The following is a 144,179-nucleotide window of genomic DNA, read 5'->3' on the forward strand; positions in this document are numbered from 1 at the left end:
GCCACATTCTCAGAGCCATGGAGACCCCTGTCCACTATCTGGAGAATGCAGTGACTAGTGTGGTACGATGGTGACTGTGATCCTGAGCTGTTCATCCCTAACATCCTAAATTCTTCTTTTGCATAGCAGTGCAACTATTTGTTTAAAGCTGAGAGACATCCCGAAGCTCACGCCACCCCACTCCAGGAGGTGACCCTGGAGATGACACACCAACCCAGCATCCCTTCTGTATCTTCCTGTGATGTGCATGTTTGATGACCTCTCCCCTTTGAAATGTGGCCTGAAAGGCAAAACCTTCCAGGAAGCTCTGAATTTGTACAAAGAAGCTCTGAAACTCAAGGACCTCAGCCTGCCCATAACACCTCTATTTCCACCTCCTCTTCCAGTAGAGAGGCTTTCTACTCTGGCTGAAGGGGCTCAGTCTAGGACTCCTCTATACACATGGCCCTGGTCTCTTTCCTTGCTCCTAGATACTGCCTCCTGTGGACCCATTTCCCAGGAACCCTGGTCCTTTGGCAAGGTCTTCCAGTCTTGCCTTTATTCTATACAAAGTGATAAAGGAGATTTGTCTGATTAGATGCTCTTTGATGTTTTTATGAAGAATTTTGATGTTCTTCCACAAATATTGTGAGGGAATTCTTTTTTTTTTCTTTTATAATTTTTATTTTTTATAAACATATATTTTTATCCCCAGGGGTACAGGTCTGTGAATCACCAGGTTTACACACTTCACAGCACTCACCAAAGCACATACCCTCCCCAATGTCCATAATCCCACCCCCTTCTCCCAAACCCTCTTCCCCCAGCAACCCTCAGTTTGTTTTGTGAGATTAAGAGTCACTTATGGTTTATCTCCCTCCCAATCCCATCTTGCTTGATTGATTCTTCTCCTACCCACTTAAGCCCCCATGTTGCATCACCACTTCCTTTTATCAGGGAGATCATATGATAGTTGTCTTTGTCTGCTTGACTTATTTCGCTAAGCATGAGACGCTCTAGTTCCAACCATGTTGTCGCAAATGGCAAGATGTCATTTCTTTTGATGGCTGCATAGTATTCCATTGTGTATATATACCACATCTTCTTGATCCATTCATCTGTTGATGGACATCTAGGTTCTTTCCATAGTTTGGCTATTGTGGACATTGCTGCTATAAACATTCGGGTGCACGTGCCCCTATGGATCACTCCGTTTGTATCTTTAGGGTAAATACCCAATAGTGCAATTGCTGGGTCATAGGGCAGTTCTATTTTCAACATTTTGAGGAACCTCCATGCTGTTTTCCAGAGTTAATTATTACTGTTCTTGCTTGTGTTAAAAGCCAACTAATCATTTCAAAGTTTTATTTGTGGCTTTCATTGCCATGGACAGTTCTCCCAGATGTTGGTCTTTCTCTTGTCTTTAGTCTTGACATTTTATGCTCACCTGGAAGATAATTCTTCAAATGATAATAGCTCCCCAAGTGATATGTTACCAGGACATCAGACTGAAGTTGGCCCCAGACCATAAATCTGCAAGCCATGAAGCCACCAGCATTTTGGCCCAGTGACCCAATGTGCATACTGCACTCTGGGTGTCTATAAGTGCCAGCCAGGTCTTGGCATCCAGCCATGAACTAGCGACATTTGAAAGTAAGCCCTCGGGGCACCTGGGTGGCTCAGTGGTTTGGGCTGCTGCCTTCGGCTCGGGTCATGATCTCAGGGTCCTGGGATCGAGCCCCGCATCGGGCTCTCTGCTCTGCAGGAAGCCTGCTTCCCTCTCTCTCTCTCTCTGCCTGCCTCTCTGCCTACTTGTGATCTCTGTCAAATAAATAAATAAAATCTTAAAAAAAAAAAAAAAGAAAGTAAGCCCTCAACAGAGGGAAAGTCTTTACCCTCTGGACCAGCCTACACCTGGGACCTTTACTAGAGAGGGGGATTTGTGTCTGGGGAACAGCCTCAATTTTCTCATGTCTAAGTACTGATGTTACACATTTCTGGTTTGGGTTGTTCTTTCTGCTCTGTGTCCTGTCCTTCCATGTTTCTGACAGAGTCTCTGAATGTGTTGGAATCGAGGGACTATGGGACCAGTTCTTCCCGGTCTGGCAATGGGGAAACCACTTGAGAGCCAAGAATGTGGTCATGTTGTGTTGGCAGTATACAGTGGGAGGTTTCTGAGCCCACAACATTGTCTTCATCATTTGGGTAACATTCTTGGAAGGCATCATGTGGTGGGGTGCATGGGGACTGGTGGCTAATGCTTCTAGCTAGCTCACCTGGGTCAGGCAGAGATGCTGAGTTCCACAGGCAGAGGAGACCTCTGGGAACAAAAATTGAAAACTTGGTGCTGGACTCCCATGATGTATGTGGGTGGGTGTAGGGGGGCAGAGAGTTGGGTTGACAGGTGATATTTGCTGTGTGGGATATCGGCAGGGAACAGAGGTGTCAGTGGTTCTCTGTGTGGGTCAAAAGTTTTCCTTTCTTGAGCAGGGGAGTCTGGTTTGAAAACAATGGATTTAGAGAAGGGAGGTGGGCTGGCATGCATAGTTATCTGAGGGAGATTGAGGGTTGGTCTTTCCTGTGTATGCAGTTAAGTGCCAGTGGCATGACAATGTGAGCAGAGGTAGAACACACTGAATCTAACCCTTTGGAGCACTGCACCATGAATTTTGTAACTGAAAACATCAGGACACCACAATGCACCTGGCCAACAGCCAAGAGTCTCTCCCTACAACCCTATGGCCAATCCCCAAGTGGCTGACCTACCCTGCCTGACCAATGGCCAGGAGATTATTCCCATCCCTATCTCTATGAAAAATTATCGGGTAGTTTTCATCTGAGATCTCATTCTGACATCCCACCTGTTATCTTGTTCCTAAGGCCAATTACCAGGGAGCACGGCTAGCTAACTAGGAATCATCAACCTTGGCCTCCTGGCTTCCTCCAGCAGCAAACATCTTGGACTCAAAAGCTATTGAACAGTTTCCTTGCTGTTTCCTTCTGGGGACAGAAATTGGCTCCTTTGGCCCTGTAGACCAGCCTTCCTTTCCTAGGTAAGAAACAGGACGTGACGGAGGTGACCTGTTGTTCACAACTCCAGGGGATCAGAAAAGCGTCAGTTACAGCCCACCTCCCTTCTCAACCCTTCAATAAATTCTGGCAGGATTTTCCGGGCTGGTCTTTTGGGAGCCTAGTTCCTTCAGAGGCTTGATCTGAGACCCACTTCAGGGCCCTGGGGTGGGTATAACTGAAAGAGGTAGGAAGAGGCCAGGGGGAAACTAATAAAATGGACTGTCCTCCCACAAGTGAGTAGACCAAATTCTGACAACTTAGATAAGAGGCACGTGAGAGGGACATGGCAAGCTGGACATTGCTATGTGGGAAGGGTTGGTAGACACTCTTAGGTGCCTGTGATGACAAGAGAACAAACTTGGAGGAAAGGCATGGGACATGTGGAAGCAAGTGTTCGTGGCAATTGGAGATACTACTGGGTCCTACTTAAAGGGAATCAAAGCTACTCACAGTCAAATATGATTCATGCATCCCTAAATTTCCCAAAGAGAAATTGTCTGTGCTATGACGACAGCATTTTGGGTTTCCACTGGCTCCACTGGGTGTTCCTATTCTTGACTGCTCTTGGAACGGTGTGCCCAGAGAGACGTGAGGTCTCAAGGCAGAGACCTACTTAATGACCTACGAGGAAATGCCAGCTCCAGGAACCTGAGGCAGATGGAAAAAATCAGATCAATTCAAAACAGAATGCAAACCAGAGGGGCATAGTTGCATCAATTATAAAACTGGGGTTTCACGGTTGTGTTGGAAGGGTGGAGGTGCTGCTGGTGTGCCTCTCTCTTTCTCTTTCTCTCTCTCTATCTGTGTGTGTGTGTGTGTGTGCGTGAGTGTGTGTGTGTTTAAAAAATGCCTAACTCCACTTGCATTGCGGTGGTCCCATCTGTGGTTAAAAGGAAGAAGAGATGGAATATGCCATCAGTCAACCGCTTCAGTGGATTCCCAGAGCCAGCCAGTTATTGAATCAGCCAGGCAACTACCAAGCAACCCCACAACCAACTAGCAGCCCAAAAGGAAATGTTACACAGAGAACCAAATGATTCTCCCAATGCATTTTGGCTCACAGGGCTCCCAAATTCCATGAGGTGAACCACAGGGAGAAAATTATAACACAGTAGAAAGAGGCTGTGAAGGGAATCATTTTCAAAGGAAGTAACGACAGTCCCAGAGCACTTCCTCCAAGCCCGGATTGCTTGGCTTCCTTGGGTTCCCTCAGTGGTGACATTTAGTGTGCAGTCTTAGTCTACAAGCTCATCGTCTGCAGATTGGACGCTCTGCTTCATCAGGAGGCAAAGGAATGGGGGAGGTGTACTCCTTTGACATCACTTACTTGCCTGGGTTTTCCGCCAGGGCCAGGGTATCTATCCCTGGCCCCAGAGTCTAGGGTGATGGCAGGGAAGACGGCCGGTGTGTGTCCTGCAGTGCTCACTCAGGTGTCAGGGAGGGTATGAAGTTCCCAGTGTCCTTGATGCGTTCAGATGCCTTGTGGAAATTGATGACCATCGGGAATGCCATGGAGCCCCGTCCGCGGGGCAGGGAGGAACACCCTTCTGTCTTTCCAACAGGCAGATGCTCCTTTGGGCCTCAGGCTTCCTCTGGAGCATGGGCCTTGCTTCGTGTTCCTCGTCCTTGCTGTCCTGTAAAGGACTGCCTCTCAGAAAAGGAAGTCTGAATGAATGGGGAGTGGGGAAGCCGAGGCCTACCTGGTCCTAGGCGAGAGGCCACGTGGAATCGTGCAGCATAGCCAGCAGGGCCTGAAACTCTTCCTCACTGAGGGGTGCTTCCAAGCGTCGTGGAGGATCCCCCTGCCACAGATGACCACTCGGAAAAGGCTATGTGTCTTCCTCCCTCTCTGTGGCTGATAGAAGCTCCTCTAAGAAACTTGAGGCTTCTGTAGAAGATGGGTGCTGTGGGTCCAGTGCACTAGGGAGCCCAGCAGCAGGGGGTGCCTGCCACCGCCTGCCAGGGGTCTCAGCGTGTGCAGGCTAACCAGCTGCTGCATCCGGAGCCTGAATTCTGTGCTCACGACAAGTCGGGACACCTCACCCAACCACTGCGGGGCATAGTGGCTACCCATGGGCCCTGCCTCCTGCACAGGTTGGCAAGGATTGTCATCTGGAGGCAGGCGATACCTTGGATGGGCACGGGTACCAAGCCAGGGTGCTCCTGTTGAGGCTGGCATTCCCCTTGGGTCAGGGGACAAAGATGGGCATGGCGAGCTGAAAGATACCCTCCCTGAGTTGGTCCCATCAGGGAATGGGTCCTCATGGCTTCAGGAGTGGGAGAGCTGCTTCCTCCCTGCCAGGCTTGGGTGGGCGGAGCCGTAGTAGCCCACACGGCCTGGCTCCTAGGGCCCCCATAGGAAACCAGAGGGGCAAAGCTCATGGAGAGGACACAAGGGTCGCTGCCGCAAAGGCCAGCATGCTCCCCAGAGGATTGGAAGGAGCCAGAAGCTGAGAGCATCATGGTCAGGTGAGGACTGGCAGCCTAGTTTGCTGCCCGGTCGTTCATGGGGACACTTCTGCTCTGCCCTGGGTGCCGAGCTCTTCTGTTCTGGAACCAGACCTGGGACAGAGAAGAGGGGTTGCGGACATGATAATGAGAAGAAGTGACAGACACCACCTTGGCTTGCCCCTTCCCCTGTGTGGGATCTCTCCGGGAGAAGGCCAGGTCTGTTGCTCTGAATCAGGCAGCTCAGTTCACTACTTTCGTGTGAAAGAAAATGAGATAGAGGGAGAGGGAAAGATAGACTGAGATCTGAAGAAATTGAAAGAGAGAAAAGGAGGAAGGGCAGGGGCAAAAATCAAGGTTGGGGGGGCGGTGACTCATTGCCTGCCTTCCATGATGTTCCTTATGTGTGAATTTGGCCTCTGCTGAGAAGAGTGGGGTCAGGTACAATGAGTGTGGAACGACTTCCACATGCGCTCCACTACATCCCTTGGAGGATTGCTTGCACAGAAGGTACCCTCCATGCAGTGGAGTAGGATGACTGCTAGGAAGTGTTGGTGCCGCCTCTTGGGTTTCTCTGTGCCAGAAGCTCTCAACTACACGTGGGCATGCCGATGGCTTCCACAGTCCATCCCCGGGCCAGAAAGCATCGCCAGGCTCTGAGGATGGGCAAGCATGCCTGGACGGTAGGGGAACGGAATGAATCACGACCAGACACCGTAGTGGAGAGACAAAGATAGGTTTATTATGTCAATGGAGTGTCCCATGGACCTTGAAAATCCAGGATGGATTTTCTCAAAGTTCCCTTTCGCAAGGGAGAGGAGTGACCCCGCCAAAGGAAGATCACAAAGACGCTGACAGGGAATATCAGCCTTCTTCCTGAGAAGCGAGAGAACATTGTACATAGTGAGGCATGCCAATAGACACCAACCAGAGACAAGGAAAAAAAGAAGTGCAAAGGTTCTGGAAAGAACCACATTGGTCCCCTCATTTGTGGAATGCATTCTGAGACTGACGGGTGCATCCAGAACTGTCATGCTGTGTCCCCTGGAAAGGCTCCAGGGCAATAAGCCAGGCAAAGTCCACAGGGCATTCAGGGCATTCTGACTTTGGCTGGCACAGGATCTCTGGGCCATGGGGGCCTGCGGTTGTTTCCCGTTTGGCCGGTTCCGTGCCCTCCCAGCCCGGATGGCTTGGCCCCCCTGGGCCCCCTCAGGGGAGACATGTAGCATGCTGTGTTGGTCTACACGCTCAGCTTATGCAGATTGGACATTCCGTTTCATCAGAAGGCAAAAGCATGGGGGAGATGTCCTCTAACTTCTCTTCCTTGCTTGGGTTTGCTGCCAGGGCCAGGGTTTCCCTGGCCCCAGGGTCTAGGGTGATGGCAGGGAGGAGGGCCGGTGTGTGTCCTGGTCACTAAGGTGTCGGGGAGGGTATAAAGAGCCCAGTGTCCTTAATGCCTTCAGGTGCCTTGTGGAGATTGATGACCATCGGGAATGCCATGGAGCCCCATCCACGGGGCAGGTAGGAACAACCTTCTGTCTTTACAAGAGGCAGATGCTCATTTGTGCCTCGGGCTTCCTCTGGAGCATGGGCCTTGCTTCCTGTTCCTCCTCCTTGCTGTCCTGTAAAGGACTGAATCTCAGGAAAGGAAGTCTGAATGAATGTGGAGTTGGGAAGTCGAGGCCTACGTGGTCCTAGGCGTGAGGCCACGTGGAATCGTGCAGCATGGCCAGCAGGGCCTGAAACTCTTCCTCACTGAGGGGTGCTTCCAAGGGTCCCGGAGGCTTCCCATGCCACAGATGCCCACTTGGAAAAGGCTGTGTATTTTCTTCCCTCTCTGTGGCTGATAGAAGCTCCTCTAAGAAACTTGAGGCTTCTGCAGGAGGTGGGTGCTGTGGGTCCAGTGCACTAGGGAGCCCAGCAGCAGGGGGTGCCTGCCACTGCCACCCAGGGATTTCAGCGTGTGTAGGCTGCCCAGCTGCTGCATCCGGAGCCTGTCCTGTGCTCACGACAAGTAGGGACACCTCGCCCAAGCACTGCGGGGCATAGTGGCTACCCATGGCCCCTGCCTCCTGCACAGGTTGGCAAGGATTGTCATCTGGAGGCAGGGGATAGCCTTGGAAGGGCACGGGTACCAAGCCAGGGTGCCCCTGTTGCTGCTGGCATTCCCATTGGGTCAGGGGACAAAGATGGGCGTGGTGAACTGAAAGGCACCCTCCCTGAGTCGGTCCCATCAGGGCATGGCTCCTCATGGCTTTAGGAGTGGGAGAGTTGCTTCCTCCCTGTGAGGCTTGGGTGGGCGGGACCGTAGTGGCTCCCACGGCCTGGCTCCCAGGGCCCCCACAGGAAACCCGGGGGGCAAACACATGGTGAGGACAGGAAGGGTCGCTGCTGCAAAAGTCTGCTTGCTTCCCAGAGGATTGGAAGGAGCAAGAAGCTGAAAGCATCCGGGGCCACTGGGCTGGGGGCCTGGGTCCCCGGGGACAGTCAGGTGAGGACTGGCTTCCTGGTTTGCTGCCCGGTCATTCGCGGGCCACTTCTGCTCTGCCCTGGGTGCCGAGATCTTCTGTTCTGGAACCAGACATGGGACAGAGAAGAGGGGTTGCGGACATGATAATGAGAAGAAGTGACAGACACCACCTTGGCTTGCCCCTTCCCCTGTGTGGGATCTCTCCGGGAGAAGGCCAGGTCTGTTGCTCTGAATCTCAGGGCAGCTCAGTTCACTCCTTTCACCTGGCCCTTGTGAAGTAGGGGCAAGTCCCAGACAACTGTGGACACCTGGTCTGGACGGGATTCCCACTTGACTGGATGGAATGGCAGCCGCTCACCTCTGCTCTGCTCTGCTCTGCTCTGCTTAGCGCCCCTCTGTAGTACTCTGCCTGGTCCCTGCCTAGCGCTCTCTTTGTTTGCCTGTTGCAGCTTCCTGACCAGCCATTAGTTGAGTCTTGGGAATAAGACTTAGCTGACCACCTGCCCTCCATGCCCACTCTACTCCAAGTCCTCTAGGCGTCCCTCAGCATTTGACCCACAGTGTCCCATTGGGTGTGATCCCAAGGTCAAACCACCTCCTCTGCCTTGGAGGCCTTAGCCCAAGTGCTGAACCGGCCTCACATTGACACACTCCGTCTACAGGTACAGGTCTTGGGGCCCCAGGGGAAATCATGTACCGCCAGGAGTCCAAATCATCCACACCCGTGTTTGATTTGCCTCTCTGTCTACTCCGATGGCTGGAGGAGAAGGGGGTTCACAGGAACGAGCACGCTGAGCCACCCTCTTTCCAGGGACAAGACTTGTCAGGCTCCAGGCCAGTACATGCCTCCTTAAAGCAGGCTCTCCTGTCCTATCCATGTTAACTGTGCCCAATCCTTTGACCACAACCCTAACGATAAGGACAAACCTCCAAGGCCCCCGAGGCCATCCTGATAGTTGTGTCCTGATAGTTTAGGCCACCCTGGACTTAAAGGGGCACTCTGATAATAGCTGAACAACTATCTCCACTTAGACACTCAGACACTGTCCCCAAAGACAGAAATTGAAACAGTCAGGCCCCTAAGCCCTAATCTGAACCTGAGCTTTGGTTTCCAGGTGTCTCTCCTCAGAGGACTGGTTCGAACACCAGCATCTGGGGCTTTTCTGAGGCACCAAACAGAGCCTCTCTCATCTCCACATGGGGAGCTTTCTTATTGGAACGGTATCGATCCCTTCAGGTAGGCGAATTCTGCAGGGCCCTGAGCCACCAACACATTCCAAGGTCTCAATGGACACAAACCCACATTATTACCCATCCTCAGGAGAGTCCATTTCAACTCAGCCCCCTGGGTAGCTCGCCCCAGAGCCAGCAGTTCAAACATGTCTTATTGCAAACAGCCAATGGGAATGTGATGTATGCTGTACAGGCATCCATCCTTCGAACCCTGCTATCCAGTCCTTCCGTATGGGATGTCCTGGAGCCATCCAACAGGACTCGACTGTTACACAGAAGGTTTCCTTCTGGTTTGGAGCAACTCACAAACTCAGCATGGGAAAAACTCCTTAGCCTCATGAGGTCCCTGCTTCATGAAGGGGCCATCATGGACACAAACTCCAGCCTCAGCCAACGTTTGATCCTCACCCTAACTTCAGATGCAGGAGATCCTGATTCAGCCTCTGCAGAGTGGGCCTGTGGTGCCCTTGGCCTCAAACCTCACCCTAGCTTGTGTTTTCAGACCTCAGTTCTCACACTCCTGGCACACAAGCCTTCCCGATTGGGAGTTCTGCGGCCACAAAGAAACACTCTGCCTGCCCATCAGAAGAAAAACATTGTCTATGGCGTTGCCCAGAAACCCCAAATGAGGATGAACCTGCTCAGCCCTCGGCAACACCCCAATTGCATAGGCTACCCTAAGCACTAATGCTCTGTCTTACATAGCCTGAACCCAGACCTTCCAACAGACACTAAGACAGCTGGCCACACACCCCGCACATCTGACACACCACAGCCTTAGGCCATCATATCTTCCCAATCTGGGTTTTCAGGCATCAAAACCAAGACCTTATCTCCAATCCCTGCACAGGGGGGAACCTGACACACAAGTCAGAACCCCTCCTTCCTCATGGCAAAAAACCTGATGTTGGCAGGGACTCAAACCTTCAGTGTAGGAGAAACCTGCATGGCCCATGAGGCCACGACCATGCTTGAGGGCCACCTCGGGCACACACACGCATTGTGACCCTCAGCATGAGTCCCATATTCAAGTAACGCCCCTCAGTGGCTGGATCAACAGCTCGCATATGGGGTTTACCATGCCCATAATCCCCAAGCCTAACCAGAAAGTAGGTATTCCAGGTGTCAGTACCCACTGCTCTGCTTTAGAATCCCTCTACTGGGGGGACACCTGAGGCAGAAAACAGGACTCCTCCCTTCCCACAGAATGACCCAAAACTCTAGGGAGCTGGGCATATCACCAGAGAGGGAATACTCTTCCTCAGCCCATGTGGCCACCCCTACATTAAACGGCCATCGTAGACACAACATACAGAGACAAAAGCCTGAGTGACTGCCTGCCACTTGCCCTCCTTTCATATCCGGAGGTGATACCTTCATGGACTGTAGATCAGGCCTGCCATAAACTCGGTCCAAAACCTGAGCCAAGTTTGTGTTTTCGGACATCTGTCCCCACAGCCCTGGCACACACAGTCTCCAGGCTTGTTCCTCTGGAGCAACACCACAGGACTGTGCCTGCTCTCTTCTAGGAAACTTTGCCCATTCCATTGGCCACAATCCTACAGAATAGGAGAAACCTCAAGGCCCCCAAGGACATCCCACTACTGTAAGCCTCCCTGGACAAACAGGGGCATTCTGACACAAGCTGAGTAACTACCTCCATGCAGACATGCAGACAGATGTCCACAGAGACAGAATATTGAACCAGACAGGCCCCTAGGCCCTAATCTAAACTCTTGCTTTGGTTTCCCGGTGTCACTCCTCAGAGGCCTGGGTTCAAAGACCTGCATATGGGGCACCAAACAGAACAACTCTCGTCTCCCCATGAGAAGCTTCCTTGTTGGAGCTGTGTCAAACCCTTCGGGTTGGAGAATCCTGCAAAGACCCTGAGCCACCACCACATTATGACTGATCCTCAGCAGAGTCCATTTCAATTCAGCCCCCTCGGTTGTTCCACCAGTGCCAGCAGATTGAACCTTCCTGATGTCTCAGAGACAATTGGAATGCGAGTTGGGCTGCCCAGGCATCCACCGTTAGATCTGTGCTCTTGAGAAGTTCCTTATGGGACATCCTGGATCCATCCAACAGGTCTCGATGTCCCAAGAAGGAAACTTTGTGGTTTGGAGCATTAGACAATCCCACCATGGGAAAACATCCATTGCCTTGTGATGCCCTCCACCATCATGTAGGGGACATCATGGACAGAAATTCCAACCTAAGCCAACGTCTGATCCTCACCCTGAATTCAGATAGATGAGATCTCGATTCAGCTCTGCAGAGTGAGCCTGCCTTACTCTCACCCTGAACCCTAAGCCTAACTTGTGTTCTCAGAATTCTGTCCTCAAACTCCTGGCCCACAAGCCCTCAAGCTGGGAATTCTGGAGCCACAATGCATCACTCTGCCTGCCCTCCAGAAGAAAAACTTTGCCCTATGGGGCTACGCAGAAACGTCAAATGAGGATCAACCTTCATGCTGCTCGACTCTACCCCAATTATACAGTCTAGCCTGGGTACTAATGCCCTGTCTAACACAGCCTGAGACCGGACCTCCCGACCGACACCCAGACAGCTGGCTGCACACTGAACACATCGGACACGCCATGGCCTTAGGCCATCATCTTTTCCCAACCTCGGTTTTCAGACTTCAGAACCTAGACCTTATCTCCACTGACTGCCCAGGGGTGAACGTGATGCAGAAATCAGAACTTTTCCTTCCCCATGGCCAGAAATTTTGCGGTTGGCATGTTGTCCAACGTTCAGTGTAGGAGAAACCAGCGTGGCCCATGAGGCCCTGGTCATGCTTGATGATCACAATGGGCACAAAGACACATTGTGACTCTCAGAGTGAGCCCTATCCTCAAGTAAAGTCTCTCAGTTACTGGACCAAGAGCTCGCATGTGGGGCTTGCCAAGCCCATAGACCCGCAGTCTTAAACAGAAGTTGAGATGTCTAGTCACCCCTACCCAGGAACGGTGCTGGTATCCCTGTTTGGTGGGACAACTGAGGTAAAAAAAAAATACAGAAATACTCCTCCTATACACAGAATGTTCCAAACACTTGGTATCGGGCCAAATCTACAGAGAGAAAGACTTGTACATGGCCCATGAGGCCACCTCAACTTTCCACACCCACCGTTGACACAAAATCCAGAGACAAAAGCCGGACCAAGCGCTTCACACTCGCCCTTTGTTCATAGCCCGAAAAATTCTCCTCATGGTCTGCATATGGGGTCTGTCATACATACGTCCCCTCCTAAGCTGAGTTTGTCTTTTCAGACTTCTGTCCCCACAGTACTGGCCCACACACCCTCCAGGCTGGGGCCCCTGGAGCCACACATCGGGATTGTGCCTGCCCTTTCCAGGGGAACTCTGCCCATTCCATTGACCACAACTCTACAGGTTAGGAGAAACCTAAAAAGTCCCCGAGGCCATCCCAATAGTGTTGGCGGCCCAGGACAAACAGGGGCGATCTGTCACAACCTGAGCAATGACCTCCACTCAGACCTGTAAACAGATATCCCCAGAGAATAAGATTGAACTGGACAGAGACCTAGGCCCTAATCAGATCCATTGCTTTTGTTTCCAGGCATCTCTCCTAAGAGGCCTGGTTTCCAATAGCAGCATATGGAGGTTTCCGGAGGTACCAATCAGAACAACTCTCATCTCCACATGGGAAAATTGCTCTTTGGAGCTGTCTCAAAACCTCCAGTTAGGAGAAACCTTCAGGTCCCTGGAGCCACCGGCCCATTCCAAGGTCTCCATGGACACAAAAACAAATTATGACCACTCCTCAGGAGAGTCCATTTCGACTTAGCCCCCTCGGTTGTTCCCCAGAGCCATCAGATCCAACCGGCCTTGTCACTAGGAGACAATTGGAATGTGAGTTGGGCTCCCCAGGCATCCATCGTTAGAACACCACTCTGGAGAAGTTCCTAATGGAGTGTCCTTGATCCATCCCACAGGTCTCGACTGTCCCGCAGAAGAAATCCTTGTGTTTTGCAGCATCACACACTCACACAGTGGACAAACCTCCAGGGCCTCGTGATGCCCCCACCTTCATGTAGGGGACATCATGTTCAGAAACTCCAACGTGGGGCAATGTCTGATCCTTGCCCTCACTTCAGATGCATAAGATCTCGATTCAGCTCTGCAGAGTGTGCCTGCTGTGCCCTCGTTCTGAAACCTAAGCCTAGCTTGTGTTTTCCGACTTCCATCCTCACACTCCTAGCTCACAATCCCTCCAGTTCTGGAATTCTGGAGACACGATGCAGCACTTTGCCTGCCCTCCAGAAGAAAAAAGTTGCTGTATGAGGCTACCCAGAAACCCTAAATGAGGATCAACCTGCATGCAACTCGACTGTACCCTCTTTATACAGTCTAGCCTGGGCAGTAATGCCCAGTCTGACACAGACTGAGCCCAGACCTCGTGAATGACGATAGACAGCTGGCCGCACACTGAGCACATCGGACACACCATGGCCTTAGTTCATCATCTCTTCCGAACCTCGGATTTCAGGCTTCAGAACCTAGACCTAATCTCCACACACTGTCAGCGGTGTACGTGATGCAGAAATCAGAATTACTCCTTCTGCATGACCAGAAACTGTGGTTGTCATGTTGTCCAACATTCAGTGTAGGAGAACCCAGCGTGGCCCATGAGTCCCTGGCCATGCTTGAGGGCCATGATGGGCACAAACACATATTGGGACCCTCAGTTTGAGACCTGGCCTCCAGTAATGCATCTCAGGGGCTAGACCAAGAGCCCGCATATGTGGCTTGCCATGCCCCAAGACCCCCAATCTTAACAAGAGCTCGAAATGTCTAGTAATGCCTACTCAGGTCTCTGCTCTGTTATCCCTCTTTGGTGGGACACCTGAGGTAAAAAAGGAAAAAAGAAAGGCAGAAAGGATTCCTCCCATCCACAGAATAACCACAAACACTTCGAATATGCTCAAATCACCAGAGAGAAATACTCGTCCATGGCCCATGAGGTCACCCCGACATTCCACAGCCACCATTGACACAAAATACAGAGACAACAGCCGAGCAAATGCTTCACACTCGCCATTTGTAGATAGCCCGAAAAATTCTCCTCAGTCTGTAGATCGGCCCTGCCATACCTATATCCCTAAACCTAAACTGAGTTTGTGTTTTCAGACTTCTGTCCCAACAGCTCTGGCCCACACACCCTCCAGGCTGAGTCCCCTAGAGCCACAACCCAGGAATGTGTCTGCCTTCTCCAAAGGAATTCTGCCCATTTCATTGGCCACTACCATAAAGATTAGGTGAAACTTCCAAAGCCCCTGAGGCCATCCCAATAGTATAGGTCGCCCAGGAAAAACAGGGGCGATCTGTCACAAGCTGAGCAAAGACCTCCACTCAGACCCATAGACAGATAGCCTTAGAGAAGAAGATAGAACCGTATAGGCATGTACGCCCTAATCAGATTTATTGTTTTTGTTTCCAAGCATCTTTCCTCAGAGGCCTGGTTTTCAATATGATCTTATGGGGGTTTCCTGAGGTACCAATCAGAACAAATCTCGTGTCCACATGGGCAAATTTTATTTGGAGATGTGTCAAAACCTCTAGTAGGGAGAAACCTTCAGGTCTCTGGAGATACTGCCCCATTCCAAGGTCTCCATGGACACAGACCCACATTATGACCCATCCTCAGGAGAATCCATTTCAACACAGCCCCTTCCGTTGCTCACCCAGAGCCAGCACATCGAACCTGTCTTGTCGCTAGGAGACAGTGGGAATGCGTGGCGGGCACTCCAGGCCTCCACCCTTAAAACCTTGTTCTGACGTCTTTCCGTATGGTACGTCCTGGAGCCATCCGACAGGTTTTGAATATCCTGGAGAATGAATCCTTGAGGATTGGAGCATCTCACAATGCCCATTGTGGGAAAACCTCCATGGCATTATGATGCCTCCCCCCTTCATGAAGGGGTCGTCATGGACAGAAACGCCAACCTGAGTCAATGTCTGATCCTCGACCTGACTTCAGATGCACGAGATCTTGATTTAGCTCTGCAGTGTGGGCCTGCCGTGCCCTCGACCCGAAACCTAAGCTTAGCTTGGTTCTCAGAATTCCGTCCTCACTCTCCTGGCCCACAAGCCCTCCGGTTTGGGAATTCTGGAGCCACAATGCAACACTATGCCTGCCCTCCAGAAAAAAAAAAAAAAAAAAAAAAAAAAAAAAAAAAAAAAAAGTTGCCCCTGGGGCTACCAAGAAACACTAAATGAGGATCAATCTACATGCCACTCGACTGTACCCCAATTATATAGTCTACCCTGCACACTAATGCCCTGGCCAACACAGCCTGAATCAGGACCTCTTGACTGACACCCAGTCAGCTGGGGCTGCACCAAAGGACTGTCCTGCCCTCTGCAACGGAATTCTGCCCATTCCATTTGCCACATCCATACAGATTAGGAGAAACTTCCAACGTCCCCGAGACCATGCCAATAGTGTTGCCCTCCCGGGACAAACAGGGGCTATCTGACACATGCTGAGCAACGATCACCACACAAAACCATAGACTGATGTTTTCAGAGAAAAAGATTGAAGTGGACAGGCCCCTAGGCCCTAATAGGATACATTGCTTTGGATTCCAGGCATCTCTCCTCAGATGTCTGGTTTCCAATACCAGCTCATGGGTTTCCTGAGGCAACAATCAGAACAGATCTTGTCTCCACATGGGAAACTTGCTCTTTGGAACTGTCTCAAAACCTCCAGTTAGGAGAATCCTTCATGGCGCCAGAGCCACTACCCCATTCCAAGGTCTCCATGGACACAAAGCCACATTATGACCCATCCTCAGGAGAGTCTATTTCAACTCAGCCTCCATGGTTGCTCCCCCAGAGCCAGCAGATCGAAATTGTCTTGTCACTAGGAGACAATTGGAATGCGAGTTTGGCTGCCCAGGCTTCCATCGTTAGAACCCTGGTCTGGAGAAGTTCCTTATAGGGTGTCCTTGATCCATCCGACAGGTCTCAACTATCCCCCAGAAGGAATCCTTGTGGTTTGTAGCATCACACACTCGCACCTTGGGAAAACTTCCATGGCCTCGTGATGCCCCAACCTTCATGTAGGTTAATAGACAGAAACTCCAACCTGAGGCAGTGGTGATCCTCATCCTGACTTTAGATGCACGAGATCTCAATTCAGCTCTGCAGAGTGAGCCTGCCGTGCCCTCGCCCCAAAACCTAAGCCTGGATCACTAGTCCTCCAGTTTGGGAATTCTGGAGACACAATGCAGCACTCTGCCTGCCCTCCAGAAGAAAAACGTTGCCCTTTGGGGCTACCCAGAAAACCCAAAAGAGGATAATCCTGCACGCCTCTAGACTGCACCACAATTAAACAGTCCACTCTGGGCAGTAATGCCCTGTCTGACACAGCCTGAGCCCAGACCTCGTGACAGACAACCGGACAGCTGGCCGCACATTGAGTGATGGATGGAACCTGGATCTTATCTCCAATCCCTGCACAGGGGGGAACCTGACGCACAAGCCAGAACTCCTCCTTCCCCATGGCAAAAAAACCTGCTGTTGGCAGGGAGTCAAACCTTCATTGTAGGAGAAACCTGCATGGCCCCTGAGCCCAGCCCAGTATTGGAGGCCGATCTGGTTGCATATGCGCAGTCTGAAACACCCTGATCACCTCCATCGAGGCAGACACCCAAGTCAATGGGCCTGAGTCAGAAGATTGAACCTGACATGCCCTAGGACCTCATTGGAACCCTAGATTAGGTTTTCAGGCATTTGTCATCTGTTCTGGAATACCAACTTAGGGTACAACATGTGGTCCCTGAGCCACACAACATCTCCTGTTCCTAGAAACAAACTGTACCCTTTGATCTGTATAAAATCCCCAAGGTGAGAGAACCCTGCATGGCCCCTTAGCCACCAGCACATTCTAAGATCTCTCTGGTAACCATCATAGTGAAACATCTGCAAGAAATTCCATGTCTACTCCAGGCCTTGGTACTTCACCCCAGAGGCAACAGAAGGAACATGCCATGATCCTCAGGTGCAATGATTAATGGACGTGTGCTTTCTAGGCATCCATGCTGGAGAGCTCTACTACCCAAACTTTCCACATGGAGGAATGTGGAGCAACCAAAGCAGACTCCACCTTTCCAGTAGAAGGAAACCTTGCTGTTTAGAGCATCTCACAAGCTTCAGCGTGGGAAATTCTCCATAGCCTCTTGACACCACCCCTCCATTTGTCGGACATCACAGACACAAACTCCAGTGTGAGCAAATATCTGACATCCCCCCTTACTCAGGTGCTGGCTATTTCCAATAAGCCACTGCCCTTTGGAACTAGCCTACCACTTGGCACTGAATTGAACCGTAGCTAGTGTTTACAATTCCATCCTCACCCGACTGGTCCCCAAGCCCTCTTGATAGGGAATTCTGAAGCCACAATGCAGCATTCCACCTTCCCCATAGAAAGAATTGCCTGGTGAGACTGTCCGGAAACCCCACATGAAGATCATCTGCTCAGCCCTCGAGGATCCCTGATTTATCAGTTTCCATGCCCAGTAGTATTGTGTCTGACAGGGCCTTAGCCATGACTTTGTGCCAGCCACCCAGAGAATGGTTCCCATATCCAGTATGTGAGACCGGCCATGGCTCAATACGTCCTCTCTACCCATTCTTGGTATTTGGGCATCTGTACCCAAACCTATGCTGGAATCCCTGCCAATGGGGGAACCTGAAGCACAATAGCGAACTGCTCCTTCCTCATGGCATGAAGCCTAGCTGTTGGGATGGGTGTCCAACCCTCAGAGAGGGAGCCAGCTGTATGGGCAATGAAACCATGCCCACTCCTATGGGTCACCCTGGGGAAAAACAGGCATTGTGACCCTCAACCTGAGCATGCTTTCAAATAAGCCCTCTCTATTGCACCACCGGGATCCCGCATTTCAGGGCTGGTATGTCGCTAAGCACAAATCCTAACGCTTGCTGGGAATCTCTTGGCGCCCAGACCCGTCTCCGGAATCTTTGTTTTGGGGAACCCCTAAGATGGAAAACAGCACTCTCGCCTTCCCTGAGAAAGCCACCAAACAATTGGGAGCCGCCAGGATCCTTAGGGAATAAAAATTTCCCATGGACCCATGAGACCACACCTGCATTCTGAGGCCATCCAAACACACAATCCAGAAAGGAAATCCTGTGCTACTGCCTTCCAGTCACCCTAATTACAGTTCCTGACGAGCTCTCCTCCAGATCTCCGCATTGGGCTTGTGATCATCTCACCACTAAGCCTATCCTGAGTTTAAGTTTGCAGTCTACTCTCCCAAAACCATGGCTCATATGTCCTCCAGGATGGGGTTTTTGGAGCCACACCACAGGACTGTGCCTGCCATCCCCAAGGAGAATTTGCCCACCCCAGTTTCCCAAACTGTCTAGATTAGGAGAAACCTCAAAGGCGCCTGGGACCACTGCCATATTGGACGCTGCTCTGTACACAAATGCACAGTCTGAAACACCCTGATCACCTACATCCAGCAAGCGCCAAAGTCAATGGTCCTGAGTCAGAAGATTGAACCTGACATGCCCCTAGGACCTCACTGGAATCCTAGATTAGGTTTACAGGTATTGTACTCAGGATTGTTCTGGAATACCAACTTATGATATAACATGATATAAGAAGAACATCTCCTGTCCCCAGAAAGAAACCGTGCACTTCAACCTCTGTAAATCCTCCAGGTAGTAGAATCCTGCTTCGCCCATTAGCACCAGGACATTCTAAGCATTCCTTGGTAAAAATCCAACATTTTAACCCATCTGAAAGTGATTCTGAGATAAGTCATTGCCCTTGGTACTTCGCACCAGAGCCACCAGAACAAACCTGCCATGTTCCTCAGCTGCAATGGAGAATGGAGGCTTGCTTTCCAGGTATCCATGTGGTAGTGCTCTGCTACCCAAACGTTCCACATGGGGGAACCTAAAACAAACAAACCAGACTCCACATGTCCAGTAGAAGGAAACCTTGCTGTTTGGAGCATCTCACAAGCCTCAGATTGGGAAATCCTCCGTGGCTTCTTGATGCCACCCCTCCATTTGTCAATCATCATAGATACAAACTCCAGTGTGAGCAAACATCTGACAACTGCCCTTACTTAGGTGCTGGTTTCTCAAATAAGGCGCTACATATTGGAACTTCCTTCCGCTTGGCACTGAATTGAATTGTAGCTTGGTTTTACAATTCCATCCTCACCCTACTGGTCTCCAAGCCTTGTTGAGAGGGAATTCTGGAGCCACAATGCAACATTCTGCCTTCCCCATAGAAAGAAGAAGTACCTGGTGAGTCTGCCCAGAAACCCCACATGAGGATCAATCTGCTCAGCCCCAATTTATAGGCTGCCCTGGCCACTAGTGCTGTGTCTGACAGAGCCTGAGCCCTGACCTCGTGTCATCTACCCAGAGGGTGGGGCCCATATACAGCATGCAGACCGGCCATGGCTCAAGTCCGTCATATCTACCCATCCTTGGTATTCAGGCATCTGTCCCCAGTCTTTTGTTGGAGTCCCTGCCAATGGGGGAACATGAAGCACAATAGAGAACTCCTCCTTCCCCATGGCAGGAAACCTGGCTGTTGGGATGGGTGTCCAACCATCAGTGTGGGAGCCAGCTGCATTGCCAATGAGACGACAACCACTCCTGAGGGCCGCACTTGGATCAAAGAGGCATTGTGACCCTCAGCCTGAGCATGCTTTCAGACAAGCACTCTCAGTTTCACCACCAGGATCCTGCTTTGCCAGCCTGGTACACCCCTAGGCCCAAATCCTAACCCTTGGTGTGATTTTCCAGGTGACCATACGCAGTTCCCATCTCTGGAATTTCTCTTTTGGGGCACCCCTTAGATGGAAAACAGCACTCTTCTCTTCCCCTAAAAAGCCACCAAAGTATTGGGAGATGCCAGGATCCTTAGAGAGCAAAAATATCCCATGGACCCATGAGACCACACCTGCAATCCGAGACCAGCCTGGACACACAATGCAAATAGAAAAGTCTGTGCTACCTCTTTCAAGTCACCCTAAGTACAGTTCCTGATGAGCTTCCATTCAGATCTATGCATTGCGCCTGTGATCACCTCGCCACTAACCCTAACCTGAGTTTATATTTGCAGATTTCTCTCCCAAAACCATGGCTCAAATGCCCTCCAGGATGGGGTCTCTGGAGCCAAACCACAAGACTGTGCCTGTCATCCCCAAGGAAAATTTGCCCATCACTGTTTCTCAAACCCTCCAGATTAGGAGAAAACTGCAAGGCCCCGAGCCCACCACAATATTGGAGGCCACTCTGGAAGTAAATGCGTATTATGAAACACCCCGATCACCTACATCTGGCAGACACTCAAGTCAATGGTCCCGAGTAAGAAGATTGAAACTGACATGCCCCTAGGACCTCACTGGAACTCTAGATTAGGTGTTCAGGAATTTGTCCTCAGAGGCCTGTTCTGGAATACCAAATTATGATACAAGATGTGGTTCCTGAGCCACAGAAAAGAACATCTCCTGTCCCCAGAAGGAAACCATGCCCTTCGACCTGTGTCAAACCCTCCAGGTGGGAGAATCCTGCATGGCCCCTTAGCCACCAGGAAATTCTAAGATCTCCTTGGTAACAAATCAGCATTGTGACCCATGTGAAACAGATTCCATGTTAATTCATCGCCCTTGGTATTTCACACCAGAGCCACCAGAAGGAACCTTGCATTTTCCTCAGCTGCAATAGACAATGGAGGTGGGCTTTCAAGGCAGCCATATAGGAGAGCTGTACTACCCAAACTATCCACATGGAGGACACTGGAGCAAACAAACCAGACTCCCCAACTCCAGTAGAAGAAAGTCTTGCTGTTTGGAGAATCTCACAAGTGCCAGCGTGGAAAATCCTCCATGGCTTTTTGACGCCAACCTTCCTTTAGTCAGTCATAATAGATACAATCTCCAGTGTGAGCAGAATCTGACATCCACCCTTAATCACGTGCTGGATATCTTGAATCAGCTGCTGCACACAGGAGCTGCCTTCTGCTTGGCACTGAATTTAACCATAGCTTTTTTTACAATTCTATCCTCACCCTCAAGGCCTTCATGTCCTCTTAATAGGTAATTCTCGAGCCACATCAGAGCATTCTGCTTTCCTCATAGAAGGAAGAAGTGCCAGTCAGTCTTCCAAGAAAGCTCACATGAGCATCAATCTGATTGACCCTAGAGGGAACCCCAATTTGTAGGCTGCTCTGGCCACTAGTGCTGTGTCTGACAGAGCCTGAGCCCCAACCTAGTGTTAGTCAACAGAGAGTGGGCCCCACTTATAGCATTTGGATTGCCATAGCTCAAGTACGTCATCTCTACCCATCCTTGGTTTTCAGGAACCGGTCCCCAGAATTTTGATGGAATTCTTACCAATGGGGGAACCTGAAGCACAATAGAGAACTTCTCCTTCCTCATGGCAGGAAACTTGGCTGTTGGGATGGGTGTGCAACCCTCAGAGTGGGAGCCAGTGGTGTCGCCAATGAGACCACGCCCACTCATGAGGGCCGCCCTGGGATCAAACAGGCATTGTGACCCTCAGCCTAAGCATGCTTTCAACAAGCCCTCTCAGTTTCACCACCAGGATACCGCATTGTAGGCCTGGTATGCCCCTAGGCCCAAATCCTAACCCTTTGTGGGATTTTCCAGGTGCCCTGACCCAGTGCCCGTCTATGTAACTTCTGTTTTGTGGCATGCATAAGATGGAAAGCAGCACTTTTCCCTTCCCCGAAAAAGCCACTAAACTATTGGGAGCTGCCAGGATCCTTAGAGAGGTAAAGTATCCCATGGACCCATGAGACCATACCTTCATTCCGAGGCCTTCCTGGACCCACAATCCAGATAGAAAATCCTTCACTACTGCCTTCGAGTCACCCTAATTACAGTTCCTGATGAACTGCCCTCCAGGTCTATGCATTTAGCATGCAATCACCTCGCCACTAACCTTAACCTGAGTTTGTGTTTGTAGAATTCTCTCCCAAAACCATGGCTCAAATTGCCTGCTGGATGGGCTCTCTAGAGCCACATCACAGGACTGTTCCTACAATTGCCAAGGAAAATTTTCCCATCACACTTTCCCAAACCCTCCAGAATAGAAGAAAACTGCAAGGCGCCTGAGCCCACCCCCTTACTGGAGGCTGCTCTGGTCTCAAATGTGCAGTCTGTACACCTGATCACCAACATCCAGGCTGACACCCAAGTCAATGTTCCTGAGTCAGACGATTGAACTTGACATGCCTTTAAGACCTCATTGGAACGCTAGATTAGGTTTCCAGGCACCTGTCCTCAGGAATGGGTCACAATGTTTAATTGTTACCAGGGAGATCCTAGAATGTGCTGGTGGCTAATGTGCCCAGCAGGATTCTCCTACCCTGAGGGTTTGGCACAGGTCGAAGAGCATGGTTTCTCTGGAATACCAACTTATGATAGAACATGTGGTCCCTGAGCCACACAACAGTACATCTTCTGTCCCCAAAAGGAAACTGTGCTCTTGGACCTATGTCAAACCCTCAGGGTAAGAAAATCCTACATGGCCCCTTAACCACCAGCACATTCTAAGGTCTCCGTGGTAACAAACCAGCATTGTGACGCATCTGCAAGAGATTCAGTGTCAACTCAAGGCCTTGGTACTTCACCCCAGAGCCACCAGAAGGAACTTGCCATGTTCCTGAGCTGCAACGGTCATTGTGGGTGTACTTTCCAGTCATCTATGCAGAAGAGCTCTGCTTCCAATCTTTCCACATGCGGGACCCTGGAACTAGCAAACAAGACTCCCCTTGTCTGGTAGAAGGAAACCTTGCTGTTTGGAGCATCTCACAAGCCCGAGCGTGGGAAACCCTCCATGGCCTCTTGATGCCACAATTCCATTTGTCAGTCATCATAGACACAAACTCTAGTGTGAGAAAACATCTGACATCAGCCCTTACTCAGGTACTGGGCATCTCGAATTAGCCTCTGCACATTGGAACTCCCTTCTGCTTGGCACTGAATTGAGCCATAACTTGTGTTGACAATTCCATCCTCAATCTACTGGTCCCCCAGCCCTCTTGATGAGGAATCTGGAGCCACAACACAGCATTCTGCCTTTCCCATAGAAAGAAGAATTGCCTGGACAGTCTAACCAGAAACCCCACATGAGAATCTATATGATTGGCACTCGAAGGAATTCTGATTTATAGGCTGTCCTGGCCACTAGTGCTGTATTTGACAGAGCCTAAGCCACGACCTCGTGTCAGCCACCCAGAGAGCGGGCCCCATATCCAGCATGTAAGACTGGCCATGGCCCAAGTCCGTCATCCCTATCCATCATGGGATTCAGGCACCTTTCCCTAGACTTTGCTGGAACACCTGCCAATAGGGGAACATGAAGCACAATAGAGACCTCCACATTCCCCATGACAGGAAACCTGGCAGTTGGGATGTTTGTTGAAACCACACAGTGGGAGCCAGTTTCATGGACAATGAGATCACGCCAACTCCCGAGGGCCGCCCTGGGCACAAACAGGCATTTTGACCCCCAGCCTGAGCATGCTTTCAAACAAGCCCTCTCAGTGGCATGGTCAGAATCTCACATTGCAGGCCTGGTACGCCCCTAGGCCCAAATAATGGTGTGATTTTCCAGGCACCCAGTCTGAGAGCCCGTCTCTGGAATCCCTGTTTTGGGGCAACCCAATGACGGAAAACAGCACACTTCCTGTCCCTGAAAAAGCCACCAAACTTGGGGAGCCACCAGGATCCTAAGAGGTGAAAAATCTCCCATGGACCCATGAGACCACACCTGCATTCCAAGGCCATCCTGCAAACACAATCCAGATAGAAAAGCCTGTGCTACCACCTTCGAGATACCCTAATTACAGTTCCTCAAGAGCTACCCTCCAGGTGTATGCATTGGGCTTGTGATCACCTCACCACTAACCCTATCCCAAATCTGTGCTTGCAGACTTCTTTCCCAAAACCATGGCTCACTTGCCCTTCAGGATGGTGTCTCTAGAGCCAGAGCACAGGACTGTGTCTGCTATCCCCAAGGAAACTCTGCCCATCTCAGTTGCACAAACATTTCATATTTGGAGAAACCTGCAAGGCCCCAGAGCCCACTTCAATACTGACGGCCCCTCTGCATGAAATGCCCAGTCTGAAACACCCTGATCACCTACATCCAGGCGGACACCCAAGTCAATGGTCCTAATTCAGCAGTTTGAAACTGACATGACCCTAGGACCTCATTTGTACCCTAGATTAGGTTTTCAGGCATCTTTCCTCAGTGAACTTTCTGGAATACAAGCTTATGATACAACATGTGGTCCCTGAGCCACACAACAGAAGATATACTGTCCCCAGAAGGAAACCGTGCTCCTAGACCTCTGCCAAACCCTCAGAGTAGGAGAATCCTGCATGGCACCTTAACCAACAGCACATTTTAAGATCCCCCTAATAAGAAACCACCATTGTGACTCCTCAGCAAGAGATTTCATGTCAACTCAAGGCCTTGATACTTTGCCCCAGTGCTACCAGACAAACCTGCATGTTCCTCAGCTGCAATGATCAGTAAAGGTGCACTTTCCAGGCATCCATTTGAGAAAGCTTTGCTACCCAAACTTTCCACATGGGGGCCCTGGAGCAAACAAACTAGACTCCACCTGTCCAGTCGAAGGAAACCTTACTGTTTGGAGCATCTCACAAGCCTCAGAATGGGAAATCCTTCATGGCCTCTTGACACCACCCCTCCATTTGTTAGTCATCATAGATACAAACTCCAGTGTGAGCAAATATCTGACATCCACCCTTAGCTGCTAGATATCCCGAATAAGCTGCTACACAAAGGAACTGCCTTCCACTTGGCACTGAATTGATCTGTAGCTTATGTTTACAGTACCATCCTCACCCTACTGGTCCCCAAGCCATCTTGATAGGGAATTCTGGAGCTACAAAGCAGCATTCTTCCTTCCCCATAGAAAGAAGTGCATGGTGTGTCTGCCCAGAAATACCACATGAGATTCAATCTGCTCGGCCTTCGAGGTAACCCCAATTTATAGGCTTCATGGCCATTAGTGTTGTGTCTGACAGAGCCTGAGCCCTTACCTAGTGTCAGCAACCCAGAGAGCAGGCCCCATATCCCGCATGTAAGACTGGTCAATGACAGAGTCATTCATCTCTACCCATCCTTGGTGTTCAGGCACCTGTCCCCAGACTTTTGCTGGAATCCCTGCCAATGGGGGAACCTGAAGCACAATAGAGAGCTCCTCCTTCCCATGGCAGGAAACCTGGCTATTGGGATGGGTGTCCAACCCTCAAAGTGAGAGCCAGCTGCATGGCCAATGAAACCACCCCCACTCCTGAGGGCCACGCTGGGCACAAACAGGCTTTGTGACCCTCAGCCTGAGCATGTTTTCAAACAAGCCCTCTCAGTTGAACCATCACGATCCCACATTGCAGGCCTGGCATGCCCCTTGGCCCAATCCTAAGCCTTGGTGGGATTTACCAAGCACCATGATCTAGAGCCCATCTCTTGAATCCCTGTTTCAGGCATGCATAAGATGGAAAACAGCACTCTTCCCTTCCCCGAGAAAGCCACCAAACAATAGGAGCCACCAGGATCTTTAGAGAGGAAAAATCTCCCATGGACCTCTGAGTCCACACCTGCATTCCGAGGCCATCCTGAAAACAAAATCCAGATACAAAAGTCTGTGCTACCACCTTCGAGTCACCAGATTTATTGTTCCTGAGGAGCTGCATTCCAGGTCTAAGCATTGGGCCTGTGATCACTTCACCACTAACCCTAATCCGAGTTTGTGTTTGCAGACTTCTCTCCCTAAACCATGGCTCACATGCCCTCCAGGATGTGGTCTCTGGAGCAAAACCAGAGGACTGTGCCTGCCATCCCCAAGGAACTGTACCCATCATAGTTGCTTAAACCTTCCAGATGAGGAGAAACCTGCAAAGCCCCAGATCCCACCCTAAGATTGACGTCTGCTCTGGATACAAATTCACAGTCTGATACACCCTGGTCACCTACATCAGGCAGACAGCCAAGTCAATGGTCCTGAGTCAGAATATAGAACCTGACATGCCCCTAGGCCCTCATTGGAAGCCTAGATTAGGTTTTCAGGCCCCTGTCCTCAGAGGCCTCTTCTGGAATACCAACTTATGATTCAACATGTTGTCCCTGAGCCACACAACAGAACATTTCCTGTCCCCAGAAGGAAACCGCGCTCTTGGACCTGTGTCAAACCCTCAGGGTAGATGAATCCTGCACGCCCCCTTAGCCACCAGAACATTCTAAGATCTCCCTGGTAACAAACCAGCATTGTGACCCATCTTCATGATACTTCATGTCAACTCGAGGCCTTGGTACTTCACCCCAGAGCCACCAGATCGAACCTGCCATGTTCCTGAGCTGCAACGGTCAATGGAGTAGTGCTTTCCAGGCATCCATGATGGAGAGCTCTGCTACCAACCTTTCCATATGGGGGACCTGGAGCAAACAAACCAGACTCCCCCTGTCCAGTAGAAGGAAACCTTACTGTTTGGAGCATCTCACAAGCCGCAGAGTGGGAAATCCTCCATAGCCTCTTGACGCAAACCCACCATTTGTCCGTCATCCTAGACATAAACACCAGTGTGAGCAATTATCTGACATCCGCCCTTTCTCAGGTGCTGGATATCTCGAATCAGCCACTGCATGCTGAAAGCCCCTTCCGCCTGTCACTGAATTGAACCATAGCTTGTGTTTTTAATTCCATCCTCACCATCCTGGTCCCCAAGCCATCTTGATAGGGAATTATGGAGCCACAACACAGCATTCTGCCTTCCCCATATAAAGAAGTGCCTCATGAGTCTTCCCAAAAACCCCACGTTAGGATCCACCTGCATGGCCCCAATGGCACCCTAATATCTTAGACTTCCATGGACTCCCAGGCTCTGTCTGACACAGCTGGAGCCACGACCTCTAGGCAGCCATGCAGACAGTGGACCCCATATCCTGCAGGTGGGACCTGCCGTGGCCAGAAGCCATCATCTCTATTCAACCTGGGTATTCAGGCATCTTTCCCAAACCATAGCTCAAATCTCTGCCTATGGGGGAACCTGAAGCACAAGAGTATACTTATTCCCGATGGCAGGAAACCTGATTGTTGAGAGGGACACTAAGAGTATGACACAGCCTGAGCCATGACCTAGAGTCATCCATGCAGATAGTGGGCCCCATATCCTGCAGGTTGGAATTGTCATGGCCCAAAGCCGTCATCTCTACTCAACCTGGATATTCAAGCATCTTTCCCAGATTGTAGCTCAAATCCCTGACTATGGAGGAACCTGAAGCACAAGAGTACTCCTCCTTCCCGAAGGCAGGAAGACTTGCTGTTGAGATAGTTGTCCAACCCTCAGAGTGGGAACAAGCTGCACGGCCCATGAGACCATGGCCACACATGGGAGCCACTCTGGGAACAAACTTGTATTGTTACTCTCAGCGTGAGGCTGCTTTCAAACAAAATTTTTTGGTAGCTGGACCAGGGGCCCGCAGAGCGCGCCGGCCACCCTAGGGCCATACACTTACCCTCGTAAGTGATTCCAGGTGCCCACACCCAGAACCTGTCTCTGGAATCCCTCTTTTGGGGGTTCCCTGAGACGGAAAACAGCAGTGTTCCCTTCTCCTACAGACAACAAACTCTTGGGAGCTGAGCAGAATCCCCAGAGCAGAAGTATCTCCCATGACCCCATGAAGCCAACCCTACATTTTGCGAAAGTCCAGGACAAACAATGCAGACAGAAAAGCCTGCACTACTGCCTCCATGATACCTTAACTTCAGTACACTATGAGCTTCCAACAGGGCCTGCAGATAGGGCCTGTGATCACCTTAGCCCTCAACCTAACCCTAGGTCGCGTGTGCAGATTTTTTTCCCAAAGCCCTGGCCCACATGCCCATCAGGATGGGGCCTCTGGAGCCATACCAGATGACTGTGCCTACACACCCAAAGGAAACTCTGCCCTTCACGGTTGCCCAAACCCTGAAGATAAGGAGCAAAGAACAAAGCCAGTGAGCCCACCTCCATTCTGATGAAAACTCTGGATCCAAGGGCACATTCTGACACAAAATGAGCCCCTGCCTCCTGGAAGACATCCAAGTTAAAGGCCCTGAGCCAGAAGATTGAACCTGACATTCCTCTAGGACTTTATCAATACCTTAGCTTAGATTTTCAGCTGCCTGTCCCCAGAGGCCTATTCTTCAATACCAACTTATATTCCAACATGTGCTCCCTGAGCCACACAACAGAACCCCTCCTGTCCCTTAAGGATATCTTGCTCTTGGTAGCTGTGTCCAAGACTCAGTGTAAGAGAATCCTGCATGGCCCCTGACCGCCACAACATTTTAATGTCTCCCTGGATACAAACCAGCATTGTGATCCAACAGCATGAAACTCCATGTCAACACTGGCGACTTTGAACTTCACCCCAGAATCACCAGTATGAAACTTCCATTTCCTCATCTGCAATGGACACTGGAGGTGAGCTTTCCAGGCATCCATGCAGGAGTGCTCTGCTCCCGAAACTTTCCACATGGGGGACCCTGGAACATACAAACGAGGCTCCACCAGTCCATTAGAAAGAAACCTTGCTGTTTGTAGCATCTCACAAGCCCCAGGGTGGTAAATCCTCCATGGCTTCATGATGCCTCCCCTCCATTTGTCGGTCATCATAGACACAAACTCCTGAGCAAACACCTGACATCCGCCCTTACTCAGGTGCTGGATGTCTCAAATCAGCCGCTGCACACAGGAATTGCCTTCTGCACTGAATTTAACCATAGCTTATGTTAACAATTCCATCTTCAACCTCCTGGTCCCCAAGCCCTCTTGATTGGGATATTCTGGAGCCACAACACAACATTATGCCTGCTCCACATAAAGAAGTGCCTGGTGAATCTGTCCAGATTATGGTGCCCTCGACAGCACCATAATATCATAGGGCACCATGGGTACTAAAACTCTGTCTCACACAGCTGGAACCACAACCTCCAGGAAGCCACACAGAGAGTGGACCCCATATCCTGTAGGTGGAACTGCCATGGCCCGAAGCCATCATCTCTACACAACCTGGATATTCAGGCATCTGTCCCCAGACCGTAGCTCAAATCCTGCCTATGGGGGAACCTGAAACACAGGATTATTCCTCCTTTCTGATGACAGGAAACCTGGCTGTTTAGAAGGGTGTCTTACCCTCAGAGTGGGAACCAGCTACATGGCCCATGAGACCAGGGTCACTCATGGGAGACACCCTGGGCAAACACAGGCATTGTGACCCTCAGCATGAGCCTCCTTTCAAACAAACACCCTTGGTAGCTAGACCAGGAGTCCTCAGAGTGGGCCTGCAAAGTCCCTAGGGCCAAATCCTCACCCTCGTTTGTGCTTTCCAGGCGCCCAGACCCAGAACTTTTCTCTTGAATCCCTCTTTTGCGGGTCCCCTGAGACGGAAAACAGCAGTCTTTCATTCTCTGGGAGACAACAAACACTGTAGCTGGGCAGAATCCCACCCCTACCTTTTGCGACCGTCCTGGACACACAATCTTGACAGAAAAGCCTGAGCTACCACATCCATGACCCCTTAATTTCAGTACACTAAGAGCTGACCTTAGGGCCTGCTTATTGGTCTTGTGAACACCTCAGCCCTCACCTTAATGCTAGTGCGCATTTTCAATTTCTGTTCCCAATGTCCTGGCCCACACGCCCTCTAGAATGGGGCCTCTGGTCCCACACCTGACGAGTGTGCCTACACTCCTGAAGGAAACTGCCCTTCACTGTTGCCCAAACTCTGAATATGAGGAGAAAAGTACAAAGCCTTTGAGCCCACCTCAGTTTTGAAGAACGCTCTGGATCCAAATACGAATTCTGACACACAATGAGCCCCTGCCTCCAGGCAGACATCCAAGTCAAAGGCCCTGAGTCAGAAGTTTGAACCAGCCATGACTATAGGACTTCATCGATACCCTAGTTTAGATGTTTAGGCACCTGTCCCCAGAGGCTTGTTATCCAATATGAACTTATATTCCAACATGTGGTACTTGAGACACACAACAGGACCCCTGCTGTCCCCAGAAGGATACCTTGCTCTAGGTAGCTGTGTCCAAGTCTCAGTGTAGGAGAATCCTGCATGGCCCCTGACCACCCCAACATTCTAACATCTCCCTGGATACAAACCAGCATTGTGATCCAACAGTATGAAACTCCATGTCAACTTAGCCCCCTTAGAACTTCGTCCCAGAGCTACCAGATTGAACCTGCCATGTTCCTGAGCTGCAATGGTCAATGGAGGTCTGCTTTCCAGGCATCTATGTGGGAGAGCACTGCTACCCAAAATTTCCATATGTGGGACACTGGAGCAAACAAACCAGACTCCCCCTGTCCAGTAGAAGGAAACCTTGTTTGGAGCATCTCAGAAGCTGCAACGTGGGAAATCTTCATGGCCTCTTGATGCCACCCCACCATTGGCCATCATCATAGACACAAACTCCAGTGTGAGCAAACATCTGACATCTGCCCCTACTCAGGTACTGGATGTCTCAAATCATCCGCTGTACACTGGAACAGCCTTCTGCTTGGCACTGAATTTAAACATAGCTTGTGTTTACAATTTCATCCTCACCCTCTTGGTCTCCAAGCCCTCTTGATAGGGAATTCTGGAGCCACAGTGCAGCATTCTGCCTGCCCCATAGAAAGAAGAGTGCCTGGTGAGTCTGCCCAGAACGCACACATGAGGATCCACCTCCATGGCCCTCAACGACACCTTAATATCATAGGCCGCTATGGGCACTAAGGTTCTGTCTGACAAAGCCTGAGCCACGACCTCCAGTCAGCCATGCATACAGTGGTTCCCATATCCTTCAGATGGGACCTGCCATGGCCAGAAATCAACATCTCTGCTCTACCTGGTTATTCAGGCATCTGTCTCCAGACATTAGCCCTGATTGTGGCGGTACTTAAAACACAAGAGTTCTCCTCCTTCGCGGTGGCAGGAAATCTGACCTGTGAGATGGGAGTCCAACCCTCAGAGTGGGAACCAGCTGCATGGGCCTTGAGATCACGGTCACACATGGGAGTCGCCCTGGGCACAAACAGGCATTGTGACCTCAGTGTGAGCCTGCTTTTAAACAAACGCCCTCGGTAGCTGAACCAGGAGTCCCCAGAGCAAGCCAGCCAGATTGCTACAGCCAAATTGTCTCCCTCGTTGGTATTGTCCAGGTGCCCAGACCCAGAAACTGTCTCCGGAATCTTTCTTTTGTGGTTAACCTGAGACTGAAAACAGCAGTCTCCCCTTCCCCCAGAGGCACCAAACACTTGGGAGCTGGGCAGAATACCCAGAGACGAAGATTCTCCCATGGCCCCATGAAGCCACCCCTACCTTTTGCGACCATCCTGGACACAGAATCCAGACAATATAGCATGAGCTACTGCCTCCATTACACCTTAATTTCAGTATACTATGAGCTGTCCTCAGGGCCTGCAGATCGGGCCTGTGATCATCTCGGCCCTCACCCTAACCCTAGTTCACGTTTGCAGATTCTGTCTCCAAAGCCTTGGCCCTCATGCCCTCCAGGATGGGGCCTCTGGAGCCACAACGGAATACTTTGCCTACCCTACCGAAGGAAACTCTGCCCTTCACTGTTGCCAAAACCCTGAAAATTAAGAGCAAAGTACAAACCCCCTGAGCCCACCTCTATTTCCCAGTACGCTCCAGACACAAGTGCACATTCTGACACATAATGAGCACCTACCTCCAGGTAGACATCCAAGTCAAAGGCCCTGAATCTGAAGTTTGAATATGCCATGACTATAGGACTTCATCGATACCCTAGTTTAGATGTTTAGGCGCCTATCCCCAGAGGCCTGTTCTCCAATACCAACTTATATTACAACATGTGGTCCTTGAGCCACACAACAGAACCCCTGCTGTGCCCAGAAGGATATCTTGATCTTCATAGCTGTGTCCAAGACCCAGTGTAGGAGAATCCTGCATTGGGCCCCTGACCACCCCAACATTCTAACATCTCCCTGGATACAAACCAGCATTGTGATCCAACAGCATAAAATTCCATGTCAACTCAGGCCCCCTAAAACTTCGTCCCAGAGCCACCAGATCGAACTGCCATATTCCTGAGCTGCAATGGTCAATGGAGGTGTGCTTTCCAGGCATCTATTCGGGAGAGCTCTGCTACCCAAACTTTCCATATGGGGGGCACTGGAGCAAACAAACTAGACTCCCCCTGTCCAGTAGAAGGAAACCTTGCTGTTTTAAACATCTCACAAGCCACATAGTGGGAAATCCTCCATGGCCTCTAGACGCCACCCCACCATTTGTCTGTCATCATAGACACAAACTCCAGTGTGAGCAAACATCTGACATCTGCCCTTACTCAGGTGCTGGATAACTTGAATCAGCCTCTGCACAGTGGAACTGCCTTGTGCTTGCCACTGAATTTAATAGTAGCTTGTGTTTACAATTCCATCCTCACCCTACTTGTCCCCAAGCACTCTTAATAGAGAATTCTGGGGGCACAACGCAGCATTTTGCCTGCCCCATAGAAAAATAAAAGTGCCTGGTGAGTGCCCAGATCCCCCACATGAGGATCCACCTGCAAGGCCCTCGACAATGCTCTAATATCATAGGCCACCATGGGCAGTAAAGCTCTGTCTGACATAGCCTGATCCATGACATCTAGTCAGCCACCTAGACATTGGGACCCATATTCTGGGGGATATTGTGGGACCTGCTGTGGCCTGAAACCATCATCTCTGCTCAACCTGGTGATTCAGGCATCTGTCCCCAGAACTTAGCTCAAATCCCTTACTATGGGGGAACTTGAGGCACATGTGTTCTCCTCCTTCCCGATGGCAGGAAATCTGGCCTGTGAAATGGGTGTCCAACCCTCAAAGTGGAAACAAGCTGCATGGGCCTTGAGACCACGGTCACTCATGGGAGTCGCCCTGGGTACAAACAGGCATTGTGGCCCTCAGCGTGAGCCTGCTTTCAAACAAACCCCCTCAGTAGCTGCAACAGGAGTCCTCAGAGCAGGCCTAAAAGGTTGCTATCCTCCCAAATCCTCTCCCTCATTTGTGTTTTCCAGGCACCCAGGCCCAGAAACTGTCTTCAGAATCTCTGTTTTCCAGTTCCCCAGACTGAAAACAGCAGTCTTCCCTTCCACCAGAGATACCAGATTCTTGTGAGCTGGGCAGAATACCCAGAGAGGAAGATTCTCCCATGGTCCCATGAAGCCACCACTATATTTTGAGACTGTCCTGGACAGAGGATCCAGACAAAATAGCCTGCACTACCGCCTCCATGACACCTTAATTTCAGTACAATATGAGCTGCCCTCAGGGCCTGCAGATTGGGCCTGTGATCACCTCGGCCCTCACCCTAACCCTAGTTCACGTTTGTAGTCTGTCCCCAAAGCTCTGGCCCACATGCCCACCAGGATGGGGACTCTGGTGCAACACCAGATGATTGTGCCAACCCTTCCAAAGGAGACTCTACACTTCACTGTTGCCTAAAACGCTGAAGATTAAGAGCAAAGTAATTGCCCCTGAGCCCATGTCAATTTTGAAGGACGTGCTGAACCGAAATGTGCATTCTGACACACAATGAGCACCTGCTTCCAGGCAGACATCCAAGTCAAAGGCCCTGAGTCAGAAGATTTGACCTGACATGGCCCTAGGACTTCATCGATACCCTAAATTAGATTTTCAGGTGCCAGCCCCAGAGGTCTGTTCTCCAATACCAACTTATATACCAACATATGGTCCCTGAGCTATACTACAGAACCCCTCCAGTCCCCAGAAGGATACCTTGCTCTTGGTAGCTTTGTCCAAGACTCATGTAGGAAAACCCTTCAGGGCCCCTGACCACCCCAACATTCTAACATCTCTGGATACAAACCAGCATTGTGATCCAACAGCATGAAACTCCATGTCAACTCAGGCCAGAAGGAACTTTTATCCAGAGCCACCAGATCGAACCTGCCATGTTCCTCAGCTGCAGTGGTCAATGGAGGTATGCTTTCCAAGCATCCATGCTGGAGAGCTCTGTTACCCAAACTTTCCATATGGAGAACGGTGGAGCAAAAAAGCCAGGCTCTCCCTGTCCAGTAGAAGGAATCCTTGCTGTTTGGAGCATCTCACAAGCCCCAGCATGGGAAATCCTCCATGGCCTCTTGACGCCACCCCTCCATTTGGTGGTCATCATAAACACATAGTCCAGTATGAGCAAACATCTGACATCTGCCTTACCCAAGTGCTGGATATCTCGAATCAGCCACTACTACACACTGGAACTACCTTCTGCTTGGCACTGAATTTATCTGTAGCTTATATTTACAATTCCATCATCACCCTCCTGGTCCCCAAGCCCTCTTGATAGGGAATTTTGGAGCCACAATGCAGCATTCTTCATCCCCCACAGAAAGAAGAAGTAACTGGTGAGACTGCCCAGAAACCCCACATGAGTATCCATCTGCCTGGCCCTTAATGGCGCCCTAATATCATAGGCCACCAAGACCACTCAAAGCCTGAGCCACAACCTCTAGTCTGGCACACAGACAGTGGGCCCCATAAACTACTGGTGGGACCTGCCTTGGCCCGAAGCCGTCACATCTGCTCAACCTGGATATTCAGGCATCTCTCCCCAGACTGTAGCTCAAATCCCTGACTATGGGGGAACATGATGCACAAAAGTACTCCTCATTCCAGATGGCAGGAAACCTGGCTGTTGAGATCGGTGTCAAACCCTCAAAGTGGGAAATAGCTGCAAGGCCCATGAGACCACGGCCACACTTGGTAGGCACCCTGAACACAAACAGGCATTGTGACCCTCAGCATGAGCCTGCTTTGAAACAAATGTCCTTGGTAGCTAGATCAGGAGCCCGCCGAGCGTGACTGCCAGGTCCCTAGTACCAAATGCTTACCCTAGTTCGTGTTTTATTGCGCCCAGACACAGAACCTGTCTCTGGAATTCCACAATTTGGTGTTCCCTGAGATGGAAAACAGCAGGCTTCCCTTCCCCCAGAGACACCAAGCTCTTAGGAGCTGGGCAGAGTCCCCAGAGATGAAGAATCTCCCATGGCCTCATGAAGCCACCCCTACCATTTGCGTCCTGGACACACAATCCAGACAGAAAAGCCTGTGCGAACACCTCCAAGACACCTTAATTTCAGTACACTACTCACTGCCCTCAGGGCCTGCATATCAGGGCTGTGATCACCTCGGCCCTCACCCTAACCTTAGTTCGCATTTGCAGATTTCTGTCCCCAAAGCCCTGTCCCACATGACCTCCAGGATGGGGCCTCTGGAGCCACACTGAACGGTTGTGCCTACCCTCCCAAAGGAAACTCTGCCCTTCATTGTTGCCCCAACCCTGAAGATTAGGAGCAATATACAAAGTAAATGAGCCCACCTCAATTGCAAGGAAAGCTCTGGACTGAAATGCGCATTCTGGCACACCATGAGCACCTGCCTCCAGGCAGAAATCCATGTCAAAGGCCCTGAGTCAGAAGATTGATCCTGACATGCCCCTAGGTCTTCATTGATACCATAGATAAGATTTTCAGGAACCTGTCCCCAGAGGCCTTTTCTCCAATAACAACTTAATTTCCAATATGTGGTCCATAAGCCACACAACAGAATCCCTCCTGTCTCCAGTAAAATAGCTTGCTCTTGGTAGCTATGTCCAAGACTCAGTGTAGGAGAATCCTGGATGGCCCCTGACCACCCCAACATTCTAACATCTCCCTGGATGCAAACCATCATTATGATCCAACAGCATGAAACTCCATGTCAAGTCAGACCCATTGGAACTTCACCCCAGAGTCACCAGAATAAACCTGCCATGTTCCTCAGTTGCAATAGTCAATGGAGGTGTGCTTAGAAGGCATCCATTTTGGAGAGCTCTGCTACCCAAACTTTCCATATGGGGTACGGTGGAACAAACAAACCAGACTCACCCTGTCCAGTACAAGGAATCTTTTCTGTGTGGAGCATCTCACAAGCCCCAGAGTGGGAAATCCTCCGTGGCCTCATGACGCCACACCTCCATTTGGTGACCAACACAGATACAAAGTCCAGTGTAAGCAAACATCTTACATCAGCCCTTACTCAGGTGCTGTTATCTCGTAAACAGCCGCTGCACACTCGAACTGCCTTTTGCTTGGCACTGAATTTAACCGTAGCTTGTGTTTACGATTTTATCTTCACCCTCCTCATCACCAAGTCCTCTTGACAGGGAATTCTGGAGCCAAAATTCAGCATTCTGCCTACCCCACAGACAGAAGAAGTGCCTGGTGAGTCTGCCCAGAAATCCCACATGTGGATCCACCTGCATGGCCCTCAAAGGCACCCTAATATCATTGGCTGCCATGGGCACTCAGGCTCAGTCTGAAACAGCCAGAGCCACGACCTCTAGTCAGCCACACAGACAGTTTGCTCCATATCCTTCAGGTCATGGCCTGAAGCCGTCACATCTACTGAACCTGGATATTCAGGCATCTCTCCCCAGACCATAGCTCAAATCCCTGCCTATGGGGAAACCTGAATCACAGGAGTACTCCTCCTAACCAATGGCAGAAATCCAGGAATGATTAGATGGTTCCCTCAGCGTGGGAACCAGCTGCATGGCCCATGAGACCACGGCCACTCATGGGAGCGGCCCTGGGCACAAACAGGCATTGTGACCCTCAGTGTGAGCCTGCTTTCAAACAAACTGCATTGGTAGCTGGACCAGGAGCACACAGGGCAAGTCTGCCTAGTCCCTAGGGCCAAATCCTAACCCTCAATATTTTCCAGACACCCAGTCCCAGAACCTGTCTCTTGAATCCCTCTTTTGGGGGTCCCCTGAGATGGGAAACAGCAGTCTTCCTTTTCCCCAGACACAACAAACTCTAGGGAGCTGGGCAGAATCCCCAGAGTCAAAGAATCTCCCATGGCCCCATGAAGAATCCCCTACATTTTGTGACTGTCCTCGACACACAGTCCAGACAGAAAAGCCAGTGCTACGGCCTCCATGACACCTTAATTTCAGTGCACTATGAGGTGCACTCAAGCCCTGCAGATTTGGCCTGTGATCACACCGGCCCTCACCCTAACCATAGTTTGGATTTGAAGATTTCTGTCCCCAAAGCCCTTGCCCACATGCCCTCTAGGATAGGGCCTCTGGTGCCACACTGGATGAGTGTGCTTACACTCCCGAAGAAAATTCTACCCTTCCCATTTGCCAAAGCCATGAATCTTAGGAACAAAGTATAAAGCACCTGAGCCCAGCTCAATTTCAAAAACGCTCTAGACCCAAGTGCATATTCTGATACACAATGGTCACCTGCCTCCAGACAGACATCCAAGTAAAAGTCCCTGACTCAGAAGATTGAACCTGATATACCCCTAGGACTTCATTGTTACTCTAGCTTAGATTTTCAGGCTCCTGTACCCAGAGGCCTGTTCTCCAATACCACCTTATATTTCAACATGTGGTCCATTAGCCACACAACAGAACCCCTCCTGTCCCCAGAAGGTACCTTGTTATTGGTAGCTGTATCCAAGACTCAGTGCAGGAGAATCCTGCATGGCCCCATGACAACCCCAACATTCTAACATCTCCCTGGATAACAACCAGCATTGTGAACCAACAGCATATAACTCCATATCAACTCAGGCCACTTAGAGCTTCGCCTCTGAGGCACCAGATCAAACCTGCTATTTTCCTCAGCTTCAATGGTCAATGGAGTTGTGCTTTCAAGCATCCATGAGGGAGAGCTCTGCTACACTAACATTCCATAATGTGGACCCTGTAGCAAACAAACCAGACACTACCTGTCCAGTATTAGGAAATATTGCTGTTTGGAGCATCTCACAAGTCACAGCGTGGGAAATCCTCCATGGCCTCGTGATGCCACCCTTCCATTTGGCAGTCATCATAGACACAAACTCCAGTGTGAGCAAACATCTGATATCCACCCTTACTCAGGTGCTGGATATCTCGTATCAGCCGCTGCACACTGGAACTGCCTTCTGCTTGTCACTGCGTTTAACCTTAGCTTGTGTTTACAATTCCATCCTCACCCTCCTTTTGCCCACGCCCTCTCGATAGCGAATTATTGAGTCACAACGCAGCATTCTGCCTGCCCCACAGAAAGAAGTAGTGCCTGGTGAGTATTCCTAGACCCCACATTAGGATCCACCAGAATGGCCCTGGAGGGGACCCTAATATCTTAGGCTGTCATGGGCACTCAGGCTCTGTTTGACACAGCCTGAGGTACGACCTTCAGTCAGACAGGCAGACAGTGAACCTCATATACTGCATGTGGGACCTGCCGTGGCCTGAAGCCGTCACATTTACTCAACTTGGTTATTCAGGCATCTCTCTCCAGACTGTAGCTCAAATTCCTGCCTAAGGAGGAAATTGTAGCACAGGAGTACTCTTCCTTCCCGATGGCAGGAATCCTGGCTGATGAGATGGGTGTCCAACCCTCAGAGTAGGAACCAGCTGCATGGCCCATGAGATCATGGTCACTCATGGGAGCTGCCCTGGGCACAAACAGGCATTGTGACCCTCAGCATGAGCCTGCTTTCAAGCACACCCCCTCGATAGATGGACCAGGAGTCTGCAGAGCAGGCCTGCCAGGTCCCTAGGGCCAAAGCCTCACACTCGTTCTTGTTTTCCAGGTGCCCAGACCCAGAAACTATCTCTGGAATCCCTCTTTCGGTGGTGGCCTGAGACGGGAGACAGCAATCTTCACTTCCCCCTGAGACACCAAACTCTTGGGAGCTGGGTAGAATCCCCAGACACGAAGAATCTCCCATGGCCCCATGAGGACTCCCACACATTTTGCGACCATCATGGACACACTATCCAGACAGAAAAGCCTGTGCTACCACCTCGATTATTCCCTAATTTCAGTACACTATGAGCTGCATTCAGGGCCTGCAGATGGGGCCTGTGATCACCTCGGGCCTCACACTAACCCTAGTTTGTGATTGCTGATATCCGTCCCTAAAGCCCATGCCCACATGCCCTCTAGGATGGGGTCTCTGTAGCTCCAGATAAGTGTGCGTACGTTCCCAAAGGAAACTCTGCCCTTCACTCTTGCCAAAACCCTGAAGTTAAGGAGTAATGTACAAAGCCCCTGAGCCCACGTCAATTCAAAGGAAAACTCCAGGCCCAAATGCACATTCTGACACAGAATGAGGACCGGCCTCAAGGTATACATTCAAGTCAAAGGCCCTGAGTCAAAAGATTGAAGTTGACATGTCTCTGAGACTTCATCTATACCCGAGCTTAGGTTTTCAGGTGCCTGTAGCCAGAAACCTGTTCTCCAATACCAACTTATATTCCAACATGTGGTCCTTGAGCCACACAACAGAACCTCTCTTGTCCCCAGAAGGATACGTTGCTTTTGGTAGCTGCGTCCAAGTCTCAGTGTAGGAGAATCCTGCATGGGCCCCTGACCATGCCAACATTCTAATATATCCCTGGATGCAAACCAGCACTGAGATCCAACAGCATGAAACTCATTGTCAACTTAGGCCTCTTGGAACTTCACCCCAGAGGCACCATATTGAACCTGCCATGTTTCTCAGCTGCAAAGGTCAGTGGAGTTGTGCTTTCCTGGCATCCATGCGAGATTGCTCTGCTATCCAAACTTTCCATATGGGGGACCCTGGAGCAAAGAAACCAGACTCCACCTGTCCAGTAGAATGAAACTTTGCTGTTTGGAGCATCTCACAACACCAACGTGGGAAATTCTCCATGGCCTCGGGACGCCACCCCGCCATTTGTTGGTCAACATAGACACAAACTCCAGTGTGAGCAAGCATCTGACATCAGCCCTTAGTCAGTTGCTGGATATCTCAAATCAACCACTGCACACTGGAGCTGCCTACTGCTTGGCACTGAATTGAACCATAGATTGTGTTTACAATTCCATCCTCAACCTCCTGGTCCACAAACCCACTTGACAGGGAATTCTGGAGCCACAATGCAGCATTCTGCCTACCACACAGAAAGAATTCCTGCCTGGTGATTCTGCCCAGAAACCCCACATGAGAATCCACCTACATGGCTCTCGACGGCACACTAATATCATAGGCTCCAATGGGCACTCAGGCTCTGTCTGACACATCCTGAGCCACAACCTCCAGTCAGCCTTGCAGACAGTTGTCCCCGTATTCTGCAGGTGGGAAATGCCGTGGCCCGAAGCCATCATCTCTATTCAACCAGGGTATTCAGGTGTCTCTCCCCAGATTGTAGCTCAAATCCCTGCCTATAGAGGAACCTTAAGCACAAGAGTACTCCTCATTCTCTATGGCAGGAAACCTGGCTATTGAGATGGGTGTCCAACCCTCAGAGTGGGAACCAGCTACATGGCCCATGAGACCATGGCCACTCATAAGAGCCGCCTTGGACACAAAGAGGCATTGTGACTCTCAGCGTGAGCCTACTTTCAAACAAACTCCCTCAGTAGCTGGACCAGGAGCCCGCAGAGGAGGCCTGCCAGGTTCCTAGGTCCAAATCCTCACCTTCATTCATGTTTTCCAAGTGCCCAGAACAAGGATCTGTCTCTGGAATTCCTCTTGTAGGTGTCACCTGAGACAGAAAAGAGCAGTCTTCCCTTGCCCTAGAGACAGCAAACTCTTGGGAGCTGGGCAGAATCCCCAGAGACGAGGAATCTCCCATGGCACCATGAAACACTCCTACATTTTGCGACCATACTGGACACACAATCCAAATAGAAAAGCTTGCGCTACTGCCTCTATGACACCTTAATTTCAGTACAATATGAGCTGCACTCAGGGCCTGCAGATCAGGCCTGTGAACACCTCGGCCCTCACCCTAACCCTAGCTCATGTTTCTAGATTTCTGTCCCCAAAGCCCAGGCCCACATACCCTCAGGATGGGGCCTCTGGAGCCACACCGGAGGATTTTGCCTACCCTCCCAAAGGAAACTCTATCCTCACTGTTGCCAAAACCCTGAAGATTAGGAGCAAAGTACAAAGCCGCTTAGCACACCTCCATTTTGAAGAATGCTCTGGACCCAAATGTGCATTCTGACACACAATGAGACCCTGCCTCCAGGCAGACATCCAAGTCAAAGCCCCTGAGTCAACTGATTGAACCTTACATGCCTCTAGGACTTCATTGATACCAGAGCTTAGATTTTCAGGTGCCTATCCCTAGGGGTCTGTTACCCAATACCAACTTATATTCCAACATGTGGTCCCTGAGCCACACTACAAAACTCCTCCTGTCCCCAGAAGTATACCTTGTTTTTGGTAGCTGTGTCCAAGTCACAGTGTAGGAGAATCCTGCATGGCCCTCTGACCACACCAACATTCTAACTTCTCCATGGATCCCAACCAGCATTGTGATCCAACATCAGGAAACTCCATGTCAACTCAGGCTGCTTGGAACTTAGCCTCAAAGCCACCAGATCGAACCTGCCATATCCTCAGTTGCAATGGACCATGGAGGTGTGCTATCTAGGCATCGACGTGGGACAGCTCTGCTACCGAAACTTTCCATATGGGGAAACCTGGAGCAAACAAACCAAAATCCCCCTGTCCAGTAAAAGGAAACCTTGCTGTTTGGAGCATCTCACAAGTCACAGCATGGGAAATCCTCCAAGGCCTCTCGTGCCACCCCTCCATTTGTCAGTCATCATAGACACAAACTACAGTGTGAGCAAACATCTGACATCTGCCATTACTCAGGTGCTGAATAGCTCGAATCAGCCTTCTGATTGGCAATAGATTAAACTGTAGTTTGTGTTTACCATTACATCCTCACCCTCCTGGTCCCCAAAGCCTCTTCTTGATAGGGAATTCTGGAGCCACAATGCAGCATTATGCCTGTCCCACAGAAAGAAGTGTCTGGTGAGTCTGCCAAGAAAACCCACATGAGGATCCACCTGCATGACCCTTGACGGAACCCTAATAACATAGGCTGCCGTGGGCATTCAGGATCTGTCTGACACAGCCTGAGCCACGACCTACATTCAGCCATGCAGACAGCGGGCCCCATATTCTGCAGGTGGGAACTGTTGGCCCGAAGCCTGATGGCCCAAAGCCGTCACATCTACTCAACCTGGATATTCAAGCATTTCTCCCCAGACCATAGCTCAAATCCCTGACTATGGGGGAAACTGAAGCCCAGGTGTACTCCTTCCCAATGGCAGGAAGCCTGGCTGTTGGGATGGGTGTTTAACCCTCAGAGTGGGAACCAGCTGCATGGCCCATGAGGCCACGGTCACTCATGGGAGCCTCTCTGGGCACAAACAGGCATTGTGACCCTCAGCCTGAGCATGCTTTCAAACAAGCACTCTCAGTTGCACCAGCAGGATCCCGCATTGAAGGCCTGGTATGCCCCTAGTCCCAAATACTATCCCTTGTTGGGATATTCCAGGGGCCCAGACTCAGAGCCTGTTTCTGGAATCCCTGTTTTGGGTCACCCCTAAGATGGAAAACAGCACTCTTCACTTCCCCAAAAAAGCCACCAAACTATTGGGAGCCACTAGGAACCTGAGAGAAAAAATTTCCCATGTACCCATGAGACAACATCTGCATTCTGAGGCCATCCAGGACAAGAGTCCTGATATAAAAGCTTGCACTAGTGCCTCACATCACCCTAATTACAGTTCCTGATGAACTGCCCTCCAGGTCTACACACTGGGGCTGTGATCACTTCACCACTAACCCTAACCCAAGTTTGTGTTTGCAGACTTCTCTCTCAAACCACGGATCACATTCCCTGCAGGATGGTGTATCTGGAGCCACACCACAGGACTTTGCCTGCCATACCCAAGGAGACTTTGCCCAACCCACTTGGTAAACCCTCCAGATTAGAAAAACCTGCAAGGCCCCTGAGCCCACCCCAATATTGGAGGCTGCTCTAGATACAAATGCGCTGTCTGAAACACCCTTATTCCCTTCATCTAGGCAGCCAATCAAGTCAATGGTCCGGAGTCTGAAAATTGAAACACACATGCCTCTAGGACCTCATTGGAACCCCAATAAGGTGTTCATGCATCTGTCATCAGAGGCCTGTTCTGGAATACCAACTTACAATACACCATGTGGTCCCTAAGCTACACAGCAGAAAAACTCCTGTCCCCAGAAGGAAAACGTGCTCTTGGACCTGTGTCAAACCTTCAAGGTAGGAGATTCCTGAATGGCATTTTAGCCACCAGCACAGTCTAAGATCTCCCTGGTAACAAACCAGTATTGTAACCCCTGTGCAAGACATTCCATGTCAAATCAAGGTCTTGGTACTTCACGCCAGAGCCACCAGAACAAAACTGCCGTGTTCCTCAGCTGCGTGGTCCATTGAGATATGCTTTCCGGGCATCCTTGCGGGAGAGCTTTGTTACCCAAAATTTCGATATGGGGGACCCTGGAGCTAACACACCAAACTCCAACTGTCCAGTAGAAAGAAACCTTGCTGTTTGGAGCATCTCACAAGCCTCAGTGTGGGAAATCCTCCATGGCCTCTGGATGCCAACCCTCCATTTGTCAGTCATCATAGACACAAACTCCAGTGTGAACAAACATCTGACATCCACCCTTACTCACATGCCACTCTACTGTATCCCAATTATACAGTCTACACTGGACACTAATGCCCTGTCTGACACAATCTGAGTCCAGACCTCCCGACCGACACCCAGACAGCTGGCCACACACTGAGCACATCTGACCCGCCATGGCCTTAGGTCGTCATCTCTGCCCAAACTTGGCTTTCAGGCTTCAGAACCTAGGTCTTATCTCCAATCACTACCCAGGAGTGAACGTGATGCAGAAATCCGATCTCCTTCTTCCTCATGGCAAGAAACCATGTAGTTGGCATGTTGTAGTACATTCAGAGTAGGAGAAGCCAGAGTAGCCCATGAGGCCCCATCCATGCTTGAGGGCCAGGTTGGGAACAAACTCACATTGTGACCCTCAGCTTGAGCCCTGTCCACAAGTAAGACCTCTCAGTGGCTGGACCACGAGCCAGCATGTGGGGCTTGCCAGGCCCCTAGGCCCCCATTCTAAACCAGAGGTCGGGTTGTCCAGTCACCCCTCCCCAGGGCTCTCCTCTAGAATTCGTCTTTTGGTGGGACACTTGAGGTTAAAAACAAAAACAAAAAACAAAAAACAAAAACAACAACAACAACAACAAAAACAGAAAGGACTCCTTCCATCCCAAAGAATGACCCCAAATTCTTGGGATCGGGCTAAATCCCCAGAGAGGGATACTCGTCCATGGCCGATGAAGCCACCTCAACATTCAACGGCTATCTTTATCACAAAATCCAGAGACAAAAGTTTGAGGAAGTGCCTCACATTCTCCCTTTGTTCATATCATGAATAGCTCTCCTCACCGTCTGTAGATCGAGCCTGCCATACCTACGTCCCCAAACCTAAGCTGAGTATGTGTTTTCACACTTCTGTCCCCACAGCCCTAGCCCACACACCCTCCTGGATGGGGCCCCTGGAGCCACAGGTCAGGACTGTGCCTGCCCTCTCTATGGGAATTCTGCCCATGTCATTGGCCCCAACACTACAGATGAGGAGAAACCTCCAAAGACTCTGAGGCCATCCCAATACTGTGGGACACCCGTGACAAACAGGGGCGATCTGATACAAGCTTAGCAACTACCTCCACTCATACCCATGGACAGATGTCCCCAGAGAAGAAGATTTAACTGGACACACCCCTAGGCCCTTATTGGATCCATTGCTTTTGTTTCTAGGCATCTCTCATCAGAGGCCTGGTTTTCCATATCCTGAGGTACCAATGAGAACAAATGTCATCTCCACATGGGAAACTTGCTATTCAGAGCTGTGTGAAAACCACCCCTTAGGAATATCCTTCAAGGCCCCATAGTCACTGCCCCATTCCAAGGTCTCCATGGACACAAACCCACATTATGACCCATCCTCAGGAGAGTCCATTTCAACTCAGCCCACTCTGTTGCTCCTCCACAGCCAGCAGATTGAACCTACCTTTTTGCTAGGAGATAATTGGAAAGGGAGACTGGTTGCCAACACATCCATCCTTAGATCACTGCTCTGGAATCTTTCTGTTTGGGACGTCCTGAGCCATCCAACAGGTCTCAACAGTCCTAAAGAAGGAATCCTTGCAGTTTGGAGCATCTCACAACTCCCATCATGGGAAAACCTCCATGGCCTCGTGATATCTTCCCCTTCATGAAAGGGCCGTTATGGATAGAAACTCCATCCTGAGCCAACGTCTGATCCTCGCCCTGACTTCAGATGCACGAGATATCAATTTAGCTCTGCAGAGTGTGCCTCGCCCCAAACCTAAGCCTAGCTTGTATTCTCAGACTTCCGTCCTCACACTCCTGACCCACAAGACGTCCATTTTGGGATTCCAGATGTGCAATGCAGCACTCTGCCTGCCCTCCAGAAGAAAAATGTTGCCGTATGAGACTACAAGGATCCCCAAATGAGAATGAACCTACATGCCACTCAACTGTACCCTGATTATACATTATACCATGGGCACTAATGCCCTGTCTTACACAGCCTGAGCCTGCACCTCCTGACCAATACCCAGATAACTGGCCACACACTGAGCACATCAGACCTGCCAGGGCCTTAGTTCATCATCTGTTCTCAACCTCGATTTTCAGGCTTCGGAACCTAGACCTTATCTCCCATCACTGCCCAGGGGTGAACGTGATGCAGAAATCAGAACTCCACCTTCCCCATGGCAAGAAACCTTGTGGTTGGCATGTTTCCAACGTTCAGTGTAAAAGAAACCAGCGTGGCCCATGAGGCTCCGCCCATGATTGACGGCTGCGTTGGGCGCCAACATGCATTGTGACTCTCAGCGTGAGCTCTGTCTTCAAGAAAGGCCTCTCAGTGGTTGGACAAAGAGCCCAAATATGGGGCATTCATACTCCTAGGCCCCCATTCTTAACCAGAGTTCGGGTTTTCCAATTGCCAATACCCAGTGCTCTGCTCTGCAATCCCTCTTTTGGTGGGACACCTGAGGTATAAAAACAGAAAGGACTCCTCCCATGAACCCCATACTCTTGGGATCGGGCCACCTCCCCAGAGAGAAAGACTCATCCATGTCCCATAAGGCCACCCCAACATTCCATGCTCACAGATGACACAAAATCCAAGACAAAAGACTGAGCAAGCGCCTCACATTCGCACTTTGTTTATAGCCATAAAAATTCTCCTCACCGTCTGTATATCGGGCCTGCCATACCTACGTCCCCAAGCCTAAGCCGAGTTTGTGTTTTCAAACTTCTGTCCCCACAGTCCTGGCCCACACACCCTCCAGGCTGGGGCCCCTGAAGCCACACCTCAGGTCTGTGCCTTCCCTATCCAAGGGAATTCCACCCATTCCATTGGCCACAATGCTACAGATTAGGACAGGTCGTTTTCAGGCCAATTCTCACGAACGTTCTGCCCAAACCGAGATCTGTTTGGGCAGAACGCTCGTGAGAATTGGCCGGCGTTGGGCAGCCCTATGGACCGCCCTGCTCTCCGTGGCCCAGGGGCCTTTCAGGCCCGGGGCATGGGGCGGCCGGAGGAAAAGGCACAGAAAACGCGGCCCATGTGGGGGCACCAGCACAGGGAGCGTTCCGGAGCAGAGTTGAAGGATGGGTGGTGGCAGGGCGTGCACCTCCATCTTTTCGGAAGGATGGGGCATCCAAGGATAGGGCTGTCCTCAGTTGGGGCATGCAGGTTTCTCTCGCTCCGAGGCTTGTCGGAAGCTCCGAAAGGCACCGTTGGCACCGGTGTGGGAGGGGGAGGCATGGCCACGGGACTCAGGGTTCCCAATATGGAGGCCACAAGGGACAGGACCCCAGAAGCAGTAGGCTGGGGAAGAAGGCTAGGGTTCGAGCCCAGGCTTTGAGACGCACCCAGCCCCATGGTACAGCACCAGGGATGGGACCCCCGCAGGCCAAGGATCAGCAGGCGTTGGCCTCTCCAAAGTCTGCCTGGCAGAGGGCTCCTTGGTGGGGTTCGGGAGAGAGCAGTCGCAATGCCGGGCAAGGCGGGGGTGGGGGCGGCCCTGCAGACGCGGGACGCCCGAAGCGAGTTGGGGGTGGGGGGGTTTCCTTGCCAATTCTCACGAGGGTTCTTCCCAAACCGGTATCGGTATGGGCAGAACGCTCGTGAGAATTGGCCAGCGTTGCGCAGTACTGCGGACCGCCCTGTTCTCCATGGCCCAGATAGATCCCTTTCTCGCCAGTGCACGGGGCGGCCGCCAGGAAAAGGCGCGGAAACGGCGCGGCCCAGGCGGGGCCTCTAGCACAGGGGAGAGTTCGCAGAGCAGAGTTGAAGGATGGTGGTGGTAGGGCTTACGCCTCTGTCTTTTGAGTGGCTGGGGCGCCCAAGGATGGGGCTGACCTCATTTGGGGCATGCAGGTTTCTCTCGCTCCGTGGCTTGTCCGAAGCGCCGAAAGGCACCATTGGCCCCGGTGTGGGAGGGGGAGGCGTGGCCGTGGGACTCAGGGTTCCCCTGATGGAGGCACAGAGGGACAGGACACTGGAAGCGAATGGCTGGGAAGCAGGCGAAATTGCGAGGCCGGGCTTCTTGGTGGGACCGGCCCCTTGGGACAGTGCCTGGGAGGGGACCCCTCGCAGGCCGAGGACCAGCAGGAGGCATCGGCCTCGCCCCAGCCTGCCTCTAGGAGGGCTTCCCGGCGAGGTTCCTGCGCGATTGCACACATTGCGGCACCAGGCCGGGCGGGGGGGCGGGTCCCTTTTAGACGTTTGGCACCCTAAGCGAGTTCGTCAGGCATTTTCTGGCCAATTCTCACGAGCGTTCTGCCCAAACCGGGATCGGTTTGGGCAGAACGCTCGTGAGAATTGGCCGGCATTAGGCAACCCTGCAAACCGCCCTACTCTCCGTGGCCCAGGGCCCTTTCTCGCCCGGGGCATGGGCCAGCCAACTGGAAAATGCCTGGAAAATTCGCGGCCCACCCGGAGGACCTGGCGCAGTGTGGCGTTTCTGGACTAGAGTTGAGGGACAAGTGTTGGCCAGGCGTCCACCTCTGACTTTTCGCGAAGGCACCAGAAGCGAGTAAGCTGGGTGCTGTCCAGCCAGTTCTCAGGAGCGTTCTTCCCAAACTGGGATCGTTTTGGACAGAATGCTCCTGAGAATTGGCCGGCGTTGGGCAGCCCTGCGGAACACCCTGCTCCCCGTGGCCATGGGCCCATTCTTGCTCAGGACATGTGGCAGACACCTAGAAAATGGGAGAGATGACTCGACCCACCTGGGGGCACCAGTGTAGAGGAGCGTTCCTGGAGCAGAGTTGAGAGATGGGTTCCCCTTTCTCCACATCCTCTCCAACACATGTTGATTCCTATCTTGCTGATTTAGGCCGTTCTAACTGCTGTCAGGTGCTATCTCAATGTGTTTTAATTGGAGTCTCCATGAGGGCTAGTGATGATGAACATTTTTTCATGTGTCTGATAGCCATCTGTATGTCTTCATTTGAGAAATGTCTGTTCCTATATTCTGCCCATTTTTTATATGACTCTCTGCTTTGTGTGTGTTGAGTTTGAGGAGTTCTTTTTAGATACTGGATACCAACATTTTGTCTGTACTATCATTTGCAAATATCTTCTCCCATTAAGGGGGTGGCCTCTGTGTTTTGTTGACTGTTTCCTTTGCTGTGCAGAAGCTTTTGAATTGATGAAATCCCAGAAGTTCATCTTTTGCTTTTGTTTGCTTTTTCTTTGGAGACATAACTTGAAAGAAGTTGCTATGGCCAGTGTTGAAGAGGTTTCTTCCTCTGTGCCCCTCTATGATTCTCATGGATTCCTACCTCAAGTTTAGGTCTTTTATCCATTTTGAGTTCTCTTTGTGTTTGGTGTAAGAGAATGGTCGAGTTTCATTCATCTACACATACCTGTCCCAATTTTCCCAGCACCATTTATTGAAGAGACTGTCTTTTTTCCACTGTATATTTTTTCCTACTTTGTTGAAGATTATTTGACCGTAGAGTTTATTGCCCATATCTGAGCTCTCTACTCGGTTCCACTGGTCTGTGGTTCTGTTTTTATGTGAGTCCCATGCTGTATTGGTGATCACAGCTTTGTATAACCTGGAAATCAGACAACGTGATGCTCCCAGTTTTGTTTTTCTTTTTGGCATTTCCTTAGCAATACAGGGTCTCTCTGATTCTACACAAATTTTAGGCTTGTGTTGGCTCCAGTACTTTACAACATACTGGTGGAATTTTCATCGGAAAGGCATTAAAAGAATCAATTGCTATAGGCAGTCATTTAACATTAAATGTCTAGACATTTTAGCAATGTTTATTCTTCTGATCCATAAGCATGCAATGGTATTCTGTCATTTTTGTTTTCTTCAATTTCTTTCATGAGTGTTGTGTAGTTCCTCGCTTACAGATCCTTTACCTCTTTGGTCTGGTTTCTTCCCAGGTATCTTATTGTTTGCGTTGTAGTAAATGGAATCAATTCTTTAATTTCCCTTTCTGTATTTTCATTGGTAATGTCTGAGAAAGCCAATGATTCCTGTACAATGATTTTGTATCCTGCCACATTATTATTGAATTGCTGAATGAGTTCTAGTAATTTGGGGGTGGAGACTTTTAGGTATTCCATCTAAAGTAGCCAACCGTGAAGAGAGAGATTGACTTCATTGCCAATTTGGATACATTTTATTTCTCTTTATTGTCTGTTTGCTGATGCGAGGACTTCAGATACTATGTTGAACAAGAGTGGTGAGAGTGGGCATCCTCGTCATGTTCCTGATCTCAAAAGGAAGGCTGTCAGCTTTTTCCTATGGAGGAGGATATTTACTGTGAGTTTTTCATATAAACATTTTATGAAGTTGACTAATATTCCCTCTATCACTATACTTTGAAGCGTTTTAATCAGGAACAGATGCTGTCAAATGCTTTTTCTTCATCAATTGATAGGACCATGTGGTTTCCTCGCCTCTCTTCTAAATTTGTTCTATAACATTGTTTTGCGAATATTGAACCACCCTTGTGACCTAGGGATAGACCTCACCCGGTCATGGCAGATAATCTTTTTATCGTACTGTTGGAACCTATTAGAGAGGATCTTGTTGAGAATCTTAGCACCCATATTCATCAGTGATATTGCTCTGAAATTCTCCTTTTTTGATGCGGTCTTTGCCAGGTTTGTGGATGAGGGTAATGCTGGCTTCATAAAAAGTGTCTGTAAGTTCTTCTGCTTCAATTTTTGGAAAGAGCTTCAGAAGAGGTGTTCTTTCTTCTCTGAAGGTTTGGTACAATTCCCCAGCAAATCCGTCAGATCCTGGGCTCTTGTTTTTTTGGGAGGTTTTTGATCACTGCTTCAATCCTCTTCCTGAATAACAGTCTATGCAGGTTGTGAATTTCTTCTTGGTTCAATGTTGGGATTGTATAGTTTTCTAGGAATGCATCCATTTTACATAGGTGGCTTAGATTATTGGCATACAACTGTTAATTTATGAAATTTCTTTTCAGTTTTACCGTATTCATTGTTTTAGAAGCACAGCGAGGGCTCCATGCAATCCGTGCCCTCTCTAATACCCAAGTATTGGTTTCCACAACCCCCGAGCCCCTGCCCCTTAAAGTCCTCTGATTCATTTTCAGAGTCCATCGTCTCTCATCGTTCGCCTCCCCTTCCAATTTTCCTCCACTCCCTTCTCCACCCCATCTCACCATTTCCGCCATGCTATTTGTTATACTACACACAGAAATGAAGCCATATGATAATTGGCTCTCTCTGCATAATTTATTTCACACAGCAGAATCTCTTCCAGTCCTGTCCATGTTGGAACCAACGTTGGGTATTCATCCATTCTGAATGGAGGCAAAACACTCCATAGTGTATATGGACCACATCTTCCTTGTCCATTCTTCCATTGAAGGGCATCTTGGTCTTTCCACAGTTTGGCAACTGTGGCCATTGCTGCTATAAATTTGGATTACAGATGGCCCTTCTTTTCACGCCATCTGTATCTTGGGGTAAATACCTAGGAGTGCACTTGCAGGGTTATACGGAAGTTCTATTTTTAATTTCTTGAGGAATCTCCACACTGTTCTCCAAAGTGGCTGCACCAAATTGCATTCCCACCCCCAGTGTAAGGGGATTCTCCTTTCTCCACATCCTCTCCAACACATGCTGTTTCCCGTCTTGCTAATTTAGGCCATTCTAACTGGTGTAAAGTGATATCTTAATATGGTCTTCAATTAAATCTCCCTGATGCTTAGTGATGGTGAACTTTTTTATTCAGGTGTCTGATAGCCATTTTTATGTCTTCATTGGAGAAGTGTCTGGTCATACCTCCTGCCTATTTTTTGATATAATTATCTGTTTTGTGTGTGTTGAGTTTGAGGAGTTCTTCATAGATCCTGGATATCAACCTTTTGTCTGTCCTGTCATGTGCTAATAACTTATTGCATTCCATGGGTTGACCTTTTTCTTTCTTTACTCTTTCCTATGCAGTGCAGAAGTTTTTGATTTTTATGAGTTCCCGAAGTTTAATTTGGCTTTTGCTTCCTTTGGTTTGGAAGCATATATTGAAAGAAATCGCTGTGGCTGATATCAAAGAGATTTCTGCCTATGTTCTCCCCTAGCATTCTGATGGATTCCTGTCTCATATTGAGGTCTTTTATCCATTATGAGTTTATCTTTGTGTATGGTGTAAGAGGATGGTCGAGTTTCATTCTTCTACATAGAGCTGCCCTTTTTTCCCTGCACCAGTTATTGAAGAGACTGTCTTATTTACACTGTATATTTTTTCCTGCTTTCTTGAAGATAATTGGACATAGAGTTGATGGTCCATATCTGAGCTCTCTACTGTGTTCCACTGGTCTATGTGTCTGTTTTTATGGCTGTCCCATGCTGTCTTGGTGATCACAGCTTCATAGTCACCTTTGAAATCACGCACCATGGTGCTCCCAGTTTTGTTTCTTTTTCCAGCAATTCTTAGCAATAAGAGGTCACTCCTGATTTCACACAAATTTGAGGCATGTGTTTATTCCAACTCTTTGAAAGATACCGGTGGAATTTTTATTGCAATTGCATTAAATGGATCAATTTCTCTAGGCAGTATAGACATTTTAACAATGTTTATTCTTCATATCCATGAGAGTGCAATGGTTTTCTGTCTTTTCAGGTTTTTTTGCATTTCTTTCATGAGTGTTCTCTAGTTTCTTGAGTACAAATCTTTACCTCATTGGTATGGTTTCTTCCCAGGTTTCTAATGGTTTGGGTGCTGTAGTAAATGGAATTGATTCTCTAATTTCCCTTTCTGTATTTTTATTGATAATGTAGGAGATAGCCACTGATTTTGGTAGGATTATTTTATATCTTGCCACATTATTGAATTGCGGTATGAGTTCTGATAGTTTGAGGGCAGAGTTTTTTGGGATTTCCATATCAAGTATGTCATGTTTAAGGAGAGAGAGTTTGAATTCTTGGTTGTCAACTTGGATACCTTTTATTTCTCTCTGTTCTCTGATTGCTGTTGCTAGGACGTCACATCCTATGTTGAACAAGAGTGGTGAGAATGGGCATCCCTGTCATGTTCCTGATTTCAAAGCCTAGAATGTCATCATTTACAATTTGAGGATGGTATTCAGTGAGGGTTTTTCATAGAAACATTTTATGAAGTTGACGAATATTCCCTCTATCCCTACACTTTGCAGCTTTTTAGTTAGTAGCAGATGCTGGATATTGTAAATGCTTTTTCTTCACCAATTGAGAGGACCATGTGGTTCTCTAATCTTCACTTCTTAAATTGTTCTATGACATTGACTGATTTTCGAATGTCGAAACATCCTTGCAACCCAGGGATAGATCTTACTTGGTCTTGGTGGAATGACTGTTTACTGTACTGTAGGTTCCTAGGAGCTAGAATCTTGTTGAGATATTAGCATCCATATTCATCAGTGCTATTGGTTTGAAATTCTCCTTTTTGGTGAGGTCTTTACCTGGTTTGTGGATCAGGGTAATGCTGGCTTCATAAAAAGTGTCTGGACGTTTTCCTTCTGCTACAAATTTTGAAAAGAGCTTCAGGAGAAGAGGTGTTTGTTCTTTTCTTAAAGATTGGTAGAATTCATAGGGCATCCTTCAGGTCGCGGGGTCTTGTCTTTTGGGAGGTTTTTGATTACTGCATTTTTCTCATTAGTGGATAATGGTCCATTCAGATTGTACATTTCTTCCTGGTTCAATTGTGGGGTTGTACAGCTTTCTAGGAATGCATCCATTTCACCTAGGTTGCTTGGCTTATTGGCATATATTGTTGTTTTTCCCCAATATCTTTTCAGTGTAACCGTATTCATTGTTTTAGCACCACACCCAGTACTCCGTGTAATCCGCACCCTCTCTATTACCCAACACGTCTTTCCTCAAAATTTTCCCCCGCACTTTCAAAGCGCTCAGGTTCTTTTTTAGAGTTCATTGTCTCTCATGGTTTTTCTCCACTTCCAATTTCCCTCCACTCCCTTCTCCTCTCCATCGCCACTTGTCCTCCATGCTATTTGTTATACTCCACACAAAGGTGAAACCATATGATAATTGCCGCTCACTGTTTCACTTATTTCACTCAGCAGAATATCTTCCAGTCCCATCCATGTTGCTACCACAGTTGGGTATTCATCGTTTTTGAATGGAGTCATAATACTCCATAATGTATATGGACAACATCTTCCTTATCCATTCTTCCCTTGAATGGCATCTTGGTTCTTTCCACAGTTTGGCAACCGTGGCCATTGCTGCACTAAACATTGTGTTACAGATGGCCCTTCTTTTCACTCCGTCTGTATATTTGGGGTAAATACCTAAGAGTGTAATTGCAGGGTTATAGGAAACTTCTATTTGTAATTTCTTGAGGAATCTCCACACTGTTCTCTAGAGAGGCTACACCAACTTGCATTCCCACCCACAGTGTAAGATACAGAATTCCCTTCTCCACATCCTCTCCAACACATGTTGTTTCCCGTCTTGCTAATTTAGGCCAACCAAACTGGTGTAAGGTGACATCTTCATGTCGTTTTCATTTGAATCTCCCTGATGCCTGGTGATGATGCCTAGTTTTTTCAGGTGTCTGATAGCCAATTGTATGTCTTCATTGGAGAAGTGTATGTTCAATTCTTCTGCCCAGTTTTTGATATGATTATCTGTATTGTGTGTTGAGTTTGAGGAGTTCTTCCTAGATCCTGGATATCAACCTTTTGTCTGTCCTGTCATTTGCAAATATCTTATCGCATTCTGTGGGTTGCCTCTTCACTTCTTGACTGTTTCCTATGCAGCGCAGAAGTTTTTGAATTTGATGAGGTCCCCGAAGTTTATTTTTGCTTTTGTTTTCTTTGCCTTTGGAGACATATCTTGAAAGAAGTCACTATGGCTGATATCGAAGAGATTACTGCCTATGTTCTCCGCTAGGATTCTGATGGATTCCTGTCTCACATTGAGGTCTTTTACCCATTATGAGTTTATCTTTGTGTATGGTGTAAGAGCATGGTCGTATTTCATTCTTCTACATAGAGCTGCCCAGTTTTCCCTGCACCAGTTATTGAAGAGCCTGTCTTTTTTCTACTGTATATTTTTTTCCTGCTTTCTTGAAGTTTATTTGTCCATAGAGTTGGTGGTCCTTATCTGAGCTATCTACTTGGTTCCACTCATCTACGGGTCTGTTTTTATGGCCGTCCCATGCTGTCTTGGTGATCACAGCTTCATAGTAACCCTTGAAATAAGCAAAGTAATGCTCCTAGGGAGAGGACATATTCCTGAACTTCATCATATCCATCTATGAAAGACCCACAGCAAATATCATTCTCTATGCGACAAAGCTTGCAGCATTCCCATTGAGATCAGGAACAAGACAAGGATGCCCACTTTCACCCGCCTTGTTCAACATAATATTAGACGCCCTAGCAACAGGAATCAGACAACAAAGAGAAATAAAGGTGCCCTCAAATTCTTTTACAGAGTCCATAGTCTCTCATGGTTCCCGTCCCCTTCCAATTACCCTCCACTCCCTTCTCCTCTCCATGTCCCCTTGTCCTCCATGCTATTTGTTATACTCCACAAAGAATTGAAACTATATGATAATTGCCTCTCTCTGCTTGATTTATTTCACTCATCAGAATCTCTTCCATTCCCGTCCATGCTGCTACCAAAGTTGGGTATTCATTCGTTCTGAATGGAGGCATAATACTCCATGGTGTATATGGACTACATCTTCCTTATCCATTCTTCCGTTGAAGGGCATCTTGGTTCTTTCCACAGTTTGGCAACCATGGTCATTGCTGCTATAAATTAGGGTACAGACAGCCATTCTTTTCACGCCATCTTTATCTTTGGCATTAATACCTAGGAGTGTAATTGCAGGTTATAGGGAAGTTCCATTTTTAATTTCTTGAGGAATCTCCACACTGTTCTCCAAAGAGGCTGCACCAACTTGCATTCCCACCCACAGTGTAAGAGGATTCCCCTTTCTCCACATCCTTTCCCACACATTTTGTGTCCCGTCTTGCTTATTTAGGCCACTCCAACTGGTATAAGGTGACAATTATTGTGGTTTTAAATTGAATGTCCCTGATGCCTCGTGATGATGTACATTTCTTCAGCTGTCTGATAGCCAATTGTATGTCTTCATTGAGAAGTGTCTCTCCATATCTTCTGCCCATTTTTTGATAGGATTATCTGTTTTGAGTGTGTTGAGTTTGAGGAATTCTTCATAGATCCTGAATATCAACCTTTTGTCTGTTCTGTCATTTGAAAATATCTTATCACATTCCGTGGGTTCCCTCTCTGCTTTCTTGACTGTTTCCTATGCACTGCAGAACCTTTTGATATTGATGAAGTCCCAGAAGTTTATTTTGGCTTTTGTTTCCTTTGGTTTGGAGGCATATCTTGAAAGAAGTCTCTGTGGCTGATATCGAAGAGAATACTGCCTATGTACTCCTCTAGGATTCTGATGGATTCCTGTCTCACATTGAGGTCTTTTATCCATTATGAGTTTATTTTTGCGTATGGAGTAAGAAGATGGTCGAGTTTCATTCCTCTACATAGAGCTGCCCAGTTTTCCCTGCACCACTTATTGAAGAGACTAAATTTTTCCACTGTATATTTTTACCTGCTTTCTTGAAGATTATTTGACCATAGATTTGATGGTCCATACCTCAGCTCTCTACTGTGTTCCACTGGTCTATGGCTCTGTTTTTATGCCAGTCCCATGCTATCTTGTTGATCATGGCTTCATAGTAACCTTTGAAATCAGGCAACGTGTTTCTTCCAATTTTGTTTATCTTTTCAGCAATTCTTAGCAATACGGTGTTGATTCTGATTCCACCCAAATTTTAGGTGTGTGTTTTTTCCAGCTCTCTTAAAGATACCGGTGGAATTTTGATTGGAATGGCATTAAATGAATCGATTACTCTAGGCAGTATAGACATTTTAACAAAGTTTATTCTTCTGATCCCTGAGAGTGCAATGGTTTTCCATCTTTTTGGTTTTCTTGTTTTTCTTTCATGAGTGTTCTCTAGTATCTCGAGTACAAATCATTTACTTCTTTTGTTTGGTTTATTCCCAGGTATCTTATGGTTTGGGTGCTGTTGTAAATAGAATTGATTCTCTAATTTACCTTTCTGGATTTTCATTGATAATGTAGAAGAAAGCCACTGATTACAGTATCATGATTTTGTATCCTGTCACATTATTGAAATGCTGTATGAGTTCTGGTAGTTTGGGGGCAATGTCTTTTGGGTTTTCCATATTAAGTATGTCATTTGTGAGGAGAGAGAGTTTGACTTCTTGGTTGCCAATTGGATGCATTTATTTGTTTTTGTTGTCTGATTGATGTTGCTAGGATTTCACATCCTATGTTGAACAAGAGTGGTGAGAGTGGGCATCCTTGTCATGCTCCTGATTTCAAAGCGAAGTCTGTCATCTTTTACACTTTGAGGATGGTATTCACTGTGGTTTTTTTCATAGAAACATTTTATGAAGTTGACGAATATTCTCTCTATCTCTACACTTTGCAGCGTTTTAGTCTGGAGCGGATGCTGGATTTTGTCTAATGCTTTTTCTTCACCAATTGAGAGGACCATGTGGTTCTTCTCTCTTCCCTTCTTAATTAGTTCTATGACATTGATTGATTTGTGAATGTCGAACCAACCTTGCAACCCAGGGATAGATCCTACTCAGTCATGGTGTATAAAATTTTAATGTACTGTAATTTCCTAGGATCTTGAACCTTGTTGAGAATCTTAGCATCCATATTTATCAATGATATTGGTTTGAAATTCTCCTTTTGGGTGAGCTCTTTGCCTGCTGTGTGGATCAGGGTAATGCTAGCTTCAAAAAGAGTGTCTGGAAGATTTCCTTCTGCTTCAAATTTTGAAAGAGCTTCAGGAGAAGCAGTGTTCTTTTCATAAAGTTTGGTGGATTTTGCTTGGGCATCCTTCAGGTCGCGGGTCTTGTCTTTGTGAGGTTTTTGATCACTGTGTTAATCTCATTACTGTATAATATTTCATTCAGGTTGTACATTTCTTCCAGCTTTAATTTTAGGATTTTACCGTTTTCTAGGAATGCATCCATTTCACCTAGGTTGCTTATTGGCATATATATATATTTTATTTTTTTCCCAATTTCTTTTCAGTGTAACCATATTCATTGTTTTAGAACCACACCCAGTCTTCCATGCAATCCGTGCCCTCTCTATTACCCTCCACGTGTTTCCCCAACCTCCCACCCACACTATTTAAAAGCCCTCAGATTCATTTTTAGAGTCCATTGTCTCTCATGGTTTCCCTCCCCTTCCAATTTCCCTCCACTCACTTCTCATCTCCTTCTCCCCTTGTACTCCATGCTATTTGTTACACTCCTGACATAAGTGAAACCATATGATAATTGACACTCTCTGCTTGATTTATTTCACTCAGCAGACTCTCTTCCAGTCCTGTCCATATTGCTACCAAAGTTGGGTACTCATCCTTTCTGGATGGAGGCAAAACACTCCATAGTGTATATGGACCACATATTCCTTGTCCATTCTTAAATTGAAGGGCATCTTGGTTCTTTCCAAAGTTTGGCACAGTGGCCATTGCTGCTCTAAACATTGGGCTACAGATGGCCCTTCTTTTCACAACATCTGTATATTTGGAGTAAATACCTAGGAGTGTATTTGCAGGGTTATAGGGAAGTTCTATTTTTAATTTCTTGAGGAATTTCCACACTGTTCTCCAAAGAGGCTGCACCAACTTGCATTCCCATCTGCCGAGTAAGAGGATTCCCCTTTTTCCACATCCTCTCCAACACATGTTGTTTCCCGCCTTGCTAATTTAGGCCATCCTAACTGGTGTAAGGTGACATCATAATGTGTTTTTCATTTGAATCTCCCTGATGCCTAGTGGTGATGAACATTTCTTCAGGTGTTTCATAGCCATTTGTATGTCTTCAATGGAGAAGTGTCTGTTCATATCTTCTGCCCATTTATTGATTTGATTATCTGTTTTGCGTGTGTTGAGCTTGAGGAGTTCTTCATAGATCCTGGATATCAACCTTTGTCTGTCCTGTCATTTGCAAATATCTGATTTTGATGAAGCCACGAAGTTTATTTTAGCTTTTGTTTCCATTGCCTTTGGAGACATATCTTGAATAAGTCGCTGTGGCTGATATTGAAGAGATTACTGCCTTTTTTCTCCTCCAGGATTCTGATAGATTCCTGTCTCATTTTGAGGTCTTTTAGCCATTATGAGTTTATCTTTGTGTATGGTCTTAGAGGATGGTCAAGTTTCATTCTTCTACAAAGAGCTCCCAGTTTTCCCTGAACCAGTTATTGAAGAGACTGCCTTTTTTCCACAGTATATTTTTACCTGCTTTCTTGAAGATTATTTGGCCATAGAGTTGATGGTCCATATCTGAGCTCTCTACTGGGTTCCACTGGTCTATGTGTCTGTTTTTATGCCAGTCCCTTGCTGTCTTGGTGATCACAGCTTCATAGTAACCCTTGAAATCAGGCAACGTAGTGCTCCTAGTTTTTTTTTTTTTTTTTTTTTTTTTCTTTTCAGCAATTCTTAGCAATATGGGGTCGCTTCTAATTCCACTCAAATTTTAGGTATTTGTTCCAGCTCTTTGAAAGATACCGGTGGAATTTTGATTGCAATGGCATTAAATGGATCGATTGCTCTAGGCAGTATAGACATTTTAACAATGTTTATTTTTCTGATCATGAGAATGCAATGGTTTTCCGTCTTTTTGGTTTTCTTGCATTTTTTCATGAGTGTTCTCTAGTTCTCGTGTACAAATCCTTTAATTCTTTATTTGATTTATTCCCAGGTATTTTATGGTTTGGGTGCTGTATCAATGGAATTGATTCTCTAATATCCCTTTCTGGATTTTCATTGATAATATAGAAGAAAGCCACTGATTTCTGTATCATGATTTAGAATTATTGAATTGCTGTATGAGTTCTGGTAGTTTGGTGGTGGAGTCTTTTGGGATTTCCATAACAATTATGTCATGTTTGAGGAGAGAGAGTTTGACTTCTTGGATGCCAATGGGATACCTTTTATTTCTCTTTGTTGTCTGATAACTGTTGCTAGGACTTCACATACTATGTTGAACAAGATTCGCGAGAGTGGACATCCTTGTCATGTTCCTGATTTCAAAGCAAAGGCTGTCATCTTTTACCCTTTGAGGATGTTATTCACTGTGGGTTTTTCATAGAAATGTTTTATGAAGTTGACGAATATTCCCTGTATCCCTATACTTTGCAGCGTTTTAGTCAGGAGCAGATGCTGGATTTTGTACAATGCATTTTCTTCACGAATTTAGAGGACCATGTGGTTCTCTAATCTTCACTTCTTAATTTCTTCTATGACATTGATTGATTTGCGAATGTCGAACCAACCTTGCAACCCAGGGATAGATCCTAATCAGTCTTGGTGGAATGACTGTTTAATGTACTGTAGGTTCCTATGAGCTAGAATCTTGTTGGAATTTTATCATCCATATTCATCAGTGATATTGGTTTGAAATTCTCCTATTTGGTGACGTCTTTGCCTGGTTTGTGGATCAGGGTAATGCTGGCTTCATCAAAAGTGTCTGGAACTTTTCCTCTGTTTCACATTTTGGAAAGAGCTTCAGGAGAAGAGGTGTTAGTTCTTATCTTAAAGTTTGGTAGAATTCGCTAGGGCATCCTTCATGTCGTGGGGTCTTGTCTTTTGTGAGGTTTTTGATCACTGCTTTATTCTCGTTACTGTTATAACTGTAAATTCAGGTTGTACATTTCTTCTGGGTTCAATTTTGGGATTTTAGAGTTTTCTAGGAATGCATTCATTTCACCTAGGTTGCTTAGCTCATTGGCATATATTGTTTAATTTTTTTCCATTTTCTTTTCAGTTTAACCGTATTCATTGTTTTAGCACCACAAGCAGTGCTCCATGAAATCCGTGCCCTCTCTATTACCCACCACTTGTTTCCTCAACCTACCACCCCCGCTGTCTCAAAGACCTCAGATTCATTTCAGAGTCCATTGTCTCTCATGGTTTTTCTCCCCTTCCAATTTCCCTCCGAGGAGTGTCTGAAGCGCCTAAAGGCACCATTGGCACTGGAATGGGAAGGGCAGGCATGGCCGCGGGACTCAGGTTTCCCTAGATGGAGGCCTGGAAGGACAGGACCCCAGAAACAGACGCTGAGAAGCCGGCGAAATTTCAAGCCCGGGCTTCATGGCAGCATCCCCGCCGCCTGCCTCGCATAGGGCTTCCTGGCGGGGTTCAGAAGCGATGCTGGGCCAGGCCCAGGGAAGTGGTCTAGTACATGTGCGGCGCCCGAAGCGAGTTTGACGGGAGTTTTCCGGCCAATTCTCATGAGAGTTCTGCCCGTACCTATCACGCCCGTAAAACGCGCTGAGACTATGCGCCAACCCGGGGGTCCTGTGCAGGGGAGTGTTACCAGAGCAGAGTTGTGGGACGGGTGGTAGCGGGGCATGTGCCTCCGGTTTTTCGGGTGGCTGGGGCGCCCAAGGATGGGGTTGACCTCAGTAGGAACATGCAGGTTTTTCTCTCTCTGAGGCTTGTCCGAAGGGCCGAAAATCACAATTGGCGCCAGGGTGGGAGGGCGAGGAGTGGCCACGGGACTCAGGGTTCCCCAGTTGAAGGCCTTGACGGACAGGCCCTAGAGGGAGGAAGTTGGGGAAAAAGAATTGAGGACCAATTACCAGGTCCTGAGTTGAGGAAGAAGGTGAGGGTTCCTGCCTGGGACTCAGGGAAGGCCCCACTCTATGGGCCAGTTCCAGGGAAGGGACCAACAGAAGCTAAGGAGCAGGAGGCCTTGGAATATCCGGGGCCTGACATCTTTGTATTAACACTTGAACATTCTGGTAGGGGTTCGGACATGATCGCTAATGATGCTGGGCCATGCCCATAAGACGGTCATGCAGATGTGCGCACCAGAAGCGACTTTGCAGGGTGTTGTCTGGCCAATTCTCAGGAGTGTTCTTCCCTAACTGGGATCAGTTTGGACAGAATGCTCCTGAGAATTGGCCGCCATTGGGCAGCCCTGCGGAATGCCCTGCTCCCCTTGGCCTGGGCCCTTTCTTGCTCGGGACATGGTGCAGACACGTGGAAAATGGGAGAGATGATGCGACCCACCTGGGGGCATCAGTGCAGAGAAGCCTTCCTGGAGCAGAGTTGAGAGATGGGTTCCCCTTTCTCCACATCCTCTCCAACACATGTTGATTCCTATCTTGCTGATTTGGGCCGTTCTAACTGGTGTCAGGTACTATCTCAATGTGTTTCAATTGGAGTCTCTATGAGGGCTAGTGATGATGAACCTTTTTTCATATGTCTGATAGCCATCAGTATGTCTTCATTTGAGAAATGTCTGTTCCTATATTCTGCCCATTTTTTATATGATTGTCTGCTTTGTGTGTGTAGAGTTTGAGGAGTTCTTTTTAGATTCTGGATATCAACATTTTGTCTGTACTATCATTTGCAAATATCTTCTCCCATTAAGGGGGTGGCCTCTGTGTTTTGTTGACTGTTACTTTTGCTGTGCAGAAGCTTTTGAATTGATGAAGTCCCAAAAGTTCATCTGTGCTTTTGTTTGCTTTGTCTTTGGAAACATATCTTGAAAGAAGTTGCTGTGGCCATGTTGAAGAGGTTACTGCCTATGTTCCCCTCTATGATTCTCATGGATTCCTACCTCAAGTTTAGGTCTTTTATCCAGTTTGAGTTCTCTTTGTGTTTGGTTTAAGAGAATGGTCGAGTTTCATTCATCTACACATACCTGTCCCAATTTTCCCAGCACCATTTATTGAAGACTGCCTTTTTTCCACTGTATATTTTTTCCTACTTTGTTGAAGATTATTTGACTGTAGAGTTTATTGCCCATATCTGAGCTCTATACTCGGTTCCATTGGTCTTTGGTTCTGTTTTTATGTGAGTCCCATGCTGTATTGGTGATCACAGCTTTGTATAACACTGGAAATCAGACAACATGATGCCCCCAGGTTTGTTTTTCTTTTCAGCATTTCCTTAGTAATACAGGGTCTCTCTGATTCTACACAAATTTTAGGCTTGTGTTGGCTAAAGCTCTTTTAAACATACCGGTGGAATTTTCATCGGAAAGGCATTAAAAGGATCGATTGCTCTAGGCAGTCACTTAACATTAAATGTCTAGACATTTTAGCAATGTTTATTCTTCTGATCCATAAGCATGCAATGGGATTCTGTCATTTTTGTTTTCTTCAATTTCTTTCATGAGTGTTGTGTAGTTTCTCGCTTACAGATCCTTTACCTTTTAGTTTGGTTTCTTCCCAAGTAACTTATAGTTTGGGTGTTGTAGTAAATGGAATCAATTCTCTAATTTCCCTTTCCGTATTTTCATTGGTAATATCTAAATAAGCCAATAATTCCTTTATATTGATTTTGTATCCTGCCACATTATTGAATTGCTGAATGAGTTCTAGTAGTTTGGGGGTAGAGACTTTTGGGTATTCCATATAAAGTATGTCAACTGTGAAGAGAGAGATTGACTTCATTGCCAATATGGATACATTTTATTTCTCTTTATTGTCTGTTTGCTGATACGAGGACTTCAAATACTATGTTGAACAAGAATGGTGAGAGTGGGCATCCTTGTCATATTCCTGATGTCAAAAAGAATGCTGTCAGATTTTACCCACTGAGGAGGATATTTACTGTGAATTTTTCATATAAACATTTTATGAAGTTGACAAATATCCCCTCTATCCCCATACTTTGAAGCTTTTTAATCACGAATGCATGCTTCAAATGCTTTTTCTTCATCAATTGATAGGACCATGTGGTTCCCTCGCCTCTCTTCTTAATTTGTTCTATGACATTGATTTGCATATATTGAACCACCCTTACAACCTAGGGATAGACCTCACCTGGTCATAGCAGATAATATTTTTATTGTACTGTTGGATCCTATTATTGAAGATCTTGCTGAGAATCTTAGCATCCATATTCATCAGTGATATTGGTCTGAAATTCTCCTTTTTGATGAGGTCTTTGCCTGGTTTGTGGATCAGGGTTGCTGGCTTCATAAAAAGTGTCTGGAAGTTTTCCTTCAATTTTTGGAGAGAGCTTCAGGAGAAGAGGTGTTATTTCTTCTCTGATGGTTTGGTAGTTTTCCCCAGAAAATCCGTCAGGTCCTGGGCTGTTGTTTTTTTGGGAGGTTTTTGATCACTGCTTCAATCCCGTTACTGGATAACAGTCTAGGCAGGTTGTTATTTCTTCCTGGTTCAATGTTGGGATTGTATATTTTTCTAGGAATGCATCCATTTTACATAGGTGTATTATTTATGGCATACAACTGTTCATTTTTAAAATTTCTTTACAGTGTTACCCTATTCATTGTTTTAGAAGCACACCCAGTGCTCCATGCATTCGGAGCCCTCCCTTATACCCAAATATTGGTTCCCACAACACCCGAACCCCCGCCGCTTAAAGTCCTCCGTTTCATTTTCAGTCCATTGTCTCTCATGGTTCAAATCCCCTTCCAATTTCCCTCCAATCCCTTCTCCTCTCCATCTCCCCATTTCCACCATGCTATTTGCAATACTCCACATAGAAGTGAAACCATATGATAATTGACTCTCTGTGCTTGATTTATTACACTCAGCAGAATCTCTTCCAGTCCCGTCCATGTTGGTACCAAAGTTGGGTATTCATCCATTCTGAATGGAGGCATAACACTCCATAGTGTATATGGACCACATCTTCCTTGTCCATTCTTCCATTGAAGGGCATCTTGGTTCTTTCCACAGTACGGCAACCGTGGGCATTGCTGCTATAAATTTGGGTTATAGACGGCTGTTCTTTTCACGCCATCTGTATCTTGGGGTAAATACATAGGAGTGCAATTGCAGGGTTATATAGAAGTTCAATTTTAATTACTTGAAGAATCTCCACACTCTTCTCCAAAGAGTCTGCACCAACTTGCATTCCCACCCCCAGTGTAAGGGGATTCTCCTTTCTCCACATCCTCTCCAAAACATGCTGTTTCCCGTCTTGCTAATTTAGGCCATTCTAACTGGTGTAAAGTGACATCTTAATATGGTCTTCTTTGAATCTCCCTGATGCTTAGTGATGAACTTTTTTATTCAGGTGTCTGATAGCCATTTGTATGTCTTCATTGGAGAAGTGTCTGGTCATACCTTCTGCCTATTTTTTGATATAATTATCTGTTTTGTGTGTGTTGAGTTTGAGGAGTTCTTCATAGATCCAGGATATCAACCTTTTGTCTGTCCTGCCATGTGCTAATATCTTATCGCATTCTGTGAGTTGACCCTTTTCTTTCTTTACTCTTTCCTATGCAGTGCAGAAGTTTTTGATTTTGATGAGTTCCTGAAGTTTATTTTGGCTTTTGTTTCCTTTGGTTTGGAGGCATATCTTGAAAGAAGTCTCTGTGGCTGATATTGAAGGGATTACTGCCTATGTTCTCCTCTAGGATTCTGATGGATTCCTTTCTGACGTTGAGGTCTTTTATCCATTATGAGTTTATCTTTGTGTATGGTGTAAGAGGATGGTCTAATTTCATTCTTCTACATAGAGCTGCCCAATTTTCCCTACACCAGTTATTAAAGAGACTGCCTTTTTCCCACTGTATATTTTTTCCTGCTTTCTTGAAGATAATTGGACATAGAGTTGATGGTCCATATCTGAGCTGTCTACTGTGTTCCACTGATCTATGGGTATGTTTTTATGGCAGTCCCATGCTGTCTTGGTAATCCAGCTTCATAGTAACCTTTGAAATCGGGCACCGTGGTGCTCCCAGTTTTGTTTCTCTTTTCAGCAATTCTTAGCAATACGGGGCCGGTTCTGATTTCACACAAATTTGAGGCGTGTGTTTGTTCCAACTCTTTGAATGATACCAGTGGAATTTTGATTGGAAGGACATTAAGTGGATCGATTTCTCTAGGCAGTATTGACAATTTAACAATGTTTACTCTTATAATTCATTAGAATGCAATGGTTTTCCATCTTTTCAGTTTTCCTCCAGTTCTTTCATGAGTGGTGTCTAGTTCCTTGAGTACAAATCCTTTACCTCTTTGGTTTGGTTTCTTCCCATGTTTCTAATGGTTTGGGTGCTGTAGTAAATGGAATTGATTCTCTAATTTCCCTTTCTGTATTTTCATTGATAATGTAGGAGACAGCCACTGATTTCGGTACGATGATTTTGTATCCTGCCACATTATTGAATTGCAGTATGAGTTCTGATAGTTTGAGGGCGGAATTTTTTTGGGATTTCCATATCAAGCATGTCATGTTTGAGGAGAGAGAATTTTACTTCTTTGTTGCCAACTTGGACACATGTTATTTCTCTTTGTTGTCTGATTGCTGTTGCTAGGAACTCACATCCTATGTTGAACAAGAGTGGTGAGAGTGGACATCCTTGTTATGTTCCTTATTTCAAAGCTTAAGCTGTCAGCTTTTACCCTTTGCGGATGGTATTCACTGTGGTTTTTTATAGAAACATTTTATGAAGTTGATGAATATTCCCTCTATCCCTCTACTTTGCAGCGTTTTAGTCAGGAGCGGATGCTGGATGTTGTCAAATGCTTTTTCTTTACTAATTAGGAGGACCATGTGGTTCTCTAATCTTCACTTCTTAAATTGTTCTATGACATTGATTGATTTGCGAATGTCGAAGCAATCTTGTAACCCAGTGATAGATCCTACTCTGTCATCGTGGATAAATGTTTTAATATACTAATGTTTACTAGGAGCTAGAATCTTGTTGAGAATCTTAGCATCCATATTCATCAATTCATCAGTGATATTGGTTTAAAATTCTCCTTTTCGATGAGGTGTTTGCCTGGTTCGTGGATCAGGGTAATGCTGGCTTCATAAAAAGTGTCTGGAAGTATTCCTTCTGCTTCAAATTTTGGAAAGAGCTTCAGGAGAAGAGGTGTTAGTTTTTATCTTAACGTTTGGTGGAATTCGCTCAGGCATCCTTCAGGTCCCGGGGTCTTGTCTTTTGGTAGGTTTTTGATCACTGCTTTAATCCCTTAATGGGATAAGGGTTTATTCGGGTTGAACATTTCTTCCTAGTTCAATTTTGGAATTTTACAGTTTTATAGGAATGCATCCATTTCACCTAGGTTGCTTAGCTTATTAGCATATACTTTTTTTTCCCACTTTCTTATCAGTGTAACCATATTCACTGTTTTAGCACCACACCCATGGATTGCTCCATGCAATCCGTACCCTCTCTATTACCCACCAAGTCTTTCCCCCACTTTTTCAAAGCCCTCAGATTCTTTTTTTAATGTTGAATAGATTTTTTAATTAAATTTATTTATTTTCAGCAAAACAGTATTCATTATTTTTTCACCACACCCTGTGCTCCATGCAATGCATTCCCCTATAATACCCACCAGCTGGTTCCCCAAACTCCCACCCCCCACATCAAACCCCTCAGATTGTTTATCAGGCAAAGACCCTACCAAAAAGGAGAATTTGAGACCAATATCACTGATGAATATGGATGATAAGATTCTCAGCAAGATCCTAGCACACAGGATCCAAGTGCACATTAAAAAGATTATCCACCATGACCAGGTGGGATTCATCCCTGGGCTACAAGGATGGTTAAACATTCTCAAATCAATCAATGTGATAGAACAAGTTAATATGAGAAGAGAGAAGAACCACATGGTCTTCTCAATTGATGCAGAAAATGCATTTGACAAATTCCAGCATTCGTTCCTGATTAAAATGCTTCAAAGTATAGGGATAGAGGGAACATTACTGAACTTCATCAAATCTATCTATGAAAGACCCACAACAAATATCATCCTCAATGGGAAAAAGCTTGCAGCATTCCCATTGAGATCAGGAACAAGACAAGGATGCCCACTTACACCCCTCTTGTTCAACATAGTATTAGAAGTCCTAGGAACAGGAATCAGACAACAAAGAGAAATAAAAGGTGCCCTCAAATTCTTTTTCAGAGTCCATAGTCTCTCCTGGTTCCCCTCCACTTCCAATTTCCCTTCACTCCCTTCTCCTCTCCATCTCCCCTTGTCATCCATGCTATTTGTTATACTCCACACAGAAGTAAATCCATATGATAATTGCCTCTCTCTGCTTGATTTATTTCACTCAGCAGAGTCTCTTCCAGTCCTGTCCATGTTGTTACCAAAGCTTGGTATTCATCCTTTCTGAATGGAGGCATAATACTCCATATTGTAGATGGACCACATCTTCCTTATCCATTCTTCTGCTGAAGGGCATCTTGGTCCTTTCCACAGTTTGGCAACCGTGGCCATTCCTGCACTAAACACTGGGTTAGAGATGGCCCTTCTTTTCACTCCATTTGTATGTTTGGGGTAAATACCTAAGAGTGTAATTGCAGGGTTATAGGAAATATATTTTAATTTCTTAAGGAGTCTCCACATCTGCCGAGTAAGAGGATTCCCCTTTCTCCACATCCTCTCCAACACATGTTGTTTCCTGTATTGCAATTTTAGGCCATTCTAACTGGTGTAAGGTGACATCTTAATGTGGTTTTCATTTGAATTTCCCTGATGACTAGTGATGATAAACATTTCTTCAGGTGTCTGATAGCCATTTGTGTGTCTTCATTGGAGAAGTGTCTTCATATCTTCTGCCCACTTATTGATATGATTATATGTTTTGTGCGTGTTGAGTTTGAGGAGTTCTTCATAGATCCTGGATATCAACGTTTTGTCTGTACGGTCATTATCAAATATCTTATCGCATTCTGTGGCTTGCCTCTTTGCTTTCTTGACTGTTTCCTATGCAGTGCAGAAGCTTTTGATTTTGATGAGTTACAGAAATTTATTTGGCTTTTGTTTCCTTTGCCTTTGGAGACATATCTTGAAAGTAGTCGCTGTGGCTGATATAGAAGAGATTACTGCCTATGTTCTCTTCTAGGATTCTGATGGATTCCTGTCTCACGTTGAGGTCTTTTATCCATTATGAATTTATCTTTGTGTATGGAGTAAGAGGATGGTCTAGTTTCATTCTTCTACATAGAGCTGCCTTTTTTCCCTGCACAAGTTATTGAAGAGACTGCCTTTTTTCCACTGTATATTTTTACCTGCTTTCTTGAAGATTATTTGACTATAGAGTTGATGATCAATATCTGAGCTCTCTTCTGTGTTCCACTCGTCTAGGGGTCTGTTTTTATACCAGTCCAATGCTGTCTTGGTGATCACAGCTTCATAGTAACCCTTGAAATCAGTGGTGCTCCCAGTTTTTTTTTTTTTTTTTTCTTTTCAGCAATTCTTAGCAATACAGTGTTGCTTCTGATTCCACACAAATTTGGGCGTGTGTTTATTCCAACTCTTTGAAACATACCGGTGAAATTTTGATTGGAATGGCATTAAATGGATCGATTGCTCTAGGCATAATAGACATTTTAACAATATTTATTCTTCTGATCAATGAGAATGCAATAGTTTTCCGTCTTTTGGTATTCTTCAATTTTTTTCATGAGTGTTCTCAAGTCCTCGAGTACAAATCATTTACCACTTTCATTTGGTTTATTCCCAGATATCTTTTCTTTTGGGTGCTGTAGTAAATGGAATTGATTCTCTAATTTCCCTTCCTGTATTTTCATTGATAATGTAGAAGAAATCCACTGATTTCTCTACCAGGATTTTATATCCTGCCACATTATTGAATTGCTGTATGAGTTCTGGTATTTTGGGGGTGGTGTTTTTTTGGGTTTTCCATATAAAGTATGTCATCTGTGAGGAGAGAGGGTTTGACTTCTTCGTTGCCAAATTGGATACTTTTATTTCTCTTTGTTGTCTGATCGCTGTTGCTAGAACTTCACATCCTATGTTTAACAAGAGTGGTGAGATTGGTCATCCTTGTCATGTTCCTGATTTCAAAGCAATTGCTATCAGCTTTTACCCTTTGAGGATGGTATTCACTGTGGGTTTTTCATAGAAACATTTTATGAAGTTGACGAATATTCCCTCTATCCCTATACTTTGCAGCGTTTTAGTCAGGGACAGATGCTGGATATTGTCCAATGCTTTTTCTTCATCAATTGAGAGGACCATGTGGTTCTCTAATCCTCACTTCTTAATTTGTTCTATGACATTTATTGAATTGCAAATGTTGAACCAATCATGCAACCCAGGGGTAGATCCTGCTTGATCATGGTGGATAAACTTTTTTAATGTACTGTAAGTTCCTAGGAGCTTGACGCTTGTTGAGAATATTAGCATCCACATTCTTCAAGGATATTGGTATGAAATTCTCCTTTTTTGGTGAGGACTTTTCCTGGTGTGAGGATCAGGGTAATCCTGTATTCAAAAACTGTGTCTGGAACTATTCCTTCTGCTTCATATTTTGGAAAGAGCTTGAGGAGAAGAGGTTTTAGTTTTTTTTTTAAGTGTGATGGAATTTGCTTGGGAATCCAACAGGTCGCGGTGTCTTGTCTTTTGGGTGGTTTTTGTTCACTGTTTAATCTCATTACTGGATAACAGTCTATTCAAGTTGTACATTTCTTCCTGGATCAATTTTGGGATTTTACAGTTTTCTAGGAATGCATCCATTTCACCTAGGTTGCTTAGCTTATTGGCAAATACATATTTTTTCCCATTTCTTTCCAATGGAACTGTATTCATTGTTTTAGCACCACACCCAGTGCTCCATGCAATCCGTGCCCTCTCTATTATCCACCACGAGTTTCCCCAACCTCCCACCCGCTCTCTATCAATGCCTCTGATAATTTTTTTACTATTGTATAGATTTTTTAAATTAAATTTATTTATTTTCTGCATAACAGTATTCATTATTATTTACCCACACCCTGTGCTCCATGCAATCCATGCCCACTACAATACCCACAACCTGGTAACGTAACCTCCCACCCCCATGCCACTTCAAACCCCTCAGAGTGTTTTCAGACCATAATGAAAAGGAGAATTTCAGACCAATATCACTGATGAATATGGATGCTAAGATTCTCAACATGATCTTAGCAAACAGGATCCAAGAGCACATTAAAAAGATTATCCACCATGAGCAGGTGGGATTCATCCCTGGGCTACAGGGATGGTTAAACATTCGCAAATCAATCAATGTGATAGAACAAATTAATAGGAGAACAAAGAAGAACCAGATGGTCCTCTCAATTAATGTAGAAAAAGGATTTGACAAATTCCAGCTTCCGTTTCTGATTAAAACGCCTCAAAGTATAGGGATAGAGGGAACATTCCTGAACTTCATCAAATCTATCTATGAAAGACCCACAACAAATATCATCCTCAATGGGAAAAAGCTTGCAGCATTCCCGTTGAGATCAGGAACAAGACAAGGATGCCCACTTTCACCATTCTTCTTCAACATAATATTAGAAGTCCTATCAGCAGGAATCAGACAACAAAGAGAAATAAAGTTGCCCTCAAATTCGTTTTCAGAGTTCATAGTCTCTCATGGTTCCCCTCCTCTTCCAATTCCCCTCCACTCCCTTCTCTCCATCTCCCCTTGTCCTCCATGCTATTTGTTATACTCCACACAGAAGTGAAACCATATGATAACTGACTCTTTGTGCTTGATTTATTTCACTCAGCAGAACCTGTTCCATTCCCGTCCATGTTGCTGCAAAAGTTGGGTATTCATCCTTTCTGAATGGAGGCATAATACTCCATAGAGTATATGGACCACATCTTCCTTATCCATTCTTACGTTGAAGGGCATCTTGGTTCTTTCCACAGTTTGGCAACCGTGGCCATTGCTGCACTAAGCATTGGGTTACAGATAGCCCTTCTTTTCACTCCATTTGTATGTTAGGGGTAAATACCTAAGAGTGTAATTGCAGGGATATAGGAAAGTTCTATTTTAATTTCTTGAGAAATCTCCACACTGTTCTTCAAAGAGACTGCACCAACTTGCATTCCCACCCACAGTGTAAGATATTCCCCTTTCTCCACATCCTCTCCCACACATGTTGTTTCCCATCTTGCTAATTTAGGCCATTCTAACTGGTTTAAGGTAACATCTTAATGTGGTTTTTATTTGAATCTCCCTGATGCCTAGTGATGATGAACATTTTTTCAAGTTTCTGAGAGCCATTTGTATATTTTCATTGGAAAGTGTATGTTCATATCCTCTGCCCATTTTTTATATGATTTTCTCTTTTGCATGTGTTGAGCTTGAGGAGTTCTTCATAGATCCTCGATATCAATCTTTTGTCTGTACTGTCATTTGCCAATATCTGATTTTGATGTAGTCCCCGAAGTTTATTTCAGCTTTTGTTTCCTTTGCCTTTGGAGACATATCTTGAAAGAATTCGTTGTGACTGATATCGAAGAGATTACTGCCTATGTTCTCCTCCAGTTTTCTGATGGATTTCTGTCTCACGTTGAGGTCTTTTATCCATTATGTGTTTATCTTTGTGTATGGTGTAAGAGGATGAGCTGCCCAGTTGTCCCTGCATCATTTATTGAAGAGACTGATTTTTTCCCTGTATATTTTTTCTTGCTTTCTTGAAGATTATTTGGCCATAGAGTTGATGGTCCATATCTGAGCTCTCTACTGTGTTCCACTGGTCTAGGGGTCTGTTTTTATACCCGTCACATGCTGTCTTGTTGATCACACCTTCATAGTAACCCTTGAAATCAGGCAATGTGGTGCTCCTGTTTTGTTTCTCTTTTCAGTAATTCTTACCAATACAGGGTCACTTCTGATTCCACGTAAATTTTAGGCTTGTGTTTGTTCCAGCTCTTTGAATGATACCACTGGAATTTTGATTGCAATGTTATTAAATGGATCAATTGCTCTAAGCAGTATAGACATTTTCAAAATGTTTATTCTTCTGATCCATGAGAATGCAATGGTTTTCCGTCTTTTTGGTTTTCTTGCATTTCTTTCATGACTGTTCCCTAGTTCCTCGAGTACAAATCCTTTACATCTTTCGTTTGGTTTACTCCCATGTATCTTATGGTTTGGGTGCCGTAGTAAATGGAATTGATTCTCTAATCTCCCTTTCTGTATTTTCATTGATAATGTAGAAGAAATCCACTGATACCTGTATCATGATTTTTTATCCTGCCACATTATTGAATTTCTGTTTGATTTCTGGTAGTTTGGGGGCGGAGTCTTTTGGGTTTTCCATAACAATTATGTCTTGTTTGAGGCGAGAGAGTTTGACCTCTTGGTTGCCAATTGGATACCTTTTATTTCTCTTTGTTGTCTGATTGCTGTTGCTAGGACTTCCCATCCTATGTTGAACAAGAGTGGTGAGAGTGGGCATCCTTGTCATGTTCCTGATTTCAAAGAGAAGGCTGTCATCGTTTTCCCTTTGAGGATGGTACTCACTGTTGGTTTTTCATAGAAACATTTTATGATGTTAATGAATATTCCCTCTATCCCTATAATTTGCAGCATTTTAGTCAGGAGCAGATGATGGATTTTGTCAAATGCTATTTCTTCACAAATTGAGAGGACCATGTCCTTCTTCTGTCTTCACTTCTTAATTTCTTCTATGACATTGATTGATTTTCGAATGTCAAACCATCCTTGCAACCCAGGGATAGATCCTACTCGGTCTTGGTGGAATGAGTGTTTAATGTACAGTAGGCTCCTATGAGCTAGAATCATGTTGAGAATCTTAGCATCCATATTCATTAGTGATATTGATTTGAAATTCTCGTTTTTGGTGAGGTCTTTGCCTGGTTTGTGGATCAGGGTAATGCTGGCTTCATAAAAAGTGTCTGGATGTTCTCCTTCTGCTTTAAATTTTGGAAAGAGCTTTAGGAGAAGAGGTTTTAGTTCTTTTCTTAAGGATTGGTAGAATTCGCTAGGGCATCCTTCTTGTCCTGGGCTCTTGTTTTTTTGGGAGATTTTTGATCACTGCTTCAATCCCGTTACTGGATAACAGACTATGCAGGTTGTGAATTTCTTCCTGGTTCAATTTTGGGATTGTATAGTTTTCTAGGAATGCATCCATTTTACATAGGTGTTTTAAATTATTGGCATACAACTGTCATTTTTAAAATTTCTTTTCATTGTTACCCTATTCGTTGTTTTAGAAGCACACCCAGTGCTCCATGCAATCCGTGCCCACTCTAATACCCAAGTATTGGTTCCCACAACCCCCAAACCCCCTCCCCTTAAAGTCCTCTGATTCATTTTCAGAGTCCACCGTCTCTCATGGTTCGCCTCCCCTTCCAATTACCTTCCAATCCCTTCTCCACACCATCTCCCCTTTTCCGCCATGCTATTTGCTATACTCTACACATAAGTGAAACCATATGATAATTGACTCTCTGTGCTTGATTTATTTCACTCAGCAGAATCTCTTCCAGTCCTGTCCATGTTGCTACCAAATCTGGGTATTCATCCTTTCTGAATGGAGGCATAATACTCCATAGTGTATATGGACCACATCTTCTTTATCCATTCTTCCATTGAAGGGCATCCTTTTTCTTTCCACAGTTTGGCAACCGTGGCCATTGCTGCTCTAAACATTGGGTTACAGATGGCTCTTCTTTTCACTACTTCTGTATCTTTGTGGTAAATATCTAGGAGTGCAATTACAGGGTTATAGGAAGTTCTATTTTTAATTTCTTGAGGAAGCTCCACACTCTTCTCCAAAGAGTCTGCATCAACTTGCATTCCCACCCACAATGTAAGAGGATTCCCCTATCACCACATCCTCTCCAACACATGTTGTTTCACGTCTTGCTAATTTAGGCCATCCTAACTGGTGTAAGGTAACATCTTAATATGGTTTTCATTCATTTGAATCTCCCTGATACCTTGATGATAAACATTTCTTCAGGTGTCTGATAGCCATTTGTATGTCTTAATTGGAGAAGTGTCTGTTCATGTCTTCTGCCCATTTTTTTTTTTTTTTTTTTTTATTTTTTTTTTTTTATAAACATATATTTTTTATATACATATATTTTTATCCCCAGGTCTGTGAATCACCAGCTTTACACACTTCACAGCACTCACCAAATCACATACCCTCCCCAATGTCCATAATCCCACCCCCTTCTCCCCAACCCCCTCCCCCCGGCAACCCTCAGTTTGTTTTGTGAGATTAAGAGTCACTTATGGTTTGTCTCCCTCCCAATCCCATCTTGTTTCATTTATTCTTCTACCCACTTAAGCCTCCATGTTGCATCACCACTTCCTCATATCAGGGAGATCATATGATAGTTGTCTTTCTCTGCTTGACTTATTTCGCTAAGCATGATACGCTCTAGTTCCATCCATGTTGTTGCAAATGGCAAGATTTCATTTCTTTTGATGGCTGCATAGTATTCCATTGTGTATATATACCACATCTTCTTGATCCATTCATCTGTTGATGGACATCTAGGTTCTTTCCATAGTTTGGCTATTGTGGACATTGCTGCTATAAACATTCGGGTGCATGTGTCCCTTTGGATCACTACATTTGTATCTTTAGGGTAAATACCCAATAGTGCAATTGCTGGGTCATAGGGCAGTTCTATTTTCAACATTTTGAGGAACCTCCATGCTGTTTTCCAGAGTGGCTGCACCAGCTTGCATTCCCACCAACAGTGTAGGAGGGTTCCCCTTTCTCCGCATCCTCGCCAGCATCTGTCATTTCCTGACTTGTTGATTTTAGCCATTCTGACTGGTGTGAGGTGATATCTCATTGTGGTTTTGATTTGTATTTCCCTGATGCCAAGTGATATGGAGCACTTTTTCATGTGTCTGTTGGCCATCTGGATGTCTTCTTTGCAGAAATGTCTGTTCATGTCTTCTGCCCATTTCTTGATTGGATTATTTGTTCTTTGGGTGTTGAGTTTGCTAAGTTCTTTATAGATTCTGGACACTAGTCCTTTATCTGATATGTCGTTTGCAAATATCTTCTCCCATTCTGTCAGTTGTCTTTTGATTTTGTTAACTGTTTCCTTTGCTGTGCAAAAGCTTTTGATCTTGATGAAATCCCAGTAGTTCATTTTTTCCCTTGCTTCCCTTGCCTTTTGCGTTGTTCCTAGGAAGATGTTGCTGCGGCAGAGGTCGAAGAGGTTGCTGCCCGTGTTCTCCTCAAGGATTTTGATGGATTCCTTTCGTACATTGAGGTCCTTCATCCATTTTGAGTCTATTTTTGTGTGTGGTGTAAGGAAATGGTCCAATTTCATTTTTCTGCATGTGGCTGTCCAATTTTCCCAGCACCATTTATTGAAAAGGCTGTCTTTTTTCCATTGGACATTCTTTCCTGCTTTGTCGAAGATTAGTTGACCATAGAGTTGAGGGTCTATTTCTGGGCTCTCTATTCTGTTCCATTGATCTATGTATCTGTTTTTGTGCCAGTACCATGCTGTCTTGATGATGACAGCTTTGTAATAGAGCTTGAAGTCCGGAATTGTGATGCCACCAACGTTGGCTTTCTTTTTCAATATCCCTTTGGCTATTCGAGGTCTTTTCTGGTTCCATATAAATTTTAGAATTATTTGTTCCATTTCTTTGAAAAAGATGGATGGTACTTTGATAGGAATTGCATTAAATGTGTAGATTGCTTTAGGTAGCATAGACATTTTCACAATATTTATTCTTCCAATCCAGGAGCATGGAACATTTTTCCATTTCTTTGTGTCTTCCTCAATTTCTTTCATGAGTACTTTATAGTTTTCTGAGTATAGATTCTGTGTCTCTTTGGTTAGGTTTATTCCTAGGTATCTTATGGTTTTGGATGCAATTGTAAATGGGATTGACTCCTTAATATCTCTTTCTTCTGTCTTGCTGTTGGTGTAGAGAAATGCAACTGATTTCTGTGCATTGATTTTATATCCTGACACTTTACTGAATTCCTGTATAAGTTCTAGCAGTTTTGGAGTGGAGTCTTTTGGGTTTTCCACATATAGTATCATATCATCTGCGAAGAGTGATAATTTGACTTCTTCTTTGCCGATTTGGATGCCTTTAATTTCCTTTTGTTGTCTGATTGCTGAGGCTAGGACCTCTAGTACGATGTTGAATAGCAGTGGTGATAATGGACATCCCTGCCGTGTTCCTGACCTTAGCGGAAAAGCTTTCAGTTTTTCTCCATTGAGAATGATATTTGCGGTGGGTTTTTCATAGATGGCTTTGATGATATTGAGGTATGTGCCCTCTATCCCTACACTTTGAAGAGTTTTGATCAGGAAGGGATGTTGTACTTTGTCAAATGCTTTTTCAGCATCTATTGAGAGTATCATATGGTTCTTGTTCTTACTTTTATTGATGTGTTGTATCACATTGACTGATTTGCGGATGTTGAACCAACCTTGCAGCCCTGGAATAAATCCCACTTGGTCGTGGTGAATAATCTTTTTAATGTACTGTTGAATCCGATTGGCTAGTATTTTGTTGAGTATTTTCGCATCTGTGTTCATCAAGGATATCGGTCTATAGCTCTCTTTTTTGGTGGGATCCTTGTCTGGTTTTGGGATCAAGGTGATGCTGGCCTCATAAAATGAGTTTGGAAGTTTTCCTTCCATTTCTATTTTTTGGAACAGTTTCAGGAGAATAGGAATTAGTTCTTCTTTAAATGTTTGGTAGAATTCCCCCGGGAAGCCGTCTGGCCCTGGGCTTTTGTTTGTTTGGAGATTTTTAATGACTGTTTCAATCTCCTTACTGGTTATGGGTCTGTTCAGGCTTTCTATTTCTTCATGGTTCAGTTGTGGTAGTTTATATGTTTCTAGGAATGCATCCATTTCTTCCAGATTGTCAAATTTATTGCCGTAGAGTTGCTCATAGTATGTTCTTATAATAGTTTGTATTTCCTTGGTGTTAGTTGTGATCTCTCCTCTTTCATTCATTATTTTATTTATTTGGGTCCTTTCTCTTTTCTTTTTGATAAGTCGGGCCAGGGGTTTATCAATTTTATTAATTCTTTCAAAGAACCAGCTCCTAGTTTCGTTGATTTGTTCTATTGTTTTTTTGGTTTCTATTTCATTGATTTCTGCTCTGATCTTTATGATTTCTCTTCTCCTGCTGAGCTTAGGGTTTCTTTCTTGTTCCTTCTCCAGCTCCTTTAGGTGTAGGGTTAGGTTGTGTACCTGAGACCTTTCTTGTTTCTTGAGAAAGGCTTGTACCGCTATATATTTTCCTCTCAGGACTGCCTTTGTTGTGTCCCACAGATTTTGAACCGTTGTATTTTCATTATCATTTGTTTCCATGATTTTTTTCAATTCTTCTTTAATTTCCCGGTTGACCCATTCATTCTTTAGAAGGATACTGTTTAGTCTCCATGTATTTGGGTTCTTTCCAAACTTCCTTTTGTGGTTGAGTTCTAGCTTTAGAGCATTGTGGTCTGAAAATATGCAGGGAATGATCCCAATCTTTTGATACCGGTTGAGTCCTGATTTAGGACCGAGGATGTGATCTATTCTGGAGAATGTACCATGTGCACTAGAGAAGAATGTGTATTCTGTTGCTTTGGGATGAAATATTCTGAATATATCTGTGATGTCCATCTGGTCCAGTGTGTCATTTAAGGCCTTTATTTCCTTGCTGATCTTTTGCTTGGATGACCTGTCCATTTCAGTGAGGGGAATATTAAAGTCCCCTACTATTATTGTATTGTTGTTTATGTGTTTCTTTGATTTTGTTATTAATTGGTTTATATAGTTGGCTGCTCCCACGTTGGGGGCATAGATATTTAAAATTGTTAAATCTTCTTGTTGGACAGACCCTTTGAGTATGATATAGTGTCCTTCCTCATCTCTTATTACAGTCTTTGGCTTAAAATCTAATTGATCTGATATAAGGATTGCCACTCCTGCTTTCTTCTGATGTCCATTAGCATGGTAAATTCTTTTCCACCCCCTCACTTTAAATCTGGAGGTGTCTTCGGGCTTAAAATGTGTTTCTTGGAGGCAACATATAGATGGGTTTTGTTTTTTTATCCATTCTGATACCCTGTGTCTTTTGACAGGGGCATTTAGCCCATTCACATTCAGGGTAACTATTGAGAGATATGAATTTAGTGCCATTGTATTGCCTGTAAGGTGACTGTTACTGTATATGGTCTCTGTTCCTTTCTGATCATTAATAGCTTTTTTGATTTCAACTTGGTTAGATTTTAGTTCTTTTATTTCTCCAGAAAGGGCTTTTATATCTCTCGAGAGGGTTTCTCTAATATCTTCCATGCCTTTTTCGAGCCCGGCTAGAACCTTGAGAATTGTCATTCTGAACTCTAGATCTGACATATTACCGATGTCTGTATTGATTAGGTCCCTAGCCTTCGGTACTGCCTCTTGTTCTTTTTTTTGTGGTGAATTTTTACGTCTTGTCATTTTGTCCAGATAAGAGTAAATGAAGGGGCAAGTAAAATACTAAAAGGGTGGCAACAACCCCAGGAAAATATGCTTTAGCCAAATTAGAAGAGCACAAGTAGGTGAAGAGGCAGGCAGAGAGAGAGGAGGAAGCAGGCTCCCTGCTGAGCAGAGAGCCCGATGCGGGGCTCGATCCCAGGACATTGGGATCATGACCTGAGCTGAAGGCAGAGGCTTTAATCCACTGAGCCACCCAGGCGCCCCCTGCCCATTTTTTTAATACGATTATCTGTTTTGTGCTTGTTGTGTTTGAGGAGTTCTTCATATAACCTGGATATCAACCTTTTGCCTGTCCTGTCATTTGCTAATATCTTATCGCATTCCATGGGTTCACTCTTTTCTGTCTTTATTGTTTTCTATGCAAGGCAGAAGCTTTTGATTTTGATGAGTTATCAAAATTTACTTTGGCTTTTGTTTCCTTTGGTTTGGAGGCATATCTTGAAAGAAGTCGCTGTGGCTGATATCGAATTGATTACTGCCTATGTTCTCCTCTAGGATTCTGATGGATTCTTGTCTCACATTGAGGTCCTTTATCCATTATGAGTCTATCTTTGTGTATGGTGTAAGATAGTCGAGTTTCATTCTTCTACATAGTGCTGCCCAGTTTTCCCTGCACCAGTTATTGAAGAGACTGTCTTTTTTCAACTGCATATTTTTTCCTGCTTTCTTGAAGATTATCTGGCCATAGAGTTGATGGTCCATATCTGAGCTCTCTACTGTGTTCCACTGGTCTATGGGTCTGTTTTTATGCCTGTCCCATGCTGTCTGGTGATCACGCCTTCATAGTAACTCTTAAAATCAGGGAACATGGTGCTCCTAGATTTTTTACCCTTTTCAGCAATACTTAGCAATACGGGGTCGCTACTGATTCCACACAAGTTTTAGGCTTGTGTTTGTTCCAGCTCTTTTAAAGATACTGGTGGAATTTTGATTGGAATGGCATGATATGGATCCATTGCTCTAGGCATCATAGATATTTTATTTTTTTTTTTTTTTTTTTTTTTTTTTTTAAAGATTTTATTTATTTATTTGACAGAGAGAGATCACAAGTAGGCAGAGACACAGGCAGAGAGAGAGAGAGGAGGAAGCAGGCTCCCTGCTGAGCAGAGAGCCCGATGCGGGACTCGATCCCAGGACCCTGAGATCATGACCTGAGCCGAAGGCAGCGGCTTAACCCACTGAGCCACCCAGGCGCCCCATCATAGATATTTTAACAATATTTTTTCTTCTGATGCATGGGAATGCAATGGTTTTCTGTATTTTGGTATTCTACTATTTCTTTCATGTGTGTTTTTTAGTTCCTGGAGTAAAAATCCTTTACCACTTTGGTTTGCTTTATTCCCAGGTATCTTTTGGTTTGGGTGCTGTAGTAAATGGAATTGATTCTCTAATTTCCCTTTCTGTATTTTCATTGATAATATAGAAGAAAGCCACTGCTTTCTGTCCAATGATTTTATATCCTGCCAAATTACTGAATTGCTATATGAGTTCTGGTAGTTTCAGGGTGGAGGTTTTTGGGTTTTCCATATCAAGTATGACATCTGTGAAGAGAGAGAGTTTGACTTCTTTGTTGTCAATTTGGATATCTTTGATTTCTCTTTGTTTTATGATTGCTGTTGCTAGGACTTCATATCCTTTGTTGAACAAGTGTTGAGATTGGGCATCCTTATCATCTTCCTGATTTCAAAGCGATCGCTATCAGCTTTTACCCTTTGAGGATGGTATTCACTGTTGGTTTTTCATAGAAACATTTTATGATGTTGACGAATATTTCCTCTATCCCTGTATTTTGCAGCGTTTTAGTCAGGGACAGATGCTGGATATTGTCCAATGCTTTTTCTTCATCAATTGAGAGGACCATGTGGTTCTCTAATCCTCACTTCTTAATTTGTTCTATGACATTGATTGAATTGCCAATGTCAAACAAATCCTGCAACCCAGGGATAGATCCTTCTCATTCATGGTGGATAAAATCTTTAATGTACTGTAGGTTCCTAGGAGCTTGAAGCTTGTTGAGAATCTTAGCATCCGTATTCTTCAATGATATTGTTTTGAAATTCTCCTTTTTACTGAGAACTTTGCCTGGTGTGTGGATCAGGGTAATCCTGGCTTCAAAAAAGTGTCTGGAAGTATTCCTTCTGCTTCAAATTTTGGAAATAGCATCAGGAGAAGAGGTGTTTGTTCTTTTCTTAAAGTTTGGTGGTATTCGCTTGGCATCCTTCATATTCCGGGGTCTTGTTTTTTGGGAGGATTTTGATCACTGTTTTAATCCTGTTATTGGATAATGGTCTATTCAGGTTGTACATTTCTTCCTGGTACAATTTTGGGATTTTACAGTTTTCTAGGAATGCATCCATTTCACCAAGGTTTCTTAGCTTATTGGCATATACTTATTTTTTCCCAATTTCTTTTCAGTGTAACCGTATTCCTTGTTTTAGCACCACACCCAGTGCTCCATGCAATCCGTGCCCTCTCTACTACCCACCACGTGTTTCCCTAACATCCCACTCCCGCCCTTTCAAAGTCTTCAGATTCTTTTTCTAATGTTGTATAGATTTTTCTAAATTAAATTTATTTATGTTCAGCAAAACAGTATTCATTATTTTTTCACCAAACCCTGTGCTCCATGCAATGCTTTCCCTCTATTATACCCACCACCTGGTTCCCCAAAACTCCTACCCACCCCCACTTCAAACCCCTGAGATTGTTTTTCAGGCAAAGACCCTACCGAAAAGGAGAATTTCAGACCAATATAGCTGATGAATATGGATGCTAAGAGTCTCAACAAGATCCTAGCAAACACGATCCAACAGCATATTAATAAGATTATCCACCATGACCAGATGTAATTCATCCCTGGCCTACAAGGATGGTTAAACATTCGCAAATCAATCAATGTGATAGAACAAATTAATATGAGAAGAGAGAAGAACCACATGGTCCTATCTATTGATGCAGAAAAAGCATTTGACAAATTCCAGCATCCGTTCCTGATTAAAAAGCTTCAAAGTATAGGGATAGAGGGAACATTCCTGAACTTCATCAAATCTATCTATGAAAGACCCACAGCAAATATCATCCTCAATGGGAAAAATCTTGCAGCATTCCCGTTGAGATCAGGTACAAGACAAGGATGCCCACTTTCACTCCTCTTGTTCAACATAATATTAGAAGTCCTAGAAACAGTAATCAGACAACAAAGAGAAATAAAAGGTGCCCTCAGATTCTTTTTCAGAGTCCATAGTCTCTCATTCTTTCCCTCCCCTTCCAATTTCCCTCCACTCCCTTCTCCTCTCCATCTCCTCTTGTCTTCCATGCTATTTGTTATACTCCATACAGAAGTGATATGATAATTGACTCTATCTTCTTGATTTATTTTACTCACCAGAATCTCTTCCAGTCCTGTCCATCTTGCTACCAAAGGTAGGTATTCATGCCTTCTGAATGGAGGCATAATACTCCATAGGGTATATGCACCACATCTTCCTTATCCATTCTTCCGTTGAAGTGCATCTTGGTTCTTTCCACAGTTTGCAAACGTGGCCATTGCTGCTCTAAACACTGGGTTACAGATGGCCTTTCTTTTCACTCCATCTGTATATTTGGGTTAAATATCTAGATGTTTATTTGCAGGGTTATAGGGAAGATCTGTTTTTAATATCTTGAGGAATCTCCACACTGTTCTCCAAAGAGGCTGCACCAACCTGCATTCCCAAACACAGTGTAAGAGGAATCCCCTTTCTCCACATGCTCTCCAACACATGTTGTTTCCTGTCTTGCTAATTTTGGCCATTCTAACTGTGTAATGTGACATCTTAATGTGGTTTACATTTGAATCTCTCTGATGCCTAGTGATAATGAACATTTCTTCAGCTGTCTATAGCCATTTGTATGTCTTCATTGGAGAAGTGTCTGTTCATATCTTCTACCCATTTTGTGATATGATAATCTGTTTTGTGTGTGTGGTGTTTGAGGAGTTCTTTGTAGATCCCGAATATCAACCTTTTGTCTGCCCTGTATTTGCAAATACCTTATCAAATTCCGTGGGTTGCTTCTTTGCTTTCTTGACTTTTTCCTATGCACTGCAGAACCTTTTGATATTGATGAAGTCCAGGAAGTTTATTTTGGCTTTTGTTTCCTTTGTTTTGGAGGCATATCTTGAAAGAAGTCCCTGTGGCTGATACCGAAGAAAATACTACTTATGTACTCCTCTAGGATTCTGATAGATTCCTGTCTCACATTGAGGTCTTTTATCCATTATGAGTTTATCTTTGTGTATGGTGTAAGAGGATGGTCGAGTTTCATTCTTCTACATAGAGCGGCCCAGTTTTCCCTGCACCAGTTATTGAAGAGACTGCCTTTTTTCCACTGTGTATTTTTTCCTGCTTTCTTGGAGATTATTTGACCATAGATTTTATGCTCCATACCTCAGCTCTCTATTGTGTTCCACTTTTCTATGGCTCTGTTTTTATGCCAGTCCCATGCTGTCTGGTGATCACGGCTTCATAGTAACCTTTGAAATAAGGCAACGTGTTGCTCCCAATTTTGTTTCTCTTTTCAACAATTCATAGCAATATGGGGTCGCTTCTGATTCCACACAAATTTTAGGTGTGTTTTGTTCCAGCACTTTGAAACATACCAGTGGAATTTTGATTGGAATGGCATTAAATGAATCGATTGAGCTAGGCAATATAGAAATTTTAACAATGTTTATTCTTCAGATCCATAGAGTGCAATCCTTTTCCATCTTTTTGGTATTCTTGCTTTTATTTCATGAGTGTTCTATAGTATCTCGAGTATAAATCTTTTACTTCTTTGGTTTGATTTATTTTGAGGTACCTTATGGTTTGGGTGCTGTAGTAAATAGAATTGATTCTCTAATTTCCCTTTCCAGATTTTCATTGATAATGTAGAAGTAAGCCACTGATTACCCTATCATGATTTTGTATCCTGCCACATTATTGAATTGCTGTATGAATTCTGGTAGTTTGGGGGCGGAGTCTTTTGGGCTTTCCGTATCAAGTATGTCATCTGTGAGGAGAGAGTTTGACTTCTTGGTTGCCAATTGGATACATTTTATTTGTCTTTGTTGTCTGATTGCTGTTGCTAGGATTTCACATCCTATGTTGAACAAGAGTGGTGAGAGTGGGCATCCTTGTCATGCTCCTGATTTCAAAGCGAAGTCTGTCATCTTTTACATTTTGAGGAAGGTATCCACTGTGGGTTTTTTCATAGAAACTTTTTATGAAGTTGACGAATATTCTCTCTATCCCTATAATTTTCAGCGTTTTAGTCAGGAGCGGATGCTGGATTTTGTCAAATGCTTTTCTTCATCAATAGAAAGGACCATGTGGTTTTTCTCTCTTCATTCTTAATTAGTTCTATGACATTCATTGATTTGTGAATGTTGAACCTACCTTGCAACCCAGGGATAGATCTTACTCAGTCATGGTGTATAAAATTTTAATATACTGCAATTACCTAGGAGCTTGAAGCTTGTTGAGAATCTTAGCATCCATATTCATCAATGATATTGGTTTGAAATTTTCTTTTTTGGTGAGGTCTTTGCCTGGTTTGTGGATCAGGGTAATGCTGGCTTCCTAAAATTTGTCTGGATGTTTTCCTTCTGCTACAAATTTTGGAAAGAGCTTCAGGATAAGGGGTATCAGTTCTTTTCTTAAAGATTTGTAGAATTCGCTAGGGCATCTTTCAGGTCACAGGGTCTTCTCTTTTGAGAGGTTTTTGATAGCTGCTTTAATTTCATTACTGGATAACGATCCATTCAGGTTGCACATTTCTTCCTGTTTCAATTTTGGGATTCTACATTTTTCTAGGAATGCACCCATTTTATCTAGGTTGCTTAGCTTATTGGCATATATTGTTTTTGTTTTTCCCTATATCTTTTCAGTGTAGCCGTATTCATTATTTTAGCACCGCACCCAGTCCTCCATGCAATCCATGCCCTCTCTATTACCCACCACGTATTTCCCCAACCTTCCTCCCCTGCTCTTTCAAAGCCCTCAGGTTCTTTTTCAGAGTCCATTGTCTCTCATGATTTCCCTCCCCTTCCATTTTCCCTCCACTCCATTTTCCTCTCCATCTGCCCTTGTCCTCCATGCTATTTGTTACATTCCACACATAAATGAAACCATATGATAATTGCCACTCTCTGCTTGATTTATTTCACTCAGCAGAATCTCTTCCAGTCCTGTCCATGTTGCTACCAAAGTAGGTTATTCATCCTTTCTAAATGGAGTCATAATACTCCATACTGTATATGGACCACATCTTCCTTATCCATTTTTCCATTGAAGGGCATCTTGGTTCATTCCACAGTTTGACAACCGTGGCCATTGCTGCTCTAAATATTGAGTACAGATGGCCCTTCTTTTCACTCGATCTGTATACTTGGGGTAAATACCTAGGGGTGTAATTGCAGGGTAATAGGAAGTTCTATTTTTAATTTCTTGAGGAATCTCCACACTGTTCTCCAAAGAGCCTGCACCAACTTGCTTTCCCACCCACAGTGTAAGAGAATTCCACTTTCTCCACATCCTCCCCAACACATGTTGTTTCCAGTCTTGCTAATTTAGGCCATCCTAAGTGGTGTAAGGTGACATCTTAAAGTGGTTTTCATTTGAATCTCCTGTTGCCTAGTGATGATGAACATTTTTTTCAGGTGTCTGATAGCCATTGGTATGTCTTCATTGGAGAAGTGTCTGTTCATATCTTCTGCCCATCTTTTGATATGACTATCTGTTTTGTGTGTGTTGAGTTTGAGGCATTCTTCATAGATCGTGGATATCAACCTTTTGTCTGTACTGTCATTTGCTAATATCTTATCGCATTCCGAGGGTTGCCTCTTTGCTTTTTTGACTGTTTCCTATGCAGTGTAGAAGCTTTTAAATTGGATGAAGTCCCAAAGTTTATTTTGGCTTTGGTTTCCTTTGTCTTTGGAGACATATCTTGAAAGATGTCGCTGTGACTGATATCGAAGAGATTACTGCTTATGTTCTCCGCTAGGATTCTGATGGATTCCTGTCACATTGAGGTCTTTTATCCATTATTATTTTATCTTTGTGTATGTTGTAAGAGGATGGACGAGTTTCATTCTTCTACATAGACCTGCCCAGGTTCGCTGCAATATTTATTGAAGAGACTGTCTTTTTTCCACTGTATATTTTTTCTTGCTTTCTTGAAGATTATTTGGCCATAGAGTTGATGGTACATTCTGAGCTCTCTGCTGTGTTCCACTGGTCTATAGGTCTGTTTTTATGCCCATCCCATGCTTTCTTGGTGATCACAGCTTCTTAGTAACCCTTGAAATCAGGCAACATGGTGCTCCCAGTTTTGTTTCTCTTTTCAGCAATTCTTAGCAATACGGGGTCGCTTCTGATTCCACATAAATTTTAGGCGTGTGTTTATTCCAACTCTTTGAAAGATACCGGTGGAATTTTGATTGCAATGGCATTAAATGGATCAATTGTTCTAAGCTGTATAGACATTTTAACAATGTTTATTCTTCTTATCCATGAGAATGCAATGGTTTTCCGTCTTTTGGTTTCCTTGCTTTTCTTTCATGAGTGTTCTTTAGTTTAGTTTAGTTTAGTTTAGTTTAGTTGCCCACAGCAACATTTTTCGAGATATGTCTCCAAAGGCAAAGGGAACAAAAGCGAGGATGGACTTCCTCAAGATCCAAAGCATCTGAACAGCAAAGGAAACAGTCAACAAAACAAAGGAGCAACCCACGGAATTCGAGTAGATATTTGCAAATGACAGGACAGACAAAAGGCTGATATCCAGGATCTAGAAAGAGCACCTCAAACTCATCACACACAATACAGATAATAATATCAAAAAAAGCAAAAAATGGGCAGAAGATATGAAAAGACACTTCTCCAACCAAGACATACAAATGGCTATCATACATATATCTCGAGTACAAATCCTTTACCTCTTTGGTTTGGTTTTTTTCCCAGGTATCTTATGGTTTTGGTGCTGTAGTAAATGGAATTGATTCTCTAATTTCCCTTTCAGGATTTTCATTGATAATGTAGAAGAAATTCACTTATTTTTGTATCATGGTTTTCTGCTTCATATTTTGGAAAGAGCTTCAGGAGAAGAGGTGGTAGATTTTTTCTTAAAGTTTGGTAGAAATCGATAGTGCATCCTTCAGGTCCTGGAGTCTTGTCTTTTCAGATGTGTTTTTTTTTTTTCCTTTTTTATCACTGCTTTATTCTCATTACTAAATAACGGTCTATTCATGTTGTACATTTCTTCCTTGTTCAATTTTGGGATTTTACACTTGTTTTAGGAATGCATCTATTTCACCTAGTTTGCTCAGCTTATTCACATATATTTTTTTTTCCTATTTCTTTTCAGTGTAACTGTATTCACTGTTTTAGCACCACACATAGTGCTCCATGCATCTGTGCCCTCTCTTTTACCCACTACGTGTTTCCCCAACCTCCCAAAACCACTCTTTCAGAGCCCTAAGATTCTTTTTCAGAGTCCATAGTCTCTCATGCTTTCCCTCCCCTTCCAATTTCTCTCCACTACCTTTTCCTCTCCATCTCCTCTTGTCCTCCATGCTATTTGTTATACTCCACACAATAGTGAAACCATATGATAATTGCCTCTCTCTGCTTGATTCATTTCACTCAGCAGAATATCTTCCAGTCCCGTCCATGTTGCTGCGAAAGTTGGGTATTCATCCATTCTGAATGGAGGCATAATACTCCATAGTATATATGGACCTTTCTTATCCATTCTTCCGTTGAAGGGCATCTTGGTTCTTTCCACAGTTTGGCAACCATGGACATTGCTGCTCTAAACATTAGGTTACAGATGGCCCTCCTTTTCACTGCAACTGAATCTCTGGCATAAATACCTAGTAGTGTAATTACATGGTTATAGGGAAGTTCTATTTTTAATTTATTGAGTAATCTCCACACTGTTCTCCAAAGAGGCTGCACCATCTTGAATTCCCACCAACAGTGTAAGAGGATTCCCCTTTCTCCACTTGTGCTCCAACACATGTTGTTTCCTGTCTTGCAGATTTTGGCTGTTCTAACTGGTGTCAGGTGCTATCTCAAGGTCGTTTTAGTTTGCATCTCCCTAATGGCTAGTGATGGTGAGCATTTTTTCATGTGTATGATAGCAATTTGTATGTCTTGGTTGGAGAAGTGTCTTTTCATATCTTCTGCCCATTTTTTGATATTATTATCTGTTTTGTGTGTGATGAGTTTGAGGTGTTCTTTCTAGATCCTGGATATCAGCCTTTTGTCTGTCCTGTCATTTGCAAATATCTACTCGAATTCCGTGGGTTGCTCCTTTGTTTTGTTGACTGTTTCCTTTGCTGTTCAGATGCTTTGGATCTTGAGGAAGTCCATCCTTGCTTTTGTTCCCTTTGCCTTTGGAGACATATCTTGAAAAAAGTTGCTGTGGGCAAAGTTGAAGAGGTTACTGTGAATGTTCTCCAAGATTCTGATGGATTCCTGTCTCATGTTGAGGTCTTTCATCCATTTTGAGTTTCTTTTTGTGTATGGTGTCAGAGAATGGTCGTGATTCATTCATCTACACATAGCTGTCCCCATTTTCGCAACACCATTTATTGAAGATACTATCTGCTTTCCTCTGTATATTTTTTCCTGCTTTGTTGGAAAATTATTTGACTGTAGAGTTGTTGGTCCGTATCTGAGCTCTCTACTCTGTTCCACTGGCCTATGGGTCTGTTTTTATACCAGTTGCATGCTGTCTTGGTGAACACAGCTTTGTAGTAACCCTTGAAACCTGGCAACGTGATATTCGCAGTTACGTTTTTCATTTTGAAATTACCTTAGCAATACGGGGTCTCTTCTGATTCCACACCAATTTTGGCTTTTGTTTGCTCCAGCTCTTTGAAAGATACCAGTGGAATTTTGATCAGAATGGCATTAAAAGGTTAGATAGCTCTAGGCGAGACCAGATCCATGGGATAGGTCCAAGGAGGGGAACACCGCAGGCCTAGGAGATGGAGGCATCGGCCTCGCAGGTTCCGCTTTGGTGGTCTATGGATTCGTCGGGTTAGCCTAGAAGTCCCAATCTGCAGTGACAGAGTCCATGTGGCTTTAGACCTACAGAGGCTTTTCAGAGCTGACTTAGGTGTCTGTGGTATGCTCAGCAGTACCGAATCATGCCACTGGATGGCGTGGTGAGTTGTGGTTCCCAAAGCTCATTAGGGTGCAATGCTGCATACCCCCAGTGGAGGCAGCGGCGAGCTACCATGGCCAACACACCAGAAGAGCTGACTGTGCAGCCTGCTGGTTCTGAGAGCAGTGGTGATGGGCTGCAGGAAACGTGAGGTACGGCTGCTCGTTGTTCCTGGACAGAGTGTTGAGCAGAAGCCTCTGTTTCCCCATACTCAGGAATGGTGGTAAGAATTGCTGGAGTCAGGCCCCCACTCAGCACTGTGACCCGTTGCCACACGTAGATGGCAATGTGCTCTCAGGATAATTCAGGAGGGCCCTCAGAGTGGAGAAATGGAGATGTGGGAACCCAGTCCAATCCATGGTGCCTTTGAAACCGAGGGGTGGAGTGTCCATTTGGAAGTTTATTTGCTTCTCCAAAAAGGACAAGGGCATGAGCCGGCTTGAGAAGGAAGTGGATGACCACTTAAGAAACAAGCATGTGTCTCTCCTTCTCCCAGGAATTGGAGCATGTGTGTAGGCTTTAGGTGGGAGGTGCCTCCATATCTGCACCTGACAACCCCTCTTTGCTCTGGCTCCACGAGACCTAAAGTCTAGAAATCAGCATCTGAATCTGTCCTGCAGTTTGTCCCAGAACGTTGGCATTCGGTGAAAACAGCAGGCCAGTGGGGCCCAGAGGCACATCCATGCCATCCCGCGAGGTCAAAGTTCTCTTTCAGCCCAAACATCCTGGGTATTCTCTCACCTTCAGTGGAGCCCAAAAGTCCCACGAACGTAGCTGTCATCCATGGAGGTGGGTGATAGGGTTCCTGAGTTTCCTTGCAGGGAGCACCTGGCAGGGGATCTCATTTTCTCTGCTTCTTTCTGGCTCCCAGATGTATTTGGAACATCTCTTTCCTAGGCAACCCCTTGGATTCAAAAAGGAAGATGAGATGGACTCGGTGTGTGTTTGGGACATAGAATGCATTCCTTTTTCGAACCAGTTTGATTCCATGGGTCCTAGGCTGTGGTGGAATCCGGCATCTAGAGGGAGGTGGCTGTTTGTGGTCTGAAAGAGGCTTGGAGGATGGTTTCTCCTTTGTCCAACGGGATGGATCCTAATGGAATTGTCTTTTTTATCCAAAGAGTTCCTATGAAGGCAGAGGGAACAATCAACAGGATTCCAATGAGCCTTGGAGTATTGAAAAGGGAAGCTTGACTTTCTACTTTCACTCAGTGGACCCTCTATAGAGTTGGCCATGGCATCCTTTCTCTGCAGTAACATGGGTGGTGAAGTCAGAAGAAGAATCTTTGGGAATTCCGCTGGATAGAGGCATTCTGATGGCTTCCCAGGGCTTGGCATCAGGAACCCTGGGGTGATTTTCTGGGGCTGCTTGCCAGACGCTGTCTGAGTCACGTTAACTCCAGGTTTGCTGTTTCCTCCTTAGAAAATTGCTGGCAGGGAATTTTATGCATCAGGAGGAGCGCTCCTGCACTGTCGCTGGGCCTGCGGGTTCTTGCAGCCCCTCTGGAAAAGAGCACGGTGGTACCTCTGAATGCTAAAAACAGAATAACCCTATGAAACAGCAGTTACCCTCCTAAGAATTTGCCTCAAGGGCACAAAAATGCACAACCAATGGGGTACAAGCACAGTGATATGGACAACAGCATTATCAACCATAGCGAAACGATGTCCCAATAGGCGTCCCAATGTCCATTCGCTGATGAATGTAGACAACTAATCTCCCACATATTGAAACTGGAAGGATCCAGGTTCAGAAAGAATATAATCTTACCAATGGCAGGGATGTGGATGCATCTAGAGTGGATTTAGCGAAGCCATATCAGTAAGAAATGACCTATAGCCTATCATTTGCAGTCTATGCAATTTCAGAAAGAAAAGATGAACATAGTGGGGGGAGAACGAGAGGTCAGTGAGGAAAGAGACTCCAACATAGAGCAGCAACCGAAGGTATCTAGAGAGCAGGGGTGTGGAGTGGAAGGATTCGATGGGTGATGGCTCTTAGGGAGGGCAGTCATTGTGATGAGCTCTGGGTGTTCTGTGCAGGCGAGGAATCCTGAACTCCTACCCCTGAAGCGTCGAAAGGAACACTGCATGGAAATGAATTGGAATGGAAGTGAAGGAAGGAAAGAAGAAGACCGTGTTCTACTTCATGAAGATGGAGGTAAAAATAGAGTGATATTCAATCTCTTGTTGTCTTGATGATCATTAGCAAACATATTGTGTTATGATCCACTAGATTTTGTTTGCATAAAGAGCCCTCAGAATGCTGTCATGAGTTTCAGATGTCAGAGCATGGCTATGTTCCATGGATATATTCCTTGCAGTTCGCCCAGGTACAAAGGTAAGTGGAGAGAAATAAGGAAGAAGAGGAAAGAAGTTGTGAAGCAGTCAAGAGGTAGCCTTTCCCTTTTGTCAAGGAAGCTTTGGGCTGATGTCCATAGAGCAGAATTGGAGGGGAACCCAGCTTTTTGGCAGGCAGGGAAGTTTCAGGTCTGCCAAGAGCCGACCGGGGTCCCTGAAGAAAGCTGAGGTAGGGGTGTTGCATATCCGAACTGCTGATCTGGAGGTTGGAACCCCGAGGAGCCGAGATGAGGATGGTGGTCAGTTGGCGCATCATGCTCCAGGGGGCAGCAGAACGTGGGTGAGGACTCATGGGGACACAGCATTTTTCACTGGCTCTGATGGCCCCCAGCAGCTCCAAACACACTGGTGACCTGCTAGGTGGCTGGTGGCCTCCTACGGTGTGACTTTAGGTTTCCCAAGCCAGAGAGTTTGTGAGACAGGCCCCTGTTGAAGGAAGCTTGAAAACACGACTTGGGATTCGGGTGATGGACATGGGCAATGGCTACACCGATCTGCCAGTGCCGAGAGGTCTCCCTTCGGGGTTGACTTCAGGAAATGGATCCTGCAGTGCGGCAGAATCTGGGTTTGTAGGCAGGGAAAACAACGAGGGTAGGCAGGGAAAACAACGAGGGTAGAGGTGGTTTATAAGAGAGACCAGGCTGGTTCTGCTCCAACTCGGGATCAACATGGAGAGGATGCTCGTGGGAATTGGGCATAATTGAGGGGCCCTGATGACCGCCGTGACGACAGTGGCCAAGGTCGCTAAAAAATCGTGGCAGGTGGCGTCCAAAAGTGGCCTTGAGGGGCAGGCCCCTTGAGGGAGGAAGTTGGGAAAAAAAGGGTTGAGGACCCATTACCAGGTCCTGAGTTGAGGAAGAAGGTGTGGGCTCGTGCCCAGGACTCAGGCCTGGCCCAGCTCCATGGGACAGTGCCAGGGAAGGGAACACCAGAAGCTGAGGAGCAGGAAGTCTTGGAATCTCCGGGGCCTGACAGCTTTGTATTAACACTTGAACATTCTTTTGGGGTTCAGACATGATCGCTCATGATGTGTGGCCATGCCCAGGAGACGGTCAATGCAGACGTGTGGCACCAGAAGGGAGTTCGCTCAGTGTTGTCTGGCCAGTTCTCAGGAGCGTTCTTCCCAAACTGGGATCGATTTGGACAGAATCCTCCTGAGAATTGATGGCGTTGGGCAGCCCTGCGGAATGCCCTGCTCCCCGTGGCTACAGGCCCTTTCTTGCTCAGGACATGTCGCAGAAACCAGGAAAATGTGAGAGATGATGTGACTCACCTGGTGGCACCAGCGTAGAGGAGCCTTCCTGGAGCAGAGTTGAGAGATGGGTTCCCCTTTCTCCACATCCTCTCCAACACATGTTGATTCCTATCTTGCTGATTTAGGCCGTTCTAACTGGTGTCAGGTGCTATCTCAATGTGTTTTAATTGGAGTCTCCATGAGGGCTAGTGATGATGAACATTTTTTTCATGTGTCTCATAGCCATCTGTATGTCTTCATTTGAGAAATGTCTGTTCCTATATTCTGCCCATTTTTTATATGATTGTCTGCTTTGTGTGTGTTGAATTTGAGGAGTTCTTTTTAGATCCTGGATATCAACATTTTGTCTGTATTATCATTTGCAAATATCTTCTCCCATTCCCTGGGTTGCCTCTGTGTTTTGTTGACTGTTTCCTTTGCTGTGCAGAAGGTTTTGAGTTGATGAAGTCCCAAAAGTTCATCTTCGCTTTTGTTTGCTTTGTCCATAGAGACATATCTTGAAAGACATTGCTGTGGCCAGTGTTGAGGACGTTTCTGCCTATGTTCCCCTCTACGATTCTCATGGATTCCTACCTCAAGTTTGGGTCTTTTATCCATTTCGATTTCTCTTTGTGTTTGGTGTAAGATAATGGTCGAGTTTCTTTCATCTACACATAGCTGTCCCAATTTTCCCAGCACCATTTATTGAAGAGACTGCCTTTTTTCCACTGTATATTTTTCCTACTTTGTTGGAGATTATTTGACCATAGAGTTTATTGCCCATATCTGAGCTCTCTACCTCGTCCCACTGGTCTATGGTTCTGTTTTTATGTGAGTCCCATACTGTATTGAGGATCACAGCTTTGTATAACACTGGAAATCAGACAACGTTATGCTCCCAGTTTTGTTTTCTTTTCGGCATTTCCTTAGCAATACAGGGTCTCTCTGATTCTACACAAATTTTAGGCTTGTGTTGGCTTCTGGGCTTTAAAACATACCAGTGGAATTTTCATTGGAAAGGCATTAAAAGGATCAATTGCTCTAGGCAGTCACTTAACATTAAATGTCTAGACATTTTAGCAATGTTTATTCTTCTGACCCATAGCGAGATCCTTCACCTCTTTGTTTGGTTTCTCTCAAGGTATCTTATCATTTGGGTGTTGTAGTAAAAGGAATCAATTCTCTAATTTCCCTTTCTGTATTTTCATTGATAGTGGAAAAGAAAGCCAGTGATTCCTGTACAATGATTTTGTATCCAGCCACATTATTGAATTGCTGAATGAGTTCTAGTAGTTTTGGGGTGGAAACTTTTGGGTATTCCATATAAAGTTTGTCAACCGTGAAGAGAGAGATTGACTTTATTGCCAATTTGGATACATTTTCTTTCTCTTTATTGTCTGTTTGCTGATGTGAGGACTCAAATACGATGTTGAACAAGACGGGTGAGAGTGGGCATCCTTGTCATGTTCCTGATCTCAAAGGGAAGGCTGTCAGCTTTTACCCATTGAGGAGGATATTTACTGTGAATTTTTCATATAAAAATTTCATGAAGTTGACAAATATTCCCTCTATCCCTATACTTTGAAGTGTTTTAATCAGGAACGGATGCTGTCAAATGCTTTTTCTGCATCAATTGAGAGGACCATATGGTTCCCTCACCTCTCTTCTTAATTTGTTCTATGACATTGATTTGCATATATTGAACCACCCTTGTGACCTAGGGATAGATCTCACTCGGTCATGGTGGATAATCTTTTTAATGTAATGTTGGATCCTATTAGCGAGGATCTTTTTGAGAATCTTAGCATCCATATTCATCAGTGATATTGGTCTGAAATTCTCCTTTTTGATGAGGTCTTTGCCTGACTTCTGGATCAGGCTATTGTTGGCTTCATAAAAAGTGTCAGGAAGTTTTCCTTCTGCTTCAATTTTTGGAAAGATCTTCAGGAGAAGAGGTGATATTTCTTCTTGGAAGGTTTGGTAGATTCCCCAGCAAATTCGTCAGGTCCTGGGCTCTGGTTTTTTGGGAGGTTTTGATCACTGCTTCAATCCCCTTCCTGGATAACAGTTTATGCAGGTTGTGAATTTCTTCCTGGTTCAATGATGGGATTGTATAGTTATCTAGGAATGCACCCATTTTACATAGGTGGCTTATATTATTGGAATACAACTGTTCATTTTTTTTAAATTTCTTTTTAGTGTTACCCTATTCATTGTTTTAGAAGCACACCCAGTGCTCCATGCAAACTATGCCCTCTCTAATACCCAACTATTGGTTCCCACAACGCCCTAAACCCTGTCCCTTAGGTTCTCCGATTCATTTTCAGAGTCCATTGTCTCTCATGGTTCACCTCCCCTTCCAATTACCCTCCAATCTCTTCTCCAATCCATCTCTCCTTTTCCTCCATGCTATTTGTTATACTCCACACAGAAGTGAAACCATATGATAATTGAATCTCTGTTTGATTTATTTCACTCAGCAGAATCTCTTCCAGTCCCGTCCATGTTGCTACCAAAGTTGGGTATTCATCCATTCTGAATGGAGGCATAACACTACATAGTGCATATGGACAACATCTTCCTTGTCCATTCTTCCATTGAAGAGCATCTTGGTTCTTTCCACAGTACGGCAACCGTGGGCATTGCTGCTATATAATTTGGGTTACAGATGGCTGTTCTTTTCACATCATCTGTATCTTGGGGTAAATACGTAGGAATGTAATTGAAGGCTTATAGGGAAGTTCTATTTTTAATTTCTTGAGGAATCTCCACGCTGTTCTCCAAAGAGTCTGCATCAACTTGCATTCCCACCCACAGTGTAAGAGGATTCCCCTTTCTCCACATGCTCTCCAAAACATGCTGTTTCCCGTCTTGCTAATTTAGGCCATTCTAATTGGCGTAAAGTGACATCTTAATATGGTCCTCATGTGAATCTCCCTGATGCTTAGTGATGATGAACATTTTTTTCAGGCGTCTGATAGCCATTTGTTTGTCTTCATTGGAGAAGTGTCTGTTCATATATTCTGCCTATTTTTTTATATAATTATCTGTTTTGTGTGTATTGAGTTTGAGGAGTTCTTCATAGATCCTGGATATCAACCTTTTCTCTGTCCTGTCATTTGCTAATATCTTATTGCATTCCATGGGTTGACCCTTTTCTTTCTTTACTCTTACCTATGCATTGCAGAAGGTTTTCATTTTGATCAGTTCCCGAAGTTTATTTTGGCTATTGTTTCCTTTGGTTTGGAGGCATATCTTGAAAGAATTCGCTGTGGCTGACATCAAAGAGTTTACTGCCTGTGTTCTCTCCTAGGATTTTGATGGATTCCTGTCTCACGTTGAGGTCTTTTATCCATTATGAGTTTATCTTTGTGTATGGTGTAAGAGAATGGTCAAGTATCATTCTTCTACATAGAGCTGCCCAGTTTTCCCTGCACCAGTTTTTGAAGAGACTGTCTTTTTCCTGCTGTATATTTTTTTCCTGCTTTCTTGAAGATTATTGGCCATAGAGTTGATGTTCCATATCTGAGCTCCCTACTGTGTTCCACTGGTCTATGGTTCTGTTTTTATGCCCGTCCCATGCTGTCTTAGTGATCACAGCTTCGTATTAACCCTTGAAATCGGGTAACGTGTTGCTCTGAGTTTTGTTTCTCTTTTCAGCAATTCTTAGCAATATGGAGTCACTTCTGATTCCACACAACGTTGAGGCTTTTGTTTGTTCCAGCTCTTTGCAAGATACTGGTGGAATTTTGATTGCAATGGCATTAAATGGATCAATTTCTCTAGGCAGTATAGACATTTTTTTTTTTTTTTTATTTGTCAGAGAGCGAGCGAGAGCGAGCACAGGCAGACAGAGTGGAAGGCAGAGTCAGAGGGAGAAGCAGGCTCCCTGCGGAGCAAGGAGCCCGATGTGGGACTCGATCCCAGGACGCTGGGATCATGACCTGAGCCGAAGGCAGCTGCTTAACCAACTGAGCCACCCAGGCGTCCCAGTATAGACATTTTAACAATGTTTATTCTTCTGATCCATGAGAATGAAATGGTTTTCTATCTTTTTATTTTCATTCTATTTCTTTCATGAGTGTTCTCTAGTTCCTCAATTACAAATCCTTTACCTCTTTGGTTTGGTTTATTCCCAGGTTTCTTATGGTTTGGGTACTGTAGTAAATGGAATTGATTCTCTAATTTCCCTTTCTGTATTTTCATTGATAATGTAGGAGATAACCACTGATTTTGGTATGATTATTTTATATTCTGCAACATTATTTAAGTGCAGTATGAGTTCTGATAGTTATGGGGGGGAGTCTTTGGGGTTTTCCATATCAAGTACATCATCTTTGAGGAGAGAGAGTTTGACTTCTTGGTTGCCAACTTGGATATCTTTTATTTCTCTTTGTTGTCTGATTGCTGTTGCTACGACTTCACATGCTATGTTGAACAAAAGTGGTGGTATTGGGCATCCATATCATGTTCCTGATTTCAAAGTGAAGGCTGTCAGCATCTACCCTTTGAGGATGGTCTTCACTGTCGGTTTTTCGTTGAAACATTTTATGAATTTGACGAATATTCCCTCTATCCTTATACTTTGCTGCGTTTTAATCAGGAACAGAAGCTGGATATTGTCAAACGTTTTTTCTTCAGCAATTGAGAGGACCATGTGGTTCTTCGCTCTTCACTTCTTAATTTGTTCTATGATATTGATTGATATGCAAATGTCTAACCAATCTTGTAAGCCAGGGATAGATCCTATTGGTCATGGTGGATAAACCTTTTAATGTACTGTAGGTTCCAAGGAGCTAGAATCTTGTTGAGAATCTTAGCATCCATATTCATCAGTGATATTGGTTTGAAATTCTCCTTTTTCGTGACGTCTTTGCATGTTTTGTAGATCAGGGTAATGCTGGCTTCATAAATAGTGTCAGAAGTTTTTCCTTCTGCTTCAAATTTTGGAAAGAGCTTCAGGAAAAGAGGTGTTAGTTCTTTACTTAAAGTTTTATGGAATTCGATGGGAATCCTTCACGTCCCTGCATCTTGTCTTTTGGAGGTTATTGATCACTGCTTTAATCTTGTTACTTGATAATGGTCTATTCAGGTTGTATGTATCTTCCTGGTACAATTTTGGAAATTTACCGTTTTCTAGGAATGAATCCATTTCACCTAAGTTGCTTCGCCTATTGGCATATAGTTGTGTTTTTTTCCAATTTCTTTTCAGTGTAACCGTATTCATTATTTTACCACACCCAGTTTCCATGCAATCCGTGCCCTCTCTATTACCCACCACGTGTTTCCTCAACATCCAACCTGCTCTTTCAATGCCCTCAGATTCTTTTTTTTAATGTTGTATACATTTTATTAAATTAAATTTATTTATTGTCAGCAAAACAGTATTCATTATTTTTTCACCACACCCTGTGCTCCATGCAATCCATTCCCTCTACAATACCAACCACCTGTAACCCAAAGCTACCACCCCCCTGCCTCTTCAAACCCCTCAGATAGTTTTTCAGGCAAAGACCCTACGAAAAAGGAGATATTCAGACCATTTTCACTGATGAATATGGATTCTCAACACAATCCCAGCAAACAGGTTCCAACAGATTAAAAAGATTATCCACCCTGACCAGGTGGGATTCATCCCTGGCCTACAAGGATGGTTACATGCTCCCAAATCAATCAATGTGATAGAACAAATTAATATGAGAAGAGAGAAAAACCACATGGTCCTTTCAATTGATGCAGAGAAAGCACTTGTCAAAATTCAGCATCCGTTCCTGATTAAAACACTTCAAAGTATAGGGATAGAGGAAACATTCCTGAATTTCATCAAATCTATCTATGAAAGACCCAAAGCAAATATCATCTTCAATGGGAAAAAGCTTGCAGCATTCCTGTTGAGATCAGGAACAAGACAAGGATGCCCACTTTCACCACTCTTGTTCAACATAGTATTAGAAGTCCTAGCACAGGAATCAGACAACAAAGTGAAATAAGGGTGCCCTCAGATTCTTTTTCAGAGTCCATAGTCTCTCATGGTTCCCCGCCCCTTCCAATTTCCCGCCACTCCCTTCTCCTATCTATCTCCACTTGTCCTCCATGCTATTTGTTATACTCCTCACAGAAGTGAAATCATTGATAATTGCCGCTCTCAGTTTGATTAATTTCACTCAGCAGAATCTCTTCCAGTCCTGTCCATGTTGTTACCAAAGTTGGGTATTCATCCTTTCTGAATGGAGGCATAATACTCCATAGTGTATATGGACCACATCTTCCTTATCCATTCTTATGTTGAAGGGGATCTTGGTTCTTTCCATAGTTTGGCAACCGTGAACATTGCTGCTATAAACATTGGGTTACAGATGGCCCTTCTTTGCACTCCATCTGTTTCATTGGGTAAATACCTAGGAGTGTAATTGCAGGGTTATAGGAATGTTCTATTTTAATTTCTTGAGGAACCCCGTCACTGTTCTCTAAAGAGGCTGCACCAACTGGCATTCCCACCCACAGTGTAAGAGGATTCCCCTTTCTCCACATCCTCTCCAACACATGTTGTTTCCTGTCTTGCTATTTTAGGCGATTCTAACTGGTGTAAGGTGACATCTTAATGTAATTTTCATTTGAATCTCCCGGATGCCTAGTGATGATCAACATTTCTTCAGGTGTCTGATAGCCATTTGTATGTCTTCATTGTAGAAGTGTCTGTTCATATCTTCTGCCTATTTTTTGATATGATTATCTGTTTTGTGTGTGTTGAGTTTTAGGAGTTCCTCATAGATCCTGGATATCAACCTTTTGTCTGTACGGTCATTATCAAATATCTTATCACATTCCGTAGGTTGCCTCTTTGCTTTCTTGACTGTTTCCTATGCAGTGCAGAAAGTTTTGATTTTGATGAGTTCCCGAAGTTTACTTTGGCTTTTGTTTCCTTTGCCTTTGGAGACATTTCTTGAAAGAAGTCGCTGTGGCTGATATCGAAGAGATTACTGCCTATGTACTCCTCTAGGATTCTGATGGATTCCTTTCTCACGTTGAGGTCTTTTATCCATTATGAATTTCATTGTGTATGGTGTAAGAAGATGGTCGAGTTTCATTCTTCTATATAGAGCTGCCCAGTTTTCCCTGCACCAGGTATTGAAGAGACTCCCTTTATTCCACTGTATATTTTTTCCTACTTTCTTGAATATTATTTGACCATAGAGTTGATGTTCCATATATGAGCTCTCTACTGTTTTCCACTGGACTATGGATCTGTTTTATGCAGTTCCAAACTGTCTTGGTGATCACAACTTCATAGTAACCTTTGAAATCAGGCAACGTGCTGCTCCTGATTTTGTTTCTCTTTTCAACAATTCTTAGCAATATGGGGTCAGTTCAGATTCCACACAAATTTTAGGTGTGTGTTTGTTCCAGCTCTTTGAAAGATGCCAGTGTAATTTTGATTGGAATGGCATTAAATGGATCGATTGATCTAGGCATAATAGACATTTTAACAATATTTATTCTTCTGATCCATGAGAATGCAATACTTTTCCATCTTTTGGTTTTCTTCCATTTCTTTCATGAGTGTTCTCTAGTTCCTCGAGTACAAATCCTTTACCACTTTGGTTTGATTTATTCCAGGTATATTTTGGTTTGGGTGCTGTAGTAAATGGAATTGATTCTCTAATTTCACTTTCTGTATTTTCATTGATAATGTAGAAGAAAGCCACTGATTTCTGTACCAGGATTTTATATCCTGCCACATTACTGAATTGCTGTATGAGTTCTGGTAGTTTTGGGGCGGAGTTTTTTGGATTTTCCATGTAAAGTATGTCATCTGTGAGGAGAGAGAGTTTGAATTCTTCGTTGCCAATTTCGATACCTTTTGTTTCTCTTTGTTTTCTTATTGCTGTTGCTAGGACTTCACATGCTATTTTGAACAAGACTGGTGAGATTGGGCATCCGTGTCAGGTTCCTGATTTAAAAGCAATCGCTATCAGCTTTACACTTTGCGGATGGCATTCACTGTGGGTTATTTATAGAAACATTTTATGAAGTTGACGAATATTCCCTCTTCCCTATACTTTGCAGAGTTTTAGTCAGGGACAGATGCTGGATAATGTCCAATGCTTTTTCTTGATCAATTGAGTGTACCATGTGGTTCTCTAATCTTCACTTCTTAATTGGTTTTATGACACTGATTGATTTGCAAATGTTGAACCAATCTTGCAACATAGGGATAGATCCTTCTCGGTCTTGGTGGATAAACTTTTTAATGTACTGTAGGTTCCTAGGAGCTTAAAGCTTGTTGAGAATCTTACCACCCATATTCTTCAATGATATTGGTTTGAAATTCTCCTTTTTGGTGAGGACTTTGCCTGGTGTGTGGATCAGGGTAATCCTGACTTCAAATAAGTGTTTGGAAGTATTCTTTCTACTTCAAATTTTGGAAAGATGTTCAGGAGATTAGGCGTAAGTTCTTTTCTTAAAGGTTGGTGGAATTCACTCAGGCATCCTTCAGGTCCTGGGGTCTTGTCTTTTGGGAGGTTATTGATCACTTCTTTAATCCCGTTACATGATAACAGTCTATTCAGGTTGTACATTTCTTCGTGGTTCAGTTTTGGGATTTTACAGATTTCTAGGAATGCATCCATTTCACCTAGGTTCCTTCGCTTATTGGCATGTACTCGTTTTTTTTTTTTTCCACATTCTTTTCAGTGTAACCATATTCATTGTTTTGGCACCACACCCAGTGATCCATGCAATCCGTGCCCTCTCTATTACCCACCATGTGTTTCCCCAACATCCCACCCATGCTCTTTCCATGCCTTAAGATTCTTTTTTTTAATGTTGTATAGATTTTTTAAATTAAATTTATTTATTTTCAGCAAAATGGTACTCATTAATTTTTCACCAAACCCTGTGCTCCATGCAATCCATTCCCTCTAAATACCCACCACCTGTTACCCAAACTCCCACCACCACCCCCGCAACTTCAAATGCCTCAGATTGTTTTTCAGGCAAAGACCCAAACAAAAAGGAGAATTTCAGTCCAATATCACTGATCAATATGGATGCTAAGATTCTCAACAAGATCCTAGCAAACAGGATCCAACAGCACATTAAAAAGATTATCTCCCATGACCAGGTGGGATTCATCCCTGACCTACAAGGATGGTTAAATATTTGCAAATCAATCAATGTGATAGTACAAACATGGTCCTCTCAATTGATGCAGAAAAAGCAATTGACAAATTCCAACATCCATTACTGATTAAAAAGCTTCAAAGTATAGGGATAGAGGGAATATTCCTGAACTTCATCAAATCTATCTATGAAAGACCCACAGCAAATATCATCCTCAGTGGGAAAAAGCTTGCAACATTCCCGTTGAGATCAGGAACAAGACAAGGATGCCCAATTTAACCCCTCTTGTTCAACATAGTATTAGAAGTCCTAGCATCAGGAATCAGACAACAAAGTGAAATAAAAGGTTCCCTCAGATTCTTTTTCAGAGTCCATATTCTCTCATGAATCCCCTCCCCTTCCAATTTCCCTCCACTCCCTTCTCCTCTCCTTCGCCCCTTGTCCTCCATGCTATTTGTTATACTCCACACAAAGGTGAAACGATATGATAATTGCCTCACTCTGCTTGATTTATTTCACTCAGCATAATCTCTTCCAGTCCCGTCCAGGTTGCTACCATAATTGGGTATTCATCCTTTCTGAATGGAGGCATAATACTCCATAGTGTATATGGACCACATCTTCCTTATCCATTCTTCTTTTGAAGAGCATCTTGGTTCTTTCCACAGTTTGGCAAGCGTGGCAATTGCTGCTATAAATTTGGGTTACAGATGGCCCTTATTTTCACGCCCTCTCAAAATTTGGGGTAAATACGTAGGAGTGTAATTGCAGGGTTATAGGGAAGTTCTATTTTAATTTCTTGAGGAATCTCCACACTGTTCTCTAAAGAGGCTGCACCAACTTGCATTCCAAACCACAGTCTAAGAGGATTCCCCTTTCTCCACATCCTCTCCAACACACGTTATTTCCTGTCTTGCTATTTTAGGCCATTCCAACTGGTGTAAGGTGACATCTTAATGTGGTTTTCCTTTGAATCTCCCTGATGTCTAGTGTTGATGAACATTTCTTCAGGTGTCTGATAGCCATTTGTATGTCTTCACTGTAGAAGTGTCTGTTCATATCTTTTGCCTATTTTTTGATATGATTGTCTGTTTTTTGTGTGTTGATTTTGAGTTGTTTTTCATAGATCCTGGATCAACATTTTGTCTGTACAGTCATTATCAATTATCTTATCGCAATCCATGTGTTGCCTCTTTGCTTTCTTGACTATTTCCTATGCAGTGCAGAAGGTTTTCATTTTGTTGAGCCTGATGTTTACTTTGGCTTTTGTTTCCTATGCCTTTGGAGACATTTATTGAAAGAAGTCGGTGTGGCTGATATCGAAGAGATTACTGCCTATGTACTCCTCTAGGATTCTGATGCATTCCTGCCACACATTGAGGTCTTTTAACCATTATGAGTTTATAATTGTGTATGGTGTAAGAGGATAGTTGAGATTCCTTCTTCAACATAGAGCTTCCCAGTTTTCCCTGCACCAGTTATTGAAGAGACTGTCTTTTTTCCACTGTATATTTTCTCCTGATTTCTTGAAAATTATTTGGCCATAGAGTTGATGGTCCATATCTAAGCTCTCTACTGTGTTCCACTGGTCTATGGGTCTGTTTTTATGCCAATCCCATGCTGTATTGGTGATCACAGCTTCATAGTAACCTTTGAAATCAGGGAATGTGGTGCTCCTATTTTTTTTTTTCTTTTCAGCAATTCTTAGCAAGATGGGGTCGCTTCTGATTCCACACACATTTTAGGCGTGTTTTTGTTCCAGCTCTTTGAAATATACCAGTGGAATTTTGATTGGAATGGCATTAAATGAATCGATTGCTATAAACAGTATAGACATTTTTACAATGTTTATTCTTCTGATCTATGGAAATGTCATGGTTTTCCGTCATTTCAGTTTTCTTCCATTTCTCTCATGAGTGTTCTCTAACTCCTTGAATAGAAATCCTTTACCTCTTTGGTTTGGTTTATTCCCAGGTATCTTATAGTTCGGGGCTGTAGTAAATGGAATTGATTCTCTAAATTCCCTTTCTGTATTTTCATTGATAATGTAGAAGAAAGCCACTGATTTCTACACCATGATTTTGTTTCCTGCCATATTATTGAATTGCTGTATGAGTTCTGGTAGTTGGGGGCGGAGTCTTTTGTGTTTTCTGTATCAAGTACGGCATCTGTGAGGAGAGATAGTTTGACTTCTTGGTTGCCAATTTGGATACCTTTTATTTCTCTTTGTTGTCTGATTGCTGTTGCTAGGACTTCACATTCTATGTTGAACAAGATTCATGAGAGTGGGCATCCTTGTCATGTTCCTGAATTAAAAGTGATGGCTGTCAGCTTTTACCCTTTGAGGATGGTACTCACTGTGGGTTTTTCAAAGAAACATTTTATGAAGTTGATGAACATTCCCGCTATCCCTATACTTTGTAGTTTTCAGTCATGGACAGATGCTGGATTTTGTCCAATGCTTTTTCTTCACCAATTGAGAGGACCATGGGTTTCTTCTCTCTTCACTTCTTAATTGGTTTTATGACATTGATTGATTTGCAAATATCAAACAAACCTTGCAAGCCCAGGATAGATCCTACTCGGTCATGTTGGATAAACGTTTTAGGTACTATAGATTCCTTGGAGCTACAATCTTGTTGAGAATCTTAGCATCCATATTCATCAGTGATATTGGTTTAAAATATTCCTTTTGGTGAGGGCTTCGCCTGGTTTGTGGATCAGGGTAATGCTGGCATCAAAAAAAGTGTCTGGAAGTTTTCTTTCTGCTTCAAATTTTGGAAAGGGCTTCAGGAAAAGCGGTATTACTTCTTTTCTTAAAGTTTGGTAAAATTCGCTGGGGCACACTTCAGGTCCCAGGGTATTGTCTTTGGGAGGTTTTTGATCACTGCTTTAATCTCGTTACAGGATAATGGTCTATTCAGGTTGTACATATCTTCCTGGATCAATTTTGGGATTTTACAGTTTTCTAGGAATGCATCCATTTCACCTAAGTTGCTTAGCTTATTGCCATATACTTGTGTTTTTTCCCCTCATTTCTTTTCAGTGTAAACATTTTTATTGTTTTAGCACCACACCCAGTGCTCCACGCAATTTGTACCCTCTCATTACCCACCAGGTTTTTCACAACCTCCCATCCCCTCTCTATCATTGCTCAGATAATCCTTTTTTACTGTTGTATAGATTTTTTAAATTAAATTTATTTATTTTCAGCAAAACAGTATTCATTATTTTTTTCACCACACCCTGTGATCCATGCAATCCATACCCGATACAATACCCACCACCTGGTACCCCAACCTCCCACCCCCATGCCACTTCAAATCCCTTACATTGTTTTTCAGGCATAGACCCTACTGAAAAGGAGAATTTCAGACCAATATCACTGATGAATATGGATGCTAAGATTCTCAACAAGATCCTAGCAAACAGGATCCAACAGCACATTAAAAAGATTATCTCCCATGACCAGGTGGGATTCATCCCTGACCTACAAGGATGGTTAAATATTCACAAATCAATCAATATGATAGAACAAATTAATATGAGAAGAGAGAAGAACCACATGGTCCTCTCAATTGATGCAGAAAAAGCAATTGACAAATTCCAACATCCATTACTGATTAAAAAGCTTCAAAGTACAGGGATAGAGGGAACATTCCTGAACTTCATCAAATCTATCTATGAAAGACCCACAGCAAATATCATCCTCAATGGGAAAAAGCTTGCAGCATTCCTATTGAGATCAGGAACAAGACAAGGATACCCACTTTCACCCCTCTTGTTCAACATAGTATTAGAAGTCCTAGCAACAGAAATCAGAGAACAATGAGAAATAAAGGTGCCCTCAAATTCTTTTTCAAAGTCCATATTCTATCACTAATCCCCTCCCCTTCCAATTTCCCTCCACTCCCTTCTCCTCTCCATCTCCCCTTGTCCTCCATGCTATCTGTTATACTCCACACAGAATTGAAACCATATGATAATTGACTCTCTCTGCTCGCTTTATTTCACTCACCAGAATCTTTTCCAGTCCCATCCATGTTGCTACCAAAGTTGGGTGTTCATCATTTCTGAATGGAGGCATAATACTCCATAGTGTGTATGGACCACATCTTCCTTATCCATTCTTACGTTGAAGGGGATCTTGGTTCTTTCCACAGGTTGGCAAGTGTGGCCATTGCTGCTATAAATTTGGGTTACCTACGGCCCTTCTTTTCATGCCATCTCAATCTTTGGGGTAAATACGTAAGAGTGTAATTGCAGGGTTATAGAGAAGTTCTATTTTAAATTTGGTGAGGAATCTCCACACTGTTCTCTAAAGAGGCTGCACCAAATTGCATTCCAAACCACAGTCTAAGAGGATTCCCCTTTCTCCACATGCTCTCCAACTCACGTTGTTTCCTGTCTTGCTATTTTAGGCCATTCTAACTGGTGTAGGGTGACATCTTTATGTGGTTTTCATTTGAAACTCCCTGATGCCTAGTGATGATGAACATTTCTTCAGGTGTCTGATAGCCATTTGTATGTTTTCATTGGAAAAGTGTCTGTTCATAACTTCTGCCCATTTTTTGATATGATTATCTGGTTTTGTTTGTGTTGAGATTGAGGTGTTCTTCATAGGTCCTGGATATCAACCTTTTGTCTGTACTGTCATTTGCAAATATCTGATTTTGATGAAGTCCCCGATGTTTATTTTGGCTTTTCTTTCCTTTGTCTTTGAAGACATATCTTGAAAGAAGTCTCTGTGGCTGATATCGAAGAGATTAATGCCTATGTCCTCCTTAGGATTCTGATGGATTCCTGCCACACGTTGAGGTCTTTTATCCATGTTGTGTTTATCTTTGTGTATGGAGTAAGAGGAAGGTTGAGTTTCATTCTTCTACATAAAGCTGCCCAGTTTTCCCTGCACCATTTATTTAAGAGACTGCCTTTTTCCCACTATATTTTTCCTGTTTTCTTGAAGATATTTGGCCATCGAGTTGATAGGCCATATCTGACCTCTCTACTGTGTTCCACTGGTCTAGGAGTCTGTTTTTATGCCCGTCCCATGCTGTCTTTTTGATCACAGCTTCATATTAACCCTTGAAAACAGGCAACGTGTTGTTCCCATTTTGTTTCTCTGCTCAGCAATTCTTAGCAATACAGGGTCGCTTCTGATTCCACACAAATTTTAGGCGTGTGTGTGTTGCAGCTCTTTGAAAGATACTGGGGGAATTTTGATTGCAATGGCATTAAATGGATCATTTCTCTAGGCAGTATAGACATTTTAACAATGTTTTTTCTTCTGATCCATGAGAATGCAATGGTTTCCCATCTTTTTGGTTTTCTTGCATTCCTTTCATGAGTGTTCTCTAGTTCCTCGAGAACAAATCTTTTACCTATTTGGTTGGGTTTATTCCCAGGTATCTTATGCTTTGGGTGCTGTAATAAATGGAATTGAATCTCCCATTTCCCTTTCTGTATTTTCATTGATAATGTAGAAGAAAGCCACTGATTTTTGCACCATGAGTTTGTATCCTGCCACATTATTGAACTGCTGTGTATGTTCTGGTAGTTTGGGGGCGGATACTTTTGGGTTTTACATAACAATTGTGTCATGTTTGTGGAGAGAGAGTTTGACTCCTTCTTTGCCAATTGGATACATTTTATTTCTTTTTGTTGTCTGATTGCTGTTGCTAGGACTTCACATCCTATGTTGAACAAGAGTGTGTGAGAGTGGGTATCTTTGTCACATTCCTGATTTCAAAGTGAATGCTGTCATCATTTACTCTTTGAGGATGGTATTCACTGTGGGTTTTTCATAGAAACATTTTATGAAGTTGATGAATATTCCCTCTATCCCTATACTTTGCAGCATTTTAGTCAGGAACGGATGCTGGATTTTGTCAAATACTGTTTCTTCACCAATTGAGGGGACCATGCGGTTCTCTCTTCACTTCTTAATTGGTTCTATAACATTGATTTGTGAATGTCGAACCAACCTTGCAACCCAGGGATAGATCTTACTCAGTCTTGGTGGAATGACTGTTTAATGTACTGTAGGTTCCTATGAGCTAGAGTCTTGTTGAGAATCTTATCTTCCATATTCATCAGTGATATTGGTTTGATATTCTCCTTTTTGGTGAGGTCTTTGCCTGGTTAGTGGATCAGGGTAATACTGGCTTCATACAAAGTATCTGGAAGTTTTCCTTCTGCTACAAATTTTGGAGTGAGCTTCAGGAGAAGAGGTATTACTTCTTTTCTTAAAGATTGGTAGAATTCGCTAGGGCATCATTCAGGTCACGGGGTCTTGTCTTTTGGAAAGTTTTTGATCACTGCATTTATCTCATTTATGGATAATGGTACCTCGAAGTTGTTCATTTCTTCCTCGTTCAATTTTGGGATTGTACAGTTTTCTAGGAATGCATCCATTTTACCTAGGTTGCTTAGCTTATTGGCATATATTGTTTTATTTGTTTCCATTTTCTTTTCAGTGTAACCATATTCATTGTTTTAGCACCACACCCAGTCCTCCATGCAATCCATGCCCTCTCTATTATCCACCACATTTTTCCCCAACCTTCCTTCTCCGCTCTTTCAAAGCCCTCTGGTTCTTTTTCAGAGACAATTGTCTCTCATGGTTTTTTCTCAGATTCCAATTTCCCTCCACTCCTTCTCATCTCCATCGTCCCTTGTCCTCGATCCTATTTGTTACACTCCACACATAAATGAAACCATATGATAATTGCCGTTCACTGCTTGATTTATTTCACTCAGCAGAATCTCTTTCAGTCCCGTCCATGTTGCTACTTAACTTCGGTATTTATCCTTTCTGAATGGAGGCATAATACTCCATAGCGTATATGGACCACATCTTCCTTTTCCATTCTTCCGTAAGGGCATCTTGGTTCTTTCCACAGTTTGGCAAACATGGTCATTGCTGCTCTAAACATTCAGCTACAGATGGCCTTTCTTTTTACTCCATCTGAATATTTGGGGTAATATCTAGGAGTGTAATAGCAGAGTTATAGGGAAGTTCTGTTTTTAATTTCTTGAGGAATCTCCACACTGTTCTCCAAAGAGGCTGCACCAAGTTGCATTCTCACCAACAGTGTATGAGGATTCCCTTTCTCCACTTGCTCTCCAACACATGTTATTTCCTGGCTTGTGGATTTTGGCTGTTTTAAATGGTGTCAGGTGCTATCTCAATGTCGTTTTAGTTTGCATCTTCCTAATGGTTAGTGATGGTGAGCTTTGTTCATGTGTCTGATAGCCATTTGTATATCTTGGTTGGTGAAGTGTCTTTTCATATCTTCTACCCATTTTTTAATATGATTATCTGTTTTGTGTGTGATGAGTTTGAGGTGTTCTTTCTAGATCCTGGATATCAGCCTTTTGTCTGTCCTGTCATTTGCAAATATCTACGCTAATTCCGTGGGTTGCTCCTTTGCTTTGTTGACCTTTGCTGTTCAGATGCTTTGGGTCTTGAGGAAGTCAATCATCGCTTTTGTTTCCTTTGCCTTCGGAGACATATCTCGAAAGCAGATGATGTGGGCAATGTTGATGAGGTTACTGAGTATGTTCTCCAAGATTCTGATGTATATCCTGCCTCATGTTGAGGTCTTTAATCCATTATGAGTTTCTCTTTGTGTATGGTGTCAGAGAATGTTCGAGTTTCATTCATCTACACATAGCTGTCCCAATTTTCACAGCACCATTTATTGAAGAGACTGTCTGTTTTCCTCTGTATATTTTTTTCCTGCTTTGTTGGAAAACTATTTGACTGTAGATTTTTTGGTCCATATCGGACCCCTCTACTCTGTTCCACTGGCCTATATGTCTGTTTATTTTTAATATTTTATTTATTTATTTGACAGAGAGGTAGGCAGAGAGAGAGGAGGAAGCAGGCCAGTGGGGTACAGTGACATCCATGCCAACATGGGAGGTGAAAGTTATCTTTCACCCCAAACATCCTGGGTCTACTCTCACCTCCAGTGGAGCCAAAAAGTCCCACAAACGTAGCTGTCAGCCATTGAGGTGGGTGCTAGGGTTACTGAGTTTCCTTTCAGGGAACACCTGGCAGGGGATCTCGTTTTCTCTGCTTCTTTCTGGCTCCCAGACATATTTGGGACATCTCTTTCCTAGGCAATCCCTTGGATTCAAAAAGGAAGATGAGATGGACTTGGTGTGTGTTTGGGACATAGAATGCGTTCCCTTTTCAAACAAGGTTGATTCCCTGGGTCCTAGGCTATGGTGGAATGGCCGGCATCTAGAGGGAGGTGGCTGTTTGTGGTCAGATAGAGGCTTGGAGGATGTACTCGCCTTTGTCCAAGGGGATGGATCCTACTGGATTTGTCTTTTTTATCCAATGAGCTCCTATGAGGGCAGAGGGAACATTCAAAAGGATTCCAAGGAGCCTTGGAGGCCTGAAAAGGGAAGCTTGACTTTCTACTTTCACTCAGTGGACCCTCTAGAGAGTTGGCCATGGCATCCTTTCTCTGTAGTAACATGGGTGTTGAAGTCAGAAGGAGAGTCTTTGGGAATTCTCCTGGATAGAAGCATTCTGGTGGCTTCCCAGGACATGGCGTAAGGAACCCTGGGGTGATTTTCTGGGGCTGCTTGCCGGACGCTGTCTGAGTCAAGTTTTCCCCCAGGTTTTCTGTTTCCTCCTTAGAAAATTGCTGGCAGGGAAGGTTCTCCATCAGGAGGAAAGCTCCTGCACTGTCAGTGGGCATGCGGGTTCTTGCAGCCCCTCTGGAAAAGAGCACGGTGGTAACTCTGAATGCTAAAAACAGAACAACCTTAGGAAACAGCAGTTTCCCTCCTAAGAATTTGCCTCAAGGGCACAAAAATGCACAACCAATGGGGTACAAACACCGTGATATGGACACCAGCATTATCAACCATAGCCAACGATGGAGGGCATCCCAATGTCCATTCGCTGATGAGCAATGTATATATATATATGTATATATATATATATATATGAATGCAGATATCTAATCTCCCACATATTCTCACTGGAATAGTAGCTAGATTCAGAAAGAATGTAATCTTACATTTTGCGAGGATGTGGATGGATCTAAAATGGATTTAGCGAAGCCATATCAGTAAGAAATGACCAATAGCCTATCATTTGCCATCTATGCAATTTCAGAAAGAAAAGGTGAACATAGTGGGGGGAGAATGAGAGGTCAGTGAGGAAAGAGACTCCAACATAGAGCACCAACTGAAGGTAGCTAGAGAGCAGGGGTGTGGAGGGGAAGGATTTAATGGGTGATGGCTCTTTGGGAGGGCAGTCGTTGGGATGAGCTCTGGGTGTTCTGAGCAGGCGAGAAATCCTGAACTCCTATCCCTGAACTGTCGGAACGAACACTGCATGGAAAGGAATTGGAATGGAAGTGAAGGAAGGAAAGAAGAAGATCGTGTTCTACTTCATGAAGATGGAGGTAAAAATGGAGTGATTTTCGCTCTCTTGTTGTCTTGATGATCATTAGCAAACATACTGTGTTCCGATCCACTCGATTTTGTTTGCATTAAGGCACCCTCAGAAAGCTGCCAGGAAGTTTCAGATGTCAGAGCATGTCCATGTTCCATGGATATGTTCCTTGCAGTTTGCCCAGGTACAAAGGTAAGTGGAGAGAAATAAAAAAGAAGAGGAAAGACAATGTGAAGCAGTCAAGAGGTTGCTTCTCCCTTTGTCAAGGAAGCCTTGGACCCATGTCCATCAAGAAGAAGGAGGGGAAAAAAAAAAAGAAGAAGGAGGAGGGGGAACCCAGAGTTTTTGGCAGGCAGGGGAGTTCCAGGTCTGCCTAGAGTTGACAGCGATCTCTGAAGAGAGCTGTGTTAGGGGTGTTGCATATCAGAACTGCTGATCTGGAGGTTGGATCTTTGAGGAGCTGAAATAAGGATGGTGGTCAGGTGGCACATCATGCTCCATGAGTCAGCAGAACGTGGGTGAGGACTCATGGAAACACGGCATTTTTCACTGGCTCTGATGACCCCGTGCAGCTCCAAACAGAATGGTGGCCTGCTAGGTGGCTGGCGGCCTCCTACGGTGTGACTTCAGGTTTCCCAAGCCAGAGAGTTTGCGAGACAGGCCCCTGTCAAAGGAAGTTTGAAAACACGACTTAGGTTTCGGGTAATGGACATGGGGAATGGCTTCACCGATCTGCCAGTGCCGAGAGGGCTCCCTTCGACGTTTACTTCAGGATATGGATCCTGCAGTGTGGGATTTGCAGTGCGGCAGAATTTGGGTTTGTGGGCAGGGAAAGCAACAAGGGTAGAGATGGTTTACAAGAGATAACAGGCTGGTTCTACTCCAACCAGGGATCCACACGGAGAGGACGCTGGTGGAAATTGGGCGTAATTGAGCGGCCCTGAGGACCGCTGTGTCCCCAGTGGCCAAGCTCGCTTAAAAATTGTGGCAGGTGGAATCCAAAAGGAAAAAGGGCCAATAGGCAGGGGCAGGGGAACGTTGCTGGAGAGGAGTTGACAGACGGGTGGCAGCCGGCAGTGCGACTCTCTCTATTCAGGAGATAGGGGTGCCCAAGGATGGGGCAGACCTCAGTGGGGGAACACAGGTTTCTCTCACTCTGAGGCTTCTCCGAAGAGCAAAAAGGCACCGTTGGCGCCGGGGTGGGAGAGGGAGGCGTGATTGCAGGATTCACGGTTTCCAAGATAGAGGCCTAGAGGACAGGACCCTGAAAGCGGAAGGCTGTTGAATAGTCGAGGTTTCGACACCAGGCCTCGGGTCGGGCCCGGCATCATGGGTCAGGGCCAGGGAGGGGATCCCGCAGGCCGAGGAGCAGAAGGCGTCGGCCTCGCTGCAGCCTGCCTCACGGAGAACTTCCTGGAGGGGTTCAGGCAAGAGCCTTCGCGATTCCGGGCCAGGACTGGGGATGGTTCCTCGGCAGATTTGCGGCACCTGAAGCGAGTTCGCCAGGCGATTTCCAGCCAATTCTCACGAGCGTTCTGCCTAAACTGGGATCGGTGTGGGCAGAATGCTCGTGAGAATTGGCTGGCGTTGGGCAGCCCTGCGGACCTCCCTGCTCCCTGTGGCCAAGGACCCTTTCTCTCCCGGGACATGGGGTGGCCGCCTGAAAACGCGCCGAGAGGACACGGCCCACTCGGGGTCTCCGGCGCAGGGGAGGGTTCCCAGAGCAGAGTTGTAGGACGGGTGGCGGCGGGGCGTGAGCCTCCGACTTTTCGGTGGATGGGGCGCCCAAGGATGGGGCTGACCTCAGTGGGGGCACGAAGGTTTCTCTCATTCCGAGGCTTGTCCGAAGCGTCCAAAGGCATCGTTGGCGCTGGGGTGGGATGGAGATGCGTGGCGTGGGACTCAGGTTTCCCCAAATGGAGGCCCTGAGGGACAGAAACCCTGAAGCGGAAGGCTCCTCCAGAAGCAGGCGAGGGTTCAAGCCCGGACTTCGGGGCTGGCCTGGTCCCATGGGACAGCGCCAGCAAAGGGATCCCCACTGGCCATGGATCAGCAGGCATCGATCGGCCTCGCCGTAGCCTGCCTGGCAAGGGCTTCCTGGTGGGGTTCGGGCATGAGTGATCTCGATGCTGGGCCAGGACCCGGGGGGTGGCTGTGCAGACCTACGGTGCCCAAAGCGATTTTGCCAGGTGTTTTCCAGCCAATTCTCACGAGCGTTCTGCCCAAACATGGATCGCTTTGGGCAGAATGCTCATGAGAATTGGCCGACCTTGGGCAGCCCTGCAGACCGCCCTGCTCTCCGTTGCCCAGGGCCGTTTCTCACCCGGAGCAAGGAGCGGCCGCCCGGAAACCGCGCGGAAACGACCCGGGCGCCCCAGCGCAGGGAGCATTCCTGGAGCAGAGTTGAGGGACGGATAGCGGCCAGGCATGCGCCTCCAACTTTTCGGGCGGATGGGGCGCCCAAGGATGGGGCTGACCTCACTAGGGGCATGCAGATTTCTCTCGCTCCGAGGATTGTCCAAAGTGCAGAAAGACACCATTGGTGCCGGGTGGGAGGGGGAGGGGGAGGAGTCGCCGCTGGTCTCAATGTTCCCCAGATGGAGGCCCGGAGGGAGAGGTCCTTGATCGGACGACTGGGGAAGCAGGCGAGGGTTCGAGCCCGGACCTCGTGGCGGGCCCGGCCTGATGCAATGGCGCCAGGGAGGGGACCCCTGCAGGCCAATTATCAGCAGGCGTCCGCCTCGTCACAACCTGCCTCGCGGAGGGCTTTTTGGCGGTGTTCACTCGCGATGCCAGGCCAGGACCGGGGAAGCGGTCCAGCACATGTGCAGCACCCATAGCGAGTTCTCTGGGCGATTTCTGGAAATTCTCACAAGCATTCTTCCCAAAGCTATCCCGCCCAGAAAACGCGGCGAGAAGACGCAAATCCGTCATGTCCTGGGCTCCTGATTTTGGGAGGTTTTTCATCACTGCTTCAATCCCGTTTCTGGATAACAGTCTATGCAGGTTGTGAATTTCTTCCTGGTTCAATGTTGGGATTGTATAGTTTTCTGGGAATGCAACCATTTTACATAGGTGGCTTAGATTATTGGCATACAACTGTTAATTTTTTTTTTTAATTTCTTTTCAGAGTTACTCTGTTCATTGTTTTAGAAGCACAGCAGTGCTCCATGCAATCCGTGCCCTCTCTAATACCCAAGTATTGGTTTCCACAACCCCCAAACACCCGCCCCTTAAAGTCATCTGATTCATTTTCAGAGTCCATCATCTCTCATGGTTCGCCCCCCCCTTCCAATTTCCCTCCAATCTCTTCTCCACTCCATCTCCCCTTTTCCACCATGCTATTTGTTATACACCACACAGAAGTGAAACCATATGATAATTGACTCTCTCTGCTTGATTTCATTCACTCAGCAGAATCTCTTCCAGTCCCATCCATGTTGCTATCAATGTTGGGTATTCAACCATTCTGAATGAAGGCAAAACACTCCATAGTGTATATGGACCACATCTTCCTTGTCCATTCTTCCATTGAAGGGCATTTTGGTTCTTTCCAGTTTGGCAACCGTGGCCCTTGCTGCTAATTTTGGGTTACAGACAGCCCTTCTTTTCACGCCATCTGTATCTTGGGTTAAATACTTAGGAGTGTAATTGCAGGGTTATAGGGAAGTTCTATTTTTAATTTCTTGAGGAATCTCCACACTGTTCTGTAAAGAGACTGCACCAACTTGAATTCCCACCCAAAGTGTTAGAGGATTCCCCTTTCTCCACTACCTCTCCAACACATTCTGTCTCCCATCGTGCTAATTTAGGCCATTCTAACTGGTGTAAAGTGACATCTTAATATGGTCTTCATTTGAATCTCCCTGATGCTTAGAGATGATGATAATTTTTTTTAAGGTGTCTGAGAGCCATTTGTATGTCTTCGTTGGAGAAGTGTCTGTTAATATCTTCTGCCTATTTTTTGATATAATTATCTGTTTTGTGTGTGTTGAGCTTGAGGAGTTCTTCATAATTCCTGGAAACCAACCTTCTGACTCTCCTGCCACTTGCTATTATCTTACCGCATGCCGAGTGTTGACCCTTTTCTTTCTTTACTATTTCCTATGCAGTACAGAAGGTTTTGATTTTGATGAGTTCCCGAAGTTTATTTTGGCTTTAGTTTCCTTTGGTTTGGAGGCATATCTTGAGAGAGGTCGCTGTGGCTGATATAGAAGAGATTACTGCCTATGTTCTCCTCTAGGATTCTAATCGATTCCTGTATCATGTTGTGGTCTTTTATCCATTATGATTTTATCTTTGTGTATGGTGTAAGAGGATGGTCGAGTTTCATTCTTCTACATAGAGCTGCCCAGTTTACCCTGCACTGTTTACCCAGTTATTGAATATAGTGCCTTTTTACCACTGTATATTTTTTCCTGCTTTCTTGAAGATTATTGGCCATAGAGTTGATGGTCCATATCTGAGCCCTCTACTGTTTTCCACTGGTCTATGGGTCTGTTTTTATGCCCGTCCCATGCTGTATTGCTGATCACAGCTTCATAGTAACCCTTGAATTCAGGCAACGTGTGCTCCTAGTTTTTTTTTTTTTTTCTTTTTCTTTTCAGCAATTCTTAGCAGTACGGTGTTGCTTCTGATTCCACTCAAATTTTAGGCATGTATTTCTTCCAGCTCTTTGAAAGATACCGGTGGAATTTTGATGGGAATCACATTAAATGGAACGATTTCTCTAGGCATTATAGACTTTTTAACAATTTTTATTCTGCTGTTCCATGAGAATGCAATGGTTTTCCGGCTTTTTGGTTTTCTTCCATTTCTCTCATGAGTGTTCACTAGTTCCTAGAGTACAAATCTTTTACCACTTTGGTTTGGTTTATTCCCAGGTATCTTATGGTTTGGATGCTGTAGTAAATGGAATTGATTCTCTAATGTCCCTTTCTTTATTTTCATTGATAATGTAGAAGAAAGCCACTGATTTCTGCACCATGTTTTTGTATCCTGACACATTATTGAATCTCTGTATGAGTTCTGGTAGTTTGGAGCGGAGTCTTTTGGGTTTTCCATATCAAGTACGTCATCTGTGAGGAGAGATAGTTTGACTTCTTGGTTGTCAATTTGGATACCTTTTGTTCCTCTTTGTTGTCTGATTGCTGTTGCTAGGACCTCACATGCTATGTTGAACAAGATTCGTGAGAGTGGGCATCCTTGTCATGTTCCTGATTTGAAAGCAATGGCTGTCAGCTTTTACCCTTTGAGGATGGTATTCACTGTGGGTTTTTCATAGAAACATTTTATGAGGTTGACGTATATTCTATCTATCCCTATACTTTGTAGTATTTTTGTCAGGGACGGATGCTGAATTTTGTCCAATGCTTTTTCTTCCCCACTTGAGAGGACCATATAGTTATTCTCTCTTCAGTTCTTAATTGGTTCTATGACATTGATTGATTTGCGAATGTCAAACCAACCTTGGAACCCAGGGACAGATCCCACTCGGTCTTGGTGGAATGACTGTTTAATGTACTGTAGGTTCCTAGGAGCTAGAATCTTGTTGAGAATCTTAGTATGCATATTGATCATTGATAATGGTTTGAAATTCTCCTTTTTGGTGAGGTCTTTGCCTAGTTTGTGGATCAGGGTAATGCTGGCGTCAAAAACAGTGTCTGGAAGTTTTCTTTCTGCTTCAAATTTTGGAAAGGGCTTCAGGAAAAGCGGTGTTACTTCTTTTCTTAAGTTTTGTAGAATTCGCTAGGGCATCCCTCAGGTCATGGGGTCATGTCTTTGGGAGGTTTTTGATCTTTGCTTTCATCTCGTTACTGGATAACGGTCTATTCTGGTTGTACATTTCTTCCTGGATCAATTTTGGGATTTTACAGTTTTCTAGGAATGCATCCATTTCATCTAGTTTGCTTAGCTTATTGGTATATAGTTTTGTTTTTTTTTTTTTCCATTACTTTTCAGTGTAACCATATTCATTGTTTTATCACCACATCCAGTGCTCCATGCAATCTGTGCCTTCTCTATTACCCACCATGTGTTTCCCCAACTTCCCACCACTTATCATTTCCTCAGATAATTTTTTTCTGTTGTACAGATTTTTAAAATTAAATTTATTTGTCTTCTGCTTAACAGTATTCATTATTTTTTTCACCACACACTGTTCTCCATGCAATCTGTGCCCGCTATAATACCCACCAACTGGTATCCCAACCTCCCATCTCCATGCCACTTCAACCCCCTCAGATTGTTTTTCAGGCAAAGACACCACCAAAAAGGAGAATTTCAGACCAATATCACTGATGAATATGGATGCTAAGGTTCTCAACAAGCTCCTAGCAAATGGGATTCAACAGCACATTAAAAAGATGAACCACTATGACCTGGTGGGATTCATCCCTGACCTACAAGGATGGTTAAACATTTGCAAATCAATCAATGTGATAGAACAAATTAATATGACTAGAGAGAAGAACCACATCGTCCTCTCAATTGATGCAAAAATAGCATTTGACAAATTCCAGCATCCGTTCCTCATTAAAATGCTTCAAAGGATAGGGATAGAGGGAACATTCCTGAACTTCATCAAATCTATCTATGCAAGACCCACAGCAAATATCATCCTCAATGGTAAAAAGCTTACAGCATTCCCGTTGAGATCAGGAACAAGACAAGGATGCCCACTTTCACCCCTCTTGTTCAACATAGTATTTGAAGTCCTAGCAACAGGAATCAGACAACAAAGAGAAATAAAAAGTGCCCTCAGATTCTTTTTCAGAGTCCATAGTCTCTCATGGTTCCCCTCCCCTTCCAATTTCCCTCCACTCCCTTCTCCTCTCCATCTCCCCTTGTCCTCCACGCTATTTGTTATACTCCACCCAGAAGTAAAACCATATGATAATTGAGTCTCCGCTTGATTTATTTCACTCAGCAGAATCTCTTCCAGTCCCGTCCATGTTGCTACCAATGTTGGGTATTCATCCTTTTTGAATAGACGCATAATACTCCATAGTGTATATGGACCACATCTTCCTTGTCCATCTTCCATTGAAGGGCATCTTGGTTCTTCCCACAGTTTGGCAACCGTGGACATTGCTGCAAAAAATTTGGGTTACAGACGGCTCTTCTTTTCATGCCATCTGTATCATGGGGTAAATACCTAGGAGTGCAATTGCAGGGTTATAGGGAAGTTCTATTTTTAATTTATTGAGGAATATCCACACTGTTCTCTAAAGAGGCTGCACCAACTTGCATTCCCATCCACAGTGTAAGAGGATTCCCCTTTCTCCACATCCTCTCCAACACATGCTGTTTCCCGTCTTGTTAATTTAGGCCATTCTAACTGGTGTAAAGTGACATCTTAATATGGTCTTCAACTGTATCTCCCTGAGGCTTAGTAATGATGAACATTATTTTCAGGTGTCTAATAGCCATTTGTGTGTCTTCTTGTAGAAGTGTCTGTTCATATCTTCTGCCTATTTTTTGATATAATTATCTGTTTTGTGTGTGTTGAGTTTGAGGAGTTCTTTATAGATCCTGGATATCAACCTTCTGTATGTCCTGTCATTTGTTAATATCTTATCGCATTCCATAGGTTGACCCTTTTCTTTCTTTACTGTTTCCTATGCAGTGCTGAGGGTTTTGATTTTCATGAGTTCCCGAAGTTTATTTTGGCTTTTGTTTCCTTTGGTTTGAACATTGATTGCAGTGTCTGATATCTATTTGTATGTCTTCATTGGAGAAGTGTCAGTTCATATCTCCTGCCTATTTTTTGATATAATTATCTGTTTTGTGTGTGTTGAGGTTGAGGAGTTATTCATAGATACTGGATATGAACCTTTTTTCTTTATGGTCATTTTTAAATATCGTATCACATTCCGTTTGTTACCTCTTTGCTTTCTTGACTGTTTCATATGCAGTGCAGAAGCTTTTGGTTTTGATGAAGTCCAAGAAGTTTATTTTGGCTTTTGTTTCCTTTGGTTTGGAGGCATATCTTGAAAGAAGTCGCTTTGGCTGGTATCAAAGATATTACTGCTTATGTACTCCTATAGATTCTAATGGATTCCTTTCTCACGTTGAGGTCTTTTATCCATTATGAGTTTAATTTTGTGCATGGTGTAAAAGGATGGTCGAGTTTCATTCTTCTACATAGAGCTGCCCAGTTTTCCCTGCACCAGTTATTGAGGAGCCTGTCTTTTTTCCATTGTATACATTTTTCCTACTTTCTTGAAGATTATTTGGCCATAGTGTTGATGGTCCGTATCTGAACTCTCTACTGTGTTCCACTAGTCTATGGGTTTGTTTTTATGCCAGTCCCATGCTGTCTTCGTGATCACGGCTTCATAGTAACCCTTGAAATCAGGCAACGTGTAGCTCCCAGTTTTGTTTCTCTTTTCAGCAATTCTTAGCAATACGGTGTCACATGTGATTCCACACAATTTTGAGGCGTGTGTTTGTTCCAATTTTTTGGAAGATACCAGTGGAATTTTGATTGGAATTGCATTAAATGGATCGATTTCTCTAGGTAGTGTAGACATTTTATCAATATTTATTCTTCTGATCCATGAGAATGCAATGATTTTCCATCTCTTCAGTTTTCTTCCATTTCTTTCATGAGTGTTCTCTAGTTCGTCGAGTACAAATCCTTTACCTCTTTGGTTTGGTCTATTCCCAGGTTTCTTATGGTTTGGGTGCTGTAGTAAATGGAATTGATGCTCTAATTTCCCTTTCTCTATTTTCATTGATAATGTAGGAGGTAGCCACTGATTTCGGTACGATAATTTTATATCCTGCCACATTATGGAATTGCGGTATGAGTTCTGACAGTTTCGGGGCAGAGAATTTTGGGATTTCCATATCAAGTATGTCATGTTTGAAGAGAGAGAGTTTGACTTCTTGGTTGTGAACTTGGATATCTTTTATTTCTCTTTTATTTCTCTTTGTTGTCTGATTGCTGTTGCTAGGATGTCACATCCTATGTTGAACAAGAGTGGTGAGAGTGGGCATCCTTATCATGTTCCTGATTTCAAAGCTTGGGCTGTCAGCTTTTACCCTTTAAGTATGGTATTCACTGTTGTTTTTTCATAGAAACATTTTATGAAGTTGATGAATATTCCCTCTATTCCTATACTTTGCAGCGTTTTAGTCAGGAGCAGATGGTGGATATTGAAAGTGCTTTTTCTTCACCAATTGAGAGGACCATGTGGTTCTCTAATCTTCACTTTTTAAATTGTTCTATGACATTGATTGATTTGTGAATGTCGAACCAATCTTGCAGCCCTGTAATAGATCCTACTCAGTCATGGTAGATAAACATTTTAATGTATTCTAAATTCCTATGAGCTAGAATCTTGTTGAGAATCTTAGCATCCATATTCATCAGTCATATTGGTTTGAAATTCTCCTTTTCGGTGAGGTCTTTGTCTGCTTTGTGGATCAGGGTAACGCTGGCTTCATAGAAAGGGTCTGGAAGTATACCTTCTGTTTTAAATTTTGGAAAGAGCTTCAGGAGAAGAGGTGTTAGTTTTTTTCTTAAATATTTTTTCTTAAAGTTTGGTGGAACTTGATCGGGCATCCTTCAGGTCACAGGGTCTTGTCTTTTGGGAGGTTTTTGATCACTGCTTTAATACATTTACTGGATAACTGTCTATTCAGGTTGTACATTTCTTCCTGGTTCAATTTTGAGATTGTACAGTTTTCTAGAATCCATACATTTCACCTAGATTGCTTCGCTTATTGGCATATAATTTTTTTTATTTATTTTACACTTTCTTTTCAGTGTAACCATAATCATTGTTTTAGCACCACACCCAGTCCTCCATGCAATCCATGCCCAATCTATTACCCACCATGTCTTTTCCCAACATTCCACCCCCGCTCATTTAATGCCCTCTTAGTTCTTTTTCAGAGTCCATAGTCTCTCTAAGTTTCCCTCCCTTTCCAATTACTCTCCACTCCCTTATCCACTCTATCTCCCCTTGTCCTCCATGCTATTTGTTATACTCCACACAGAAGTGAAACCATATGATAATTGACTCTCTCTGCTTGATTTATTTCATTCAGCAGAATCTCTTCCAGTCCTGTCTATGTTGCTACCAACTTTGGGTATTCTTCCTTTCTTAATAGAGGCATAATACTCTATAGTGTATATGGACCTTCCTTATCCAATCTTCCCTTGAAGGGCATCTTGGTTCTTTCCAGAGTTTGGCAACCGTGGCCATTGCTACTCTAAACAATAGGTTGCAGATGGCCCTTCTATTCACTCCAACTGAATCTCTGTCATAAGTATTTAGGAGTGTAATTACATGGTTACAAAGAATTTCTATTTTTAATTTCTTGAGGAATATCCACACTGTTCTCTAAAGAGGCTGCACCAACTTGCATTCCTACCAACAGTGCAAGAGGATTCCCCTTTCTCCACATCCTCTCCAACACATGGTGTTTCCTGTCTTGCAGATTTTGGCATTTTAATTGGGTCAGGAGATATCTCAAGGCCGTTTTAGTTTGCATCTGCCTAATGGCTGGTAATGGTGAGCATTTTTTCATATGTCTGATAGCCATTTGTATGTCTTTGATGGAGAAATGTCTTTTCATATCTTCTGCCCATTTTTTGATATGATTATCTGTTCTGTGTGTGTTGAGTTTGAGGTGTTCTTTCTAGATACTGGATAGCAGCCTTTTGTCTGTCCTGTCATTTGCAAATATCTACTCGAATTCCGTGGGTTGCCCCTTTGTTTTGTTGACAATTTCCTTTGCTATTCAGAATCTTTGGATCTTGAGAATGTCCCAAAAGTTCATCTTCGCTTTTGTTTCCTTTGCCTTTGGAGACAGATCTCGAAAGTAGTTGTTGTGGGCAATGTTGAAGTGGTTACTGAGTATGTTCTCCAAGATTGTGATGGATTCCTGCCTCATGTTGAGGTCTTTTATCCATTATGAGTTTCTCTTTGTATATGGTGTCATAGAATGGTCGAATTTCATTCTCGACACATATGGGGACACATAGCTGTCCCCATTTTCGCAGCACCATTAGTTGAAGAAACTGTCTGTTTTCCTCTGTATATTTTTTCCTGCTTCGTTTGAAAATTATTTGACTGTAGATTTGTTGGTGCATATCTGAGCCCTCTACTCTGTTCCACTGGCCTATGGGTCTGTTTTTAGGCCAGTCCTATGCTGTCTTGGTGATCACAGCTTTTTAGTAACCCCTGAAACCAGGAAACGTGATACTCCCAGTTATGTTTTCCTTTTCAGCCTTTCCTTAGCAATACAGGCTCTCTTTTGATTCCACAACAATTTTTGGCTTGTGTTTGCTCCAGCTTTTTGAAAGATACCGGTGGAATCTTGATCAGAAAGACATTAAAGGGATAGATAGCTCTAGGCTGGACTGGATCCATGGGACAGGGCCAAGGAGAGGATCACCACAGCTCTAGGAGATGGAGGCATCTGCTTCGCCGATTCCACTTTGGTGGCCTATGGATTCGTCGGGTTGGCCTAGAAGTCCCAATCTGCAGGAACAGGGTCCATGTGGCTTTAGACCTACTGAGGCTTTTCAGAGCTGCCTTAGGGGTCTGTGGTATGCTCGGCAGTACCGATTCATGCCACTGGACGGCGTGGTGAGTTCTGGTTCCCAGAGCTCATGAGGCTGCAATGCTGCTTGCCCCCAGCGGGGGCAGCGGCGAGCTTCGTGGCCAACACATCAGAAGAGCTGACTGTACAGCCTGCTGGTTCTGAGAGCAGTGGAGAGGGGCTGAAGGAAACGTGAGGTATGGCTGCTTATTGTTCCTGGACAGAGTGTTGAGCTGAAGCCTCTGTTTCCCCATACTCAGGAATGGTGGTAAAAATTGCTGTAGTCAGGCCCCCACTCAGTCAGCACTGTGACCCGTTGCCCCACGTTGATGGCAATGTGCTCTCAGGATGGTTCAGGAAGGCCCTCCCAGTGGGGGACTGGAGATGGAGGAACCCAATTCAACCCATGGTGCCTTTGGAACCGAGGGGTGGAGTGCCTGTTTGGAAGAGTTTATTTGCGTCTCCAAAAAGGACAAGGGCATGGGACGGCTTGAGAAGGAAGTGGATGACCACTTAAGAAACAAGCATGTGTCTCTCCTTCTCCAAGGAATCAGAGCATGTGTGTAGGCTTTAGGTGTGCAGGCTTTAGGTGGCTCCATATCCGCACCTGACAACCCTTCTTCACTCTGGCTCCACGAGACCTAAAATCTGGAAATCAGCATCTGAACCTGTCCTGCATCTTTTCCCAGGACGTCAGCCTTCAGGGAAAACAGCAGGCCAGTGGGGTACAGTGACACATCCATGCCAACAGGGGAGGTCAAAGTTCTCTTTCAGCCCAAACATCCTGGGTCTACTCTCACCTCCAGTGGAACCAAACAGTCCCACGAACGTAGCTGTCAGCCCTGGAGGTGGGTGCTAGGGTTCCTGAGTTTCCTTGCAAGGAATACCTGGAAGGTATTCTCATTTTCTCTGCTTCTTTCTGGCTCCCAGACATATTTGGAACATCTCTTTCCTAGGTAATCCCTTGGATTCAAAAAGGAAGATGAGATGGACTTGGTGTGCGTTTGGGACATAGAATGCATTCTTTTTTCAAACAAGGTTGATTCTGTGGGTCCTAGGCTGTGGTGGAATGGCTGGCATCTAGATGGAGGTGGCTGTTTGTGGTCAGACAGAGTCTTGGAGCATGGCTTCTCCTTTGTCCAACGGGATGGATCCTAATGAATTTGTCTTTTTTATCCAAAAAGTTCCTATAAGGGCAGAGGGAATATTCAAAAGGATCCCAAGGAGCCTTGGAGGCTTGAAAAGGAAAGCTTGACTTTCTACTTTCACTCAGTGGACCCTCTAGAGAGTTGACCATGGCATTCTTTCTCTGTCGTAACACGGATGGTGAAGTCAGAAGGAGAATCTTTGGGAATTCCCCTGGATAGAGGCATTCTGATAGCTTCCCAGGGCATGGCTTCAGGAACCCTGGGGTGATTTTCTGGAGCTGCTTGCTGGACGCTGTCTGAGTCACGTTAACCCCAGGTTTGCTGTTTCTTTCTTAGAAAATTGCTGTCAGGGAAGTTTCTGCATCAAGAGGAAAGCTCCTGCACTGTCGGTGGGCATGCGGGTTCTTGCAGCCCCTCTGGAAAAGAGCACGGTGGTAACTCTGAATGCTAAAAACAGAACAACCCTAGGAAACAGCAGTTTCCCTCCTAAGAATTTCCCTCAAGGGCACAAAAATGCACAACCAATGGGGTATAAGCACCATGATATGGACACCAGCACTATCAACCATAGCGAAACATTAGAGGGAGTAAGGAAGTCTATTCGCTGATGAGTGATATATATATATATATATATATATATATATATATATATATATAAATGTGGACATATTATCTCCCACATATTCTCACTGGAATAGGAGCCAGGTTCAGAAAGAATGTAATCTTACCATTTGTGAGGATGTGGATGGATCTAGAGTGGATTTAGCTAAGCCATATCAGTAAGAAATGACCAATATCCTATCATTTGCCATCTATGGAATTTCAGAAAGAAAAGACGAACATAGTGGGGGGAGAAAGAGAGGTCAGTGAGGAAAGAGACTCCAACATAGAGCACCATCTGAAGGTAGCTAAAGAGCAGGGGTGTGGAAGGGAAAGATTCAATGGGTGATGACTCTTCAGGAGGGCAGTCGTTGTGATGAGCTCTGGGTGTTCTGTGCAGGCGAAGAATCCTGAACTCCTACCCCTGAAGTGTCAGAACGAACACTGCATGAAAAGGAATTGGAATGGAAGTGAAGGAAGGAATAAAGAAGACGTCTTCTACTTCATGAAGACGGAGGTAAAAATGGAGTGATTTTTGCTCTCTTGTTGTATTGATGATCATTAGCAAACATACTGTGTTACGATCCACTGGATTCTGTTTGCATATCGCACCCTCAGAAAGCCGCCAGGAAGTTTCAGATGTCTAAGCATGTCCATGTTCCATGGATATGTTCCTTGCAGTTCACCCAGGTACAAAGGTAAGTGGAGACAAATATGAAGAAGAGGAAAGGAAGTGTGAAACAGTCAAGAGGTAGCCTTCCCACTTTGTCAAGGAAGCTTTGGGCCGATGTCCATCCAGAAGAAGGAGAGGGGAACCCAGAGTTTTTGGCAGGCAGGGAAGTTCCAGGTCTGCTTAGAGCTGACAGCGGTCTCTGAAGAGAGCTGAGGTAGGGGTGTTGCATATCCGAACTGCTGATCTGGAGGTTGGATCCACGATGAGCCAAGATGAGGATGGTGGTCAGGTGGTGCATCATGCTCCTGGGGGCAGCAGAACATGGGTGAGGACTCATGAGGACACAGCATTTTTCACTGGGTCTGACGGCCCCTGTATGTTTGAACTCCCAACATACAGGTGACCTGTGAGGTGGCTCGTGGATTCCTACGGTGTGACTTCCGGTTTCCTAGCTCGAGAGTTTGGGAGAGAGGCCCCTGTCGAAGGAGGCTTGAAAACACGACTTAGGGTTAGGGTGATGGACATGGGGAATCGCTACACCGACCTGCCAGTGCCGAGAGGACTCCCTTCGGGGTTGAATTCAGGAAATGGATCATGCAGTGTGGCAGAATCTGGGTTTGTGGACAGGGAAAACAAAGAGGGTAGAGGTGGTTTACAAGGAAACCAAGTTCGTTCAGCTTCAAGCTGGGATTTACATGGAGAGGGCGCTCATGGGAATTGGCCAGAATTGAAAGGCCCTGAGGACCAATGTGACCCCAGTGGCCAATGTCGCCTAAAAATCAGGGCAGTTAGGGTGCAAAAGAAAAAAAGGGCCAATACGCATGGGCAGGGGAGCGTTCCTGGATCAGAGTTGAGGAACTGATGGCAGCCAGCTATGCGACTCTGTCTATTCAGGTGACAGGGCTGCCCAAGGATGGGGCTGACCTCAGTGGGGGCACGCAGGTTTCTCTCACTCCGAGGCTTGTCTGAAGGTCCGAAAGGCAACGTTGGCGGTCAAGATGCCGGGCAGGCCCGGAGGGAGGCCCTGCAGATGTGCAGCGCCCAAAGCGAGTTCGCCAGGAGTTTTCCAGCCAATTCTCATGAGCGTTTGGCTGGTGAGAATTGGCCGCAGTTGGGCAGGCCTGTGGACTGCCCTGCTCTCCGTGGCCCAGGGCCATTTCTCGCCGGGTGCAGGGGGCGACCGCCTGTAGAACGTGCCCAGATGACGTGGGCAACCCAGGGGCCCGGATGCAGTGGAGCGTTTCCGGAGCAGAGTTAAGGGACAGGAGGCGGCCGGGCGTGTGCCTCCGACTTTTCGGGGGGCGGGTGCGCACAATGATTGGACTGACCTAAGTTGGGGCATGCAGATTTCTCTTGCTCCGAGGCCTGTCCGAAGCACCAAAAAGCACTGTTGGCGCCGGGGTGGGAGGGGGCGGCGTGTCCGCGGGACTCAGTGTTCCCCAGATAAAGGCCCCGAGGGACAAGTCCCTGAAAGCAGAAGGCTGGTGAAGCAGGCGGGGGTTCGAGCCCGGGCCTCGGTGCGGGCCTGTTCCCATGGGACAGCACCAGGGAGGGGACCCTGGAAGGCCGAGGTGTAGGAGGCGTCGGCCTCACCTCAGCCCACCATGCGGAGAGCTTTCTGGTGGGGATCGGGCGTGAGCGCTCACGATGCCGGGGCAGGCCTGTGGGGGCGACCCTACAGACGTGCGGCACCTGAAGCGAGATCGCCGGACGTTTCCGGCCAATGCTCAAGAAGTTCTGCCCAAACCGGGAGAACGCTCGGGCAGAACGCTCGTGAGAATTGGCTGGCGTGGGGCAGCCCTGCGGACCGCCCTGCCCTGCTCTCCGTGGCCCAGGGCCCTTTCTCGCCCGAGGCATGGGGCGGCCGCCCGGAAAAGGGGTGGAAATGACGCAGCACACTCACGCGGCCAGGCGCAGGGGAGCGTTTCCGGAGCAGAATTGAAGGATGGTGGCGACAGGGCATACGCCTCCGTCTTTTTGGGCGGATGGGGCGCCCAAGGATGGGGCTGTCCTCAGTTGGGGCATGTAGGTTTCTCTCATTCTGAGGATTATCCAAAATGCTGGAAGGCACCGTTGGCGCTGGTGTGGGAGGGGGAGGCGTGGTCACGGACTCAGGGTTCCCCAGATGGAGGCACCGAGGGATGGGACCCCAGTAGCGGACAGCTGGGGAGCAGGCGAAATTTTGAGCCCGGCTATTATGGCGGGGCCGGCCCCCTGGGACAGCGCCAGGAAAGGGCCCCCCACAGGCGGAGGATTAGCAGGAGGCGTCTGCCTCGCTGCAGCCTGCCTCGTGTTCGGCTTATTGGCAGGGTTCCGGGGCCATTGCTCGCAAGGCCCGGCCAGGCCCAGGGGGGCTTCCGTGCAGATGTGTGGCCCCCAAAGCGAGTTTGCTGGGCATTTTCTGGCCAATTCTCACGAGCGTTCTGCCCAAACAGGGATAAGCTTGGGCAGAACGCTCGTGAGAATTGACAGGCATTGGGCGGCCTTGCCAACAGCCCTGCTCTCCGTTGCCCAGGGCCCTTTATCACCAGGAGCATGGGGCAACCGCCCAAAAAATCTGCAGAAAAGTTGCGGCCCACCTGGGGGCCCCGGTGCAGGAGAGCGTTCCTGGGGCAGAGTTGAAGGATGGGTAGCGGACGGCCGTGCACCTCCGTCTTTCGGGCAGATGGGGCGCTCAATAATGGGGCTGACCTCATAAACACAGGTTTATCTCGCTCCAAGGGTTATCCGAAGTGCGGAAAGTCACCGTTGGCGCTGGCGTGGTAGGGATATGTGTGGCCGGGGGACTCAGGGTTCCCTATATGGAGGCCACGATGGTTAAGACCCCAGAAGCAGAAGGCTGGGAAAGCAGGCAAAATTTTGAGGCCAGTCTATGTGGCGGACCTGGCCCCATGGGGCATCGCCAGGGAGGGGGACACCCGCAGGCCGAGGATAAGCTGGGGGCATCGGCCTTGCCACAGCATGCCTTGCGTAGGTCTTCTTGGTGGGGTTCGTGTGCCATTGCTGGCAATGCCCGGCCAGGCCCGGGGGTCGGCCATGTAGATGTGCGGCGCCCGAAGTGAGTTCGCCGGGCATTTTCCAGCCATTTCTCACGAGCGATCTGCACAAATTTATCCCGCCCCGAAAACACGCCGAGATGACGTGCCCACCTGGATGACACGGCACAGGAGAGCGTTCCCGGAACAGAGTTGTGGGACGGGTGACGGGTGGGTGTGTGCCTCCAACTTTTCGGGTGGCTGGGGCACACAACGATGGGGTTGATCTCAGTGTGGGCGGGCAAGTTTCTCTCCCTCCGAGGCTTGTCCGAAGTGCTGAAAATCACCGTTGGTACTGGCGTGGGAGGGGGAGGAGTGGCCATGGGACTCAGGGTTCCCCAGTTGGAGGCATTGAGGCACAGGACTCTTGAGCGAGGAAGTTTGGGAAAAATAATTGAGGACCCATTACCAGGTCCTGAGTTGAGGAAGAAGGTGAGGGCTCGTGCCTGGGACTCAGGGAAGGCCCGGTTCCATGGGACAGTGCCAGGGAAGGGACCACCAGAAGCTGAGCAGCAGGAGGCCTTGGAATCACCGGGGCCTGAAAGCTTTGTATTAACACTTGAACATTCTGGTTGGGTTCGGACATGATAACACATGATGCCGAGCTATGGCCAGGAGACGGTCATGCAGACTTGTGGCACCAGAAGCGAGTTCTCTGGGTTCTGTATGGCCAGTTCTTGGGAGCGTTCTTCCCAAACTGGAATCGGTTTGGAAAGAATGCTCCTGAGAATTGGCCGGGGTTGGGCAGCCCTGCAGAACGCCCTGCTCCCAGTGGCCATGGGCCCTTTCTTGAACGGGACATGTCGCAGACACTAGGAAATTGTGAGAGATGATACGACCTACCTGGGGACACCAGTGCAGAGGAGTGTTCCTGGAGCAGAGTTGAGAGATGGGTTCCCCTTTCTCCACATCCTCTCCAACACATGTTGATTCCTATCTTGCTGATTTGGGCCGTTATAACTGGTGTCAGGTGCTATCTCAATGTGTTTTTATTTGAGCCTCCATGAGGGCTAGTGATGATGAACATTTTTTCATGTGTCTGATAGCCATTTGTATGTCTTCATTAGAGAAATGTCTGTTCCTATACTCTGCCCATTTTTTATATGATTGTCTGCTTTGTGTGTTGAGATTGAGGAGTTCTTTTTAGATACTGGATATCAACATTTTGTCTGTACTATCATTTGCAAATATCTTCTCCTATTCCATGGGTTGCCTCTGTGTTTCATTGACTGTTTCCTTTGCTGTTCAGAAGCTTTGAATTGATGAAGTCCCAAAAGTTTATCTTTGCTTTTGTTTGCTTTGTCGTTGGAGACGTATCTTGAAGGAAGTTGCTGTGGCCAGTGTTGAAGAGGTTATTGCCTATGTTCCCCTCTGTGATTCTCATAGATTCTAACCTCAAGTTTAGGTCTTTTATCCATTTCGAGTTCTCTTTCTGTTTGGTGTAAGAGAATGGTCGACTTTCATTCATCTACACATAGCTGTCCCAATTTTCACAACACCATTTATTGAAGACACTGCCTTTTTTCCACTGCATATTTTTTCCTACTTTGTTGAAGATTATTTGACCGTACGGTTTATTGCCCATATCTGAGATCTCTATTCGGTTCCACTGGTCTATGGTTCTGTTTTATGTGAGTCCCATGCTGTATTGGTGATCACAGCTTTGTATAACACTGGAATTCAGACAACGTGATGCTCCCAGTTATGTTTTTCTTTTCGGCATTTCCTTAGCAATACAGGGTCTCTCTGATTCTACAAAAATTTTAGGATTGTGAAGGCTCCAGCGCTTTAAAATGTACCGGTGGAATTTTCATCAGAAAGGCATTAAAAGTGTTGATTGCTCTAGGAAGTCACTTAACATTAAATGTCTAGAAATTTTAGCAGTGTTTATTCTTCTGATCCATAAGAATACAATGGGCTTCTGTCATTTTTGTTGTCTTCAATTTCTTTTATGAGTGTTGTGTAGTTCCTCACTTACAGATCCTTTACCTCTTTGGTTCAGTTTCTTCCAAGGTATCTTATCGTTTGTGTGTTGTAGTAAATGGCATCAATTATCTAAATTCCCTTTCTGTATTTTCATTGGTAAAGTCTAAAAAAGCCAATTATTCCTGTACAATGATTTTGTATCCTGCCACATTATTGAATTGCTGAATGAGTTCTGGTAGTTTGGGCGTGTAGACTTTTGGGTATTCCATATAAAGTATGTCAACCGTGAAGAGAGAGATTGACTTCATTGCCAATTTGGATACATTTTATTTCTCTTTATTGTCTGTTTGCTGATGCGAGGACTTCAAATACTATGTTGAACAAGAGTGGTGAGAGTGGGCATCCTTGTCATGTCCTGATCTCAAAGGGAAGACGGTCAGCATTTACACATTGAGGAGGATATTTACTGTGAATTTTTCATATAAACATTTTATGAAGTTGACAAATATTCCCTCTATCCCTATACATTGAATCGTTTTAATCAGGAACAGATGCTGTCAAATGCTTTTTCACTTCAATTCAGAGGACCATGTGTTTCCCTCGCCTCTCTTCTTAATTTGTTCTATGACATTAATTTGCAAATGTTGAACCACCCTTGCGACGTAGCGAAAGATCTCACCCGGTCATGGCAGATCATCTCTTTAATGTACTGTTGGATCCTATTAGCGAGGATCTTGTTGAGACTCTTAGCATCCATATTCATCAGTGATATTGGTCTCAATTTCTCCTTTTTGATGAGGTCTTTTCCTGGTTTGTGGATCAGGGTAATGCTGGCTTCATAAAGAGTGTCTGGAAGTTTTCCTTCTGTTTCAATTTTTGGAAAGAGCATCAGGAGAAGAGGTGTTCTTTCTTCTCTGAAGGTTTAGTAGAATTCCCCAGCAAATCCGTCAGGTCCTGGGCTCTTGTTTTTTTGGGAAGTTTTTGATCACTTCTTCAATCCCCTTACTGGATAACAGTCTATGCAGATTGTGAATTTCTTCCTGATTCAATGTTGGGATTGTATAGCTTTCTAGGAATGCATCCATTTTACATAAGGGGCTTAGATTATTGGCATACAACTGTTCATTTTTAAAATTTCTTTACAGTGTACCCTATTCATTGTTTTAGAAGCACACCCAGTGCTCCATGAAATCCGTGCCCTCTCTAATAGCCAAGTATTGGTTCCCACAACCCCCAAACACCCGCCCCTTAAAGTTTTCTGATTCATTTTCAGAGTCCATCATCTCTCATGTTTCATCTCCCCTTCCAATTACCCTCCACTCCCTTCTCCACTCCATCTCCCCTTTCCGCCATGCTATTTGTTATACTCCACACAGAAATGAAGCCATATGATAATTGGCTCTCTCTGCTTAATTTATTTCTCTCAGCAGAATCTCTTCCAGTCCCGTCCATGTTGCAACCAAAGTTGGGTATTCATGCATTCTGAATGGAGGTAATACACTCAATAGAGTATATGCACCACATCTTCCTTGTCCATTCTTCCATGGAAGGGCATCTTGGTTCTTTTCACAGTTTGGCAATCGTGGCCATTGCTGCTATAAATTTGGGTTACAGACGGCCCTGTTTTCACGCCATCAGTATCTTGGGGTAAATACCTAGGAGTTCAATTGCAGGGTTATAGGGAAGTTCTATTTTTAATTTCTTGAGGAATCTCCACACTGTCCTCTAGAGAGGCTTCACCAACTTGCATTCCCACCCACAGTGTAAGAGGATTCCCCTTTCTTCACATCCTCTCCAGCACATGCTGTTTCCCGTCTTACTAATTTAAGCCATTCTAACTGGTGTAAAGTGACATCTTAATATGGTCTTCATTTGAATCTCCCTGATGCTTAGTGATGATGAATATTTTTTCAGGTGTCTGATAGCCATTTGTATGTCTTCATTGGAGAAGTGTCTGTTCATACCTTCTGCCTATTTGTTCATATAATTATCTGTTTTGTTTGTGTTGAGGTTGAGGAGTTCTTCATAGATCCTAGATATCAACCTTTTGTTTGTCCTGTCATTTCCTAATATCTTATCGCATTCCGAGGGTTGACCGTTTTATTTCTTTGCTGTTTCCTATGCAGTGCAGAAGGTTTTGATTTTTATGAGTTCCGGAAGTTTATTTTGGCTTTTGTTTCCTTTGGTTTGGAGGCATAACTTGAAAGACGTCGCTGTGGCTGATATCGAAGAGTTTTCTACCTATGTTCTCCTTTAGGATTCTGATGGATTCCTGTCTAACGTTGAGGTCTTTTATCCATTATGAGTTTATCTTTGTGTATGGTGTAAGAGGATGGTCGAGTTTCATTCTTCTACATAGTGCTGCCCAGTTTTCCCTGCACCAGTTATTGAAGAGAATGTCTTTTTTCCACTGTATATTTTTTCCTGCTTTCTTGAATATTATTGTCCATAGAGTTGATCGTCCATATCTGAGCTCTCTACTGTGTTCCAATGGTCTATGGGTCTGTTTTTATGCCAGTCCCATGCTGTCTTGTTGATCACGGCTTCATATTAACCTTTGATATTGGGCAACATGGTGCTCCCAGTTTTGTTTCTCTTTTCAGCAATTCTTAGCAATCCCGGTAGATTCTGATTTTACACAAATTTGAGGCGTGTGTTTGTTCCAACTCTTTGAAAGATACCGGTGGAATTTTGATTTGAATGGCATTAAATGGATCGATTTCACTAGGTAGTATAGACATTTTAACAATATTTATTCTTCTGATCCATGAGAATGCAATGATTTTCCGTCTTTTCAATTTTCTTCCATTTCTTTCATGCGTGTTCTCTGGTTTCTTGAGTACAAATCCTTTACCTCTTTGGTTATTCCCAGGTTTCTAATGGTTTGGGTGCTGTGGTAAATGGAATTAATTCTCTAATTTCTCTTTCTGTATTTTCATTGATAATGTAGGAGATAGCCACTGATTTCTGCACAATGATTTTATATCCTGCCACATTATAGAATTGCGGTATGTGTTCTGACAGTTGAGCGCCGAGTATTTTGGGATTTCCATATCAAGTATGTCATGTTTAAGGAGAGAGAGTTTGACTTCTTGGTTGCCAACTTGCATACCTTTTATTTCTCTTTGTTGTCTTATTGCTGTTGTTAGGACGTCACATCCGATGTTGAACAAGAGTGGTGAGAGTGGGCATCATTCTCATGTTCTTGATTTCAAAGCTTGGGCTGTCAGCTTTTACCCTTTGAGGGTGGTATTCACTGTGGGTTTTTCATATAAACATTTTATGAGGTTGACGGATATTCCCTCCATCCCTGTACTTTGCAGCATTTTAGTAAGGAGCGGATGCTGGATTTTGTCAAATGCTTTTTCTTCCCCAATTGAGAGGACCACGTGGTTCTCTAATCTTCACTTCTTAAATTATTCTATATCATTGATTGATTTTGAATGTCTAACCAATCTTGCAACCCAGGGATAGATCCTTCTCTGTCATGGTAGATAAACATTTTAATGGCCCAGACTGATCCTGGTTTGGGCAGAATGCTCGTGAGAATTGGACTGAAAATACCCGGCGAACTCGCCTCGGGCATTGCACATCTGCAGGTCCGCCCCCCCCCCCCCCCCCCCGTGCCTGGTGCTGCATTGCAAGCAATCACGCACAAAGCCAGCCTGTAAGCCCTCCATGAGGCAGGTGCCCAAAACTTTCCAGGAAGCCCTCCACAAGGCAGGCTCCCATGAGGCCAAAACCTCCTGCTCCTCGGCCTGTGGGGGTCCCCTCCTTGGCACTGTCCCATGGGGCCAGGGCTGCCCTGAGACTCGGGCTCGAAATTTCGGCTGCTTCCCAGCATTCCACTTCCGTGGTCCTGTCCCTCAGTGCCTCCAACTGGGGAAACCTGAGTCCTGTGGCCATGCCTCCCACTCTCACCCCTGCGCCAATGGTGCATTTCGGTGCTTCAGACAAGCCTCGGAGTGAGAGAAACCTGTATGAACCACCTGAGGACAGCCCCATCTTTGGGAGCCCCATCAGCCCAAAAAGAAGGAGGCACACGACCTGCAACCACCTGTCCTTCAACTCTGCTCTGGGAACACTCCCTCGCGGAGGCCCTGTGTGGGACACGTCCTTTCTATGCCTTTTGCGGGTGGCCTCCCCATGCCTCAGGCGAGAAAAGGCCCTGGGCTACGGAGAGCAGGGCGGTCCACAGGGCTGCCCAAGGCCAGCCAATTCTCACGATCGTTCTGCCCAAACCGATCCTGGTTTGGTAGAACGTTCGTGAGAATTGGTCGGAAAACGCCCAGAGAACTCGCTTCCTGCGCCACACTTCTGCACGGCCGCCCCCCCCCCCCCCGTGCCTGGCGCTGCATTGTGAGCAATCGCTTCCAAACCCCGCCTAAGAGCCCTCCCCGAGGCAGATTGCTGCGAGGCCGATGCCTGCTTATCCTCGGCCTGCCAGTGTCCCATCCCTGGCGCTGTACCATAGGGTGGGCCTGCCAAGGAGCCCGGAATCGAAATTTCTCCTGCATCCCAGCTGTCCACTTCCGGGGTCCTGTGCCTCAGGTCCTCCCTCTGGGGAACACTGGATCCCGTGGACAGGCCTCCCCCTCTCAAACCAGCGACAAAGGTGCCTTTCGGCACTTCGGACGTGCCTCAGAGCAAGAGAAACCTGCATGCCCCAACTGAGGTCAGCCACATCATTGGACACCCTATCTGCCCTAAAGACGGAGGCGTATGCCCGGCTGCCACCCGTCCTTCAACTCTGCTCCAGGAACGCTCCCCTACGCCAGGGCCTCTGGGTGGGCAACATCGTTTCTGCACATTTTCTGGGCGGCTGCAGCATGCCCTGGGTGAAAAAGGGCCCTGGGCAACGGTGAACAGGGCGGTCCGCAGGGCCACCCAACACCGGCCAACTCTCATGAGCGTTCTGCCCAAACCGAACCGGGTTTGGGCAGAACGCTCTGAGAATTGGCCAGAAAACGCCCGGGGATCTCGCTTCGGGTGCCGCACGCCTACACAGCCGCCCCACCCCATGCCTGGCGCAGCATTGCAAGCAGTCAGCCACGAACCCCACCACGAAGCCTTCCCTGGCCTGCGGGGGTCCCATCCCTGGAGCTGTACCAGGGGGCCCGGTCTGTCACGAAGCCCGGGCTTGACCCCTCACTTGCTTCCCCAGCCTTTTGCTTCCAGGGTTCTGTCCCTTGTGGCCTCCATATCGGGAACCCTGAGTCCCGTGGCCACGGATCTCCCTACCACGCCGGCACCAACGGTGCCTTACGGCGCTTCAGACAACCCTTGGAGCAAGATAAACCTGAGTTCCCACAATGAGGTCAGCCCCATCCTTGGGCTCCCCATCTTCCCCAAAAATGGAGGCGCACGTCCGGCCGCCACCGTTCCTTCAGCTCTGCTCCGGGAACGTTTGCCTGCGCCTGGGCCCCTGGATGGGCCTCGTCATTTCCGCATGCTTTCCGGGTGGCCAAAACATGCCCTGGGCGAGAAAGAGCCCTGGGCCACGGAGAGCAGGGTGGTCCGCAGGCTGCCCAAATCGATCCTGGTTTGGGCAGAACGCTCATGAAAATTGGCCGAAAAACGCCCGGTGGAATCGCTTCGATCGCCGCCCGTCTGCTCAGCCAGAACAAGAGCCTGGCCCGGCATCGTGAGCGCTCGCGCAGGAACCTCGCCAGGAAGCCCTCTGCGAGGCAGGCTGCAGCAAGGCTGACGCCTCCTGCTCCTCGGGCTGCGGGGTCCCCTCCTTGGCGCTGTCCCATGGGGCCAGGGCTGCTCGGAGACTCAGCCTCAAAATTTCACCTGCTTCCCAGCCTTCCGCGTCCGGGGTCCTTTCCTCGGTGCCTCCATCTGGGGAAACTGGAGTCCGCGGCCACGCCTCCCCCTCCCACCCCGGGGCCATTGGTGCACTTCGGCCCTTTGGACAAGCCTCGGAGCGAGAGAAACCTGCGTGCCCACACTGAAGTCAGCCCCATCCATGGGCGCCCCATCCACCCGAAATGTCGGAAGTTCTCGCCCAGCCACCATCCATCCTTCAACTCTTCTCCCCTAGCCAGGGCCCCTATGTTGGGACGCGTCATTTCCCCACGTTTTCCAGGAGGCCGCCCAATGCACTGTGCAAGAAAGGGCCCTGGGCCACGAAGAGCAGGGCGAGCCACAGGGCTGCCCAATGCCGGCCAAAACTCACGAGCGTTCGGCCCAAACAATTCCCAGTTTGGGCCGAACGCTCGTGAGAATTGGCCGGAAAATGCCCGGCGAACTCGCTTTGGGCACTGCAAGTCTGCACGGCCGCCCCACCCCCCAGCCCCCGGGCCTGGCGCGGCATTGCGAGCAATCATGCACGAACCCCCCCCCCCCCAGGAAGCCCTCCACAGGGCAGACTGTGGCGAGGCCGACGCATCCTTTTAATCCTCGGCCTGCGGGGGTCCCCTGCCTGGTGCTGTCGCATGGGCTGTGCCCACCATGAAGCCCAGGCTCGAAATTTCGCCTGTTACCCACCCGTCTGCTTCCGGGGTCCTCAGTTCGGGCAGAAAGCTCGTGAGAATTGGCCGGAAAACGCCCGGCGAACTCGCTTCGGGCGTCTAACCTCTGTAGTGCCGCCCCACGGGCCTTACTCGGCATTGCTAGCGTTCGCTCCCGAAACCAGCCGAGGAGCGCTCCTGGAGGCAGACTGTGGCGAGGCCGATGCCTGCTAATCCTCAGGCTGCGGGGGTCCCATTCTTGGCGCCGTACCATGGGGCTGGCCCCGTCAGGAAGCCCGGGCTTGAACCCTCCCCTGCTTCCCCAGCCTTCCGCTTCCGGGGTCCTGTCCCTCGGTGCCTCCATCTGGGGAAACCTGAGTCCCACGGCCATGCCTCCCCCTCCCACCCCGGTGCCAATGGTGCATTTCGGCGCTTTGGACACGCCTCAGAGCATGAGAAACCTGCATGACGCTACTGAGGATAGGCCCATCCTTGGGCTCCCTGTCAGCCCGAAAAGATGGAGGCGCATGCCCTGCCGCCACCCGTCCTTCAACTGTTCCGGGAATGCTCCCCTGTGCCAGGGACTCTGGGTGGGCCGCCTCGTTTTTGCACGTTTTCAGGGCAGCCGCCCCATGCCCCGGGCGAGAAGGGGCCCTGGGCCACGGAGAGCAGGGCAGTCTGGAGGGCTGCCCGACGCCGGCCAATTCTCACGAACGTTCTGCCCAAACTGATCTCGGGTTGGGTAGAACGCTCGTAAGAATTGGCCAGAAAGCCCAGTGAACTCGCTTCTGGCTCTGCATGTCTGCTGGGCCACGCCCCCGACCGGCGCGGCATTGCGAGCAATCGCGCACAAACCCCGCCAGGAAGCCGTCAGAGAGGCAGGCTGTGGCGAGGCCGATGGCTTCTGCTAATCCTTGGCCTGTGGGGTCCCTGTCCCTGGCGCTGTCCCATGGGTCCGGGCCTGCCATGAAGCCCAGATTCGAAATTTTGCCAGCTTCCCAGCCGTCCACATACGGGTACTGTCCCTTGTTGCCTCCATCTGGGGAACCCTGAGTCCCGCGGCCAAGCCTCCCTATCCCACACCAGCATCAACGGTGCCTTTTGGTGCTTCGGACAAGCCTCAGAGCGAGAGAAACCTGCATGCCCCAACTGAGGTCAGCCCCATCCTTGGGCACAACTTCCACCCTAAAGACGAGACGTATGCCTGGCCACCGCCCGTCCTTCAACTCTGTTCTGAGAACGCTCCCCTGCGCCGGGGCCTCCAGGTGGGCCGCGTCGTTTCCGTGCTTTTCCGGGCGGCCGCCCCATGCCCTGGGCGAGAAAGGGCACTGGGCCACGGAACACAAAGCGGTCGGCAGGGCAGCCCAACGACAGCCAATTCTCACGAGTGTTCTGCCCAAACCGATGCCGGTTTGGGCAGAATGCTCGTGAGAATTGGCCAGAAAACGCCCGGCAAACTCACTTCCGGTGACGCACGACTGCAGGGCCACCCCCCCCGTGTCTGGCCCGGCATTTTGATCGCCAAAGGTGCCTTTTGGGGATTCAGAAAAGCCTCAGAGCGAGAGAAACCTGCATGTCCCCACTGAGGTCAGCCCCTTCCTTGGCCATCCTTGTTGCCTGAATAGACAGAGTCGCTCAGCCTGCTGTCACCCGTCCATCAAGTCTGCTCCAGGAATGCTCCCCTGACCCCGTGTATTTGCCTTTTTTTTTTTTTTTTTTCTTTTGGACGTCAAGTGCCCTGAATTTTATGCGACCTTGGCCACTGGTGTCACGGCGGTCCTCATGGTCCCTCAATTACACGCAATTCTTATGAGTGTCCTCTTCTTGTTTATCGAGAGTTGGAGCAGAACCAGCCTAGTCTCTCTTGTAAACCACCTCTACCCTCGTTTTTTCCCTGCCCAGAAACACAGATTCTGTTGCACTACAGGATCCATTTCCTAAAGTCAACCATGAAGGGACCCCTCTTGGCACTGGCAGATGGATTTAGTCATTCCCCATATACATCACCCAAACTCTATGTCATCTTTGCAAGCTTCCTTCGACAGGGGCCTGTCTCGCAAACTCTCTGGCTTGGGAACCCTGAATCCACACCGTAGGAGGCTGCCAGCCACCTAGCAGGTCACCATTCTGTTTGGACCTGCATGGGGCCGTCAGAGCCAGTGAAAAAAATTGTGTCCCCTATGAGTCCTCACCCACGTTCTGAGTCCCCATGAGTCCTCACCGGACCATCATCCTCATCATGGCTCCCCGCTCATCCAACCTCCAGATCAGCAGTTCAGAAGTGCAACACCCGTAACTCAGTTCTCTTCAGGGACCACTGAAGGTCTGCTCTAGGCAGACCTGGAACATCCATGCCTGCCAAAAACTCTGGGTTCCCCTCTCCTTTTTCTGATGTACATTTGCCCCAGGCTTCCTTGACAAAGGGGGAAGGCTACCTTTTGACTGCTTCACACTTCCTTTCCTCTTGGTCCCTATTTCTTTCCACTTACCTTTGTACCTGGACTAAATGCAAGGAACATATCCATGGAACATGGACATTCTCTGACATCTGAAACTTCTTTGCAGTTTTCTGAAGGTGCCTTATGAAAACAGAATCTAGTGGATCATAACAAAGTATGTTTGCTAATGATCATCAAGACAACAAGAGAGCGAAAATTACTCCATTTTTACCTCCATCTTCATAAAGTAGAACACGGTCTTCTTCTTTCCTTCCTTCACTTCCATTCCAATTCCTGTCAATGCAGTGTTTGTTTTGACGCTTCAGGGGTAGGAGTTCAGGATTCCTCGCCTGCACAGAACACCTGGAGCTCATAACAAAGACTGCCCTCCCTAAGAGCCATCACCCATTAAATCCTTCCCCTCCACACCCCTGCTCTCTAGCTACCTTTGGTTGGTGCTCTATGTTGGTGTCTCTTTCCTCACTGACCTCTCTTTCTCCCCCCACTATGTTCATCTTTTCTTTCTGAAATTCCATAGACGGCAAATGATAGGCTATTGGTCATTTCTTAATGATATGGCTTAGCTAAATCCACTCTAGATCCATCCACATCCTCGCAAAATGTAAGATTACATTCTTTCTGAACCTGGCTCCTATTCCAGTGAGAATATGTGGGAGATTAGATGTCTACATTCATATATATATATATATATATATATATATATATATATATATGGATCGCTCATCAGTGAATGGACATTGGGACACGCTCCATCATTTGCCATGGTTGATAATGCGGGTGTCCATATCACGGTGCTTGTACCCCATTGGTTGTGCATTTTTGTGCCCTTGAGTGAAATTCTTAGGAGGGAAACTGCTGTTTGCTAGGGTAGTTCTGTTTTTAGCATTCAGAGGTACCACCGTGCTCTTTTCCAGAGGGGCTGCAGAACCCACATGCTCAACGACAGTGCAAGAATATTTCTCCTGAGGCAGAACTTAAACTGCCAGAAATTTTCTAAGGAGTAAACAGAAAACCTGGGGGATAACATGACTCAGACAGCGTTCAGCAAGCAGCCCCAGAAAATCACCACAGGGTTCCTGACACCATGAACTGAGAAGCCATAGAATGCCTCTATCCAGGGGAATTCCCAAAGACTCTCCTTCTGACTCCAACACCCATGTTACTACAGAGAAAGGATGCCATGGCCAACTCTCTAGAGGGTCCACTGAGTGAAAGTAGAAAGTCAAGCTTCCCTTTTCAGGCCTCCAAGGCTCCTTGGAATCCTTTTGAATGTTCCCTCTGCCTTCATAGGAACTCATTGGATAAAAAGGACAAATCCATTAGGATCCATCTCGTTGGAAAAAGGAGAAGCCATCCTCCAAGCCTCTATCTGACCACAAACAGCCAACTCCCTCTAGGTGCTGGCCATTTCCCAACAGCCTAGGACCCATGGAATCAGCCTTGTTCGAAAAAGGAACACATTCTACGTCTGAAACACACCCTGAGTCCATCTCATCTTCCTTTTTGAATCCAAGGGATTGCCTAGGAAAGAGATGGTCCAAATACATCTGGGAGCCAGAAATAAGCAGATAAAATGAGATCCTCTGCCAGGAGCTGCCTGCAAGGGAGCTCAGGAACCCTAGCAACCACCTCCATGGCTGACAGCTACGTTCGTGGGACTTTTTCACTCCACTGGTAGGTAGAGAAGACCCAGGATATTTAGGGTGAAAGAGAACGTTGACCTCCCGTGTTGGCATGGATGTGCCACTGGGCCCCACTAGTCTGCTGTTTTCTCTGAATGCCGACGGCCTGGGACAAGCTGCAGGACAGATTCAGATGCTGATTTCCAGACTTTAGGTCTCGTGGAGCCAGAGACAAGAAGGGTTTTCAGGTGCGGATATGGAGGCACCTCCCACCTAAAGCCTACACACCTGCTCCGATTCCTGGGAGAAGGAGAGACACATGCTTATTTCTTAAGTGGTCATCCACTTTCTTCTCAAGCCGGCCACTGTCCTGGCCTTTTTGGAGAAGCAAATAGACTCTTCCAAACAGACACTCCACTCCTCGGTTCCAAAGTTACCATGGGTTGAATTGGCTGTTTGCCGTCTCCAGTCCCCCACCAGGAAGGCCCTCCTGAATGATCCTGAAAGCACATTCCCATAAAAGTGGGGCAACAGGTCACAGTGATGACCTAGTGGGGGGTCTGACTCCAGAAATTCTTACCACCATTCCTGATTATGGGGAAACAGAGGCTTCAGCTCAACACTCTGTCCAGGAACAACAAGCATCCATACCTCATGTTTCCTGCAGCCCCCCACCACTTCTCTCAGAACCAGCAGGCTACACAGTGAGATCTTCTGGTGTGTTGGACACGGCAGCTTACCACAGCCCATGCTGGGGGCAAGCAGCATTGCACCCTAATGAGCTCCTAGAACCACAAGTCACCACACCGTCCAGTGGTATGAATCGGTACTGCCGAGCATACCATAGAAACCTAAGGGAGCTCCGAAAAGCCACCGTAGGTCTAAATCCACATGGACTCTGTTCCTGCAGATTGGGACTTCTAGGCCAAACTGACGAATCCATAGGCAACCAAAGCAGAAACGGCGAGGCCGACCCTCCATCTCCTAGCCTGTGGTACTCCCCTCATGGCCCTGTCCCATGATCCCGGTCCAGCCTTGAGCAATCTATCCTTTTAATGCCATTCTGATTAAATTACACAGGTATCTTTCAAAGAGCTAGAGCAAACACAAGCCAAAAATTGGTGTGGAATCAGTAGAGACCCCGTATTGCTAAGGAAATGCAGAAAAGAAAAACATAACTGGGAGCATCACGTTGCCTGGTTTCAAGGGTTACTACAAAGCTGTGATCACCAAGACAGCATGGGACTGGCATAAAAGCAGACCCATAGGCCAGTGGAACAGAGTAGAGAGCTCAGATATGGACCAACAAATCTACAGTCAAATAATTTTCCAACAAAGCAGGAAAAAATTATACAGAGAAAAACAGACAGTCTCTTCAATAAATGGAGCTTCTAAAATTGGGATAGCTATGTGTAGATGAATTAAACTCGACCATTCTCTGACACCATACACAAAGAAACTCATACTGGATAAAAATGTCAACATGAGGCAGGAATCCATCAGAATCTTGGAGAACATTCACAGTAACCTCTTCAACATTGCCTACAACCAATTCTTTCGAGATATATCTGAAAAAGGCAAAGGAAACAAAAGCGAAGATGAACTTTTGGGAATTCCTCAAGATCCAAAGTTTCTGAACAGCAATGGAAACCTTCAACAAAACAAAGGGGCAACCCATGGAATTCGAGTAGATATTTGCAAATGACAGGACAGACAAAAGGCTGATATCAAGGATCTAGAAAGAACACCTCAAACTCATCACACACAAAACAGTTAATCATATCAGAAAATGGGCAGAAGATATGAAAAGACACTTCTCCAACAAAGACAGACAAATGGCGATCAGACACATGAAAAACTGCTCACCATCAATAGCCATTAGGGAGATGCAAACTAAAACGACCTTGAAATAGAACCTTGCACCAATTCAAATGCCAAAAATCGCAAGAGAGTAAACAAAATGTGTTGGAGAGGATGTGGAGAAAGGGGAATCCTCTTACACTGTAGGTGGGAATGCAAGTTGGTGCAACCTCTTTGGAGAACAGTGTGGAGATTCCTCAAGAAACTAAAAATAGAACTTCCCAATAACCATGTAATTACACTCCTAGGTATATATGCCAGAGATACAATTTTAGTGAAAAGAAGGACATCTGTATCCTAATGTATAGAGCGGCAATGGCCATGGTTGCGAAACTGTGGAAAGAACCAAGATGCCCTTCTAAGGAAGAATGGATAAAGAATGTCCATATACACTATGGAGAATTATGCCTCCATACAGAAAGGATGAATACCCAACATTGGTAGCAACATGGACGAGACAGGAAGAGATTTTGCTGACTCTAATAAATCAAGCAGAGATAGTCAATTATCATGTGGATTCACTTCTGTGTGGAGAATAACAAATAGCATGGAGGACAAGGGGAGATAGAGAGGAGAAGGGAGTGGAGAGAAATTGGAAGGGGAGGGAAACCATGAGAGACTATGGACTCTGAAAAAGAATCTGAGGGCTTTGAAAGAGCAGGGGTGGGAGGTAGGGGAAACACGTAGTTGTTAATAGAGAGGGCACGGATTGCATGGAGCACTAGGTGTGGTGCTAAAACAATTAATAAGGTTACACTGAAAGGAAATTGGAAAAAAATTGTATGTGAATAAGCTAAGCAACCTAGGTGAAATGGAGGCATTCCTAGAAAACTGTAAAATCCCAAAGTTGAACCAGGAAGAAATGTACAACCTGAATAGACCATTATCCAGTAACGAGATTAAAGCAGTGATCAAAAACCTCCCAAAAGACCAGACCCCACAATGTTAAGAATGCCCTAGCGAATTCTACCAAACGTTAAGGAAAGAGCTAACACCTCTTCTCCTGAAGCTCTTTCCAAAATATGAAGCAGAAGGAAAACTTCCAGACAATTTGTATAAAGCCAGCATTATCCTGATCCACAAACCAGGGAATAATCTCACCAAAAAAGAGAATTTCAAACCAATATCACTGATGAATATGGATGCTAAGGTTCTCAAGAAGATTCTAGCTCCTAGGAACTTACAGTTCATTAAAAAGTCTGTCCACCATAACCGAGGAGGATCTATCCCTGGGTTGCAAGGTTGGTTCAACATTCACAAACCAATATCATAGAACAAATTAAGAAGTGAGAGAGAAGAACCACATGGTCCTCTCAATTGGTGAAGAAAAAGATTTGCCAAAAATCCAGCATCCACTCCTGAGTAAAACGCTGCAAAGTATAGGGATAGAGGGAATATTCGTCAACTTCATAAAATGTTTCTATGAAAAACCCACAGTTCATACCATCCTCAAATGTAAAAG

This window comes from Mustela lutreola, chromosome 5 (assembly GCF_030435805.1).
Source record: "Mustela lutreola isolate mMusLut2 chromosome 5, mMusLut2.pri, whole genome shotgun sequence".
Lineage (NCBI taxonomy): Eukaryota > Metazoa > Chordata > Mammalia > Carnivora > Mustelidae > Mustela > Mustela lutreola.